This window comes from Salvia splendens, chromosome 14 (genome assembly GCF_004379255.2).
Source record: "Salvia splendens isolate huo1 chromosome 14, SspV2, whole genome shotgun sequence".
In the NCBI taxonomy this organism is placed as follows: Eukaryota; Viridiplantae; Streptophyta; class Magnoliopsida; order Lamiales; family Lamiaceae; genus Salvia; species Salvia splendens.
Window position 1 is genome coordinate 19,552,976 of NC_056045.1, and position 144,179 is coordinate 19,697,154.

At 38.2% G+C, this 144,179-nt stretch overlaps 5 protein-coding genes, 2 long non-coding RNA genes and 3 pseudogenes across 11 annotated transcripts; 7 read left to right on the forward strand and 3 right to left on the reverse strand.

Moving 5' to 3' along the window:
* The first annotated feature begins 5,053 nt into the window (after nucleotides 1–5,053).
* Nucleotides 5,054–39,031, forward strand: LOC121764305 (annotated as a pseudogene).
* Nucleotides 6,778–13,992, reverse strand: LOC121764973. The gene is made up of 2 exons (XR_006042672.1): nucleotides 13,089–13,992; nucleotides 6,778–8,031 (listed from the first exon to the last, which is right to left on the reverse strand). It is a non-coding gene; the product is annotated as an uncharacterized LOC121764973 (long non-coding RNA).
* Nucleotides 39,032–66,100: 27,069 nt separating the features above from the next.
* Nucleotides 66,101–68,342, forward strand: LOC121764306 (receptor-like protein 2). The gene has a single exon (XM_042160349.1). The coding sequence runs from the start codon at nucleotides 66,101–66,103 to the stop codon at nucleotides 68,210–68,212; it is 2,112 nt and encodes a 703-aa protein (XP_042016283.1). The 3' UTR covers nucleotides 68,213–68,342.
* A 15,923-nt stretch (nucleotides 68,343–84,265) lies between these two features.
* On the forward strand, nucleotides 84,266–86,398 carry LOC121764830 (annotated as a pseudogene).
* Nucleotides 86,399–93,827: 7,429 nt separating this feature from the next.
* LOC121764307 lies at nucleotides 93,828–95,852 on the forward strand (annotated as a pseudogene).
* A 4,753-nt stretch (nucleotides 95,853–100,605) lies between these two features.
* On the forward strand, nucleotides 100,606–103,448 carry LOC121764308 (receptor-like protein 2). Its single transcript, XM_042160350.1, has 2 exons — nucleotides 100,606–100,842; nucleotides 101,387–103,448. Exons 1-2 carry the CDS (start codon nucleotides 100,606–100,608, stop codon nucleotides 103,424–103,426), a joined length of 2,277 nt encoding a protein of 758 aa, XP_042016284.1. The 3' UTR covers nucleotides 103,427–103,448.
* Nucleotides 103,449–107,778: 4,330 nt separating this feature from the next.
* Nucleotides 107,779–109,918, forward strand: LOC121765612 (probable serine/threonine-protein kinase PBL16). Its single transcript, XM_042161816.1, has 6 exons — nucleotides 107,779–108,034; nucleotides 108,363–108,664; nucleotides 108,757–108,892; nucleotides 108,976–109,112; nucleotides 109,177–109,300; nucleotides 109,376–109,918. Exons 1-6 carry the CDS (start codon nucleotides 107,971–107,973, stop codon nucleotides 109,759–109,761), a joined length of 1,149 nt encoding a protein of 382 aa, XP_042017750.1. The 5' UTR covers nucleotides 107,779–107,970; the 3' UTR covers nucleotides 109,762–109,918.
* A 1,547-nt stretch (nucleotides 109,919–111,465) lies between these two features.
* LOC121763335 (ruBisCO large subunit-binding protein subunit beta, chloroplastic-like) lies at nucleotides 111,466–115,322 on the forward strand. The gene is made up of 14 exons (XM_042159337.1): nucleotides 111,466–111,618; nucleotides 112,077–112,315; nucleotides 112,395–112,520; nucleotides 112,687–112,824; nucleotides 112,894–112,989; nucleotides 113,102–113,344; nucleotides 113,435–113,669; nucleotides 113,786–113,955; nucleotides 114,041–114,118; nucleotides 114,204–114,275; nucleotides 114,368–114,472; nucleotides 114,570–114,662; nucleotides 114,742–114,834; nucleotides 114,935–115,322. Exons 2-14 carry the CDS (start codon nucleotides 112,088–112,090, stop codon nucleotides 115,070–115,072), a joined length of 1,815 nt encoding a protein of 604 aa, XP_042015271.1. The 5' UTR covers nucleotides 111,466–111,618; nucleotides 112,077–112,087; the 3' UTR covers nucleotides 115,073–115,322.
* Nucleotides 115,323–115,406: 84 nt separating this feature from the next.
* LOC121763338 lies at nucleotides 115,407–117,481 on the reverse strand. Of its 5 annotated transcripts, none has more exons than XR_006042429.1 (5): nucleotides 117,022–117,476; nucleotides 116,585–116,700; nucleotides 116,336–116,493; nucleotides 115,895–116,250; nucleotides 115,407–115,762 (listed from the first exon to the last, which is right to left on the reverse strand). It is a non-coding gene; the product is annotated as an uncharacterized LOC121763338 (long non-coding RNA). The 5 variants fall into 5 exon arrangements; XR_006042426.1 differs by having other exon boundaries at nucleotides 116,580–116,700; nucleotides 117,022–117,475; XR_006042427.1 differs by having other exon boundaries at nucleotides 116,336–116,464; nucleotides 116,580–116,700; nucleotides 117,022–117,474.
* Nucleotides 117,482–117,709: 228 nt separating this feature from the next.
* Nucleotides 117,710–122,573, reverse strand: LOC121763337 (lysine--tRNA ligase, chloroplastic/mitochondrial-like). The gene is made up of 14 exons (XM_042159338.1): nucleotides 122,282–122,573; nucleotides 121,694–121,912; nucleotides 121,149–121,260; nucleotides 120,636–120,744; nucleotides 120,192–120,249; nucleotides 120,032–120,100; nucleotides 119,740–119,847; nucleotides 119,361–119,453; nucleotides 119,107–119,211; nucleotides 118,821–119,024; nucleotides 118,617–118,711; nucleotides 118,338–118,428; nucleotides 118,048–118,215; nucleotides 117,710–117,959 (listed from the first exon to the last, which is right to left on the reverse strand). Exons 1-14 carry the CDS (start codon nucleotides 122,501–122,503, stop codon nucleotides 117,864–117,866), a joined length of 1,749 nt encoding a protein of 582 aa, XP_042015272.1. The 5' UTR covers nucleotides 122,504–122,573; the 3' UTR covers nucleotides 117,710–117,863.
* Between the last annotated feature and the right edge of the window lie 21,606 nt (nucleotides 122,574–144,179).

A 144,179-nucleotide genomic window follows, 5' to 3' on the forward strand; every position in this document is an offset into this window, starting at 1 on the left:
TTTGATCCTTGGATGTTGCACACGAGAAATTCCCACCTTGGCCACCACTTGCACTGCATTGCGGTTTTAGTGTTTAAATTTGTAGAAAAAATTATGTAGGTACTTTTGTATTCATCCCTTGATTAAAGTTAAGCATTTGAATTCGCATACAATATTCGTGATTATATTGTGATTGTCTGTTTCTTGCATCACTATAATTAATTATCTGGCTATGTCTTTGTGTTTGTACAGAGTTGAAAGTGGGGATTTGTATTTGATGGAGTGGAGCAGTTATGGTGTTTTTTATCAGAAAATGGAAATTGGAGTAAAAAACGTGGAGATTTACAATGAAACCGTCATTTATTGAGGAAGACACCATTTCAAATTTGGTTACAACATTCTAGAATTTAAGACCGGTTTAAGGAACTTGTTTAATATCATGTCAAAGAATTTTGGATTAAATTAGCTAGTGCTTTATCAATATAGAGATAGTAGTATTATCCAAAGACATTTAGTACCAAAAGGTCAATCCATCAATGTTTACAACCTATTCAATTCAACAACCATTCAAAGTTCTTTCCAATTCTCCCAATATTAAAAAAAACCTCCAAGATCAATATTTTCAAATTCCAAACCAAATGCACGATAAATTTAGCTTTCATCATGATCACTTGAATGAGTTCTTTCCAATTCTCCCAATTCTGCACCGTCCAATGGCCACGTCACTTTGCCATCCTTATGGAGTGCCTCCACCGCTATAAAAAGTAATGAATTAAAGAAAATGAGTTCAAAATGGAGAATAAATAAATATATTGGTAAATAGCAATGAATTACTCACTTTCATAGTATTGTTTTTTCAAAAATGGTATTGGTTCTCCTTCTTCTTCCATGAGATCGGCAGAACTAGAATTGGACCTCAACCAATCCTCGGAGCATATCAAAGCTTCTACCATTTCCGGTGCCAAAGAGTTTCTAAATATCGACAGCACATGCCCCCCATGCTGATAGCCGACTCAGAAGCAACGCTTGGTATAGGAATAGCAAGGATATCTTTAGCCATCTCTGATAGAATAGGATAGGAAATACCGTATGTCTTCCACCACATAAGAATGCCAAAATCATCTTCATTGGCCTTGAATTGCTTCTCTGCGAAGTAACGAGTGAGCTCTGAGCTTCCATCTTCATCATCATCATCATCATCCTCACTAGCAACACAGAGAATGTTACAAGAACTTCTACCAAGCAATCGCAGATTAGTCGATCTATTCGACATTTGGCTAGCTGAAGCTGTTTGTGGTTGTGTTTTGGCAGCCACTGGAGTGAATTCTCTCTTGTACAACTCAAATAAGTCAAAGACTGACTTTCTCAACTCCTCTGCCAATTCATTTGCCCGAGCGTCACCATACAACGTCTTCAAACAATGCTGCACATGCTTCATCTTTTGTCTAGGATCTAGCATTGCAGCAATGTACAGAATTTTGTTCATGTTTGGATTAAGCTCATGTCCCTCTAACCAATACTTACCAAGCTTTTCCATCATCTTCTTGGCCATGTATCTAATCTCAGCATCTTCATCATCCTCCAACCTTTTTATGATAAGGAATATGTCACACATCTCCATTAAAAATGAATATGATGTGGCATACGTGGTGCCAGAGACGAGACGAGTCATAGCATAAAACGAATGGAGAAAACTACACATCTTCCTCACTTCAATCCAATCTTCTTCTCCAGGTACGCCAACTGTGAGGTCGTTGTGTTTCAGGTTTCTCAAATCCCTACCAAACTGGGGAGTGACGTTGCTGAACAGCTTCATAACCGGCTCATATGGCAATGCCGCCTCGAGCATTAAGTAAGTCGAGTTCCATCTAGTAGGTACATCTTGACACAAGAATTTTTTGGTATCAACCTTACGTACCTTGGCAATATCCTTGAAGGCCTTAGACCTTGTTGATGAACCCTTTATCCATTTCATGGCTTCTCTAACTCGTACAACAGCCATGCCTATTTTTTTCATGCCGTCTTCGACAACCAAGTTAAGTATGTGTGCAACACACCTCTGATGAAAATATTGCCCATTGGCAACAAGCATGCCTCTCGCATTGAAGGTGGACTTCATTTCCTTGATTGCTACACCATTGTTTTTAGCATTGTCCATGGTGCAACAAAAAAGCCTCTGAATGCCCCAGTTCGTATGAGCCTTTATCAACACCTTAGCAATATCATCCCCCTTATGACTGGTAATGTCAAAGAAGCTGATTATCTTCTTGTGCAGCCTCCATTCCTTGTCGATGAAATGTGATGTAACACAAATAAAGCTTGTGTTATTGACTCCAGTCCAACAGTCAGTGGTAATTGATACTCTACTCATGCTTGGTCTGGAGAAAACAACTTTCAATAGTTCCCTCTCCTCTAGAAACATCTTCACACAATCTGATCTTACCGTGTATCTGCTCGGGATATTAAAGCTTGGTAACATATCACGGCAGAATAAACGAAATCCCTCTCGTTCCACCAACCTGAATGGTTGTTCATCAAGAACAATCATCCTGCATAATGCGTATCTGCCCCTTTCTTGGATGTCTTGCCACAATTCATCTTGGCTGAGTGGTGTTTTATTCTTTTCCGCTTCATTTTTCTTCAAACATGAAGCATGATGCTTCCACATAGCGGATGTGCCATTGTTCTTTGGATCAGCACATATCGTATTTCCACACAGTTTGCATTTCCCTTTTTGAATTGAATCTTCAACCACTTTATCAAACTTTTTCCATATATCCGACCTCATTACGTGTTTACGCTTTTTTGATGCCGGCGACACCATTCCCTCTCCCTCTTCCTCTCCCTCGAGCTCTAGTTCTTCAACCTCAATATCTTCAAGTATATTTTCATGGATTGGCTGATTGCTCCCTATGTCTTGGGTAGAAGACTATGAAATTGACATCTTAAAGAACAAACACTTTCCTGAAACGATCTGTTCAAATAAATTTCAATTAAATGACAAAATAAACCCCAAATTTTCCAATGCCCTCCGAGTATAAATTAAAATGATGATTGAACTCAATTCAATTAATAAGATGTTCTCCTCCATATAATATGGAGGGAGACAAGAATATGATATATGCAATGAGATTTATATTCTATTGATTATTCAAATAAGTTCATGTTAAAATGCATATACTGTAGTATTCAATTTACAATTAAAATGAATTATACCTCATTAAATTTAAAAATGAGTAGATGAGATTAAAGCTTACGAATTTCAATAAATAATAAATAAAATATCAACAAAAGGGTAAAATAATAAATTTGTTAACATATAATTTTCATAATTTTTTGCATATCAACATAGTGTATTATAAATATCAACACAAGTATCTGAAAATATCAACACAATTTTATTGATATTGTGCATGCATTATACTTATTGAAATTTGTTAAAATGCATATACTGTAGTATTGTTAGTGAGGAATGAGTCTCATCTCATTAGAGAGAAAAAAGTTTCCAAAATTAGAAAGTGCATATTCTTGTGGGATGGACTAAAAAGAAAGAATGTATATTCTTGTGGGATAGAGGGAGTATAAAATTTCATCATCTGATCATTGTCGGAACATTGCAATTGAGATATCGTTAGAATCCATATGAAATTATTTTTAATTAGATATATTTTTCATGAAAAATAATTTAAATCGAAAAAGTTATGTAAATTTAAAGTTTTAAGATAATGTTAAATATTGAGAAAGTAGTAATTGACATTAATACCTCCTTAAATTTATTTAATAATTTTTTTAATTTAAAAATAATATTATTTGACATATTTCAACCACAATATGTCCGAATAATCCTAAAGTCTTTGGTTGAGTAAAGTAAAACATTACGCGCTCCACGTGAATTGATCACTATACGAAGGCTGCACTTGATTTGATTTTGTATTTGGTAGACCTAGTTATTCTTTCATGATCTATATTCCTTCGTCATATTAAAAATGATCACTTTTCTTTTTGGGTTGTCCCATTTAAGATGACTCATTACTATAAATAAAAACACCTTTATCTCTGCTTTATTCATTCTCTCTTACTTTAATCTCTCCACTCAACACACAAAATAAAACTGCATAAAACTTCGTGCCGTCCAAGGAAGGGATCATCTTCCTTGGAACGAAGGGAGTATCAAATAAGTGTCCAATTTTTTTTTATCTTTTTATATTTTACACCTAAAATATTGATATATGCCATTTGCAGTAATAGATACAGTAGAATTCAAGAAACACGAAATTATTCAAATACATGTCACAATGATACATAGAAACTTGACAAAAAAATGAAACCATCCAAATCCATGTCTCCATGGGTGGACTTATCCCATTTTTCTCTGCTCCAAGAAATCATGATTCCATCTCTCTCTAATGATATAAGGAGTGAATGAAGGAAAAATAATGGAAATTAATCAAATGGCCAAACCTATGCTACTCTTGACCCTCTATCTCAGTTTGTTTCTACCCTCAATAAATGGAATGCTATGTTGCAATAAGCTAGAACAAGATTCCTTACTATCATTCATCTCTTCCCAATCCCCTTCCCTCAACCTCAACTGGTCTCCCTCCACCAATTGCTGCCATTGGCAAAGCGTAGCCTGCACATCCCACAACGGCGCCCCTCGTGTCACACATCTTTGTCTGCTGGAAAAAAATCTCTCTGGCACCTCCCTCACTCTACCAAACCTTTCTTTTCTAGCCCACATAAACCTCTCCCACAACCATCTCTCCGGCCTCCTCCCCGCTCTCCCTCCTCGTCTCCTCACTCTCGACTTGAGCTTCAACTCCCTCTTCTGCCCAATCATCTGCTCTTTGCCCATCACCATCCACACCCTTGACCTCTCAAGCAACCGCTTCAATGGCTCCTTTGATCCCACCTCTCTTCTTCCTCAACCATCCAATTTACTTATCTTAAACATCAGCAACAACACTTTCACTTCCTCGAATCCTTCATCTATTTGCAACATCTCCCCACTCATCAAAATCTTGGATTTCTCCATGAATCAATTCATTGGTCCATTATCTCTTTCCCTCACCCAATGCTCAAGCCTTCAAGTTTTCAGAGCAGGCTCCAACTTCCTCTCGGGTCCACTGCCACGTGACCTTTACACCCTAACAAGATTGCAAGAAATCTCTGCCTTACAACAAACTTTCCGGGCCAATCAACAAGGACATTGTCAACCTTTCAAACCTCATTTTCTTAGAGCTCCAATCCAATCAACTAAGTGGTGAGATAGCTCAAAATATAGGGCTGCTTTCCAAATTAGAGCAGCTGCAACTCCACTCCAACAACCTCAACGACACCTCCCACCCTCTCTAACAAAATTCACCAACCTCACCACTATTCTCCTTCGCAACAACCTCCTCAACGGCCAAATCTCCACTCTCAATTTCTCCAAACTCCAACATTTACAAGCCCTTAATCTTGGCAACAACACATTCTCTGGAAACATCCCAAACACCCTCTGCTTAAGCAAGTCTGATACGGGACCTCCGTCGGCCAAGCTTAAAGAACGAGAGTTGCTGCAAGACGACGAGTTTGACGCCGACACCAGGGTGCCGGCGACAGAGCAGCGGGCAGAGCCGGCTCGGCGGGACAGGTCGACGAGACGTGAGTTAAAGTGGCCGGCACGTTACGGAGACTTTGTCTCACGTTAAGTAGGAGTTATTATTTATTTAGAGTCATTTATTTATGGTAATTTACTTAAGAACAATTTAGTTTTATTAGTTTATTCGTTGAGCACTCGTTAAACTCCTTTTCGGGTTTTCTTTGTTGATTCTTTCCCGAATCAAAGTCGAATCAACCCTAGGGTCCTTAGTTATAAATAGGGGTGTATTTTATCTTCACACTCAAGAAATAAAATACTTTCTCTCGCTCCTATCCTTCCCCAACGTGCAAAACACGCACAAACCCTAGTTTCGACGCCGGATTGATCGACGGGCAAAAGCTCCCGCGACGTTCGACGCGAAATCTGCAAGTTGAGGAACTTCTTTCTTAACAAGTGGTGCTTTCATTCTTGTACTCACGGAATTATGTCACAGACCGATCGTTCGGAAGCAATGACGATTCGTGGCCTTGAACCGCTACCGTCGTCCACCAAAACTATGGACGTCGGATCGATCACCATGGAGCACGTATTGGCGTCAATTGCTGGTATGGAGGCGCGCTTGGAGGCTCATGCACGCAGCGCCACGACGGCGATTCGGTCGGCGCGACCTGATCCGGAACCCCCGTCAAGCGGGGAGAACCGGTTCAGAAAATACCCGGTGTTCGCGCAAGCGACAGGAGGCGATCATGTCGGGCCGTCGCGGCCTTTGATGGGGGACTCTGCCCCCGGCGGTGGCGCAGGGCTGCTCCCGAACCCTAACCCTAATCTAGGGTACTCTACAACCGACGGTGGCGCAGGCTGCTCCCAAACCCTAACCCTAATTTAGGGATGACTTCGTGGGCGAGTCCATACACGACTTGAACTTCGACGTGGGGCTCGCCGAGGGCTGGAATCAACCTTACTCTCACGAGGCAACCGACGAGCTGGGACAATCCGGCTGCTAGGCAGACTTTTGGGCAACAATTCGATCACCCGAGACAGTGTAAGATGCATGTGACGCCCCGGAATTTCTTTCCTTTTGTTATGGATAAATCGAATTTATTAGCTCGCCTAATTCTCGTTTAGAGGACGTAGAATTTTCATTATATTTTCAGACGTTGGGATAAATCAAGTTTGGTATTAAAAACAACAAGTTGCAAGAAAATGCATTCAAGGATAAAAGTATGAGATATGCTTTTATTTAAAAGTACAATATGGAAATACAAAACTTCATGGATAATGGAGATGCTATTAGTACATAGTTACATAAGTGAAAGAGACAACACTCATGACACTTTTCATCCTACCAACTCTAATAAGCAAGACTAGGAGTTGGCTAATTTAGTATGAGAACCAAGTAGCTACAAGAAGGGACCCCTTTCTCCTTCCTCTTCCCTCTCGATTCTCCCTCCATGTAGCTCCAAGGAGCAGCCACCTCACCTACAAAAATTACACCAAAAAAGGGTGTCAAATTTTTAACACATAAGGGGGAAGAGGAGAGACAAGCTCAATTAAGATAGTAGGAGTAATAGGCAGCCAAGAGGCTGCGATTTTCAGCTGTGAGATCAGCCACAATTGTCCCTTCTTAACTTGCATCAATCGGGAATCAAACCCAGCTGCCACAAGGTAAGGGAACCCAACCACAAGCCAAAAAGGATGGAGGAATGGAACCCTCTTATCGAGGCTTGAGAAACAGCCAAGGAGGGGCTGTTTTCTCCCAAGAATTTCACCATTATAGCATAATCACATAATCACAAAGCTCAAAAGGGAGCAAGCTGGCAGCCAAAAATAAGAGACTTTGTCCCCAAGTTTTCAGGCACAAGCTGCCAACAGTTGAGAGCTATATAAGGAGCCACAACCCTCCTTTTCTCCCCCACTTTTCGGTCACCACAAGTTTCACATTGCACTACCGCGAGAAGTGCAACGAAGGGGAGGGAAGAGGAGCGAGGATGGCGAGAGATCAGTCCACAACCGAGAAAGGTCACCAAGCAAGGTAACCCGAAATTACACTCTTGCATCACGATAGAACAGTAGATAGCCAAGCATAGAACACGATGAGATACCACAACAACATGAACTTTATCACATAGGCTTAGCCTCTTTAACCACAGTAGATCACAATCAAGCTCAACACCAAGGATCCCTATATCACATAGCTACTGCTCATTTAACAATAACAACCAAGGAGCAAGATTTAAACTGGATCACAACTCGACAAAGTCCCTAATCACCAAATACTGTCGTAACCCGTAATCAAGGAAACAAACGGGGAAAAGGGGGGAGAGGACTTAGCTTTAGATAGCAGAGCCGCCGGCGATGGACGAGCAGCGGCGGAGCTCCGGGAACCCTCCGCAAGGCAGCAGCTGCTGGGGCGAGGCTACGGGGGCCGAGAGAGGGGTAACTCCCACCACCTCCAACAGACGAACAGCCTGTTGAAAGTGAAGAAATAAATAGCTGCATGAAAACAATGAAATGAAGAAGACTCGATGATTTAGAGAAGAAGATCTTCAATGATGAGCTGGCAGTTAGTTAGTTGGTAGTTAGTTAAAAGAGAGTTAATCGTCTGTGATCAACTCCATGCACCCTTATGCACTCTAGCTACGTCTTAGCTCTTCCAGCCATAGTATAAATAAGTAGCTAGCTATTTCTCTTTGAATTGAATTCATAATTCTGATCAATAAAAATATCTTTTCCTCTCATCTCTTTATATCTTCTCTATATTGAGAATTGATTTGATATATGTTTAGTTTTACAATTTCTACATGGTATCAGTGAACATCTTTTAAATTCCGCATTCTATCTTTGTTTCTGTGATGGCTCGCGGCAATGGCGGCAACGCCGCTAACTCCGGCAACGCTGGAAGCAGCGGATCATCAAACAATTCTACTTTGGAGGACAATTCCAGTCCATATTACCTTCATCCAAGCGACAATCCTAGTTTGCAGCTTGTGCCTCAGGTTTTAACCGGATCAAACTACATCAATTGGAGTAGATCTGTGACTACAGCTCTTCTAGCTAAGAATAAACTACCTTTCGTCAATGGTACTCTTCTTCGACCGGATGATGATCATCTTCTCCTTCCGGCATGGATTCGATGCAACAGCATGATAGTTTCATGGCTACGAAACTCGATTTCACCACAGATATGTTCCAGCATAATGTATCTGGAGAATGCCTATGAAATATGGCTGGATCTACGTGATCGCTTTTCTCAATCTGATTCTGCTAGATCCTATCAACTTCGACAGCAAATCATGAATCTCACACAAGGTCAGAATGATGTTAGCTCTTATTTTACTAATATGAGAATAGTCTGGGATGAATTTAAGCATTTCCAGCCGATTGCTTGGTGTACATGCTCCAATTGCCGTTGCAATAGCGCTCGGCGATGGCAGATTTCTCAAGAGGAGGATTGCACAATGCAATTCCTCATTGGCCTTAATCCATCTTTTTCTCAAATCCGATCTACAATCCTCTCTATGGTACCTTTACCATCACTGTCAAAGGTCTTCTCCATGGTTGTGCAGGAAGAAAGACAACGAAATATTGATCAAGCCTATATTTCTCCTTCTCATTCTTCAAGTGAACAATTGTTTGCTGCAAATGCAGCTTCCTCATCCTATGGCAGAGGCAGATTATGTACTCACTGTGGAAAAACAAATCACACTATTGATCGATGCTTTGTCCTACATGGTTTTCCACCTAGTTTTGGAAGAGGCAGAGGAAAACCTACATTTAGAGATTCTATGCAACCTAAATCAGTGAATTTGGTGGAGGATAACTTTGCTGATTATAGTGATAAACAATTCACTAACAATGCTACAAATTCCTCTGTTACAGCAGGTTCTATACATTCAACCATGGAGCAATGCCAACATCTCATGGCTTTACTGCAGTCTCAGCTTGGCATGTCTTCCTCTCCCCAATCCACTTCAGCTCCACCAGAAAACATCTCTGCCGCACTCATACATTCATCCACCTCATCACCTCAAGTTCCAACTTCACAATCACCTCACTTTGCTGGTACATTCTCTTTCACTCCCTTTGTAGCTAATGTTACTGCTCCTAATTCTTGGCTAATTGATACTGGTGCCACACACCATGTATGCTGCAATCTATCATTGTTTGATTCATCTTCCCCTGTTAATGAGACTTTTGTGAATTTGCCTAATGGTGAAACAGCCACTGTGACACACATAGGCACCATTAATCTCACTTCTTCAATAACTCTTTCCTCTGTCCTTTGTGTTCCTTCCTTCACTTTCAATCTTATCTCAGTCAGTTCCTTAACATCTTCTTTACCTTGTGTTGTGAATTTTACTCATGATTCACTCACAATTCAGGAAACTTCACAGGGGACTTTGATTGGGAAGGGTAAACGTGTTGGAAATCTTTACACACTCATTGTTGATTCTGGTATCATTCCTACTGTATCTGCTGTAAATGCCATTGTTTCTGTTGATACTTGGCATATGAGACTAGGCCATCCTTCCATAAATAAACTCAAATGTATTTCTGACATTTTGCATTTGCCAAATAAAAGCTTATCTGTTTGTGATATCTGCCCTATGGCCAAACAAAAACACCTCAGCTTTCAATCTTCCAACTCTATAGCAGATGCTCCTTTTGATTTGATACATTGTGATGTTTGGGGTCCTTTTAATCCTTGCACATCACAGGGCTTTACATACTTCCTTACCATTGTTGATGATGCTTCCAGATTTGTTTGGATTTTCCTCATGAAACACAAATCTGATGTTAAAGACATTCTCATCCAATTCTTTAACACAGTCCACACTCAGTTCAATAAAAAGATCAAAATGATCAGAACCGATAATGCCCCAGAATTTCTTATACCCTCCATATACACTCCTTTTGGAACCATTCACCAACACTCTTGTGTGGAAACTCCACAACAAAATGCTAGAGTGGAGAGAAAACACCAACACCTTCTAAATGTTGCAAGAAGTCTTCTCTTTCAATCCCATTTACCTAACACTTTCTGGGGAGACTGCATTCTCACAGCAGCATACCTAATAAACCGAACTCCATCTTCTGTTTTACCTCATAACACTACACCATTTCATATCCTATACAATAAAGAACCTTCATATTCCCATTTGAAAGTGTTTGGCTGTTTGTGCTATGCTTCAACCCTTACTAGAGGCAGAGACAAGTTCTCACCAAGAGCTTCTAAGTGCATATTTTTGGGGTATCCACCTGGATATAAAGGGTACAAACTCCTTGAGATTGACAGCATGCAAGAAATCATTACTCGCAATGTTGTCTTTCATGAGGACATTTTTCCATACTCACACCTCACTACATCAAATTTCCCTGATTTCCCAACATCAGCCTCACACAATCTTTCAGCCGCACATAATAAAGAGCCTTCTTCATCCAATAATCCATCTTCTTCTTCAGAAATTAACCAGCAATCAACCTCTTCCATCACCACCAGGGCTGGCAGAACAATTACACCACCAGCTCATCTAACTGATTACTTATGTAACTCAGTTTCTTCCACTACTCCATACCCAATTTCTTCCTACTTCACATTATCAAAACTATCCCCAGAATACCTTCGATATGTCATTCTGATGACTGCAGTGTTTGAGCCAGCCAGCTATGCTCAGGCAGCTCCTATTCCAGAATGGCATCTAGCTATTCAAGATGAACTAAATGCTCTCAAAAAGACAGAAACTTGGTTTATCACAGCTTTACCACCTGGGAAAGAACCTATTGATTGCAAATGGGTTTTCAAAGTGAAGTTTCATGCTGATGGAACAGTAGAACGATATAAGGCAAGGCTAGTTGCTAAAGGCTATACACAATTGGAAGGTGTAGACTTTCTAGACACTTTTTCTCCTGTAGCTAAACTCACTACTGTGAAGTTTATGCTAGCACTAGCAGCAATACATAATTGGGAACTCAGTCATCTTGATATAAACAATGCCTTTTTATATGGAGACTTAGAAGAGGAAATCTATATGAACATACCTCCTGGGCTGTCGACTGTGAACCAGGAACTAGACTTGTTTGTAGACTCAAGAAATCTTTATATGGTCTTAAACAAGCTTCAAGGCAATGGTACTTAAAGCTATCTCAAGTATTGAGTGGATTTGGACTTCAACAGTCAGCCTCAGACCATTCATTCTTCTTCAAGAAAGATGGTGCAAGATTCTTTGGTATAGTGGTTTATGTAGATGACATATTAATAGCCACAGATGACAGAAAGGAGATTGATAACTTCAAAGAATTTTTAGCTCAATATTTCAAGTTCAAAGACTTGAGCATTCCTAAATATTTTCTGGGATTGGAAATTGCTAGAAGTAAAGATGGTATTCTTGTTTCTCAAAGAAAGTATGCCATGGATCTGTTGAGAGATGCTGGTCTTCTAGGCTGTAAGCCATCTTCAGTTCCTATGGATCCCTCAAAACAACTGGGACAAGATGCAGGAGAAACAATGAAAGAGTCTTCAAAATATAGAAGATTAATTGGGAGACTTCTATATTTGTGCATCACAAGACCAGACATAACCTTTGCTGTCCATAAGCTCAGTCAATACGTATCTAAACCTTGTGAGGAACATTGGATAGCAGCTGAGAAAATATTGAGGTATGTGAAAGGAACACCGGGACATGGATTGTTCTATTCCAGGAAATCAGAATCTTCTTTGAGCATATTCTCGGATGCTGATTGGGCAGCTTGTCCGGATACTAGGAGATCAATGACAGGATATTGCCTATTTCTAGGAACTTCTTTGATATCATGGAGAGCTAAGAAGCAACACACTATATCAAGATCCTCAGCCGAAGCTGAATATAGAGCAATGGCTCAAGCTTGCTGTGAAGTAGTATGGGCTTCCACCATTTTGGCAGACTTCGGAGTCAAAATAAGTAAAGCTATCCCTCTGTATTGTGACAACCAAGCTGCGGTTCATATCTGCTCCAACCCAGTCTTCCATGAACGAACAAAACATATTGAAATAGACTGCCATACAGTCAGAGAGAAGTACTTGGATGGGATTATTAAACCTATGCATATTCGAAACACTTTGCAGTTGGCTGACATATTTACCAAGCCTTTGGGAGTTGCTGCCTTCCAAGGAATGTTGGACAAGATGAACTTTAAAAGCCTATATTGTCCATCTTGAAGGGGGGTGTTGAAAGTGAAGAAATAAATAGCTGCATGAAAACAATGAAATGAAGAAGACTCGATGATTTAGAGAAGAAGATCTTCAATGATGAGCTGGCAGTTAGTTAGTTGGTAGTTAGTTAAAAGAGAGTTAATCGTCTGTGATCAACTCCATGCACCCTTATGCACTCTAGCTACGTCTTAGCTCTTCCAGCCATAGTATAAATAAGTAGCTAGCTATTTCTCTTTGAATTGAATTCATAATTCTGATCAATAAAAATATCTTTTCCTCTCATCTCTTTATATCTTCTCTATATTGAGAATTGATTTGATATATATTTAGTTTTACAATTTCTACACAGCCGGGAGTGAGGGCGAGAGCCCGGTGCGCCGGTGCGAGCCTCTGTCACGAAGAAGGAAGGCGGCGGCACTGGATCTTGAGGATCGACGGTGGCGGCGGAGCTTCAATTTGAGGAGTGAGAGAGCTATCGACGGGGGAAAGAAGTACTCCGACGCGCGTCCGCAAAGGAGGGGGGCGCCGCCGGAGTAGGCGGCGGAAGATGGCAACCGCGGTGCCGGTGACGTCGCTTTGAGGAAGACTCCGCAGGACCAAGGCAAGGGAGCGAAATTTTGAGGGAGAGGGGTCCAGTTTGGGGAATCGAGGCCACCTAGGGCGAGAACTCGCCGGAAATTAAGAGAAAGGCGGACGGAGGTGGGGAGCTTGAAGGAGAAGCCGCTGCCTCCTTGTGTGCTCAATTTGGGAATTTAGGGAGATGGATAGAGGAGAAGGGACCGATGGGAGTGGAGGTATAATGTTTGGGTGTTTGGGCCTCTTGCTTAGCAATCGGGCTGCCTCACATTGAATTTAATTGAGAATGGGCCATTTGGAGAGGATTTTGGACCGAGGGATTTTTGTTGGAATGGGCTAGACAAGTAAATTAATGGACTTGGAAATTAATTATTGTTGGAGAGGAATTAATTTATGAAATTAAGCTTGGATGCTTGATCATAAATTAATTAATTTCCGAATAAATTTTGAGTTACCAAAGATGGAGAATATTCATGTTGAGACACGAAGGGTCGACCGGCTTCGCCCCGCGGCGCCATAGGCGGCCTTAAGAAAAATCCGAAGAAGAAGGAATTTAAGGAGGGATTTTAAGAATCCATATTTTAAGAGATAATAGAATTTCTCCAAGATAAGTAGAGCGATAATTAAATGCTGCAGTATAGTGTAGCCGAGATAGGATGTAAGGGAAAACCCTATAAGCCGAGACTAAGAGATAGATGCTATCCTATAGGATGCATGCATTATTTTTCAGAAAAATAGTTCAAGTACTAATTAGCGTGTTACGCTATTTATTTCTAAAGGAGAATTTATTCAAAGGGCAAGTGAGGCCAAACGAAGATTTTAATTGGAGATAAGCATACCAGGTGGGCTTTCTTTTAATTATCCAACACTATAGTGTGGATATAAAGCAAATATTTTGAAGTTATGAAATATCATCTTTTCTCAAAAATGGAGATGTGAATTATTTTAAAGTTGTTGTCATGCCTAAAATGTTTGTTTTCGAGACCTGTCTGTGAGGGCTATATGCCGAAAGTTTGGCGATGCCAAAAATTTGGTAACGAGTTTGGTTCCCAATAGGACCGCAAATCCTATTCGGAGTTTCATGCGCGAGTGCTGTGAGCCATCCTAGAGAGAGGTTGGCCGGCGAGGGTGCTTGTGAAGGCGGCCACCTTCACGGCACACTGGATTCTCAGACATGGAGGAATACATCAAGAACTTAGACTGCAGTCGGACTTTTAAGATCACAAAAGAATTTAGTATGCTCGGGCCTTTTAAGAAAACCCCCGTGTGATACTGTTGATGGATGACAACTTATATTTGTATGTTTTGTTTTCGGCACGTGTCCACTGAGTACTCCTGTACTCAGCCCTGCATGTATTTATAAATGTGCAGGTTGAACGTCAAGATGGAGAAGAATTGATCGGAGTCGATGCTATTAAATAATCGTGTGGATTTCTCGACGATTCGTGTCTTCATACACGAAGTCGTTCAGTAGGGACCTATTCCGCTGTGTTTTGTTAAATGAGAATAGTAATGTCTCATCATTGAACTCTGATTCAGTTGACATGTCAATTTATTCTATTCTGAGATTGTATCAAATACTTGACTGTTATTTTGAAATATCACATTTGGCCTTCGGCAAGTTCTTCAGATTCTACCCCCTTTTCTATCCCCGCTTCTTTAATCCCCCATTAGTCGCGAATTTCTCAATCTTGTTATCCTTAACGAGAATTGGGTCGTGACAGAGTGGTATCAGAGCCAGGTTTGCTTCTCACTCTGATATCCACACACTTCTTCAGTCAAGATCTAGACTTGTTCACTAGATCTTTCCTAGCAATCGACTCGATCAATGCTCCAGGACGTTCAACCAAAACAAAGTTGAAAGTTGAAGAAGTGAGAATTTTTGAAATAACTACCACAAAGTACGACAAGAATATTTCACCTGGTAAAGAAAATAGAAAGGACTAAGAAGGAACAAGTACTTTCCCTATAGAATGTAGTTCAAACTAGGAACTACAAAGGATGAACCATAAATCCTATTATTACTTTCCCGAGCAATTTATTTTCGAGATGATGCAAGACTGAGTTGAGTATGAAAGCGGGAGGAAACACGACTTTTAGCCAGAAGAGCCAACGCCCAATGCATGAGAGCACGAGAGGGACAACGTTGAAAGGATAGACGAGGAACAATACTATAAGGGAATAGCACAAGATGCATCCTCATTGTGGTCAAGTCACTCGTTTAGATCCAATAAAAGGGGGTTGATGTTTTCACCACGTTTCGCGAAGACCTTGTAGAATGATAGTTTTGAGACAAGAACTTAGTCTGATGACAATAGATCACGCAGTATAGTGGCTCTAGAGGATGACCCCTTATACTAGCATGCATCGTCTTTACGTTCTTTACGTTTTCTTCACGACTGCCTTCTCTGACTCGGGATCCACCCTCGTGCAGATGGAGGGACAGGACCCAGCCAGACCTATGCTTGATGCTTACGAGAGCTTAGCAGAGTACTTGCTCCGAGCATACCGATCCTATCGGCCCTACGAGGGAGAGGACGTACTACCGATTCTGTGTAGATTTTTCGTGCTGTGGGAGAGGACCCACCAGTACGGTACCTCCGAGCTCGACGGCATCCACCAGTTGGTCTCTGTGCTCCCCGATGAGTGGAGGGTCTGGGCCACTTGGATGTCCGGTAGCTACATCTATAGGAGGGTCGACACACAGGAGATGATTGGGGACTTCCGCGGCTTCATATCCTTCATCTTCTTACATTATGTTCACTTCCAGGACGTTCCGCCTGTTGCGGAGGGCGATTTTCCACCACCCCCACTTCAGTGGAGCATGTCGACCCCTCCCGAGGGCAGCACCTTGGGCCGCCATGACCATGAGGCGGGACCATCCCGGCAGCCAGGGACGTCAGAGTCAGAGAAAGCTGGGCAGGATCCAGAGGGGCGAGGTAAGGCCCCGATGGTAGTCGCCGATGAGGATGAGAGTCCGGGAGAGGTCCGGATGACTCGCACCATGGTAGCTCAAGAGAGGGCCCCAAAGATAGTGAGACAGGCGGTCGAGGCACCCGAGCCACCACCAGCTCACCTCTGGGTGGAGGACTTCCGCGCCAGGTTCCGCCGGTAGTCGGAGGAGAGGATGGCTTGGCTGCAGGCCATCCGCGCTGAGATGGAGCAAGAGGAGGTCCTCTTCCCGATGGTCGCAGCCCCACCCCCAGCGCCCGAGGACATGCCAGGGGCAACACCTGAGGATCCTATCCTGGTGGTGGATAGTGATGATGACTTCGAGGGGAGTTCGGGAGTGAGCTCTCTAGGATCGGACGAGGAGCAGTAGGTGGCTTGTACCATCAGAAACGTCTTAGTATGATGGCGTTCTGATGTAGGTTTTCTTATGAGATTTCAGCAGACTACTTTTTGATTAGCACGTAAGACCCGAGCTGTTAGAGGGGCAGTGGCTAAGTACTTTTGGTGATGTTCCATAGTACCGGGACTTCATGATGCGTACTTGGATGTGCGTTCTAGGACTCAGTTTTTGTAAAAAGACCTTTCGAGGCAAACTCTTCTGATGTACTTAACTTGCGATTATCTATGAAATCTCGTTATCTTGAAAAGCGGTGTTCGTTTATATCTTAAAGATCTAAGTTCCCTGTCTAGCTATCGTGTATGTTGTGTACTTAATAAGAGTTACATAAACCAACAGGATGCCACCACGAAGGGCTGGCAGGCCACGAGGCCCAGGTCGTGGAAGGGGCCGAGGTCAAGCCCGAAACGACCTTCCAATCTTTGAAGGGGAAGTGCAAGAGGAGTGGAATGAGGTAACACCACCTCCATCGCCAGTTCCACCACCATCACCACCCCCGCCACCTCCCCAACCACAGGACCGTCGGGTCGAAGAGATGTTTCTGAGACAGAACCCACCAACGTTTAACGGGTTAGGAGACCCAACGGTGGCAGAAACATGGATCCGCACACTGGAGCGCATATTTGACTTCTTACACTGCACGGACTAGGAGCGGTTGTCCTGTGTGACTTTTCAACTGACTGGACCCGCAGACTTTTGGTGGGAGGCGAGGAAAAAGACTATGGCTCCGATGCAACTGGGAGAAATGACTTGGGAGGAATTTAAAACTGAGGTCTATGAGAAGTATATTCCCAAGAGCTACAGGAAGAAAAAGGAAGTCGAATTCTATCATCTGAAGCAAGGACGAATGTCGGTGACAGACTACGACCGGATGTTCTGTGAGATGGCTCGGTGAAGAGAGTGGTCCTCTCACTCGACTCTAATGTCGAATGACTAGACTCAGGAGTAAGCAAGTGTGCACATATGAGAATTAATGCAAAGCTCGGTCCAGACACAACGCTTCTTAAATCCACTGGATCACTGGGTCCAGGAACTCAAGAGAACTACAGTGTTTTTGTCGTTGGACACACTCGACTCCCCTTCAAAAATAAATCCCTCAACCCCGAATACTATGAATTAGTATAGGGAAGTGGGGTCGATCCCACAGAGATGGATTCGCAAAGTAGTGCTAAGAGACTATAGAAACAAACGGCTGCTGCCACGCAAAGGGGTTGAGATTTTAACTATCACTAGATCTAGGCAAGAAATGTAAACGCTAGACCTAGGACACAGAAAACTTACTGGAATCAGACATCAAATCCGAAAGACACAATTACTCCCTAGACTAAGTAAACAATTACCTAATCTAGCTAAACAGAAAGCAACTAACAGTGGGGACCATGTTTCCAGATATAGCAAGTACGGTAAAAAGCTGCAGACAACCAACCCATGCAATTTCCTAACCAACTCAGACGCGTAAATGCAGAAAACAGAGCATACTCCTGGATTCGAACAGAATATAGAATTTTGGACGCCGGAAACTTGCTACGAATCGGAAATACACCAGATCTACGTAAACTAGGCGAAATGAAATGAAAACACGTAAGCGCGACATAAAATTAAACACTCCTGCTCAGAATCACGTCGGACGCTTAATCCACTCCGGATCCAAGCAATCCAAACTCAACAATCAACAAAATCAACTCCATAACTCCGATTCTAACAGATCTGCTCCGATCACCGCCAAATTCCAACAATCACGAACAACTCCACAACATTAACCAGACAAAACCCCGATTCATTCACAAACCAGCTCCATTATCCCAGATTCAACCATTAACCTGCAATAATCCAGAAATCAACCAACTCCAACAATCCAACTCCAGAATTCAAGTAAACACAATCAAACAACAAGAACCATCACGATCGACGTAAACGAAAACGAAACTTGCATAAAAGTAAGAAATATCCAGAAACAAAAGAGGTCCGAGCTTCGAACAGCGAAGCTCGGCGAATTCAGCAGAAACGAAAGCCGAAAATAAATTGTTTCTTCGCCCTAAAGAAGGACGGTGTTACAACCAGATCGAAAATGTATGAAAGCTAAAGGTGAACCCCCTAGTGTGCCCTGAATTTCCCACCGAAAGAACCCAAGAGTGTGAAGAGAATGGACTAAGCTACAGGCTGTTAGCAAGGTCTCCACCGAGAGGATCCCTCCAGCTTGCATGCTTCTTCCTTTTATAGATGCGGACATAGCCTTCTAGAGTCTTCGTAGAAATCCCTATTCTACCCTTCAACTCCGAGGCTTCCTCCGTCAAGCAATTTCCTTCATAATGTCCACTTTTTCGCTAGTTTCCTAGGACCACGCAAGCGTCCTCTTCTTTTCCTGGATCTAGCGAAAATCTTCACACACCTGGCTTAAATCGTGCGTTAGACCCAGTAATTTCACGAAATAAAACCCCTAGACCGATGCATGAAATTAGCCTTATCAAACTGCTCACACTTAAACCATGCTTGTCCTCAAGTATGAAAGACAAGAAAATAGGAATAAGGCGAATTTCAATGCATGGTTACCAAGTAAAATCCTAAAAAAATAAAAACAAACTCCTAGACCTAAATAACTACGGAATTGGAAAAGAAAACAACACAAAGAACAGAAACACAACAAAACAAACAAGCATGAACTAGTTTCGAATTTTAAGCTACTATCCCCACAAGTTTAAGTTCAATCTGATTGATTACAGTCTTCAAATCTTCCCCCTTCCTTCGTCTGCCTAAACGGTCCGTCAGTTTGTCAAGATAGCCTATCGATTTCCCATCTGTTAGGTTCGCTCGATCACTCATTCCTCACCAGGGATGTTAGGATCAAAACGCTCCACAGTTAAGGTTATACCACTGATGCGTCGGGTTATGAGAGTTTTTCCCTTCTTACTTCTCCTTTCCTATGAATTTCCCTGGGTCAGGCTACGATTTTTCTGTCTTTAAGGATTATTTTTTTTTTCTCATTTTTTTGTATTATGACCCCTTTTCCCCTGGACTTCGTCCAGCTTATACCTCCGATTTTTTTTTATTTTTTATTTTTTATTTTTTATTTTCAAACCTCCCCTGGACTTCGTCCAGCTTATACCTCCTTTTTCTGGACTTCGTCCAGCTTATACCTCCGGTTTTCTGGACTTTGTCCAGCTTATACCTTCTTAACCCATTTTTTTTCTCCTTCATACTCTACTCCCTAAGCATCGAGTGGCAGCCCAATTTACATGTTAGCACAAAAGGTGTTTAGGCTTATAACTCACTTTATAGTAGGGCTGCACAGCTAGGTTATCTAAGGCATTTTCCATCGTCCTAACTTCATTCAGATCGCATTCGGCTTATTAAGGAAGAAGGTGTCAAAGTTGATCTGCTTTCTTTCTTCAATCACTCTTACTAAGGGAAACCTGCCTTATTATCTCACTAGGTCATGCGAAACACACATCCTAAAGACTCTAAAAAAAAAACAGACACATACTTACTCCCCCCTCCCCCTTCACTCAAGCTTGTCCCCAAGCTATCCTAGTGAAGGGGGGAAAAGGAAGTAAGAACAGCAGACAACAAACAAAACATATGAACAAAACAAACTTCTCACACTTAGACCGAACATCGGGCTAAGTGGGAGAAGGCGCAACATACAAAACCAAGACATGCAAAACAAAGCCCCTTCTCACACTTAGACTAAAAAAATGGGCTAAGTGTGGGAAGGTATAACACATATATACAAACGAAGCATGCTGGCACATAAAAACACAGACGAAAGAAAAACGAAAAGTAAAAGACAGAAAAAAAAAGAATTACTTGGTTTTGGGGGATTTTAATTCGGGGTCTGGCCCCCGTGAGGGCCAGACTTTGGTGGCACTGTCTGCTGGGTCACCTTAGCTTTCTTTCGTGCCGGTGACTCCGGCGTCTCCTTCTGATCTTCTGTGGGTCGGGGTACGGTTTTCTTCAAAATCACGGGCCTGGAGGAAGACGAGGTGGTCTGAGGCCTTTGGGCTTGTGGCGGCTTCTGCACAGCTAGACTCCCTTGACCAGGCGTCTTGGAACCGCCGCTAGGTTCAGGAAGTCCCTTCGGTGTCTCGGGGAACTTCGCTTGAAGCCACTTCGTCATCTTCATCATCAGTGCGACGCCCTCCGTCATCCGCTCAGTACATCTGGACGATGATACCACTAGATCAGAAATGCGCCCCTTGAGGGCCACCATTTCCTCCCGAACCTTCCCAACTTCCGTCCTTATTTCTTCCAGTTCCGTTCGTACTCCAGCGACTTCTTTCCTGACACTCTCAGCCTCAGCACTATCCTTCCCTTCTCCCCGCAGGGCCACAATCCCCTCCAAAACCATTTTCATTTCTGACCTCATCCAACCAACCTCCTTTCGCACTTCCTCTACTTCTATCCTGGCTCCTGCTTCCATGTCAGCAGTATCCTTCACTTCCACCACATCGGGTTCCTGTTTCACCTGAGTCTCTGACTGCCCAACCTCGTAAAAGCATACTTCCCTTCCGCGTGCGATCAGCAACCCTTTATTGAAAAAATAATCCATGTTAAAAACCTCAGGGGGCGAGCATGTCTTTACCTCTCGGCATGCCTTATGGAACTTCATGATCACATTCCTCTGCAGATAAGCCCCGAGTAGGTGGCATGTGTATAGGTGCCGAGAAGGATTTGCAGTCACTTGATGGCAGGCTTGGGCTAACCAGTAGCCCAAGTGAACTCTTACCCCCGTAGCCATGCACCATGTGAAGTACAGATCGGCGGTAGTCAGAGCGTTGTTGGCTGTGCCCATTAAATTGTAACTAATAAAAGTCTGGGCAAATCGCAGGACCCTGTCCTCAATATGGTGTGCCTTCGAACAGCTTGTTTTAAACTGACCCATCCTCGGGTGAGTCAAAAACTCCCATGCGCTTTGCGCTTTGAATCCCGGCGTCATTTTTGGCGGACCCACCATTATTGCATTCCACAGGCCCTCATCGTCCTCCGTTCGTGTCAGCAAACCCTTCCGCAAGGTCCATTCCCGGATGCTCATCGTATGTTCCTCATTGAGAAGTCTGAAATTGATTGAGTCAGCATCCAAATCGGTAGTGGACTTAAATCGGAAGGTGGAAAAGAATTCTCGGGCCAGGTCAATCAGAACCTCGACAGTACTGTGCTTGAGCAACCAATCGAAGCCTATGGCGTCGATATAAGTCCTGAATTCACCGTTGCAAGCAATCTTCTTGAGCTCCGATGAGCTATACATCTTTCCAGACTTAGCGACCTTCCCCTCAGTACTCTTCTCTTTATAAATGGCCTTGCGTTTTGGGTCGTCAAACTTCCTCATTTCATCTAGCAAGCTGTTTGTTATCCACACTTCGGCTGGCTCAAAGTTGAGTTCCTCTTCTTGTTCTTCTTCCGAGTCGCTGGACTCAGAGGGGCTCTCGGTTTCTGCGGCATATGGCACCTTAGCTGCCGGCGGAAGTGTGGATTCAGTAGACTTCCCTCTTGCCTTCTTGGTCGAGGAAGGAGCAATTTGTTTCCCCTTCCTTTTCTTCTTAGCCGCTTGGCGGCGTTTCTCCTCATCACTCTCCCCCCTGCCAGGTCTGGGAGAGTTCTCTTGTTCAGATGCTGCGGTCTCTAGACCTAGCAATTCTTCCTCCGTCGGCTCCACTGTTTCATCAATCTCATCAAGGAGGCTCCGGCGAGCCCGCCTCCTAGCATCTCTAGGATTTACCGGTGAGTCGGTCTCCTCTGGGATCTCGGTCAGATCCACAATCAAATCCACCCCAGCGTCTGCGGGTTCCTGGCCAACTTCAGAATCGAGGGCTTCTCCCTCCGTGGACAACAATGGGGTTGCCCTCGAAATATAAACATGGGTCTCTACCCCCTCAAATCCTTCTCCGACGTGGGCCTCAGTACCCACCGGTTTCTCGGGGGTATCCCCCTCCACATTTTGTTCAGAATTTAGGGCCTCGTCACCCTCATCTTTACCAACTATAGGGGCCTCCCCCCCCACAGATTCTTTCAAAACAGGGGTTTCCCCCTCAGAAATACTAACATCAACAACAAAATCTTTGACTTCCCTAGACGGTTCAGAACATCTCTCTCAACACATTCCTCACTGGCGAGTACGGGATTCACCCCCTCGGAAACACTAATCGAAATAAGGGTTTCCCCCTCAGTTGCAGAGTCTAACCTTGGTTCGTTCACAGCCAACAATTCCAACCCTGTGACCAGATCTGAGTCGTCTTCACGAACCTCTGTTGTGGGTGGTTCCGGACTGGTGGTCGTGGATTCTGGAACGTCTCCCGGTTGTGTGGTGGTCTCTGGAACAGCTGTCTCCTCTAGTACGGGAGTGGGTTCTGGAATGGCGATGACTTCTTGAACGATTTCAGGTTCGGCGACGGGTTCTGAAACGGCCTCCGGTTGTGGTACACTAGAAGTCGGAGCAACCTGTACGGATTTACCCATTGCGGTTGCAAACATGGCGAATGCCTCCATCGTCTTCTCCGCACCCCCGAATTTCTGGAATAGCTCGGCCATAAACGTTGCCGCACTTGAATCGGCGGATCCTGAGGTGTTCCCGGCACTTTGCTTGTTATCCATGGAGAACTCTGCAAAATTTTTTACACAGGCTTGGACGGAAATTACTTTGATTAGGGTTAGAAAAGAGAAAGCCTAAAGAGAATTTGGGGAATTTCGGATGTAGAGAGAGAGAGAGTGAATAAGTAAAATAAAAGGAGAACACGGTTATTATTCGATAGGTATGGGCGAGGACGGTTTTTGTTGCAGGTGGTTTGCAGGCATGACGCTAGCGACCGTACGCCTCCCCATAAAGGTGTCTTTTGAAATCCGAGCCGGTGCCTACTCCCTCCAAAATTTTACTCCTCAATTCCCTGCCCAAGTAACTTCATTCTGCAAAATCACACTTAGAGAAAAACATTAAACTAAAAATTGAAACGCCAGACTCCCCGGGTCTAGGGTATGACAGTATAAAAAACATTCATTAAGGAGCCTAGTATTTCAAAAATATTTTTGGAAGATTGTTTATTTTCTGATTTGTTTGGGTTTTCTTGATTTACTAAAAGCGACTAAATATTTACAATTTATGTTCCAGTATTCTCAAGATTCCCTAGACCAGGCCATGATAAAACTTCTTCGATACTGGACCTAGGAAATCTCCAAGAACACTCACTTCCCAGAATGATCAGGCGATATTAGGGAGTACGCGTAGTGGAACTTCGTCCACTACACACATCTCCGAGTTATCCCTAAATACCTTTACCCTATGGCCATTGACAAGAAATGGAGTAGAGTTTGAAAAACTTCCCTGGATTTCTACCGCTCCATTCGCACGCAGACTCACAACAGTGTATGGTCCAGTCCATTTGGACTTCAGCTTACCGGGCATTAACTTGAGTCGGGACTGGAACAGGAGAACCTTCTGCCCCACTTGCAGTTCCTTGGTCCGGAGATTCTTATCATTCCACAACTTGGTCTTTTCCTTGTACCACATTGCTGACTCATAGGATTCAAGTCGCAATTCTTCCAACTCCTGGAGTTGCAGTTTCCTCTCTTCCTCACAAGCTTGAGGATTCATATTAATCTCCTTGACCGCCCAGTACGCCTTGTGCTCAATTCCCACCGGCAAGTGACACATCTTACCGAATACTAACCTGTAAGGAGACATTCCAATGGGCGTTTTATACGCTGTTCTGTATGCCCATAATGCATCATCAATTCTCTTGCTCCAGTCTTTCCTCGACGGATTCACCATTTTTTTCAGGATCGCTTTGATTTCTCTGTTTGATATTTCTGCCTGGCCGTTAGATTGAGGATGATAAGGTGTAGACAATCTGTGGTGGACGCCATACTTTCTCATCAAAGCTTCAATAGTCCGGTTGCGGAAATGCGTCCCATTGTCAGATATTATAGCTCTGGGCACTCCGTACCGATTGAAGACATTAGCTCTAAGAAACTTCGATACCTCCTTAGCTTCGCAAGATGTGGTCGCCTTGGCTTCTATCCATTTCGAAACATAATCCACTGCCACTAGTATGTATGTATTCCCGTATGAAGATGGAAATGGACCCATGAAGTCCATTCTCCAAACATCGAAAATTTCACAAACGATCACCGGGACTTGCGGCATTTCATCTCTTCTGGAGATTCCCCCAGTCTGTTGACACCTCTCACAATTCTGACAAAACTCGAACGCATCCTTATGCAATGTAGGCCAGTAAAAACCACTATCTAACACCTTCCTTGCGGTCTTCCTAGGTCCAAAGTGACCTCCACATGCTAGAGCATGGCAATGATTCAGCACATCCCTCTGTTCCCACTCCGGAATACACCTCCGGATTACTTGGTCGGCTCCCATTCTCCACAAATACGGGTCATCCCAGAAATAGTACTTGGCCTCGCTCTTCAATTTCATCTTCTGGGCCCGGGAAATTACTTGCGAACTGGGCACCTCTCCAGTGACTAAGTAATTTGCCAGGTCAACGAACCATGGCTCAGCGTTTTGATGACATTTCCCTTTTTCGGCATCCCCTGGACATGTTAACACCATAATCTCTTCCCAGCTGATAGGTCGAGGAAATTTTTTCACGTAGTACAAATGTTCCTCTGGGAATGCCGCCGGTATTGCTTCCTCGGTCTCCCCTTGAAATATCCTGCTCAGATGATCGGCTACTTTATTTTCTGTTCCCTTTTTGTCTCTGACTTCCCAATCGAATTCCTGCAAAAGTAACACCCATCGGATTAATCTCGGCTTAGATTCTTTCTTTGCCAACAGGTACTTTATAGCCGCGTGGTCGGTGAAGACTATCACCCTCGACCCAAGCAAGTACGGGCGAAATTTCTCAAATGAGTATACTACCGCCAGCATTTCTTTTTCAGTAGTGTCATAATTTCTCTGAGCTTGATTCAGCGTTTTTGAAGCATAAAAGATCACATAGCTTTTCCCATCAACTCTTTGACCTAGCACCGCTCCCAAAGCATAATCGCTTGCGTCACACATAATCTCAAAGGGTAGATTCCAGTCGGGCGCTCTAATAATAGGCGCAGATACTAGCCTGTCTTTTAACAACTGAAAAGCCTTTTTGCATTCCTCATCAAAGACAAAATCAACATCGTTATGCAACAAGTGGGTGAGTGGCTGGGCAATTTTTGCGAAATCTTTTATGAACCTCCTATAGAATCCGGCATGCCCTAGGAATCCTCTCACCTCCTTCTGATTCGTCGGGTAAGACAGTTTTGAGATCAACTCAATCTTTGCTTGGTCTACCTGTATACCTCTTTCCGAGACTACGTGCCCTAGGACAATTCCCTCAGGGACCATAAAGTGGCATTTCTCGAAGTTTAAAACAAAATGTTTTTCCTGGCACCTTCTCAATACTATATCCAAACTAGCCAAACATGAGTCAAATGAATTCCCGTACACAGTGAAGTCGTCCATAAAAATCTCGATGCAGTCCTCCAAGAGATCCGAGAAGATACTCATCATACACCGCTGAAAAGTGCCTGGCGCATTGCACAGGCCAAACGGCATCCTCCTGTAAGCATACGTGCCGAAAGGACACGTGAAAGTTGTCTTCTCCTGGTCCTCGGGATCCACATAGATTTGAAAATACCCACTATACCCGTCTAGGAAACAGAAGTATTGCTTGCCCGCTAGCCTCTCCAGCATCTGGTCAATGAAAGGTAGAGGGAAATGGTCTTTCTTGGTCGCTTCATTTAGCTTCCTATAATCGATGCACATCCTCCACCCAGTGACTAGTCTGGTGGGCACCAATTCATTCTTGTCGTTCTTGACCACCTGTATTCCTGACTTCTTGGGTACCATATGGACTGGACTCACCCATTCACTGTCTGGTATGGAATAAATGATTCCTAGGGAGAGTAGTTTCAATACTTCCTTCAGCACTTCCTCCCTCATGTTAGGATTCAATTTGCGTTGAGGATCTCTGCAGGCTTTTGCTCCTTCCTCCAAGCGGATGTGATGCATACACAAATCTGGACTAATTCCTACCAGGTCAGAGAGTGTCCACCCAATAGCCTTCTTGTTTCTTCGGATTACCTTCAGCAGTTCCTCTTCTTGTCCCTTGGTCAAGCTGCTGTTGATAATCACAGGGAAATTTTCATTTTCCTCTAAATAAGCATACTTTAGGCCTGGTGGAAGTGTTTTCAACTCTTTCTTGGGAACATCTTTTTCCTGGGGCAAGGAATTTTTCTCTGTTGTTTCGGTTGTCATTCCCTTCCTCGACCCAGCAGAACCTTCCACACTCGCCACATAAGGTGTATTCCTTGACCTAGCTAGCTCCGGATTTGCACAGAATTCCAGAATTGCTTCAGCTAACTCCTCATCAGATAACTCACTTGTGTTCATGGCTTGACACCAACTGGCCACTTCTCTATCAATGACATGACTCATCTCGGAGTTCTCAATCTGTTCCTGCATTAATTCTGTCTCAAGGTATTCTTGGACCAAAGGGTTAATAACATCTATAGCATGCAAATTTTCAACGTCAAGAGGTTTCTTCATTGCCTCATCAATGCTGAATGTGTATTTCTCCCCATTATAATCAAGGCAAATTGTTCCATCAAAAACATCAATGATAGTCTTAGCGGTACGTAGGAAGGGTCTCCCTAAAAGTACTCCGCCCGACTCTGCAGACTCATTATCACTCATCTTAATCACATGGAAATCAGCAGGGTACAAGAAGTCATGTACCTTGACTATCACATTCTCAAGCACCCCTTCAGGACAGATGCATGACCTGTCCGCCAGTTGAATCACTACCTTCGTGTCTACCATGCCTACCCCCACTAATTTCTTGTATATGGAAAGTGGTAACACATTTATCGACGCACCCAAATCACACATAGCATGCTCGATTTTCACGTCACCAATAGAGATGGGTAAGGTGAACATACCTGGGTCATTGCATTTTGAAGGCATCTTCCTCTTCTGAATCACCGCGGAGACGTTCTCGCCTATCAGAATTTTCCCACTGGGTCTAGCCTTCCCAGCTATAAATTCCTTGATGAACTTGCTAAAGACTGACATCTTCAGGGCCTGTAAGAATGGCAGATTGATCTCCAACTTCCCAAAAATGTCCATGAAGTCCACCGGCTCTTCCTTTTGCTTCTTGGCTTCCCCTCGGCTTGGAAAGGGTTTCGGTCGCTTTCCTGCTCCGGTAGAACTTTTAGCTGATAACTCTCCAGTTTCTTTTCCCACTGCCTCATCTTCCAACTCCGGCTCTGGATCGAGGAAGAATGATTCAGTTGATCTAGGCAAAGGTTTCTCTAAATCTTCTGTCTTAAGGTCATCCTTGACCAAGGGAATACTCTCCCCCAAGTGTCTTGGCCTAGGAATTGTATCCTCTTCTTCCCTGTCTTCTTTGGGATCTGTCACCTCCTTTGTTCTTACCACTGGCCCATCATACCCTTTCCCGGATCTCAAGGTAATCTGACTTATATTAGCTCTATCAGGTGGCCTCACTGAGGCAGGAATTTTGCCCTCGTTTCCCCGCATATCACTCAAGGAAGTAGCTATTTGTGACAGTTGCTTTGCCAGCATATCCATCGCTGCCTTCTGTTCCTGTTGAGCATCTTGAAGCTTGTGCACTACGTCACTGTTCAATTGCAGGTTGTTTTGCATATGTTGCTGAGAGCTGACGAGGTCGTGCACCATATCATCGATACTCTTTGGTGGTTTCGGGGGTTGACTGGGCCCTGGCCCTATACTCAGAGTTGGTCCACTTGCTTGATTCTGACGAGCGTTTCCTTGACCGCGTGAAGAGTTATTGTATTGATTTCCTTGGCCCTGGTAATTGTTCTGAAAATTCCTTTGGTGTGGGGGTACATAAGAGTTCCCCTGATTGCTCTGATTCCTGTTTCCCCAGCTCGAGTGGTCTCCTTGGTTCCGATTAATCCAGTTGCCCTGCCCCTCTTGATTCCTTCCTGACCAGTTACCTTGTCTTTCGGGCTGAGGTGCAAACTGCTGACTTTGTTGTGGTGCCGGCTGATTCTGTTCATTGTCAGTCCATCTGAAATTTGGATGGTTTCTCCAAGGCGCATCTCTCTGTCTCCCTGGATTCCAGCTCCCATCGGGATTCCAACTCCCCATTGCATTGACCTGGGCCTGATAATCTCCTTCCTGGGTCCCGTAATATTGTTGCATTTGATTATCTCATGGACCAGGAGATTTCTCCTTCCCTTGTGAAGCCAGTGGAATCGTCTTTTCAATCGCGTTCAAAAGAGCCTTCTCGAGCCTATCAATCCTTGCTTCGACTTTGTCATCTTCTTGTTCTCTCACAGCATGCACCGATCCTCTTTTTACTGCATTCCTAGGGTTATCGTACGCCTTCTTAGCGTCAATCAACTTCCCTAGGATCTCTCTTGCCTCACTTCCCTTTTTTCTTGTGAAATTTCCCCCACTCGAGGAGTTCATTAAGTCCTTTGACTCGGGAGTTGCTCCTTCGTAAAACAGAGAGTAGGTCTCTGCCTCTATCATTCGGTGATTCGGGCATGCATCCAACAACCCCTTAAATCTCGACCAATACTGACTCAACGATTCATCGTAATCTTGCTTACACTCTAGTATTTCTTTCTTAAGTGCATTCGTCTTGTTGGATGGGAAGAAATAATCTAAGAATTCTAACTTGAAGTCCCTCCACGTGCGGATAGAATCCGGAGGCAACCTCAATAGCCACGTATTAGCTTCCCCCTTCAAGGTAAACGGAATCGCTCGTAGGCGATAATCCTCCTCTGTTGCATCATTCGGCCTCTTCTGAATACCACATAACTTACTGAATTCATTTAAGAACTCATACGGACACTCATTTCTACGCCCAGAGAACGTCGGCAAGATGCCGAGTACGTTTGTCTTGATCTCGATAGTTCTCTGGCGTGGATTCATCACTATAGCTTGAGCTGGTTCTCCATCTAAATGGGCAGTGAGAGAGCCGATTTCTGGATCTGGGTCTACCACATGCGCCATGACTACTTCCTCTGCTTCCCCTGTTTCTGACTCTGTTTCTGATTCGGGTGGTGATTCTGGATCTTCGCGTCCTGATGACGTCCAAGATTCGTCGCTAGTAAATTCACTCGGAAACGGATCTCCCGTGGTGAACCCTGATCTGGTGGTCACAGTAGAGACTGTATCCTTAACCCGCCAATCAAACTGGCCGTGTTTCCACCCAGATGAGTTGCTCCAGTAGGTAGATCTTGAGTCTCTGCTCATAAACTGTAAACAAAAGAGAAGGAAAACAAATCAAAACTATTTACACCACAGACTCTGAACACTAACACTAAGCACGCCATCCATCCCCGGCAACGGCGCCATTTGAAGAGAGTGGTCCTCTCACTCGACTCTAATGTCGAATGACTAGACTCAGGAGTAAGCAAGTGTGCACATATGAGAATTAATGCAAAGCTCGGTCCAGACACAACGCTCCTTAAATCCACTGGATCACTGGGTCCAGGAACTCAAGAGAACTACAGTGTTTTTGTCGTTGGACACACTCGACTCCCCTTCAAAAATAAATCCCTCAACCCGAATACTATGAATTAGTATAGGGAAGTGGGGTCGATCCCACAGAGATGGATTCGCAAAGTAGTGCTAAGAGACTATAGAAACAAACGGCTGCTGCCACGCAAAGGGGTTGAGATTTTAATCCCCCAGATTCTACCCCCTTTTCTATCCCCGCTTCTTTAATCCCCCAGTAGTCGCGAATTTCTCAATCTTGTTATCCTTAACGAGAATTGGGTCGTGACAATGCATCAACTGTGTCAGTCCGGGTCCTTGGAAGAGTATCACACAGCGTTAGAGACGATGCTTAATCACGTGCGTGGGGTTCCGGAGTACATTTTGTTATCGATAGCCGGTTCAAAACTAGGTGAAACATCAGAACCCCCCGTCGGTGGCAGCGGCAATGGCATTGGCTATCGAGTTTGACAGCTGCATTGAACGCCCCCCGGCATCGTCAGCTGGGCCACGTCGGACGTGGCAGAATCGGGATCTGCGTGCATTGGGACAGCCGCAACAACAGTCAACATTGCCCCCCACCCAGCCGAATCGCCTTAACCAGTCCAAAGGGCCAGAGTATTCCAAGTTGTCGGTGGTGCGGTTGACAGCAGCCGAACGGGCAGAGCGTACTAAGCTCGGCCTATGCTGGTACTGCCCGGAGAAGTGGGTTGCAGGGCATTCATGCAGAGGCAGGTTTTTTGTATACATGGGGCAGATTTGGAATCGGATGAGGAATCGGAGGAGTGCCAGGAGGAACATCAGGATCCGCAGGTCATATCAGCTGATTTGTCCCACATTAATGCGATGGATGGCCGCCAGAGAGAGGACGACATTGAATTGCGAGGGCTGATTGGCGACGTTCCTGTCAGGATTTTGGTGGACATAGGGAGCTCGTACAACTTTCTGCATCCTGACATAGCAGAAAAGTTAGCCCTTCAGCTGCAGCTGATACACCCTTTTCGGGTGTATGTCGGAAACGGTGAATCGTTACCGTGTACTTATGCGAGCATCCATACCAGATTGGCCGTTCAGAAGCACGTGTTTCTAGTCGACTTCCACATTTTGCCGGTACATGGTCCAGAGGTGATATTTGAGAGGATCTGGCTCAAACAGATGTGAAGGGTGACCAGCGACTATATCGAGGGGACATTGGAGTTCTCCCGGAATGGGAAGCGGGTGTTCCTTAAGCTCGTTCCCCCGTCAGCGAAAGATGTCTCATTGAAGACGTTCTCAACATTATTATCATTGCAGGGCGAGGCGGAGTTGGTGGAGCTAGTACAGGTACCAGCGGCGGAGAGTCAAGCGGCGACAGATTACAACGCGTTGACGTTTCCGTGGGACCTTCCAGACGAGATTCAGAGTGTGCTGGAATCTCACGGGGAGGTTTTCAGTCTTCCATCGGGCATGCTCCCTAAAAAGCAATTTATCCACAAGATCCATCTTTTGCCGAATACCAAACCAGTTAATGTGAGGCCTTACCGTTCTCCTCAGATTGAGAAGCAAGTGAAGGATATGTTGGAATCAGGTCTGATTCGCCCGAGCCAGAGTCCATTCTCCTCACCACTGTTGTTGATCCAGAAGAAAGACGTGTCCTTCCGTTTTTGCATTGACTACAATGGGGAATGCGGCCACTGTTCCTGACCACTTCCCCATACCGACGACGGATGAGTTGTTCGATGAGTTGGGAGCGGCCAAATTCTTTACCAAGCTGGACTTACACTCCGGTTATCATCAGATCTGTATGAGCGAGGAGGATGTTTTCAAAACGGCATTTCGCACTCACGACGACCATTTCGAGTTCCTGGTAATGCCATTCGGTTTGAAAAACGCACCCTCTACGTTTCAGGCAGCGATGAATGAGATTTTCAGACCTCTCATGCGTCAATCGGTGATAGTATTTTTTGATGATATCCTCATCTACAGCCCATCCCTGCCAACTCACGCCCGTCATATTCATGAGGTCCTATCTATCCTCAAGACTCATCACTTTTTTTTAAGTTGTCTAAGTGCACATTCGCATGCTCTACAGTAGAGTACCTGGGGCACCTAATCTCGGAGGGAAACCTAAAGGCAGATCCGGCGAAGATTGAAGTAATGGTGGGCTGGCCGGTTCCGACGACGGTGAAACAGTTGCGTGGCTTTCTGGTCTCACAGGGTACTACCGTCAGTTTATCGAGCACTATGCATCCATCGCAGGGCCGTTGACGGTCTTATTAAAGAAGAACAGTTTTGTGTGGTCTACAGCGGCGAAAGACAGTTTCTTGGCCTTAAAACAGGCGATGACATCCGCCCCGGTCCTTCTCCTCCCGAATTTTGATTGCACTTTTTATTTGGAGAGTGACGCTTCAGACTTCAGAATCAGGGCAGTTTTGCTCCAAGACGGCCACCCGTTGGCGTTCTTCAGTAAAAAGTTGGGGCCGAAACGAAAGGTCACGTCAACGTACCATAAAGAGTTGTATGACATAGTCGATACAGTACAGAAATGGCGGCAATATTTACTAGGTGAGGAGTTTGTCATTCGCAGTGACCAGAAGAGCATTAAGGAGTTGTTGCAGCAGATAATCCAAACTCCGGATCAACAATTTTATTCTCGTAAACTAATGGGCTACAAATTTCGGATTGAGTATAAGACCGGCGCTTCCAACGAGGTCGTGGATGCCTTGCCGAGGCGAGATGGCGAGGTGCCAGACGGAGAGCCCGCTTCTGGGGCAGACAACGGAGCGGCAGCGGAGGCAAAGGACCCAAACGAACCGTCAGTTCCGGCGGAGAAGGTAGGGCAGGCGTTAAAGGCAGCCGCACACCCAATCCCGGATGTTTGGGAGATTTTACGGCAGGATGTGCAATCAACCCCCGATTTGATTGAATTACAAGCTGCCCTGCAGCACGGGAATGCAGACCTTGCGGTTTCCTTGGTGGACGGGTTGCTATACTTTAACCGCGGAATTTATGTGAGCCGGGATTCCGAGGCTAAATCGGCACTACTGCACGAGCATCATTCATCACCTTCAGCGGGTCACCCGGGGGTAGATAGAACATTTAGGAGGCTGACGGTCTCGTTTTATTGGAAAGGCATGCGTAAGGATGTTAGGAAATTTGTAGACTCCTATTTTGAGTGCCAGACAACCAAGTATTCTACTCAGAAACCGGCGGGCCTGTTACAGCCGCTTCCTATTCCTTCGCTGGTGTGGGAGGATGTATGAATGGACTTCATCACGGGACTTCCACCGTCTCGGGGTTTCACAGGCGTCATGGCCACGGTAGATCGTGTATCGAAGTATGCACACTTCGCTTGTTGCCAGTTCGCTACAACGCTTTGAAGATTACGAACTTGTTCATTGAGACGGCGGGCAAACACAATGGATTTCCCAAGACTTTGGTGTCGGATAGGGATCCGGTTTTCTTGAATAATGTTTGGGAGGAGGTGCTTCGTCTAAGCAAGACTAAACTCCATTTTTCAACAGCTTATCATCCTCAAACGGACGGACAAACGGAGGTCAGGAATCAGGGCCTGGAGCAGTACCGGCGGACCTTTACTGCAGATAGGCTGACTAAATGGTCGAATTTTTTGCCTTGGGCGGAGCTAGCCTTAAATATTTTTCATCATGAGGGGTTAGGGACTTCGCCATTCGAGGCTCTGTATGGAAGGGAGCCTCCGCCCTTGATCGCGGCGCCACCGTCGACATCAACACCTCCGGATGTGGCTTCTTTGATACGTCAACAAGGGGAAATGATTGTGTTGCTTCGCCAGAACTTGGAGAAAGCGCAGCAGCAGATGCGAAAGTCGGCAAATAAGCATCGACATGGCGTGGAATTCAGTGTTGGAGATAAGGTGTTACTCAAACTTCAGCAATACATGTAACATTCGGTGGCAAAGCCTCTGTCGTCGAAGTTATCGCGCCACTTCTGTGGTCCTTTCGAGGTGTTGGAAAGGAAATTGGCCAGGTTGTGTATCGCTTACAGTTTACGGAGGGAAGTCGTGTCCATAAGGTGTTCCATGTAGGACTATTGAAACCGTTTGTGGAGAACGATAGTTGGGTGCAAACGGAGCTCCCGACACTATTCGTACGGGGGAAGTCGGTGGCACGGCAAATCGGGATTTTGGATCGGCGAACTGTTTGGCGAAATGGAGCGCCTATAGAGGAGGTGCAGCTGAGTTGGTCAGATGATTCAAGGGAGAACCCAACGTTGGAACCGGTGGATGTGGTGCAAAAGAAATTTCACGCTCTCCTTGAGGACAAGGAGCGTTCTAAAGGGGGGGAGTTGATACGGGACCTCCGTCGTCCAGGCTTAAAGAACGAGAGTTGCTGCAAGACGACGAGTTCGACGCCGACACCAGTGTGCCGGCGACAGAGCAGCGGGCAGAGTCGGCTCGGCGGGACAGGCCGACGAGACATGAGTCAAGGCTGCCGGCACGTTACGGAGACTTTGTCTCACGTTAAGTAGGAGTTATTATTTATTTAGAGTCATTTATTTATGGTAATTTTACTTAAGAACAATTTAGTTTAATTAGTTTATTCGTTGAAAGCTCGTTAAGCTCCTTTTCGGGTTTTCTTTGTTGATTCTTTCCCGAATCGAAGTCGAATCAACCCTAGCGGCAGCTTCAATCTGACCATGAGGCAGGCGAGTGGGGGAGGAATTCTCCGCGACCAGTTTGGAAGGTTTGTTTCGGGGTTCTCCACCTCGCTCAATGCACACTCGGACCTTGAGGTAGGACTCATGGCAGTCGCTCAGGGATTGGGCAAGGCCAAGGAGACCGGGCAACAAATATGGGTTGAGATGGACTCTATTCAAATGGTCAATCTCATCAATTCAGATGCCATCGGTCCAGCACAAGCCCGACACTCTTTGACGAGGATCAGACTTCTTCAACAAGAGGGTGGTTGCCGCTTTTCATTTATCCACCGAGAAGGCAACAAAGCAGCAGAATTTCTCGCAAAAAAGGGGCTCGAAGTGGGAAGCTTCCATATCGTCGAGGGAGACTCGGTCCCACGGCTTCTTCGAGCAATAATTAGACTTGAGCAAGAGGGCATCCCAAACATCAGACTCGATGAAGAAGATTGACAGAGATGGGAGGAAAAAGTAAAGGCGTGCAGAGTATACGGGTGTCAGGCTCGGAACTACGGCCTGTCCCCTTCATACTCTTCAGTGTTTAGCTTAGTATCTTGATTTGCTATGATTGGCCTGGTGCCAATGTTTTAATTGTAATCTTTCACCTTCTGATTTTGAGCATGCCACTATTGGGCATGGCCTTTGGTTGTAAATGTCTTTTTGGATGATATAAAGGGATGAGGGTCCCACGAACCCTCCACCGAGACGGTGTTTTTTTTTTTTAAAAAAAAGGGTCCTTAGTTATAAATAGGGGTGTATTTTATCTTCAAACTCAAGAAATAAAATACTTTCTCTCGCTCATATCCTTCCCAAATGTGCAAAACACGCACAAACCCTAGTTTCGACGCCGGATTGATCGACGGGTAAAAGCTCCTGCGACGTTCGACGCGAAATCTACAAGTTGGGAACTTCTTCCTTAACAAAGTCCCTAAAGGCAATCCGGCTTTCCTCCAACCAGCTCAGCGGCGAAGTCCCTCCTTGTATGGCCTCTCTCAAATCTCTCATAAAAATCTCCATTTCCTACAACCACATGTCCAACGTTGTCGGAGCCCTGAACATACTCAAACACTGCCAGAATCTGGAAGTCATCTTCCTCAACGGATGCTTCCACGACGAGAGAATGCCCGACAATGACGACCTGCTTCACCTGGGCTCCTTCATGAATCAGTAGATTCTGACTCTAGGAGGATGCTAACTCAAAGGCCAAATCCCAATTTGGATTTGGAGACTGAAAAACTCAAAGTTAACCTCTCATTCAACAAAATCTCGGGCCCAATTCTGGCGTGGGTAGGATCAATGCCAAGCTTGTACGCCCTCAACTTAACTCAAAACTCACTCACGGGAGAGATCCCACGTGAGATAACGAGGCTGCCTGCACTGATATCTGTTAAGGACCTAAATCCTTAACGTCGATTTCCACACAAAATCAAGAAATGAGATGTCGTCGTTGTCGAGCGCCCAACGTTGGGTCGTGACTTGGATGGCAAAAGGGGGCAGCTGAGCGCGAGATTTACTCGTCGACAGCCTTAGGAGATATTTCTTGTTTGCTGCTCAATTGAGCCAAAATAACGATAGTTTCATATATTAATTGAATGAATAAAATGATAACAACCTATCCATATTTATAATATTAGAATACTAGCTTATGGAACAAGAAACAAATATAAGAAAAGATATGCAAATCTCTAATATATCTAAACTAATTAATACTAATCGAAATACTCGTATCAACTCCCCCACGGTTAAAATCCACCTTGTCCTCAAGGTGGGAACCACGAACCAGGGACGAGAGTTGAAAGCAAAAGCTTTAGCTAGACTTCTCCTCCTGGATCAAACACATATCGAACAGCTGAATGTCTCCCTTTATCACTTCCAAGAATGCGCAAATATGACGTGTCATTGCACAGAGGGATGAATCGTGTATCGACGTCGAGTGATGTCGAACGATGAACAATAATTAGGACATTTCCATCAAAGAAATCCACGTAGAAATATGCAGTTATCCTTACACCAGTGCAAACACTTCCTCTCTTAAACCAACAATTCGTAACATCCGTCGATGACATTTGAGCAACATTGAACGATGCGATTATCTTCTCCACTTCACCAATAGAACCATCCTCCTCTTTATCTTCTAGCAATGCCTCCTCCTTTTCATCAATCTTCTCATCATATACCCCAACAAGCACTTGCGGTGACTCATTGTCGTTCTTGACAATCCCTTTGTTCTTGACGAACTCTCCAGGGGACTCGTTGTTTGGAACATCAAGAGGAGTGCCATCATTGTGAACATTGGTAACGTCATTGGGAACATCATCACCGAATACTATCGTGGGAGTATTATCAGTTTTCTCCTTGGCTAAATTCTCATCTTGAATGTTATCCTCAAACTCCTCCCCATCATCCGCATAACATAGAATGCGTTGTTTACACACATGTCCCCTCACCCATTTCTTGGGACAGTGCCAGCAGAGACCCAACCTGGACCGTTCTGACTTCTCCGCTTGTGAGACCCGTATTAGCGGCAGACGTGGCTGCTCTGGAGTTTGACTGGTCACACGCGCGGGCTGACTGTACAGGTCCCGCGTTGGCTTTTCGGTGGAGTAGCGGGGCTGGTGGGAGGCGGGCTGGACTCGCGCTCTCACCTCCTCCCGAAGGCGAGGTCGGTCCTAGTAGATCTCCGAACGTCGGGGCCGGTCAACGGTCGGGTAGCCGCGGTCCTGCTGTTGAGCCGGTGGGTCCCAGCACGTTGGGCGGTGCCGCTGCGTTGCGGTTGGCGGGTAGCGATTAAACCCTAATTGTGTCTGATGATCTCCGCGATCAGATAGGTGGCCACCCCTCTCGACGTAGTCACCGCTATGTCGGGGCCAGGCGTCTTGCGCGCGATCGCGGTACCCGATGGGCTGGTATCTCGGCCGTGGGCGACGATCAGGTTGATCCAAGTGGTGTGAGACGTAGGGTGATTCTGGATCAGGCCACGACGGCGGACGGAGTACTTCCACCCGGCTGCTCGGAGGGTCCCAACTGGTAGGGACGGAATGGCTGTGTGGCCTGAGGGAAGTCGTATTGACGACGGTGACAGCCGGCGTAGTCGTATGACATGTTGACGGACTGAGGCGTGGCTATGGTGGATGATGATCGTCTGACTTCGACGCGGCACGCGGGAATCCTTCCCGTCGGCGTTGCAGAAGTAGTGTTGTCCTGCAGCTAGAGCTCGGCGGACAGGCGGGACTCGACAACCAAAGCACTTGCTGTGCGCGGAATGTTTTCCATCGGGCAGCGTTGTAGCTTCGGTTCGAGATGGTGGGAGGGTCAGCTCTCAATGAAATCACCAGTTGTTAAGGACCTAAATCCTTAACGTCGATTTCCACACAAAATCAAGAAACGAGATGTCGTCGTTGTCGAGCGCCCAACGTTGGGTCGTGACTTGGACGGCAAAAGGGGGCAGCTGAGTGCGAGATTTACTCGTCGACAGCCTTAGGAGATGTTTCTTGTTTGCTGCTCAATTGAGCCAAAATAACGATAGTTTCATATATTAATTGAATGAATAAAATTATAACAACCTATCCCTATTTATAATACTAGAATACTAGCTTATGGAACAAAAAACAAATATAAGAAAAGATATGCAAATCTCTAATATATCTAAACTAATTAATAATAATCGAAATACTCGTATCAATATCTGACAAAAGTAGCACAGACATGAGCCATCTTGTGTTGCCTTTTCAATATGACAATCATCTGTACAACCGACTCTTCAACTTGCAGCGCAGCCTGAAACTCGGGAACAATAGCCTCTGCGGCAGAATTCCGACAGAAATTGGGCAGATGAAGTTCCTCCAAAGATTGGTACTGCGCAACAACAAGTTGAGAGGAAGCATTCCTGAGCAGCTGTCGAATCTGACAAATTTGGAGAAACTGGACATGTCGGGGAATGATCTGATGGGAGAGATTCCGGAATCGCTGACGAAGCTGCATTTCTTGTCAGCATTCAGCGTGGCGGATAATGACCTGGAAGGGGAGATTCAGAAGGGGGGTCAGTTTGAGACGTTTGGAATTGGCGCGTTTGAAGGGAACCCCAAACTGTGCGGCGAGGTGATACACAGGAGCTGCGGCGCAGTTGTGATAAACAGGCCTATGCCCAAGGAAGATAATGATGGCGAGAGTGGGAGTCTTTGGTATGATATCCGTATTGCATTTACTGTTGTTGTCTTCTTCAAGAATTGGTAGTCGATTATGAATTACTATAAAATCACTTGCTTTTGTTCTATTTCATTTTCATCTGTATACATGCATGCACATTATCACCACATTATTTCTTGTTTGTGTTGAAATATTACAGATAACAATAATAAACAATTGCTTATCTGCACTATAATTTGGACTTTTTTCTTTAGAACATAGTAGTAGGATTTAGGCTCCCAAAATGAGAGTCTTTTTTAATTTCCAAATCTGGCAGTCTCGCGTTTGGAAAACTCGGCTTTAAAGCTAAGGGTGTCCAATAAAAGCGGACACCCCAATAGCCCCAAAATTTTATAATCAATTTTTATTTTAAAATATTTTTAGTTTCAATCAAGTATAATTAAAATTATTGCAATGTAAATAATTAGAAAACGAGGTAATTGAGGCCGAATAATCATTGTATTGCTAAAGGGTAAATTATACAATGAATAATTAAAATAAAATACAACTAAATTTTCGTCGTATTAAAGTACAGGAAAAATTATACAACGAAAATTTAATCTAGTGCAAATCACAAAGGTGTTCACATTGCGCCGCCACCTCCCCTACGTGCCCACACTTCTTCAATCAAATATGCCTGGAGAGTGGTATGTGATGTGGTCCTGCACATATCAGCGAAACGTTGGATCAAATATTCATTGCTCCGTGGTACGCCCATCTATATCGGCGCGGAGGCAACACCGTGACTTGTACTTGCGCCCTCTTCCGGTGCCCAGCGGTTTGCCGCAAATCCTTCATCTTCTATTATCATATTATGCAATATGATACATGCTAACATAATATTCGCGACATCATCTTCGTGACAAACTCGTGCCGGGCAGCGTATAATGGCCAACTGTGATTGGAGGACACCAAAAGTCCGCTCAACATCCTTCCTAGAACCCTCTTGTTTGCGCGCAAAATATTGTTTCTTCGGTCCAACCGGTTGGCGGACAGTCTTGACGAATACGGGCCACTGCGGATATATCCCATCTGCCAAATAGTAGCCCCTACTGTACTGCGTGCCGTTGCCTACGAAGCTGATTTCTGGACCCTCCCCCTGACACTCATCGTTGAAGAGCGGCGATGACTGAAGAACATTGATGTCGTTGTTCGAACCTGCCACACCGAAATACGCATGCCAGATCCGCAAACGATAGTCCGCAACGGCTTCCAAAATCATCGTTGGATGTTTGCTTTTGAATCCAGTTGTGAACTGGCCTTTCCATGCCACGGGGCAGTTCCTCCACTCCCAATGCATGCAATCGATGCTTCCTAACATTCTTGGGAACCCAAGGATCGAACCGTGCATATCCAGCAGGCTCTGACACTCATCAGTGGTGGGCTTCCGTAGATACTCCCCACCAAAAATTTCTCGGATCCCCTTACAAAACTGCCTAAGAACCGTGAGGCCAGTCGTCTCACCCATCTGTAGGTATTCATCGAACATATCGGCTGGTCCGGCGTAGACAAGCTGCCGGAGTGCAGCGGTGCACTTCTGTTGCGTAGACAGCCTGATCCGGCCTGCGGCAACACGCCGGAGGGTGAAGCACAGGTAACGCTCCGCCAAATTCATCGCTATATGGTTGAACAGCCGAGCGACATCCTGAATCTCCGGCGGAATATCTCGGGTGGATAACAGAGGTTATCCACAAAGTAATCAGACATTAGACGCTGGTGCGCACCGACGTGGTCTCGTGGGATGGTCCACCGATGAGTAATCGCACGAGGGATCGCAGCCTTCGCCTCCTCCGCCAATCGCGCCGCATCCTCCTGTGCGGCCTGGTGTTGCACCTGTTGAATCAGAGCATGTTAGGATTGGTATACTGAAAAGCATATTTTGAGCATGTTGCACGGATAGAATTGCTTGTATACAATAAACTCTACAATCCACTTTTAACCCAAGGTGAGAAGAATTAATTTTATCGCATTGGTGTTTGCTTATGAATTTTTAAGATGTTTCTCAAATATTTAAATGTATAAGAAGCAAATAAGTCTAATTCTTCTGCATAGTAGACTGGTCGTGAACGACGTTCACAGAAGGTGACGCAGTCGGTCCTTTGTAGAAGAGAAATAGAATTTCACAACCTAGATAGGCTTTGGCTACCTATCGTGAAAGGTTGCAGTGTCAGTCCGCATGTTTCCTTACCTTAGGAAATAAACGACACTGGTGTGGTATAGCACTGAAGGATCTAACAGTTGAGATAAGTCTTTCTTGCTATTTACTGAAAGACGAGGTCTCAGTGATTGTTATTTCTTAATCATTGTTGATATAACATTGAACATACGATATTGATTATGCACTACTTTGATTTATCAAATGGTGCGGATTTTTCGCAATCCAAGAATCCTGATATCTTGGGTAGTGGTAATTAATGTCTAGAGGTGCTAGTATTGTTATTTCAATGAATCGTGTGCTGGGTGAGTCCAGTTTGATAATATCCTCAAGAGGTGTTCGAAAAAGGTTTTATTATTCAGAAACCCGGCCGGTTGGAATTTATTCCAGAATAATAAATAAAGATTTTGAACTAAACAACTCTTGGAAAAAGATATTAATTAATTAAAGTCAAATAGTAGACTTAAAATAATTAATGGATATTTATATCTTAAACATGGGAAATAATAAATTAACGAGGTAAAGCCCGGATTACTCGTAATTTGGAATTGGACGGGTAGTCAATATTATTATACTATAGTGGAAGATAATAATATTCTATTGGGCTTGTATTAAATTGGTGATCAATTTAATTAGTAAAAGTCCAACATGTTTGGCCCAAGTCCAACCTCCATGGATCCCTAATCTGGCCCATCATAACTCTATATAAAGGAGACTAGATAGAAGACTAAATCAATTGATTTTGATTATAAAAATTCGTGCTCCCCCTCTCCAGGGAGTGGACGAAATTTTCAGTTTCACGGAACTGAAGTTTAGTCTTCTGCCTAGTTAAGTCATTTTCGATTCTGACAAGCTTTGCCCACCCAAAGGTCGGATTCTGAGTTCGGGACACAGATTAGAAGGTTCGTGGTTGAGTACGAAGAACATCACGCGGAGAAGCCGCAAGCAATCGATGATTCTTTGGAGAATCAGATCGGTAATTCTAATCCGTAAGAAATTCATGTTTTAGGTTTTAATTCTGTTTACATGATTTATGTGCGTTCTAGCATGCTTTTTGATTGTTTAACATGTAGTTAATTAATCCCATAATCGGTCAAATAGATCTGTATGTATGATTTATTTGTGAATGCATGACTTCCGTTGTGCAAAGGGCTCCAAACCCCAGCAATTGGTATCAGAGCCAATTTTTAGCTCTGATTATGTGGATTAATTTCATGTTATGTGAATTGCTTGAACACACGAAGTTTTTTTGTTTGGTTCGTGTTTTATTTGTTATCAAATGTGTGAACATGAAAAACAAGGAACAATTGAACGATGGCGTCGTGAGAAGATCAATTGTGCGCTATTGTTCGGGAGAATCAATTATGTCGATTTAATGAATCAATACGTGAATTAGTGTTTCGATTAACAAATTTGTTTTGTTGGTAATCATTACACATAATTAAGTTTTAATTGACAATTCTCCACAACATCTACATGAATCATTTTGTATTCATAAAACCGTAATGATTACATTAAATCAATGATTGTGCATGAATCAAATCGCGGTGATTGTTTGGTGTTGTTTCGGCGACATAGATTTGCGGGATGTCCGCAAGGCTTTGTGCGAGAGTGATTTGGATCAGACTGTAGCGACGCTGGGCAGGCCGAGAAACTGGACAAGTTGCGGTGCCGGGCAGATTGCTACAGCCTACAGAAGCGACTTTTCGATAGGCGACGTCGAGCACTTCAGCAGCAGTTGCGGTCCGAGTGGGAGCTCATTGGTGGCGTCTCCCGGGCTCGTGTGGGCAGCGCAACTTTCTGAAATTAGTTAGGGTTTCCTAAACCCTAGGAACTAACTTCGGAGAAATATTCAAAATTAGTTAGAATTTCCATAACCTAGGAATTAGTTTTGAATATATTTCAAGATATAATTTGGAATAAGATTTGAATATATCTAAGTGGATTATCAAAATTTTAATATTATTTAAATTGTTGTTTAGTTGAATTTTATCCTTATTTTATGGATTTGGATGGATTTAATTCTATCTAGATAAATCCTAGATAAATTTTGATAACAATAATTAATTTTATTTTGTCTTATGGATTTATATAGATTAATTCTTTGTACATAAATCCTAGATAGACTAGATAAATAATTAATTATGTTTGGATTTTATCCTTATTTTATGGATTTGGAAAGATTTGATTCTATCTAGATAAATCCTAGATAAATTTGGATAATGATTAATTTTATTTTTGTCATATGGATTTAGATAGATTTTATTCTATATGTTGAATCCTAGATTGACTAAAATAAAGAATAATTATGTTTATCCATATCTTATAAATATAGATAGATTCAGTTCTATCTAAAATATATCATAGAAGATTTGGATCATCAAAATCCATGTTTATCTTTATCTTGTGGATATATATAGAATTAATTCTATTTAGAAAATATCCTATTAGATTTAGATAATTAAGTTTATCTATATCTTATAGATATTGATAGATTCATATCTATCTAGAATTTATCTTAGTAGATTTAGATAATTATTAATCCAGTATTGTATTATCTTTTGGATTTAAGATATCCTAATTTTATGGATATAAATAGATTTATTTTTATTTAGAAAATATCCTAGATAAATTTGGATAAAGAAAATACAAGATAATCCTAATCTAATTGGATTTTGATAAAGTTAATTTTATCTAGAATAAATCCTAATAGATATGATATATTCTAGTTTCTTATTCTAAATAATTTAAGATTTTCTTAAATCTTAGAGTGATTGGATTTTATCTTATGGATTTGGATAGATTTGTTTCTATCTTGAAATATACTAGTACGATTTTGATAATGATAATCCAAGATCAGTCTTATCTTGAATTTAAGGATTTGATTTTATTCTTATAAAATATAGAATAATCCCAAAAAGGATTTAGATAGATTCAACTCTATCTAGATATACCTAAATTAATTTGGATAGTCATTATCCAAGATAAATTTATCAAATCCGAAATTCATATTTTGGATAAGATAAAGAATTAATTATTTATTTAAATCTCCCTAGATTTATTAAATAATTTCAATAATTATCCAGTGTGATTAATCACCATGAATTAAATGGATTTATCTACTTATGTGATAATTATGCAAAAGCCATATTTAAAATGACTAAGCGATAATTACAACAGTGTGTTGCATATGGTCTCCATAAATTGGTCTATATATGAAGCAGTTTCTAATATTATCGTGACCCACCTTAGTGGAAGCAATAATCCTACGAAATAGCAAGTTCATAAGATTAGACTTCTTTATAGTAGGTTGCTTAAACTAGAAGCTTGTTTCTAATATTATCGCGACCCACCCTAGTGGGAGCCATAATCCTACGAAATTGCAAGTTCGTACGTTTAAGCATATTTATAAGATAGCTATGGAATTTTGTTAGTGGCGTACGACCTTCCCTAGAAGGAGTATCAAAACAGAAATGAAATTCCTAGATGCAAATATTTATGGTAAATGCTTAGGCAATATTTGGCGGCCATGACACCTTAGTGGTCTCTGGACTATCCGTCGGTAGTGTGACCAGGAAATTGTTGGAATCCGAATTTGTATGACCTCCCTAGAGGCGTACTTATTTTGGTTTTCACGGTTGCGAGATACATAAATTGTTTTGTGGTTGTTTTCGATTATGTATTAAGCATAGTATGTGATAAATAGTTTTATTTCTTCTCAGCCAAATTCTTAATAATGTCTGCGAACCTTAAAGAAATCAAACTCGAAGGCCAAAATTATGTATACTGGAAATATTAAATGGATAAGATTCTCATTGATGAAAACTTAAAGTTTGTACTCACTAATTCATGTCCTCCATTTCCTCGACAAAATTGTACAAAGAAAGTTTGAGAATGCATTTTATGCATGTACTCGATAAGTTCTTTGAGGAAGAAGGTCAAACTACTTTCTTTTAAGTAGTGAGAAGAGTCTTGGTTTATACTGATGATAAAGGAATATTCAATGAGGACGTTGTCCAGATTCTATTGGAACATCCAAAAGAGATAGAAAGTTTTGATGAATCTTCTGATTCAGTTACTCAAATAGTTTCTACACTCAGTTCATCGCCAAATGTAATAGGAAGTGATTATATGAAGGTTGTTACTGAAAAGTTGGAAACTATTGGCATTATATTCACTTTATTACTATTGGAGGAAGATAACATGATACTTGACGAATTCATTAAGGTTGTATATTTCCTATGTCTTAGTTCAATCTAACAGAAGACTAGCAATGGAAAGAGGGAAGAGCTGAATTGTCATCAATGTCTGCTGAAAGCAAGAAAGGCAAGAAAAGTTTGGTGAAAAGGCAAAGAGAAGATGCATTGTAAGTCGGATTGACCTCTTATATAGAAGGACAATGGCTTAGATAACAATGCAACTTCTAAAGGAGAGATCTACATCCAGTTGGGCAGTTGTTGCACTGGGAGCTATTTATTTATGCTCACTTTATTGTTTTGTTTTGATGTTAGAGATTTTGTTTTATTGGTACTGTTTTGTTTAGAATGAATTTATATTCAGTTTCTAAACTCATTTATGATTCTACGATGTTCAATTTCATTTTATAATGCTTGCATTATTGAGAAATGTGGATCGAATATCTATAATAGTACCATAGAAAAACAAATTATACATCATAGTATCTAAACAATATAATTGCAAAAAGATTGAGCTTAACACGACAGTTCAACTTCTTAAACAATGAATGATAAAGTATTTATGGTACTTAAACATAAGGCCAAGAAAATACTTAGTAATTGTTCAAATTAATTTTGTCTAACTCAAGTGACTATCAAGATTTTAACAACTTGTTTGTTAAATAGCTTAAAGGCCAAGTAAGTTTGGTTGATGCACTATAAGTTAGAATCCTTTGGTGGTTGAAGGGATTCAGAATACTTATAGAGATGCAACATAGAAAGACTAGTAAGTCTCAATGGTTTACACCATAGGAGACGAGCAAATGAGTTAAGATCAGTAGTGGGAGTTAAATCCTAGTTGACTACTCCAAGCATTCTTCTAAAGAATGGGATAGTCATATAAGAAGATATCGAAGTCTCTCGAAGACAAGTTCGATAAGTGAACAGTTTTACTCAATAACACCTTATCATTGATGGGATATACGTTGGAAACAATGAGTTATACCTTAAAGAAACTACCATAACATCAGTACCTTCTACAACACACGAGTTGTGGACTAGAGGCAAGTCTAGTCCAGCATATCACAAGGTGTGGAGTTATTCGAACACATGTTATGGAAAAGGTATCCAAGTAATTGGAGTTGTGTACTGAGGTATGTTTTAAGGTTGTCCCAAATGATAGAAAAGGTACAGTTCTATAATCTTCACGGCAAGATATGTGTTTGTTTACACGAATACTAGATTCTTTGATGAAGATTATGAGGAGAACTACAAGCCTAACAAACATGATAATTCTCAAGATAATGAGAATATCTATTTTCCATCTTAACCAAGAAGTCATACCATTAGAAACTTATGCACTAAGAAAATCAACGTTTGAACCTAAGATTGTAAGAGTCGTGTCGTAGTGGGAGCGTTCTTTGCGAACATAATAAGTTCATGGGTCTAAAAAAGTCTTGAGACTCAGTCTTAGATCAACTTGAACATAATCCATGTAACTACAAGGACGCAATGACTTATTCAGATAATCATTCTTGATAAGATGATAGATTCTGAATAACAATCTTAAATAGACAAGAATGTTTGCAAGACTTGCGATACTACCCATAGACTATTTCAGTCAGTGAGAGCTAGTGGACCTGCAAGTGTAAGCATGGATCTCAAAAGGCTAGAATAATGGAAAAGGGTTATACCCAAAGAGAATTATATTCTCGCCTGCCATTTTTTCCTAAGTCGATCTGTATATTGACTATTGTAGCCTACATAAATTAGGATGTATGTACTATGATTGTCAAGACAGTTTTCTTTAAGTAGAAGTCTTGAGGAGATCATCTGCATGGAACATCTTAATGGTTATGTAATACAGGGCAAGAAAGTTGAAAGTGCACTATATTTGGTATTCTTGGTACTCTACGATGATGACATCTATAAAAGTTGATAAACAACTAAGAGGCTTATCTAGCGTAGGAAACTGGTTGTCTACCCAGTTAAAGGATGATGGATTTAAAATAATCTAGTTACATTCTAAGCATCTGTGTCATTAGATGCTAGAAAAAGAATGTATGTTTTCTTAAAGAATCCTACATCTACACAATACTTAGACACTTTAGCATTGAAAATTCCAAGAAAAGGTTTTTCTTTTTCTAGACGGGATTATTTTGTCTCTAGTCAAGTGTTTTTCGACATTGAATGAGATCAAGAAGAATGAGACAAGTTCCATAATTGGAAGTCTCATATATGCTATGATGTGTATTAAGTTAGATATTAGCTTTGTCGTTGGCATAGAAGCATGATATCATTTTAACCATGGCCAAGGACATTGGATTGGGTAAAGAATATACTATAGTACTTGAAGAAGACTAAACGGTATGCTCTAGTTTACCAGACATCTATGTTATGTCCTTTAGGTTACATCGACTTAATTTTATAATTGATTGATGATCGAGTTATCCTCTGACTATGTATTAACATTAGGTGTTGAAAACTGAGTCATGAAGGAGTGTGATTACATCATAGACTCTATCATGAAAATTACAAGTGTGGTTTCATTAGAAACTACTAAGGTAGTTGTTAATCTCAGTAACTTCCTAATAGCTTTGACCGTGATTCCGAGTATGTGTATGAGTATTATATTTTGTTATAATTACTCTAGTCATATGTCTAACTCAAGGGAAACACGAGTTGATGAACTAAACAATCACATATAGCGGAAGAATGAAATTAATTAAGGAAAAGTGCGCAGTGAGACATTATGGGTACCAAGATATCATCAGAGAATAATCAGGCAGAATTTTTTTTTAAAAATGCCTATATGGTAACATGATTTACACATAAGGTGAAAAGTATGGTAGTTCGATGTATCATGGTTCGAGACCTGCTTAGAGTATACGTGGGAGAGTTTTGGCAGTGGGTATACTCGAAAGCATGATTTTGAGTATAAGTGGGAGATTGTTAGGATTGGTATACTGAAAAGCAAATTTCGAGCATGTTGCACGGATATAATTGCTTGTATACAATAAACTCTGCAATCCACTTTTAACCCAAGGCGAGAAGAATTAATTTTATCGCATTGGTGTTTGCTTATGCATTTATAAGATGTTTCTCAAACATTTAAATGTATAAGAAGCAAATAAGTCTAATTTTTCTGCATAGTAGACTGGTCGTGAACGACGTTCACAGAAGGTGACACAGTCGGTCCTTTGTAGAAGAGAAATAGAATTTCACAACCTAGATAGGCTTTGGCTACCTATCGTGAAAGGTTGCAGTGTCAGTCTGCATGTTTCCTTACCTTAGGAAATAAACGACTGGTGTGGTATAGCACTGAAGGATCTAACAGTTGAGATAAGTCTTTCTTGCTATTTACTGAAAGACGAGGTCTCGGTGATTGTTATTTCTTAATCATTGTTGATATAACATTGAGCATACGATATTGATTATGCACTACTTTGATTTATCAAATGGTGCGGATTTTTCGCAATCCAAGAATCCTGATATCTTGGGTAGTGGTGATTAATGTCTAGAGGTGCTAGTATTGTTATTGCAATGAATCGTGTGCTGGGTGAGTCCAGTTTGATAATATCCTCAAGAGGTGTTCGAAAAAGGTTTTATTATTCAGAAACCCGGCCGGTTGGAATTTATTCCAGAATAATAAATAAAGATTTTGAACTAGACAACTCTTGGAAAAAGATATTAATTAATTAAAGTCAAATAGTAGACTTAAAATAATTAATGGATATTTATATCTTAAACACGGGAAATAATAAATTAACGAGGTAAAGTCCGGATTACTCGTAATTTGGGATTGGACGGGTAGTCAATATTATTATACTATAGTGGATGATAATAATATTCTATTGGACTTGTATTAAATTGGGGCTCAATTTAATTAGTAAAAGTCCAACAGGTTTGGCCCAAGTCCAACCTCCATAGATCCCTAATCTGGCCCATCATAACTCTATATAAAGGAGACTAGATAGAAGACTAAATCAATTGATTTTGATTATAAAAATTCGTGCTCCCTCTCTCCAGGGAGTGAACAAAATTTTCAGTTTCACGGAACTGAAGTTCAGTCTTCTGCCTAGTTAAGTCCTTTTCAATTCTGACAAGCTTTGCCCACCCAAAGGTCGGATTCTGAGTTCGGGATACAGATTAGAAGGTTCGTGGTTGAGTACGAAGAACATCACGTGGAGAAGCTGCAAGCAATCGACGATTCTTTGGAGAATCAGATCGGTAATTCTAATCCGTAGGAAATTCATGTTTTAGGTTTTAATTCCGTTTACATGATTTATGTGTGTTCTAGCATGCTTTTTTATTGTTTAACATGTAGTAATTAATCCCATAATCGGTCAAATAAATCTGTATGTATGATTTATTTGTGAATGCATGACTTCCGCTGTGCAAAGGGCTCCAAACCCCAGCAGAGCATTCCACGTGTCTCTCCACAAATTGCCCATTTCTGACCACAAAGTCTAGTGAGAGAAATTTTTAGTGATGAAGAGTTGGAATGGTGTGAAAATAATGAATGGAATGGGGTGTATTTATAGGTGAATTAAATTGAATTAAAAAAAAAATTAAATAAAAATCGCCGCCTATAGTCGCGCCGGGCACCGCTCCACTATAGGTGCCCCGCCTATCCGCCGCGTCCTCGCCCCCCCCGTCGCCGCATGCCCGTCCGCCGCCTACCGCCCCCACACTCCTCGTCCGCCCCGGGGGCGGACAACACCTCCACTATAGACCGCCCCGGGATCGCCCCCGTCGGGGCTATAGGCGCGGCGGTCCCATAGTGGACACTCTAAGAGCGTCCACAATAGGACGCCCAAGCCAATAAATTAGTACTGGGACTAACCAAAAACACTTCCTATCACGTTAGGATTTCCCACAACCCACCACATCATTAGGACTTCCCACAGCCCAATAATAGGCTAACACTAGAACTAGCCGACACCCTAGCCAAACAAACAAATTCACAAATACGTAATTAAAAATTCGACACGAAAACGGAGAAAGTGCAACCATTTTATTTAACAAAAAAAATACATAGTTCAAAAAAAAATTTAAAATACATAGTGCATCAATAAAAAAAACCATCCTCAAGCTTCACACACGCGGCTGATGCACTATTTTTTAGCACTATAAATATCTGCAAGTATAAAGAGTAGATTTAGTATAGCTAAAGGTGAGTACCAGATATCGATCACGGGGAAAACAATCAGGAATTGTCTACCTTCTACTAAAACTCAATTACTATTTGGAAAACCGAAAGTTTTGGAGATTTTTGAAAACTAAACAATTTGAAAACAAGTAAAAAACTAATTACAAATAAATCACAGAGGTAAAAGACAAGAGATAAGGGAATTCCAGGGATGTGCGTTCACAGTTATAGTTATACAAATTCCAACTATAACACCCTAGCACAATTCTTACTTTGATAGTCGAGTCACCTAGCTTATGCTCATGCGATGCAAACATTGATTACTAACACTAGGGTTGTCAATCCTAGATCCGTAACTCCTAAAAGCTCCTAAGACCATTGTAAAGTCCGCACTCTCAATTAACAGTGCCGTTTTAAAGGAAGCTAATTGCAGTGTCTATTAGGTGGTCTAACTCGCCAACCTCCTCTCACGATTATGTAGCAAGTTATATTAATTCATCACAGAATGTGTCACTCAAATGTGAAGCATTATTCAATTACTTAAGGAAGAAATAAATTAAGAACGAAACGGATATTAAATAGAAAATGGAATTGTATAACCAAAGTCGTTACTAACACATCCCTAGAATCCTATGAGTTTAGTTACACGTGATAGAATAAACTAAAAACATAGATTGTAGGGAAGACAATGAAAACATAAGAACTAAAGCAATAAAACCCAAAGGTAGAATCCTTGTAGCCTTGATGATCTTCTTGAATCCTTATTCAACCCTTTGCACTATGAAGTACTCTCACTTTTAAATTCTTGGAAATATTTTGCAAAGAGAAGAACTCTTTTTGATGAAGCTTTGGGGGATATTTATAGTGGAGAAATCGCCCCTCATCAAATAAGGAAAATGGTTGCAAAGTATGGTAAGTCTTGGAGAGAAAGTAGGGCATATCTGCTCGCTGCTTTTTCCCAACGGGCTGCTGCACCTTGGCCAGCGGTCGCTGTGGGTTGATCCGAAGCTTCTGTCTCTTGGGCAGCGGTCGCTGCACTTGTTTCAGCGGTCGCTGGCAATCATTCCGTAACTCTCTGGACTCCTTGTAGCGGTCGCTGCACACACCCCAGCGATCACTAGGCGTGTTCTTCCTTTCATGTACAACTTTCCCGGAGCGGGCCACTACTGGCTTAGCGGTCGTTGGCTGCAACTTGTTGCAGCAGACCGCTGGACGTCTTGAACAGTTCCAAATTTCTAACTTTGCGTTTTGACGTATTTTTAGGCTCAAATATGCACGTTTCTCACAAAACAAGTCAAAATACCAAAACGGATAAAACATACGAAATATAGACATAAATTGTGATTTTGACATTAAAAACAGACCAAATAAATGCCTTAAAACCGTGCAAAATCCGAGCGTATCAGCGGCACCCGTCTCACTCGTCGGAGTCCCCTTGGCCATCCCCGGCGGCATCGGCATCCTCATCAGCTCCCCCAGCGACATCCCCGACGAGTCACTGTTGCGATCCATTTATCTTCAATAGAAATGAGAGTGGAAGAAGAGAAGCTCGTTAATACAATTGGTGCGAATGAAATGAAGTGTAACGAGCTGTATATATAGAGTAGAAATAAAAGAAAAAATTAAAAAATGCCTCTCGCCGATCGGGGGCCCGCAATAGCGGACGAGCGATCGGCTAACGCCCTTCGACCGCGCCCGACCGCTTGTCCTACTTTTTCTCATCCAACTTTTTCGCCGCGCCCAATAGTGGACGACCGCGATGCCCGAGCTGCTAGCCGGTTGCTAGGGCTTGTGTTCGTCCGATATTGCGGATGCTCTAAGTCGGAAGAATGCAACTTTAGCTCCATGTAGCCCAAACTTGACTTTTTCTTTAAACTACATGCACGAACCGATTGTTTTTGCTATTCACACTAATTTGAATCTATGAATTCGTTTCATTTTGCTATTTTTGGGTGTCCATAAATAGTAGTCTCATTTTTAAAAATAGAAAATTTATCTTTCATACTTTAACCATTTTTTCCTCCGTTCATAAGTTACCCATTTTTCTTCCTATTTCTCTAATTTTAACTATTTTTTTGCGTTCCCACTTTACCAATTTTTATCAAACCCTGCGTCGTCCACAAATGAGACTATTTTTTTGGACGCACAACAAATCATTATATCAAGTTTTAAAATCACAAATGTATACAACAACAATCTATTCTACCAATAAAAAGTCATATAATCGACCATCGGATTGCGAGGGAAGGGGGATTGGATTGGGGCTAAATTGAGATCTGAGATTGCAGAAATAGGATAGCAAGAGTTGAAGATGACTAATTGACTTTCTTCTCAATTATCAATTTATCATCATAAACCAATCCAATTCAATGTCATTTACCAGACGAAATGGAAAACGCCAATCTACTTTCCTTTAATTACACTCTGCCCCCAAACTATACTAATATAACACTTTGCCCCCTCCTTCATTCCACTTCAAATGGTCACACCTCACAATCATAATGATGAAACGTCTTTAATATTGACCATTTTTCATATGAGCAGTGATAAATTAACAAACATTGTATATATATATTTGTCAATTTCTATCATTTGCCATGAATGAGGAAATTATCTATTTTAATTATATACTCCCTCCGTTCCATTGTAGTGGGGGCATTTCTTTTCGGCACGGAGATTAAGAAAGTAGAGAGATGAAGAGAGAATAAAGTAAGAGAGAGTAAAGTAAGTGAGAAGAAATGTGTTAACTTTTACTAAAAAGGGAAATGACTCCACTACTATGGAATGTACCAAAATGACAAAATGACTCTACTACTATGGAACGGAGGGAGTATTAATTTCACATTATAACTCCTCACATTAATTAAGGATGAGTTGTGATCAATGTCGAACCCTTCTTAAAGACCGAACTAGAGATTAAATTTGGGTCATCCATTTTTTTAATCTTGTGTTTGGGATTAATTTACAATTAATTTAATATTTTGCTCAATAAATATATTTTTAATTTTATTTTTTTAATTTTTTTTATTCAATAAAAACTTGTCGGAGTAAATAATGAACTATATTCACTAAATAATGAACTAAATGAAGTATGTTATGAAGTACGTTTGACATGTTATTGAAATACATTAATGATACAATAAATTTTAGTTTTAAACGTTAAGCGGTAGTAATGAACTATATTTAAAAAATAATGAACCAATTGAACGTTAGTAATGAAGTAAATATGACATTTAAAAAAAAGTAAATATGACATTTTATTGAAATACAATGTTAATTGTGTTAAACGTCAAGCAATAGTAGTGAACTTATTACTTTATTCAGTCATGCTATTACTTCATTCCATTAGTTTATTACTCCTTCCGTCCCCGATTAAGAGTCACACTTTGACCAGGCACGGGTTTTAAGAAATGTAAAGAAAAGTTGGTTGAAAAAGTTAGTGGAATATGGAACCCACTTTTTAATATTGGTTTTAGGATAAAATGTGAGTGAAGTGAGTTAGTGGAATGTGGGACCTACTTACCATTTATGGTAAAAAATTTAAAAAATTAAAATAAAAAATAAAAAATAAAATAAAAAAGTTTTTATCGAATAAAATATTAAATTAATTGTAAATTAATCATAACCACAAGATTAAGAAAATGGAGGGCCTTAATTTGGTCTCTATTTCGGTGTTTAAGACTTGATTTGTGAATAATAGGACTCTTGATTATTATACTTTCATCTAACACTAAAAAGAAAATACTTAGATTTTTTTCTAATAAAAATATTTTATATTCAAAAATTTAAATAAATATTTTACATCATGTTTTTTAAGTTGAACAGAAAATATATGAAAAATGAGTTCAAAGAAAAAAAACAAAAGATAGTGAAAATATTATAATTAAAATAATAACAATTAAATAAAATTTAATTTTTAAAAGAATATAATAATATATTATATTACTTATAAAATTATTTAAAGATTTATTTTGCTAGTATATTATATTTTCCACTTCCATTATATACTTAACGTTTTATATTTATTAAAAAATTCTTAAAAATTTATTTTTCCAATAACTTAATTAAATTAATTTTTAATTCCAAAAGTAATTTATATATTTTTTATAATTTGGATCTCGTATGTTCATTATTTATTATTTCATTTTCTTCAATTATTTTAATATTTGTGATTTGGAATCATTTGAAGCTTGTGATTGCAAATATTTTTTTGTATAGTATATAAACCATATGGAGAAATATGCAAAAAAATTTAATATATGGTCATTTAGTACTATTGTCAAAATTACATAACAGAAAATTTAATTATCCAGTACGGAGTATATATTTTGAATACATACTAACAATACACTTGAAGGATGTGTCCCGAGTATAGGTGGACGACTAGTGCAACGACCTTCCATAATCGAAATAACTCTATTATGTTATCATTTGATGCACTATAGAATATAACAAAAAATTAATCACAAAAACATCCACATAATATCATTCAATGATAATAGTTTCTCAATTATGTAATATTTCCATTTAAATCTTATCAATGTATATTACACTATATAAAATAAAAAACTATTATATACTAGCAAAATAATATTTATAAAAGATAAAAAAATATTAGTACAAAGAAATATATTAAAGAAATTTAAATGAAATATTTTTTTTGCAAACGAACAATTTCTCTCTTTTGAAATTTAAATGATGTAACACTTGCAAAATTAAATATTAGAAACATAAAATAAAATATCAGTATATATGGCATAATACGAGAGAAATTCCAAATAAAAGAGTATTTTGCCCAATTTTTACTTTGTTATTAAAAGTAATAATTTATTTATCATTCATATAATTGTGATAGTTTAAATAAAATGAATAAAAAAAACCTATTCCATTAAAATACTATGAATGACTATTCTATCTAAAATTTTATTGCAAATTTTTAACAACGGTGGATATTTTCAAGAATAATATCAATTACATATTTTCTAAAACAAAATGATTATGGAAATATTGTAATAGCATAATTTTTCTCCTATAATTGTATTTAGGGTTAAATTAGTCATAGAAGTATGTAATTAATGAAACCACCAATTCAAACTAATTTGATCTTATCCTATTCAAATTTGAAGGACATCTTGTATATACAATTTTTGTCAATTTATCTTTATTCTTTTCGTATATACAAAACTAATTAACGAGTCATGGTCGTCGCGAAGGAAAGCTAAAGTTACAAATTATTTTCTAGTTTCTAACTTTTAATTGACTTGTTTTAAATATCTTGCTTTCCTAGTGAATATTCAGATTTCGGTTTGAATACTTTTTTAGAAAAAAAATTAGAGCTAAATTTATAGAATCGTAACATACACTATTTAATTAAGTAATAAACGAACATTTGAATGCTAAGTTTCCGTCATTCTAGCGAAGTTTCCGTCATTCTCGTGATGTCAGCACGTAACAATAATAATGCTAACTAAATGCCTTGAATATGTCAACTAAATTTGATTAACATTGAATATGCATATGATTGACATTAGATGTACTATGTGTTGATATGAGTCATGGAAGTTGAAAATATTGAAAATTCAAATAATATTATGAAATTTTATCATCAAAATGTATACAATTAGGATCTTGTTAGAAATTCTTATAAAATTACCTTTAATTTGATGTATATGTTTTGTAAAAAAAATTTGAATTAGGATAGTTATAAGAGTTTGAAGCTTTGAGATTAATTTTTAAAAATTGATTATAACTAACAAAATTCAGTATCTATTAATACATTTGATTGACATTTTTAAACAGCTAGTTGGCATCTTGTATACTCTGATTGACATAGTTATAATACCTAGTTGACATCGCGTGAAAATTTATCTTTACATTTCTTTTCAGATTGGATGGACTAGATTTGATAGTAGTTATCAATTTAACATATTGTTAACAACCTAACGTGACCACGTGAGAAGAATTGTTATTATTGTAACTACTGAACTAATTATTGTAGCTAGAGGTGCCCACAGGTTTCGGAACCGGCGGTTCCGGTTTTGAAAATTTCCGAACCAGGACCGAACCTCGAGAATGTTTCGCGGTTACGGTTCCGATTCCAAAACCGCGGATTTTGGTTCCGACCTGGCGGTTTTTCGGCTATTTTTTTTTGTTCCGATGGTTTTTCAAGGTTCTGGCACTGTTTCAGTTCGAAAATCTTCGAACCTGAACCAAACCACGGCTTCAAAATCGACGGTTTCGGTTCGAGTAAATTCTCACGGTTTCGATTCAAAACCGTAACCGCCTAGTTACTATTTCCCTGTTAACCGTTGGAACTGTAAACGTTGGGCACCTCTAATTGTATTGTAGCCGTGGGCTTTGTGTTGATCCGATAAATAAAGAACAGTGGGCTCAGTCGTATGGTAAAATAATCAAATATAGTTGCAACCCCATTTTTTCCTTCCAAATTGATATAGGTTCCGTACAGTATTATGGAATTCAGATTGCAAAATTGGAATCATAGCATTCAATTTCAAATCCAGTGTTTGGTACAGTAAAATATTTAGATTTGGATTACAGTTCCACCATTTGAATTTCATATCAAAGTAGATAAAAAAATTAGGCACTTTCACACACGGCACATACAACACACACACTACACACATTACACACTACACAAAAACACACTGCACACACAAACACACATTGCATACGCCACACACACACAATACACATGTACACACATTATATGATTGATAAGGATCCATATAGATTATGATCCATTAACCCAAGAATTATACCCTTTGGTGATGTTTGATCTAATAATTTTGTGAAATGGTTTTCAATTTCTCAAACAATCAAAGATAAAACATAGATCCAACAATATCCATTGAATCTAAGCTAAAAGAAGCTAGATCAACAAAAGATAATGTGGAATAAGAGATGAAATGTCGTTGATGGAATAAGCTAAGACACGTACACCATACTAACAAGCATCCATGGCTAAGCCTTCAAAGAATCCACAATCCTCAAAGCATACCTCTACATGACACATACTTCACTAAGAATTGATGGATTCAAGCAACCTATAACTAGGAATTGGATAGGAAACCCTCAAAGAGGAGAAATAATCTCTCAAGCATCTAATTTCAATCAAAGTCTAATTGGAAAATGAGGAAAATTACTATTTATAGCAAAGACCCAAAATTTCAAAAGGAGCCCACAAAATATAACTCTGCAGCGATACCCGATCGGGTGAATTACAAAAGGGAAAAACCACCCGGCCAGGTGCCAATTTCGGACCCCTTCCTGTTTCTTCCGGACTCGGCCGGGTGAATTATTAAGGAGGAAAAACATCTAGCCGGGTGCCATTTTGAGACCACTTTATGTTTCTCCCAAACCCGGCCGGGTGAATTGTTAAGGGGATAATTCTCCCGACTGGGTGCCCTTCTCAGATCCCTTGTTGTCTCGGTCTTTGCACCCCCGGCCGGCCTTCATTCTTCAACACGATCCTCATCGCCGGCTCCTCAGCCTTCATGGACTCTTCCCGCGTGGCCTTTTGGAGAGTGGAAAGCCCCTCTCGAAGCCGCCTCGCCATGGACCTCTTCGTGGGTGCGTCACGTGGGATCGTATCAATAGTTTCTTCAAATTCAATTTCATATCGATTATGTTATGTTTTCGAAAAAGGATTTTGAATTGCATTATAACTCAATACCCTAAAATTCAATTTCATGGAATTGTAATCTCAATTCAATTCCAATTCCATGTACTAAACAAATTCCATGTATTGAACAAGACCCCTAATGTTTAATAAAAAACTCAAAATGTCTATTAACTACTGTAATTCCTCCTTGTTTTTCCTGTTTATTAGGAAAAACAACTAGTTTAGATAATCAATATTTTATTGGATGAATGAATTATGTTAGTAGTAGTAATTATTTAATTGATTAGTAGTAGTAGTTAAAACAGATTTATAATTATATAGTTAAGACTAAGAGGAATGGAAAAAAAAGGAGTTGACGCAGTCAAGTTTTTGACTTTAAAAAGTGTACAAGTATTCCGAATTGCAAGTCAAATTTACGCAATTATGTTAAGACTCGTCAAGTTTTTGACTTTAAAAAGTGTACAAGTATTCCGAATTGCAAGTCAAATTTACGCAATTATGTTAAGACTCGTTAGTTACTAACCAAAGTAATAACAATTCATCGCTACCTAAAATCACTCTCATGTATGCAATGTGTAGCAACTCGTGCATCCTATTCCTAAATTAATAACAATTCATCGCTACCTAAAATCACTCTCATGTATGCAATGTGTAGCAACTCGAGCATCCTATTCCTAATTCCCTATGAAAAAATTATATTAAAATGACAATCATATTTAAAATTACAATATACCATCAATGAATATCCTTAAATTTAGAGCCGAGCCCACGTGACAGACTTGCTTATTTATGTATCGCAGATTGCTTGATTATCTCTAATTTCGTATCGCAGATTGCTTGGAACCATATGCCGAATTACATGCTCATGTATCACATATTGCTTGCCTATATATAACAGATTGCTTGCCTAAATTGTCATTTTAATTATGGTGTCACCATAGTGCTCAGATTTTGTATCACAGATTGCTTGGAACTATATGTCAAGTTGCATATCGCAAATTGCATACTACGTTGTAGTCAAGTTATCATATTAAAACTAGTGTAACCCTAACGCACCCCTCTATGAAAATTCTTATTAAATCCTATGTAATTATGGTTCTCACATCGAATTTGGTGGACTATGTAAACTTGTAACCTATTATTATAATTAATACGATGATTGAACTCATTCAATTGACAAGGTCATCCACATCCCTGTCTCAATACCGTCTCTTAACTGTCTCATCCCTTAACTATTCATAGGCCCCACTGCATTTTTACTTCATCTCTTAACTAAGAGAAAACACATGCATCCCTTCATCTCCTAAACATCTCATCCCTTAATTATTCATTTAATTTCATTTTTATTTTATTTCCAATAAATTCAATTAATATTTCATTGAAATATTAAATGAATACTAATAATTCATAAAATTCTTAAAAAATCATGAAAATTACAACATCCGAAAATACGAAAAATACATAATTGAAATCCTAATATTTATAGAAGTGATCGGGGGCTTAAAAATTAGAAAAAAAATCAAAATATTGGAAAAACGGCTATAAATGGCTAGTATTTTTGGGGATTTTTTCAATTTTTGAATTTTTCCGAAATTAAAAAAAAACCTTTTTAACGGATATAAACGACGCCCACTCGCGGGCCGGCGAGCGGGCGTCACGGCCGCACGGGAGCTCACCACGTGGCCAACGCGCGTGGCGAGACAGCTCGCCAACCACCTCTTGGCGGAGGGATACGGGACAAGACTGAGCACCCACATCGCTGTCTCGATGCCGTCTCGTCTCGCCGAGACGAGACCGAGCCCGCATCGACACGGCGATGCGGATGCTATAAGATGTTCTTTTACATATAATAGGTTGGAATTCGAGTGATCATGGAGGTAAATAAAAAAATATATTGATACCACCTCCGTCCTAAAAATATAGATTAGTTTCACCGTTTGAGTCGTTTCCTAAATTAGACAAAGTCTAAATATGTAAATTTTTTAACTAATTACACACCACAAATGATGTGGATCCTACAATCCATTACATTTTCTATCTCTCTTACTGTTTTCATCTCTTTTTCACTTTATCAAATGAATATTAAAATTCGTGTCATTTACACCATAGGTCATATTCGGTTATTTAGATAGAATTATACCTAAATTCAATCTTGGATAAGGAAAGATTAAATCATGCAAAAAGGAAAGGTGTTCGGTTAATCTGCTAATTTTTAACATACATACCTAAATTTGCGAATTTACTAAAATAACCTCAGCTGTACCAGCACTTTATATTAGTAATAATTAAACCTCTTCATTACAATACATCACTATTGTATCCATCGATGACTCACTCACAGTCGCATTATATTTTTCTTCCATCACACACGTTTTCTCCCAATTTTAATTTATTATTTTTCTCTTTCCACCATCTTCCCCATTTTCTTTTTCGAAAATAAATTTCCATCATCATCATCATCCCCTTCATAAAACCATAAACACAAAACACCCTCCAAAGCTTTAATATGCACATAAAATAAAAGATGAGCGGATACAAAAAATCATATACGTGCCAACACTAATTTTTTTTTCTTTTATCATCATATACCTAATTTTCTCTATTGGTGAGAGAAAGTGGCGAAAGCAAAGGTAAAAAATGAAGGAGAAGATTGTCTTTAGCCAAGATAATATTTGTCGAGGGGGAAGCCGGACCTGGAGTCGTGCGTTAGTAACGGGCCTTGTATACAGTTGCGGGCCTGAACAAGAATAAATCTCGCAAACCAAACGGCAGATTGTATGGTTTGTCAGGGGTAGTCGGGTTGTATCGGGGCAAACGAACGGCGCCTTTGTGTATTATTTGCAATGATATTCTTGATAATTCAAATACTCCTAATTAGGGCATCCACAATGGGGCGCCCGAAGGCGCGCCCGATGCGTGCCATCATCCTCGGGTGCGGACGATGGCTTCATTGTGGATGCCCAAACGATGGCACGCCCTACGCCCACGCCCTAAGCTTTGGGCACGGAAGAAGCGCGGGCGATAGGCTATAGTCCGCGCCATCGGGCACCATTGTGGCCTTCGCTGAGAATGGCGCGGACGGTGGCACGCTTTTTTTTTTTTTTTAATGCTAAATTCGAAAAATTTGTATAAATATCCCCTACCCCACCTTCATTTGTAACATTTCATTTCACGATTCCACTCTCGAAACTCACATTTACCACGAAATGGATTCAAGTCCCAATAGTCCGTTGTTTGGTGGTGATGCGCGTTGGCCGGGTACAGAACCCGACGAATATCGGTCGTTCGACGCCAACACGCAGTACGATCCCGAATTCAGTACGGATTCGTACGGTTTGTCTGACATGGAGCCGTCTCCAAACCGACCCGTCGCCCCCTCCCGTCGCGCCGCCGCCGACGCCACCTCATTCCCCTCTGCCGCCCCTGCCAAAAAGAAGCGGATCTGGCACCGCGCGAACAAGTTGTCACCTCTGGCATTGAATGAAGAGTACGCCCCCGGTCGTACGAACTACCAGCCGGATGAAACCCTCATCTTGGCGAGGTGTTGGGTGGATATATCGGAGGACCCAATATTCGCGAACAACCAGAAGCAGCTCGTGTACTAGGAGCGCATCGTCGAGCGCTACAATGAGGCGAAGCCGCCGAGCGCATACAAATGCCAACGGAAGCAGCTCCGCAAGCACTGGGATCAGGTGAAGAAGCAAGTCAACCTGTTCGCGGCGGAGTACAAGAAGTGCTCGAGGGAGCAGGGAAGCGACGAGAGCTTGAGCAATGTGCGCGATAGAGCGTTGTTGTCGTACCAGTCCATGTACGGTGACTTCAAGCATTTCAGCATCTGGGCGCTCTTGAGGGACAAGCAGAAGTTCCAAGGCGGGATTCTGCACACCGGTGCGACAAAGAGGACGAAGACCACCGACGCTGGTGGTTACACGAGCAGTGAAAGTGGAACTCGTCCGGTGGACCTCAACCGGACGTACACGGAGGAAGAGAGTTCCGGCACACCGATGTCCTCCCGTCGTCCCATAGGCTATAGTCCGCGCCATCGGGCACCATTGTGCCTTCGCGGAGAATGGCGCGGACGGTGGCACGCGTTTTTGATTTTTTTTAATGCTAAATTCGAAAAATTTGTATAAATACCCCCTACCCCACCTTTATTTGTAACATTTCATTTCACGATTCCACTCTCGAAACTCACATTTACTACGAAATGGATTCAAGTCCCAATAGTCCGTTGTTTGGTGGTGATGCGCGTTGGCCGGGTACAGAACCCGACGAATATCGGTCGTTCGACGCCAACACGAAGTACGATCCCGAATTCAGTACGGATTCGTACGGTTTGTCTGACATGGAGCCGTCTCGCCCCCTCCCGTCGCGCCGCCGCCGACGCCACCCCATCCGCCTCTGCCGCCCCTGCCAAAAAGAAGCGGATCTGGTATCGCGCGAACAAGTTGCCACCTCCAGCATTGAATGAAGAGTACGTCCCCGGTCGTACGAACTACCGGCAGGATGAAACCCTCATCTTGGCGAGGTGTTGGGTGGATATATCGGAGGACCCAATATTCGCGAACAACCAGAAGCAGCTAGCGTACTAGGAGCGCATCGCCGAGCGCTACAATGAGGCGAAGCCGCCGAGCGCATACAAGCGCCAACGGAAGCAGCTCCACAAGCACTGAGATCAGGTGAAGAATCAAGTCAACCTGTTCGCGGCGGAGTACAAGAAGTGCTCGAGGGAGCAGGGAAAGGGAGCAGGGAAGCGGCGAGAGCTTGCGCGATGTGCGCGATAGAGCGTTGTTGTCGTACCAGTCCATGTACGACGACTTCAAGCATTTCAACATCTGGGCGCTCTTGAGGGACAAACAGAAGTTCCAAGGCGGGATTCTGCACACCGGTGCGACAAAGAGGACGAAGACCACCGACGCTGGTGGTTACACGAGCAGCGAAAGCGGAACTCGTCCGGTGGACCTCAACCGGACGTACACGGAGGAAGAGAGTTCCGGCACACCGATGTCCTCCCGGTGTCCCATAGGCGTCAAGGCTGCAAAGAACAAGGGGAAGGCGACGGCGACATCATCCTCGACCGCCGCCACCCCATCACCGATCCCGGTCCCGATCCCGACCCCGAGCCCGACGGCCGCCGTGTATGCGGAGTTGGCAAGAGCCTCGATGGCGAAGACGTTGTTACAGACGGACAAGGCCATCGAGAAGTGTACGGACCCCGCCAAAGCCGAATACCTAGAGGGGTTGATCGGTGAGCTTCGCCGGAAGTTGGAAATTGCATAGATTAGCCAACTTGAATCGTGTAACTTTTGTTAATCAATGCAGTCTTCGCCGTTTTTTTAGCTACTCGTTGTATTTTTTAATTAGTTTGCATTATATATTTGAAAACATTTAAATTAATTAACTAAAAAATAGTAAAACATATAGGGCACCCCTTAGGATGCCCCACTACAGGTGGAAGGCTACGAGGATAAAAAGGATAACGTTGCGGTGCATAGGGCGCGCATTAGGGCGCCCCATTACTAATGCCCTAATATAGGAGTATTACTCCAGGCTGTGGTTGTGTAAGAGCACCCACAACCGTGCTCTTGCCAGCGAGCACGGTTGTGGGCCCGACCACACTTTTTCTGCCTGCTATTCGGCAAGAGCACAACACCCTTAGCTGTGCTCTTCCGCAAGGACGAGCACAATTCAATTTAAAATTCAATTAAATAAAAACATTTCCATAATATTAAAATTCATTAAAAAACCGAAATAATATTACAAATTACAAATAAAATAAAAAAGACATAATTATGAACTTTGAAAAATTAAAAATTACATAATTAAAATCCTAAAAATTAAAAATTACGTAATTAAATTCATAAAATTAAAAAAAAACACTACTCGTTGCCGAATTTCGCCCACATGTGTTTGATTAAGTCTTCTTGTAGCTCAATGTGGATTCGGGTATCGCGCATTGTGTGCCTTGTTTCGAGCCTCTCCCCCACCGTCGTATGCCGACCTCGGCGTGGGGGAGACCTCACAGTTGAGCTTCCGGCTTCATCCTCGTCGTAGAAGCTAGCCGCCCTTGGTCCTTTGTCGGCTATAATCATGTTGTGTAAGATAATACACGTGTACATGATGTCGGCGATATTATTCACGTACCAGAGCCGATCCGGGGCTTTCACAATGTTGAATCGGGCTTGAAGGACCCCAAAGGCTCTTTCGACGTCTTTCCGCGCGGACTCTTGACACTGCGCAAAAAGAACACGTCTCGGGTCTTGCGGGTTGCTGAGCGTCTTCACGAAAGTCGACCACCTTGGGTAGATACCATCGGCGAGATAGTAACCCATGTGGTATGCATTTCCGTTGATGGTGAAGTTGATCGCCGGTGCTACACCATTCATCACATCATTGAAGAGTGGTGAAGAATAGAGCACGTTCAAGTCGTTGTTGGATCCGGCAACGCCGAAATATGCATGCCAAATTCATAGGCGGTAGTCGGCGACCGCCTCAAGGATAAGTGTTGGGCCGCCGCCTTTGTGACCGCTTAAGTGTTGCCCCCTCCAAGCAGTCGGACAATTCTTCCACCTCCAATGCATGCAGTCCATGCTGCCAAGCATTCCGGGAAAGCCATGGACTGATTCGTGAAGACGAAGCAACCGTTGGCAATCATCGGTGGTGGGTACCCGAAGGAATTCATCACCGAAAGATGTACGAACGCCCTCGCAAAATATTTTAAGCCAAAGGATTCCAGTGGACTCACCGACATGCAAATACTCGTCGAAGAGGTCGGTCGTTTGCCCAGTAACGAGTTATCGGATGGCACACGTACACTTCTGCAACGGCGTGATACTTTGCCGGCCAGCTGCATCTAGACCTGTTTGGAAGAATTCAACAAGTGCGGACAATGTGTTGACAATTCGCATAAACAAGCGCTTTGACATGCGAAAACGGTGCCTGAAGTAATCTGCCGAAAACCGCGGCTGGTCGGTAAAATAGTCGGCAACGAGCCTTTCATGGTCTCCCTCCCGGTCACGATGGATGTAGCGGCGTGTTGATCTAGTTCGTTGAGGAGGAGGAGCGGGGGTATTCGCCGCGACATATGCTTCATAAGCGGCACGATGTTGTTCGTAGTATTCTTGTTCTTTACGCTCCGCTTCCGCCATAAGATGGGTGAAATCCATTTGAGGTTTTGAATGAGAGATGAAGGTGAAGATAGGTTGTATGAAAATTATGAATGAGAGATGAATAAGAGATGAATTGATGTGATAAATGGATGATGAATGTGTGTATTTATAGATGATTTTGGGGAAAAAAATAAAAAAATAAAAAAAATACAGAAAAATGGGCAAAAAAACGGCCATATTTTTGGGATTTGGAAAATATTTTTTTTTTACTTTTTATCAGTTTTTATAATTAAATACCGAATTTAAAAAAATATTTAAAGGCAACGGCTATGTCGTTGCCCAATCGTAGCACGCCATGTCAGCTGCTCGATGGCACGGACGTGCTCGATGCATCGAGCAGCGCCGTGCCAGCGGCGCGAGTGCAGCGGCTGACGACCTCCTCCGTGCCACTGGCACGGACGGGCTGACGTCATTCGTCCACCGTTGCAGATGCTCTAATAGAGCTTCACGCGCTCCACATGAATTGACTAAACGAAGTCTGCACTTGATTTGATTTAATTTTTTTATTTGGGACTAGTTAGTCCTCAGGCTTTGTTCCAATTAAGTGTCCAATTTTTCTTCTTTCTACATTTTACGCGTGATATTGATATATGCCATTTGTAGTAATACACACAGTAGAATTCAAGAAAAATGAAATTATTCAAATCCATGCCACAGTGATGCGTAGAAAACTTCAAAAAAAAATGAAACCATCCAAATCCATGTCTCCATGGGTGGACCTATCCCATTTCCCTCTGCACCAAGGAGCAAGTAATCATGATTTTCCATCCCTCTCTCTCATATAAATGATAGTGAATGAAGGGAAAATAATGGAGGTTACTCAAATGGCGAAACCCATGGTGCTTCTGATCCTCTCTCTCAATTTGTTCCTCCTCTCACAAAATGGTGTACTAAGTTGCAACAAACAAGAACAAGATTCCTTACGGACATTCATCTCTTCCCACTCCCCTCCCCTCAACCTCAGCCTCAACTGGTCTCCCTCCACCAATTGCTGCCATTGGCATGGCGTAGACTGCACATCCCACAACGGCGCCCCTCGTGTCACACATCTTTGGCTGCCGAAAAAAAATCTCTCTGGCACCTCCCTCACTCTACCAAACCTTCCTTTTCTAGCCCACATAAACCTCTCCCACAACCATCTCTCCGGCCTCCTCCCCGCTCTCCCTCCTCGCCTCCTCACTCTAGACTTGAGCTTCAACTCCCTCTTCGGCCCACTCATCCGCACTTTCCCCCTCACCATCCACACTCTAGACCTCTCAAGCAATCACTTCAATGGCTCCTTTGATCCCTCATTTCTTCTCCCTCAACCATCCAGTTTGGCCATCTTCAACATCAGTAACAACACTTTCACTTCCTCCAATCCTTCATCTATTTGCCACATCTCCCCACTCATCAAAATCTTAGATTTCTCCATGAATCAATTCGTTGGCCATATATCTCCTTCCCTCGCCATATGCTCGAACCTTCAAGTTTTCAGAACAGGCTCTAACTCCCTGTCGGGTCCACTGCCACACGACCTTTACACCCTGACAAGATTGCAAGAAATCTCACTGTCTAATAATCAACTTTCCGGTCCAATCAACAAGGCCATTGTGAACCTTTCAAACCTCATTATCTTAGAGCTCCACACCAATCAACTAAGCGGTGAGATACCTCAAAATATAGGGCTGCTTTCCAAATTAGAGCACCTGCAACTCCACTCCAACAACCTCAACGGCACCTTCCCACCTTCTCTAACAAAATGCTCCAACCTCACCACTCTTCTCCTTCGCAACAACCTCCTCAACGGCCAAATCTCCAAGCTCAACTTCTCCAAACTCCAACATTTACAAGCACTTGATCTCGGCAACAACTCCTTCATGGGTAGCATCCCGGACACCCTCTGCTTGTGCAAGTCCATCACAGCAATCCGGCTTGCCTTCAACCAGCTCAGCGGTGAAGTCCCTCCTTGTATGGCCTCTCTCAAATCTCTCACACACGTCTCCCTTACCGAAAACCACCTCTCCAACGCTGTCGGAGCCCTGAACACACTCAAACACTGCCAGAATCTTGCAGTCCTCTTCCTCTCCAGATGCTTCCACGACGAGAGAATACACAACAACGACAGCGACAACCTGCACACCTTCAAGAATCTGCAGATTCTGACGCTAGCAGGATGCAAACTCAAAGGCCAAATCCCAACTTGGATTTCCAAACTAAAAAAACTCGAAGTTCTGAACCTATCATTCAACAGAATCTCGGGCCCAATTCCAGCGTGGATAGGATCAATGCCAAGCTTGTACGTCCTCAACTTAACTCAAAACTCACTCACAGGAGAGATCCCACGTGAGATAACGAGACTTCCGGCCCTGATCTCCGACAACAGGGGTACAGACTTGAGCCATCTCGCGTTGCCCTTCCTATACGACAAGCTTCAGTACAACCGACTCTTCAACTTGCCACCCAGTCTGAAACTCGGGAGCAATAGCCTCAGCGGAAGAATTCCGACAGAAATCGGGCAGCTGAAGCTCCTCCAAGTATTGGAACTGAGCAACAACAAGTTGATAGGAAGCATTCCTGAGCAGCTGTCGAATCTGACAAATTTGGAGAAACTGGACATGTCGGGGAATGATCTGACGGGAAATATTCCGAAATCGCTGACGAAGCTGCATTTCCTGTCAGCATTCAGCGTGGCGGACAATGATCTGGAAGGGGAGATTCCGAAGGGAGGCCAGTTTGAGACGTTTGGAATTGGCGCGTTTGAAGGGAACCCCAAACTGTGCGGTGAAGTGATACACAGGAGCTGCGGTGCAGTTGTGATAAACAGGCGTATGCCCGAGGAAGAAAATGATGCCGGGAGTCGGAGTGTATGGTATTATATGCGATTCCCTCTTGGATTGGGATACTTTGTTGGACTAGTTGGAGGTACTGTTCTACTCTTCTTCAAGAGATGGTAGTCATTATATTATTCTCTATTAGAAATGGGCCACTCACCCCTTAAAAGGCCTCATAAGGGGGAGGGTTATCCACACTTATATAGATTAGAAGGGATCTTTACCAAGCCGATGTGGGACAGAATTTTTTAGAGAATTTAACACGCCCCCTCACGTGTGGGCCGGAAAGAACATCGGTCATCCATCACGTGGGTAGGCAATGCAAGAGAAACCATCATCGATGTGGGCCGGAAAGGACATCGGTCTTCCACTCGTGAGGTAGATAAGAGATAAAGAGAAAATCATCATCGACTTGGGCCCGCTCTGATACCATATTAGAAATGGGCCACTCACCCCTTAAAAGGCCTCATAAGGGGGAGGGTTATCCACACTTATATAGATTAGAAGGGATCTTTACCAAGCCGATGTGGGACAAAATTTTTTAGAGAATTTAACATTCTCCATTCAATCTCATTCTCATCTGTGTATATGCAAATAAATCACCACCATTCTTTCTTGTTTGGGTTGGAAATATTACACACAATCACAAAAATTAATAATAGTGGATTTTTCCTTCATGAAGTTGCATACAATAATTAAATTTTGTGATTAGGGGACTTATTTTGAGTTTCAAGAATGGTGAACTGAAGACCATCATCAGTTTGTATCTTTGGAGAGACCCATAGCATCTCTCAAAGATTAAATAATTGGATTGCCCCTTTAAAAAACAATGCAGACTTGTTGAAGTTTGAGTTTAATATCACTGTTAAATTTTTTTATGACATAAAATTAAATAACTTAAAATTAAAAACTTAAAGCTAAATAACATATATGACATAAAATTGAATACTTAAAATTAAAAACTTAAAGCTAAATAACATATATATATACATAGTTGTGATCAATTGAGATTTTTTAGCTTAATTGAGAATTGAGATGCATTATCAGCCATTCATTTTAATTAAATGAGTGATCCAGAATTTGCCACATGAAAAAAAAATTTAGATTAATTAATTATGAAATGGTAGAATGGTAATTTCATGGTACATTTTATTCAATAAATAATTTTTTTATTTTAATTTTTAAAAAAATTTAAATTTTTTTTAATATTTTTTTTTTTGCCAACTATATATACAATTCATGTCAACTACACACATATAATGTCAACTACATATACAATTCATGTCAAGTATACATATATAATGTCAACTATAAGTTGTTGACATTTGATGTGTAGGCTATTGACGATAATACCCCGAGTTGACATAATCTATTTGCAGTTGACATTTCAAAAATGTTGTGGATGAGTGACTGAAAATGCATCTCAATTCTCAATTAAGCTAAAAAATCTCAACCTAACAGGACCACATATATATTGATTAGATTTTGGATCATATTCTATAGTAAGTTATAACAGAATAATTAAACTTTAATAATATTTAATATTCAAATTACGTCAAAAATCTAATATGCTTATACATGTTTTTAATAAATATTACCACATTTTACATTAGATTATTGATATATTTAATAACTAATTGACATTTTCAATAATAAATAAATTGATATGAATAATGATTTTGATAAATAGTTAAAAGGATGAAGTTATTAGTATATGTCATAATTTAAATTATGACATAAATTAAATTGGTTGAAAAAAGTGATTGGTGATACACTTATGGTAGGAGATAGAAAGTATGTCATAATTTATTTAAATTATGACATAAATTAAATTGGTTGAAAAAAGTGATTGGAAAAAAAGTTAGTGGAATGTGGAGCCTATTAGTATTTATGGATTTATTTTGATCGGGACTCCTAAAGTGAGATACCCACAATGGTAAGCTGGGATCTTAATGTGGAACGGAGGGAATAATATCTATTCATATTTTCTTGGAAAATACTCCACCCGTCCCATAATAATTTTCACTCTTATTGTGGGCACATGTTTTAAGAGCATCCACAACGGTGGCGTCCGTCGCCACGGCGGTCCGCGCCGCTGTGCTCGCGCCGCTGGCACGGCGCTGCTCGATGCATCGAGCAGCGCCGTGCCAGCGAGCAGCTGACGTGGCGCGCCCTCATTCGTCAACAGCATAGCCGTTGTGTTTAAATTAAATTTTTTTTAAATCGGTTTTTAATTAAAAAAACCGATAAAAAATAAAAAAAAAATTCACTTCCCAAAAAATTATATCCGTTTATAACCGTTTTTTCTCACTTTTTAATTTTTTTTTAAAATTTTTTTTACCCCAAAAATACACACTTTCATCTATAAATACCCACAATTTCACTCCCAAAAATTCACATCAAACTACACAATTCTCATCATCATTCTCTCATCTCCATTCTTATCTTCAATCTCTCATATCCATTTTCATCTTCATTCTCTCACACCCTACAACACCACTATGTCCGGTCACGACGATAACCCAAGCGGCTCCCACGGTTGGAACCCCGAATGGTTCGGTTCACAACCGTTTCCTAGTCCGAAAACGGACTATTCGGCCCCTCCTCTCACCCAAGATTCGGGCGTTCCGGGTGGCTACCGGCCATACCCGGTCGACGACCAAGGTGGCTCCGATGGGCGATACGGGTGGACACCGGAGCCTAGGCCTCCCGTCCCTTCCCAAACTCCGACTCCTCCATCACGCGCCGGTGTCCGCACACCGTACTCACCGGCGGAGATGGATAGATTGTTCAAGGCGTACTTGGAAATATCCGAAGATGCGGTGGTTGGCACGAACCAATCCGGCGATCACTTTTGGTGGCGCGTCTCTCGGCGGTACAATGCAAACCGGCCGCCGGGAATAATCGAGCGCAACGAGAGTATGGTGCGCAACTGCATCGGCCGAGCCAACGACGAAATTGGCAAGTTCAATGGCTATTTCCTCCAGGAGTCGCGGAATGCCGGGAGCGGTCGGAGCGAGGTCGACATCATCACTGCGGCGCTGAGCACCTACCAATCCATGAACGGTAAGTCGTTCAAGTACCTAAATGTTTGGCAGGAAACGAGGACGCACCCGAAGTATCTGGGAGGCGTAACATCCTCCTCTAGCAGCTCCTCTAAACGGTCACGGTCGGCATCCCTATCCGACGCCGGCGAAGAAGTGGCTAGCCAACTCGCCGAAGCTAACTTGGGTAGCCCCGACGCCGGACCAAGCGGTTCCCGACGCCGACCGCAAGGAAGGAAGAAGGCGGCGGCCGAACGCCGTCGTGCCGCAACTCCATCTGCCCCCGCTCCCGAACCCGCACCCTATGTTCCACCTCCACCCCCGAACAACTCGTTGTGGGCCCTTTTGGCCCAACTCAATATGGCCGATAGGTCATCTATGACCCCCACGCAACTTCAAACGCACGAGACCATGATATTGGGTCTCCAAAAACAATTGGGGTTGGTGCCGCCGGATGCGTAGTCTTCCTCGGGTAATATTAGCCAATAATTGTGTACTTTTTAATTTTTAGGATTTTAATTATGTAATTTTTAATTTTTAGTATTTTAATTATGTAATTTTTAATTTTTAGGATTTTACTTATGTAATTTTTAATTTTTAGGATTTTAATTATGTCTTTTTTATTTTATTTATAATTTGTAATATTTATTGTGGTTTTTTAATGAATTTTAGTATTATGGAAATGTTTTTGTGTAATTGAATTTTAAATTAATTGTGCTCGTCCTTGCGGAAGAGCACAGCTGTGGGTGTTGTGCTCTTGCCAGAGCAGGCAGAAAAAGTGGGGTCGGGCCCACAACCGTGCCACTGGCAAGAGCACGGTTGTGGATGCTCTAAGAAATATAAAAAATAGTTGGTTGAAAAAGTTAGTAGAATGCGAGATCCACTTTTTATATTGGTTTTGTAATAAAATGTGAGTGAAATGAGTTAGTAGAATGTGATACCTACATCCTACTTACTATTTATGCTAAAAATTAAGTGTAACAATTATTGTGAGATGGACCGAAATAGATAAGAGTGACAATTATTATGGGACGGTGGGAGTAGTTATACTTTTGATATTTTATTGGGATGTGAGGGCATCCGCAACGCTGGAGCGTTGCGGTGCCGATGCCGTGCCGCCGGAACGGTCCCGCCAAGGACCAGCGTTGCAGCCTCCGAACCGTCGCCGATCCGTGCCTATGCCGTGCCGTGGGTCGTTGCCGTGGGTCGTTGCCGCGGCACGCGGCACGACCCGTTCCGCCACGCGCCGAGGCGACGTGGCGGCCTCCCATTCGTCGCGTGAAGCCCACTCGCTGCCCCGCGAGTGGGTTTCGTTTTTTGACGCAATAATTAATTTTTTTTTTAATTTGAATTTAATAAAAAAAAAATTTTTTTGCAACGGTATTATGACCGTTTTTTTGTATCCGTTTTTTAATTTTTTTTATTTTTTTAAATTTATTTACTCTATAAATACTCCTATTTCATACTCATTTCACTCACAAACACACATCTATTCCTCTCAAATCCTCTCTATTTCCACCTCAATTTTCATCTCAAATCAACTCTGTTTTTCTTCTCCCAAATTTAATCAAACTAATGGATCCTTTTGAACAAATGCGTCAAATATTGGCACAATCACTTGAAGAAGATCGACGACGGGAGGCGGAAGAAGCCGCGCCTCCCCAACGACGCTCCCGTACGTACATCCATCGTAACCGGGAGGAAGCCGCCGTAAGGTTAGTACGCGACTACTTCTGCGATAACCCGGTTTGGGGAGATACGTACTTCCGTCGCCGTTTCCGCATGGGGAACCGTTATTGTAACTTTGTTTTAATGTTGCGTGTTTTTTAATAAAGTGTGTGTGTTTTTTATTAAAGTGTGTTTTTTTAATTGAATTGAGTTGGAAATAAAAATAAAAAATGAAATTGAATGAATAGTAATTTAAGGAACGGTTAAGGAACGGTTAAGGAACGGAGGGTTGCAGGTTCCGTTCCTTAGTTAAGGAATGGAGTAAAATAGTACAGTGGGGCCCTCAAATAGTAGTTTAAGGAACGGTTTAGGAACGGTATAGGAACAGCGTTGTGGATGGCCTGAAACGTCAACTAAGGTCAATTCTCTATGAGTCTATATCATCATGATAACCACTATTTTCTTGCGTCCATTAACATATACGTAAACTTGCGCCCATTACTTTAAAATATGTTTATTTTCAACACGATGCCATTTTTTATAAACTGAAAAAAAATTAAAGTTCTAGCTATAAAAATAAATAAAATTAAAATTAGAAATTGAAAATAGTTGAAATTTACGACCATACAAAATAGTCAACTATATTAAAGATATCAATTACAAAACCTAGACTATTATTTAAAATATAGATTACACCATAAAATCCAAACTAAATACCCAAACTAAAGTCCAAATAATATACTACCAAAACTATTATTTAAAATCTAAATTACATCATGAAATCCATATTAAATGCCCAAACTAAAGTCCAAATAATATACCCAAAACTAAAACCTAAATAATACATAAATTAATATCCTCCAAGGCCATCTCCATATTAAATGCCCAAACTGAAGTCCAAATAATATACCCAAACTCTTTTTTTTCATTTATGTCACATCAAATTGTAATTTTACTCCTCAAACTCAAAAGATTATTTCATCTTCTCCTAATTTTTTTACTTTTTCAATCTTACCTACATATTTATTTAAATTACACATAAACTCCACAATAATTTATCAATAATTTTCCAAATATAATTAAATAATATAATAGAATTTTTCATATTGATATATTTATATATATTAAAATATTACACATTCAATAATATATATATATACAAATTATTTAATTAATAATAATAATTTATTAAGATAAAATGAATCTTATATAAAATTTATTGCAAAATAATTACTTATAAATTATAAATAAAAATTAATATGTCAAAATTGAAAACATCTTCTATTTAAAGTAAAATATATCATGTGTGATCATTGAATTAAGCTGATACACTTCAAGATAACATTTTATTTGGTCAATTAAAATTTCAAAACATCTTTAATATGAAGTTAGTTTAAATTAAGATTTATTTTAAGATTAATTAATCAATAAAATATAATTAAATATATTTTTAATTGAATAGCCCAAAAATAATTACACAGTCAACTCACATTTTCCTCCAAAAAGGAAATCAAGTTCTTTTTCAGTTTTCTCCCAACTAACCATTTTTATTAGTAGAGTGAACTACAAAACTAGTACCCACAAAATGGAGTTGCACCGTTTTTAGTACCCAACATTTACAAAATCATATTTTCAGTAAACAAATTTTATAAATCTCAAATTCAGTCTCAATTTTCACTATTCTACCTTTTAGCCCTTGAGGGGTATATTTCTATTTAATTTGATTTGAGGACGAAACTTGTGATTTTTGAATGTTTATATACTTCTTTTGTGCTTTTTTACGGACCAAAAATATTTGTGGTATTATTAAATCTTTATATATTATCTCAAAACAAATTATTTAAATATTTGTAATGTTATCGAAAATCGAATTATTTAAATCTTTGTAGTATTATTTAAATTATTGCATTATATCTGTAACACCCGTACTTTTAAGTACGAATCTAATTTATGAAATGAAATAATTGATAAAATTATTTCGAATACTATGCTTCTCGATAAATGTGATTTGAAAAATTGTATGGTTTATGTGTTTCATGTGAAAAAAAAGAAACGTGCTTATTTTATTTAATTATGAATGATGGGAGACATGTTGAAGGTTTCGTTGAAAGAATGACGATGAAATTACTATTTTTAGCAAGACGACTGAAATACGTGGAAAGGAATATATTTTTCTATCTATGGATAACGGCGCGCGTAAATCGAGGAATGGTTGAAGGGATAGTATATTTGGAACAATACCAAATATAAACTATGCCGTTAAACGTACTTTAATTTTGGTTGTGAAGAACGAGATAACCAAAAATTATATAAAGACCCGTGAATTTTAATTAACGAAGGAAAATATGAGAAAAATAAAGTATGTATTTACTTGGGCTTCTCAAATTAAATTAGAGTCCAATAAGTACATAAAATGGCCTTGGGCCATAGCAATCAAAAGAACTAACAATTTGAATATTATATTAACTTGAGCTTCCAATTAAATTGATCCCAACACCACTTAAATTAATTGGAGCCCAATACTTTTCCCGTGGAACAAGCCCAACACCATTTCCTTCCTTCTCCCCTTCTCGGCCATTTCCTTTCTTCATGGAGACCTTCCATCTTTCCAACCTTCCACCTCTCTCATTTACTCCTACAACCAAAGGGCACACCATTTAAACATAACAATCTCTTCACTTCTCTAACACAATACACATTACACTTCAAACAAAGAATTTGAGAGAGAGGCCGAGAGATAGAGGAGCCGAGAGAGAGAGAAAGGAAGACCTTGCTACCATTTTGCTCACCCACCATTTTGGAGGTATATTCCCTTCTCAATTCCTAAAGCATGATTTAGATAAGTAGTTATACATACATGTTGTTCCATAAATCATTCCATAACTTTTCCATAATCACCCAACCAACTCAACTTGTAAAACAAATCAAAGATCGCCGTTTGTAATCAACACTACGAAAGAACTTAACTTTATAATAATAACGCGTGTTGCGGGTTGAATCGGGGTCGTTCGGGGTGGTTTCGGAGAAGGGGAAGCCGCCGCCGGCGACGGGCAGCGGCGGACAGCCGCGCTCGACGTTCCCAGGCGCGGACAGCGGCTCCCGGCGCGACGGCAGTAGCTCCTCTTCCCCGTGACAGCAGCGGTGGCGTCGTGGCAGCAACGGCATCGCGGCAGCGGCAGCGGCACGGTGACGGCGACGACTCCAGCTCCCGGCGACTTCAGCTGCGACGGCGGGCGACTTCAGCAGAGACGGCGGGCGACTTCAGCAGCGGCGTCGTTGCTTTCACGGCAGGGGCGGCTGCTCGTGGTTGCAGTCGACAGACAGAGAGAGAGAGTCGGGCAGAAGACAGAAAAGGGGAAGAAGAAGTAGAGAGGAAGATAGGCGTGGGGGAATATGGAGAAATAAGGGAGTCTTGGGCTTGAATTATAATTGGGCCTTTGCTTTAAAAATGGGGCTAAATAAATTGATAGATGTTTTATTTTATTTTTTTAGTTGGGCCTCATTAAAAAAAATGGAGAAATAAGGTGGGTTGTCGGATAATTAAGTTGGACTCGAATATAAAATGTTTTGGGCTAGTGGAATAAATCTTTTGGCCAATAATTAATTGTGGGGAGTTAATTAATTCTTGATTAATGCCAAGGATGAATAAATTATGTCAAGTCCGAAATAATTAAAGGAAAGAAATTGGTGAAAGTGAGTTAAGCGCTTAATCAAAATTTTGGGATTAAATCCTATATCACGGGGGAAAATTATGAGGAGTCAATAAGCGTAAACGGCCGACCTGCGTCGCCCGCGACGCCTTGGGCGGCCGACGAATAATCGAAAATTCACGAAAACCGAGAAAGAGAATTAAAAGATTTTAATTGGAGTGCATGCATTCTAAATACCTTCGTTACCGAGAATTTATATGAATGTTATGTGTTTTCCGAAAAGGTACGAGGAACTTTTTACGGAATTCCTAAGCTTTTGAGGTGGGCTTTATTACTTAAATCTTTTTATTTGAAATTGATATGTTTATGGTGAAATAAGGGAGGTTTTAAATAGTATGGCATGCCGTATTTTATGTTTTGAATTGCCTATCCGATTCTCTACTAGAATAATGTTCTACTAGACTTTGATGGTTAACAAATTCGGGTCTAACTAGGGTCTCAACCCTACTTAGGCTAGTGCACTGATGGGGATCGTGAGCCGTCCTCTAGGTAGGCCGGTCCAGTGATCGAGATTGTGGCCACATTCTCGTTTCACATGATGGTTCAGATATGGTATATGATGGATGATGATGTTTGTCCACGCAGACACTATTTTAAGGAATGATTTTAATGTTTCTCGGCCTTTTAAAGTAAAACCCGAGTTTCACTCAATGATGGCTTGACATAACTTAAGCGATAAATGTATTTCGGGCATGAGTTCACTGGGTGCATCAAGTACTCAGCCCCTGTATATGTTTTCCCTATGTGCAGGTTGAGCAAGGACGGGAGGCGGAGGATGTTGAGCAATGATTCCAGAATTGTATTCAATAACTGTTCCGATTACTATTGTGTCTTCATACATAGTAGTAGCCAAACTCTCAATTGCTTCCGCTACTCTACGTTTTAAGAATTTCTTTTATTTCCTTTGGATTGTCAAACTATGCCATTCATGTTATGTACTTTCGGGATTTGAAACTTTGAATTGATAATGGAATTTCACCTTTTGATCTACATGTTGTACCCCTTGATTGTTTTCCCCCTTCTTCCCCGCTTATTAATTCCCCCACTAGTCGCGATCCACCGCGCTTTCTATCCTTAGGAAGTGCGGTCGTGACAATATCGGGAAATTAATATGTGTTTGTAGTATTATTTAGAAAATATTGAATGGTTATTTTTAAGCATTCATTTTTAATTAATGCTTGATTGCAACAATAATTTATACTAATTTGTTAGATACCGATTTTTCTACGTGAATCAAGTTGTAATTTATTTTGACTTAAATTGAATTGAGTTGTAGTCTATTTTCAGTTTTTAATTGAATCGCCCAAAAATAATTACACAGTCAACTCATATTTTCGTCCAAAAAGGAAATCAAGATCTTTTCAGTTTTCTCCCAACTAACCATTTTTATTAGTAGAGTGAACTACAAAACTAGTACCCACAAAATGGAGTTGCACCTTTTTTAGTACCCAACATTTACAAAATCATATTTTCAGTAAAAAAATTTTCATAAATCTCAAATTCAGTCCCAATTTTCACTATTCTACCTTTTAGCTCTTGAGGGGTATATTTCAATTTAATTTTATTTGAGGACCAAACTTGTGATTTTTGAATGTTTATATACTTCTTTTGTGCTTTTTACGGACCAAAAATATATGTCGTATTATTAAATCTTTATATATTATCTCAAAACAAATTATTTAAATATTTGTAATGTTATCGAAAATCGAATTATTTAAATCTTTGTAGTATTATTTAAATTATTGCATTAAATTGGGAAATTAATATGTGTTTGTAGTATTATTTAGAAAATATTGAATGGTTATTTTTAAGCATTCATTTTTAATTAATGCTTGATTGCAACAATAATTTATACTAATTTGTTAGATACCAATTTCTTTACATGAATCTAGTTGTAATTTATTTTGACTTAAATTGAATTGAGTTGTAGTCTATTTTATTAAAATGACATTTTTAAATTTTTGTTGCAATCAAGGTTTTAAATAAAAATGAATCCTTTAAAAATAAATCATTCAATATATTTTAAATAATACTATAAATACATATTAATTTCCCCATTGTAATGTAGTAATAATTTAAATAATGCTAAAAATTTAAATAATTCATTTTTAGATAACACTACAATTATTTAATAATTTGTTTTGAGATAATATACAAAGATTTAATAATACCATAAAAATTTTTACTTCTTAAAATCACTAAATAAACATTAAATAATCACAACTATGGTCTTCAAATTAAACTAAATGGCCACATATACCCCTTAAGATTTAAATGGAAGAATAGTAAAAATCAGGACTAAATTTGGGATGTATTAAACTTTTTAACTGAAAATATAATTTTATAAATATTTGATGCTAAAAAAGTGCAAACCCCATTTTTTGAAGGTTTGTACTTGAAGGGGTTGGCAGCGGAAGCGTGCATAAACTCCGATCACATGAATTTGATCTATTTAGCAGATTATTTAGACAAATTCTATTCGCGCAATTATTACATGTATCATGCTCGTAACTTGAATTTAAATCATGCTTTAGAACAAATAAATCCTAAAACATGCATACTACGGAGTCAGCCAATTTACCTTGTTGATTCTCCAAAGAATCGAAGATGGCTTGCGTCTTCTCCACGTGAAGATCTTCATAACTCAACCTCGGATCTTCTGTCTGGTGTCCCGGACTGTATACTGATATTTGTGTGGGCAAATCTCACCAGAATACTAGGACTCGAATAACGAAGACAGAACTCTACTCACGGAAGAAGCAATTTTCGAACTCTCTCTCTCAAAAGGGAGGGGACGAAAATTTTAATGAGAATAAGTGTATTTTCTGTCTCCTTTATTCTCCTTTATATATTAAGTCACATATTGGGCCCAGTCAGAGATCTAAGGAAGAATTTGGACATGGCCTCACCCAATTAGGTTTTTACTAATTAAATTGAACCCACAATTTAATACAAGCTTATATTGGAATATTGCAAGCAGCCACTACAGAAGTAATATTGCACTACATTTCCAAATCCGAAATTACAAGTGTTCCGGGTTTCCTTTAATTTGTTTAATTCATTTCCCGCGCTTAAGAAAGAAACATCCATTAATTAATTAATGTCTGCTACGGACTTAATTAATTAACATATTTTAATCTCCAAGAGTGGACTTAGCAAGAAACTCTTATTTATTATTCATAGAGTAATCAAACTCCAACTAGCTAGGTTCCGAATAATAAAACATTGTTTCGAGCTCCACTTGTGGATGTTATCAAACGAGACTCTCCTCGATCGCGACTCAATATAATAGCAATCCTAGCACCGCCAGATAATGATCACCACTACCCTATATACCTGGATCGTTGGGTGACGAAAAACCCGCACCTTTGGTAAGTCAAAGTAGTAGATACTCAATATCGTATGCTCAATGCTAACGTACATTGATTAAGAAATTAATTATCAAGACCTCGTCTTTCAGTAGATAGCATAAAGACTCATCTTGCTGTTAGATCCATTCAGTGCTATACCACACCAATGTCATCATATTTCAATAAGGCTTAGAAATAATCGGACTGACATTGCAACCTTTCACAATAGGTAGTCTAGGCCTATCTAGGTTGTGAAATTCTTATTTTTCTTTGTTCAGAACTGACCGCGTACCTTAAATTGAGCGCAGCCCACAACCGGTCTACTAAAATAAAGACTTAGACTTTGTTATGTTGACTTATACATTTAAATATGCATTAAACATCCATTAAATGTAAAACATAACAACATTACGACAAAAATAATCTGTTGCATTCATTGAAAAATAATTATTAGAGTTTTACAGTATTCAATCACTCGAAAGGTGATTTCTAGTATACAAACCCTAACAGTACTTACTTTGCTGTTATTAGTATAGATGTATTCCTTGAGAAATGTGATTGTCGTGTACTCGTGTAACATGGAAGAGAATAAAAAAATTGGATCAAGAATTTATTTAGTCAAACTCTTATATGTGCCACCATTATAATATAATGACATTTATTCTTGGAGATATTCAATTCTCTGACTTCTAGAAGTGCCGAGATCTCTCATTCCCTGAAAATTAGTCATATATTTTCATTTTCATTCGTCCACAAAATTTATCAAATTTTACTTTTTACCACTAACTAAGACTCGTGCCCGGCCAACATGTAACAAAATTTAAGGAACAGTGAAAGCATATTTTATCTCCAATATGCGTAAAATAATTTAGAAATAAGTTTAACATGTGTATTATTGATAGAGTTCCATTAAATGTGTGAATAGTAATTATCTCCATGAAATGTGAAAATATTGAATAAATAGGAAAAGTATTAATGCGTACTTGAGGCTGATAATGAAGTATAACTAAGGGGCTACTTGCTATGATGAAATGAATGAGGAAACGAAACGACATTACTACCTCCATTTCATTGCATTTGCTTGATTTTTTTTTTACCTTAGGAATCACCATTTCACTCCCATGAGAATAGTCATTCCTTCCATTTAACTAAGGAATTGTCATTCCATTCAAACATTTCACACCCCCCCCCCCCCCCACAAACAGTACACACATACACACGCGCACACACCCACCACCATACATGTACACACACACCACAACTTACATAAACCACATATGCACACACTCATTTACATGTATAGTACAAATTAATATGATCCAAAATATTTGATAAAAATATGTTTGAATAAATATTTTTTTTAGAATCAACATATTAATTATTCATATTTCATTTATTATATTCCTATATTGTTTGTACTTAATAAGCATAGAAATGAAATCAATCAAGGAATAATAATACCATTCCATTTATAAATCTTACATTCATGAAGCACAAGAATGGAATATAATACCCATTCTATTCATATTATCATTTCATTCCCTCCTTATTTCATTCTATTATACCTAGAAGCCCATAAAAGTCATGAGTGCTTATTAGAAATATATAATCAAAAGTCTGAAAGAAGTACAACATTAAGACTAAATAGAGATATAAAATTAAAGATATATTTATAAGTGTGTGGGAAGTTAATGTGATTTTATACATGTTAACAAAAATAATGATAATAATAATATTTTAATTTATAATTAACCAAATAATTCATATAGTCGAATTTTATTATTTTAATTTGAGAATCGGTAAAAGTGGTGAGTGTGTTATAGATTGGCTGGATGGAAGATTATGTTGATCGTTTATTCGTGCAATGTATTCTTCTCAGGTCAATGATCGTCGCTTTGGTGTCATTTGCTTAGTTTTATAGTTGTGGAATGCTAGGATTAAAAACTAATTTTATAGTTATAGCATGCTAGGAATAAAATCTAAGGTTAGTATAGACTCTCCATCATTATAGCTAAAGGGGTGGTTACTACATAAACTAATAAGTTGGTTGTTTATCGATTACTATCCTAATAGGTTTTGACCATGATTCTAAGTATGAGTATCACACTTGTTATGATTAGCGGCCAACTCAAGGGAAACTCAAGTTAATAAGGCTAAATATTAAGGATCAAGTAGGGTGGGTCGATACAATATATATTACCAAAATCATCATATCGTATATCTTATCGAAAATTCGGTATGATAAAAAAATACTCCCCCCGTCCCATAAACATATGGACATATGATATGACACGAGAATTAAAAAAAAATTGGTAAAGTAAGAAATAGAAGGGGAAGAATAGTTAAAGTAGTGTTAGTGGATAGGAGACTCCCATTATTATTAGTGTTTTAATGGTGGTATAAGTTGTAAATCACTTGATGTATAGAGGTAATAAATTGTGATAACTGTCCATAATGGAAATGCCCATATTTTTATGGGACATATGAAACTGGAAAGTGCACATATATTTATGTGACAAAGGGAGTAATACATTTACCTTACTTGAATTTTTAGTATGATGAATTTCAATACCGATACCGTACTATATTTTCGGTATGCCGTACTTTTGAAATTCGGTTTACGTTATTTTTGCGGTATATATCGTACTTTTAGTATACCTCAACATATACCAGTATATGAATTCATATTGTTACTGTACCGTAGTAATAAACTGCTAAGGTATCATATCTTACAAAAAATTGCGGTATAACAAAAATACGGTATTCTCTATAACATGTCGCTACGATAAGAGCGGTATTTGTATGTTTCCGTATTTTTAACCATCCATAATTATCGCAACTACTTAACTAATTATTTTAGCCATGGGCTTGGTGTTGGTCTAAAAATAAGGAATACTGGGCTCAACCGTAAGGGGAATTAATCAAATATAGTTGCAACCCCCATTTTGTTCTTTCAATTCATTCAAATAATTTCTCGAAAAAAATCCAAATTCTACTAACTACCCTAATTCCTCTTTGTTTATTAGGAAAAAAACGTGTAGATAAACAATGTATTAGTGGATATATGAACTATGTTAAGGGGAATGCACAAAAAAAAGGAGTTCACGCTGTCAAGTTTGTATAGTTTTAACTATGTTTATTCCTAGTAAAGTTGACGCAATTATGTTGGTCTCATTAGTCACCAATGCCAAAAATAAGTTGAAAAGGAAATCTCAATCTTCATAAAAACCAGATAATAATCATCATCCAATATCGCAACTTGCAATATAAGAGCATTAGCAGTGGTGCGGATGTCCCCGCGGACATCCCAAAAACACCTCCTGCCACGTCATTCGGACATCCAACTGTGGATGTCACGTCATACGGACATCCCACTGCACAATGACGGACATCCCCAAGGACGTCCCGACGGACTTCCCACAATAATAAAAATTCACAAATTCACAAATTCACAAATTAAACAATTTCAGGAATTAAACAATTTACGGAATTAAAATTTCGACACAAATAGAGAAAAAAATTCCATTAAATAAAAAAAACTAAAAAATTGGGACGTCCGCGCGGACGTCCGTCGTGTCTCCGCAATGGCGGACGTCCGCACGGACGTCGCGACGGACGTCCTCGGAACGCCGCGGAACTCCGATGTCCGCAGCGGACGTCCGTATCCGTCGCGACCTTGCACAATGGCAGACGTCCCGCACAGACGTCTGGCACGCCGGTCGGACTTCTGTCGGGACGGGCGCCATTGCTAATGCTCTAAATTCAAAACTAATGATAATACATTGTTACTTTAGATCACTCTCACATGACAAAGAACAAATGTATAGCGACTCGTGCATCGTATTCCTAATTCACATTTATGAAAATTCTCATTAATTCATATGCAATTATGGTTGTTATATTCGAATTCTTTTGACATGGGAGTTGGTTAGATCTACAAACTTGTAATCTATAAAAATATAGATTAATATCGCGATCGTCGTAATTCAATTGGTAACATGATTCTCCTCCATCCAATAGGTTCAGATTTTAGTTCTCATGAATCGTGGACTAAAAAATTTGATATTTGTAATGAGAAGTTTATTCTCTTAATTATTCAAATTATATTACTTAAGATTGTGGTCGAGTAAAGTGGAGCTTCCACTCACTCCAACTAAGTTAATTATAGAAGGTTAAACTTGATTTGATATTTTATTTGATAAAAAGCAAGCGTTTCATGATTTTGTTCGGAATAAGTGTCCATTTTTTTCTTCTTTTAATAAGGGTGGACCTATCCCATTTTCATCTATACCAATAAATCATGATTTTCCACCCTAATATGTTCTTTTCAAATCTATCTCTTCAATATATAAGGAGAGGATGAAGGGAGAAAGAAGGGGCATAAATTAATCAAAATGGCGAAACCCATGTTACTTCTGATCCTCTCTCTCAATTTGTTCCTCCTCTCACAAAATGGTGTACTAAGTTGTAACAAACAAGAACAAGATTCCTTACTGACATTCATCTCTTCCCACTCCCCTCCCCTCAACCTCAGCCTCAACTGGTCTCCCTCCACCAATTGCTGCCATTGGCATGGCGTAGCCTGCACATCCCACAACGGCGCCCCTCGTGTCACACATCTTTGGCTGCCGAAAAAAAATCTCTCTGGCACCTCCCTCACTCTACCAAACCTTCCTTTTCTAGCCCACATAAACCTCTCCCACAACCATCTCTCCGGCCTCCTCCCCGCTCTCCCTCCTCGCCTCCTCACTCTAGACTTGACCTTCAACTCCCTCTTCGGCCCACTCATCCGCACTTTCCCCCTCACCATCCACACTCTAGACCTCTCAAGCAATCACTTCAATGGCTCCTTTGATCCCTCATTTCTTCTCCCTCAACCATCCAGTTTGGCCATCTTCAACATCAGTAACAACACTTTCACTTCCTCCAATCCTTCATCTATTTGCCACATCTCCCCACTCATCAAAATCTTAGATTTCTCCATGAATCAATTCGTTGGCCATATATCTCCTTCCCTCGCCATATGCTCGAGCCTTCAAGTTTTCAGAACAGGCTCTAACTCCTTGTCGGGTCCACTGCCACACGACCTTTACACCCTGACAAGATTGCAAGAAATCTCACTGCCTAATAATCAACTTTCCGGTCAATCAACAAGGCCATTGTGAACCTTTCAAACCTCATTATCTTAGAGCTCCACACCAATCAACTAAGCGGTGAGATACCTCAAAATATAGGGCTGCTTTCCAAATTAGAGCACCTGCAACTCCACTCCAACAACCTCAACGGCACCTTCCCACCTTCTCTAACAAAATGCTCCAACCTCACCACTCTTCTCCTTCGCAACAACCTCCTCAACGGCAAAATCTCCAAGCTCAACCTCTCCAAACTCCAACATTTACAAACACTTGATCTCGGCAACAACACCTTCTCCGGTAACATCTCAAACACCCTCTGCTCATGCATGTCCCTGAGGGCAATCCGGCTTGCCTACAATCAGCTCAGTGGCGAAGTCCCTCCTTGTATGGCCTCTCTCAAATCTCTCACACAAATCTCCCTTACCGAAAACCACCTGTCCAACGTTGTCGGAGCCCTGAACACACTCAAACACTGCCAGAATCTGGCAGTCCTCTTCCTCAACAGATGCTTCCACGATGAGAGAATGCCCAACAACGACGACCTGATGCACTCGGACACCTTCAAGAATCTGCAGATTCTAACTCTAGGAGGATGCCAACTCAAAGGCCAAATCCCAACTTGGATTTCCAAACTGAAAAAACTAAAAGTTCTGAACCTCTCATTCAACAAACTCTCAGGCCCAATTCCGGCATGGGTAGGATCAATGCCAAGCTTGTACGTCCTCAACTTAACTCAAAACTCACTCACGGGAGAGATACCACGTGAGATAACGCGGCTTCCTGCGCTTATATCCGACAAAAGCAGCACAGACATGGGCCATCTCGCGTTGCCCTTTCTATACGACAATCTTCAGTACAACCGACTCTTCAACCTGCCATGCAGCCTGAAACTCGGGAACAATAGTCTTAGCGGCAGAATTCCAACAGAAATCGGGCAGCTGAAGCTCCTGCAAAGATTGGAACTACGCAACAACAAGTTGAGAGGAAGCATTCCTGGGAAGATGTCGAATCTGACAAATGTGGAGAAACTGGACATGTCGGGGAATGATCTGACGGGAGAGATTCCGAAATCGCTGACGAAGCTGCATTTCCTGTCAGCATTCAGCGTGGAGGACAATGATCTGGAAGGGGAGATTCCGAAGGGGGGACAGTTTGAGACGTTTGGAATTGGCGCGTTTGAAGGGAACCCTAAACTGTGCGGCGAGGTTATACACAGGAGCTGCAGCACGGTTGTGATAAACAGGCCTAAGCCCGAAGAAGAAAAGGATGACGGGAGTGAGAGTCCTTGGTATTATATCCGTATCCCTCTAGGATTGGGATACTTTGTTGGACTAGTTGCAGGAACTGCTATACTCTTCTTCAAGAGTTGGTAGTCGATTACTAATTACTCCCTTCGTCTACGAATAGGAGTCCCATTTTCTTCGGTATGAGTTTTAAGAAATACTCCATCTGTCTCGTTAGAAATGAAACGTTTTCTTTTTTTGGTTGTCCTGCTAAAAATGAAACGTTTCCTAAAATGAAAACAATATTATCTCTATTTTTTGCTCTCTTACTTTACTCTCTCTCTTCATTAACTCACAAAACTACACTGCATAACATCCCGTGCCAGAAACTAAATGTTTCATATTTATTGGGACGGAGGAAGTATAAAGAAAAGTGAGTGGAAAAAAGTTAGTGGTTATTGGATTCCACTTGTATTTATTTGTTTTAAATGAAATGTGGATGGAATGAGATAGTGGAGTGTGAGGCTTGTTACCATTTATATCTATAAATGAATCGGAACTCCTATTTGTGGATGGAAATATTAAAGTATATGATTAGGAAGTGATTAAATGAAAAATTAAGTGTTAGAAAAGAATATAAGGTTGGAAATGGAGAGACTAGAAGAAATTATGTTAAGAAGTGTAAAGCATGTATATCAGGTTTTCGGTGATTGTTTCTACGACGAACATGACCAAATTAATTAAAGTAATTAATGAGGGGTATTGTATCATTAATTAAGTATTATAAGTATAATTTGAGTAAGATTGAGAAAGAAATTATGATTTATACGATGTTCGTGTAGAAAATTCGATAGAAGGGCATTTTGGTCTTTTCACATGAAAATGGTCAAAATTCTTCAAGAAAAATTATAGGAACTTTTTTTTAGCTAAGTAGGTGATATTTTGGGCCTCCAACATGTCTTAAAATGATAGAAAAATCTAGATCAATTTAAATTATATAAATGAGTGCCACTTGTCTCTTTACTATTTAAACAAATAAAAGAATGTTAGTGACTTACAATAAATATCATCCCATGCTACTATTCATCTTTTTTTTCAAGGAAAAATGTGCTCCACCATAGAAGGAATCCCAGGCTCTTTCTTCCATCTTCACTCATTTTTATCAAATCGTAGAAGTAAATGAGAAATTTGGGGGTTATCAAGGTATCTCTCTCTGCCTACCTATATTTATAGCATTTAAATAGATGAAATGTAGAGAATGGAGGGCTGGTAGGTTCAAATAATTGAGAAGTTGTAGGGGAATAATTTTAATTCTTGAATAGTTCATGAATAAGTGGTTTTTGTGTAGGTTTAAGCATGTTTTGATAAAATATGTAGAATCTATTGAACTCTAGCATAAAGATTTCATGAGGACTGAAAATACTCATTTGATTTTATGGTTTTGATGATTAAATATCTAGCTAGACAAAATATATGGTTAGTGAGATGATTAAACATAAATGGAAGTAGAATTTGATATAAATGTTTGAATCAGATTTAATTCCCTGTTTTTTAATGATCTGTTTCGAATTGTTCAGCATGAGTAGAACAGTGAAAATTCTGGTTTAACAATTTTTAAAACAACTTTGATGATTCTAGTAACTCTCTGAATATTTTGGAGAATTTTGGATTTTAGGAACTATATCAATAAATTGTTATAACTATACAGCTATATTGTCATAGTTTTCGTAATGTGTACTGTTTTCGTACATCTTATCCGAATTATTGAGAGCACTTAAGATCAATGAAAACTTGATTGCATGATATCAAAATTAACTATAAGATGTCTAGTTGTTCTCCGAATTTTCTTATTATTTAAAGAGTACAAATACTATTTATAAAAATTGAGTAGAAAACGTTGTCATAAACTGTCCCATTTTTATATTCCGTTGGAAAATAAGAATATCTCTTAAACTATTAGGAATCTTGGAGTGAACCTTGTTGGATTGAAAATTCAACTTATGGGGGAATCTAATAATGTTAAGTTTAGCCTCCTAAGCATTTTGAAAAAATATGAAACGTTCAATGGGAAATTGGTCCAATGCCATGATTAATTTGAAAGGTTTAATAAGACAAAATGGATAAACTGTGAATATATATAAATGGTACCTGATCTTTTATTTTTGCACATAAATGGTATCTGGTCTGTATTTTATATCGTTTTTGGTACCTATAAATCACAATTTTGGTACATGACGTGATTTTCATCCCAAAATGTCCTATAAACAAATACATTTTCTCATTTGTGTCATAGAGGGTATTTTGGACATACATAAAACTAGTACCAAAAGTGATATTATAATATCTTCTCTCATTCTCCTCCCTCTTTGTACTATTATTATTAATCAATATTAATATTATTATGTGGATGTTAAAAATTAATAATTAATTTATTTTTTAATATCATTCAAATATATTTAGTTATTATTATATTTAATTATTATAATAATATTATTATTATAATGCTAAAAACTAGCAGTAATAATAATTATTATTATTATTGTTATTGTTGTTGTTTTATATTAAATTAATAACTAATTAATATAGTCTTAATAAAAATTTAAAATTGTGAATTGTATTTATAATGATATAAAGAGTTTAATATTTTTAATTAGGTGTTTCAACCCTAAAATGAGTATAAAATAATTTAATCAAAAATATTCAATTGGTTTAATTACTTTAAATAATTAATTAACTAGGTGTTTTATTCTTGATTTATATTATGAATGCAATTAGATGTATGTATAAAACACTAAAAAGAAAGACGAGACAAAAAAAGAGGAAACATAAACTAAAGAGAAAAAAGAAAGAAGAAAGGAAGATAAAATACTAAAAAGAAAGAAGAAAATGAAGAAAAAAGAGAGAAGAAAATGAAGAAAAAAGAAAGAAGATGAAACTAAAGAAGAAAAAAAGAAATAAGAAAGGAAGAAAAAAAAGCACATGTTTGGTACTCCCTCCGTCCCATAATAGATGACACACTTGGAAAATGACACGGGATTTTAGGAGATATTGTTTTGTGTGTTAGATGGAGAGAGAAAATAATATACTTATATTAATGTGAGAGGAAGCTTTTTTCATAAAAGGAAGTGTGACATCTTTTGTGGGACAAACTAAAAAGGAAAGTGTAACATCTATTATAGGACGAAGGAAGTACTATTTAATTGAAATTTCCAAAAATATCCTCCATAACAAAAAAATCACATGTTTGCTACCTAGGGTTATTTTTGTCATGGGGTACCAAAAACGATATAAAATAAAGATCAGGTACCATTTATGTGCAAAAGTGAAAGATCAGGTACCATTTATGTGGTTCACTTATATATATATATATATATATATATATATATATATATATATATAGGTGTGATCAAATACAAACTCTCTAAAATACAAACTATACAAACCATGTCACCGGAGTGTACAAATTCTGTCACCTGAGTGTACAAATTATGTCAACGGACTGTACAAATTATGTCACCGGGGGTCGATGTCAACAGAATGTACAAATTATGTCACCGGGGGGATGTACGGAGTGTACAAATTCTGTCGACGGGGGTGTCCAAATTCTGATTTTTCGATGTCAAAATGTTGACATTAGAAAAATCTCTTATATTAACCGTTGATTAATTGTATTAAGTGAGTATGATTAAAGTTTGTATAGTTTGTATTTTAGAGAGTTTGTATTTTACCACACCCCTATATATATATATATATATATTATAAATGATTACATAAAGAAAGTATATAATTAATATGAGTTGCTTGTTAGTAGTACATCAGATGAAGGATTATCAACGGTGGTCTCAAAGATAGAATAATGGTGGACGAGAAAAACGGTGTGAGCTGACCGAAACGTAAAGGTGGTAAAATGGCTTATGCTCATAAGTCTGTCAGGTAGCATGCTCAGCACTTAAATGGTCTAATTCTCTTATGTGCTTTAAATTATGACTTATTATCTTAGTAAATTATGAGTAATTATGCGATAAAAGACTTATGAAGTAAAATATGAGAATATGATGAACTGTTGAATGATTTGGTAATGAAATATGAAAAGGGAAGAATATGATTGTGACTGTAGATAAATGTGGAAATGAGCATTAAGGTGGATATGATAAATGATATATGATGATGAGATGTATATAAATATGATTACATGTGATGATGTCTGATCTATCCATCTATGATGAGGTCTGATCTGTCTGTATTGATGTGGTTTTGAGAGTGCTGAAATTTAATCTATAAATGTGATATGATGTGGTGTGAAAATAAGTTGTTGATGTTTTATGTTGGAAATAGTTGGAAATAAGTATTGAGATCAAAATGAGTATATTTGATTGTGTTTATGCCATGTGCTTGAGTGTATTCTTTGGGTACAATTGGCATGTCATAGGACAGCAGCGCTGCATTATTTGTGATTACTCGTCTTCTGGATGACTGAAGCGAGGATCATCTGTTATATGTCATCTGATCTGTCTGATATGCACCCTCATGGGTGGTCTGATTATATGTATACACCCTAAATGGGTAATCTGTGCGGAGTCCTCTTGAGGACAAAATCCGCTTCTGCATCTGATTCTGTTTCTGATCTGGTCAGCGTACTCTAGTCTGTCACTAAGCATTTATGGGACTATATATGTGTTTGGTTATGTGAAAATGTTGGTGATATGTATATGCGATGGTGTGTGAATGATAATTGGTGACATGCAAATTTTACTGTGTATTCTATCCTACTAGTTTATGAATTGATGTGTGATTGTGAATATGGTATATTCCATGAGATAAATGAAAGATAGACATGATTTTATGATTCTGTTGTTGGTTGTTTTGATATAAGGTATATGTAAATGGAAATTATGATGACGTAGGTGACGTTCACGAGTGCTTGTACGCGAATAAGAATGCGATACGTGATTTAGGATGATTGAGGATAAAATGTGCCATATAAAACCGAGAACCTAAAATATTATAATTTCTATACTATTTGCTTATAGAGAATTTTGGCTGAAGTGTTGAGTGTGCTACAGGTTAGACGGCATTGGAGAGTATCAGTTGATGTTTCTTCATGTTTGTCTCAGCGCGGCATCCTCGGTGGGTCATTGAGCTCTGTTAGTGATAAATCTTCTGAATTGTTAGTTGTGGCATATTAGCACTAAATTTATACTAAGTTACTTGATTTACATATACTACTCCTATTCGAAGTCCGAAAAACCTGATCCAAAATTTAAATTCAATATATTTGAATTTTGAGTAGTTTACTCACCCTTAACTATGCCTGATTTGTTTTTCTCTCTCTATTTCTATTTGGGTTAAGAGTTTCATATGAGGTGATATTAAGTTTTGGGTTTTTGAGAATTATTTTAGCCGTGGGCTTGGTGTCGTGACTTGTGAGATACTCCCGTCATTCCTTAATATTAGTCATATTTAATTTCGGCAAAGAAAATTAGGTTGAATAAGTAGTGGAATATTGTGCAAGGTGAAAACATGTTAAAAAAAAAAAAAAAAAGAGTAGTGGAATATGAGTTTGACTTATATATAGAATAGTTTCATATATATAATAGTTTCATTATAAAATATTAGTGAAATAAGTTTGTGGAATGTTGGTTACTTACCATTTATGGTAAAAAAATGAAATAGAACTCTTATTGCGGGACGAATCAAAATGACAAAATAAAACTCTTATTAAAAAATATTCAAATATAGTTGCAACCCCATTTTGTTCTTCCAAATTCATATTGGCTCCATTCGATATTAAGGAATTGGATCAGCGGAATTGGAATTAGAGTATTCAATTTCAAATTCAAGGTTTGATATATCAAAATATTTGGATTTAGAATTGAATTAGAATTCTAATTCTTTAAAATTTCATAATTTAAATTCCATATCAAATAATTATATTCAAAATATATAGGAGTATAACATTGGACAGTTTCATGGGACTAAGATTTCTACCACACAATGATATTGATTTCATTATACAGATACAAAAATCATGAAACCAAATTATCACAAGAATCATACTACTGGCTTACAATTTCTACCCTAAGTGTCCAATTTTTCTTTTTTCTACTCCATATTTTACGCCTGATATTGATATATGTCATTTGCAGTAATACACACAGTAGAATTCAAGAAAATTGAAGTCATTCAAATCCATGTCACAGTGATACATAGAAAACTTCAAAAAAAATAAAAAATAAAAAAACCATCCAAATCCATGTCTCCACATTTCCCTCTGCTCAAAGGAATCATGATTCAGGATTTTCCATCTCTCTCATATAAATGATACAAGTAGTGTTGCCCACGGTTCCAAAACCGGCGGTTCCGGTTCGGAACCGCCGGTTCCGGTTTGGTCGAAGTCGGGACCGGAACCGGACCGTGAGGCTATTTCACGGTTCCGGTTCGGAACCGCCGGTTTTTCGGCGGTTTACACGGTTCCGGTTTGAAAACCGGCGGTTTCGCGGTTCGATTTTTTTAAAAATTAGAAATTTGGACTTATACAATAAATTGGAACAAGACAATGGATAATTTAAATTGAAATAAGACGAATAAGGTGAAAATGATATCAATTTTATTGAATTTGAGTTGTAACGGACAACGATACATTACAATTTACAATACATATACAAGTATACAACATACAATAATGTAATATAAATTTGAAATTTGGATTTATACAATAAATTGGAACAAGACAATGGATAATTTAAATTGAAATAAGACGAATAAGATGAAAATGATATCAATTTTATTGAATTTGAGTTGTAACGGACAACGATACATTACAATTTACAATACATATACAAGTATACAACATTATATAATAGAAATGTAGAAATATGGAACAATATATATTTTATTGTTTAAGCAATTGAGAAAGAAAGACAACTTATAGAACTACGGGAACAAGTATAAGTGTATAACAATGCGTAATAAGAGTAGCACTTGAGTAATTAAATGGAAGCACAATAGCACAAATGATAAATTGGAGACAAAGAGAGAGAATTGAGAGATTGAAGAGAGAAACTCTTATTAACACACGAGTGGGGTGAATGTAAATGAGGATAGATTGGGGTATTTATAGATAAAAATGGGGGGAAATGGAAGAATTCGAATTTGAAATCTGAAAAAAAAATTGAATTTTCGGAAAAACCGGCGGTTTTTGGCGGAAAACCGCCGGAACCGCCGGTTAACCGCCGGATTTCACGGTCCAAAAACCGCCGAAACCGGCCGGTTTTCACGCTCGAAAAGCTGCCCTCCCCGATGCCTTGGTTTCCGGGCCCGAACCGACGGTTCATCCGGTTAACCGGCGGTTCCGAACCGTCCCGAACCGGCGGTTCGGTGACAGTTCCAGTTCGAAAAATCTTGAACCTGAACCGGACCGCGACCCGAATTGCGACGGTTCCGGCTCGAGGAAATCGCCACGGTTCCGGTTCACCGGTTAACCGCCGGAACCGGAACCGGTGGGCATCTCTAAAGGAGTGAATGAGGGGAAAATAATGGAGATTAATCAAATGGGCAAACCAATGCTACTCCTCACTCTCTCTCGCAGTTTGTTTCTACCCTCAATAAATGGAGTGTTATGTTGCAACAAGCTACAACAAATTCCTTATTATCATTCATCTCTTCCCAATCTCCCTCCGTCAATCTCAACTGGTTTCCCTCCACCACTTGCTGCCATTGGCAAGGCATAACTTGCACATCCCACATCTTTGGCTGCCGGAAAAAAATCTCTCTACCACCTCACTCGCTCTACCAAACCTTCCATTCCTAGCCCACATAAACCTCTCCCACAACCACCTGTCCGGCCTCCTCCCCTCTCTCACTCTCGACTTGAGCTTCAACTCCCTCTTCGGCCCACTCATCCGCACTTTCCCGATAACCATCCACCTCTCAAGCAACCCTTGAGCTTCAACTCCCTCTTCGGCCCACTCATCCGCACTTTCCCGATAACCATCCACCTCTCAAGCAACCGCTTCAATGGATCCTTTGATCCCTCATTTCTTCTCCCTCAGCCATCCAATTTGGTCTTCTTCAACATTAGCAACAACACTTTCACCTCCTCTAATCCCTCATATATTTGCAACATCTCCCAACTCATCAAAATCTTGAATTTCTCAATGAATAGTGTCATTGGCTCTATATCTCCTTCCCTAGTCCAATGCTCAAGCCTTCAAGTTTTCAGAGCAGGCTCCAACTCCCTCTCGGGTCCACTGCCACGTGACCTTTACACCCTGACAAGATTGCAAGAAATCTCTCTTCCTAACAACCAACTTTCCGGGCCAATCAACAAGGCCATTGTGAACCTTTCAAATCTCATTATCTTAGAGCTCCATGTCAATCAACTAAGCGGTGAGATACCTCAAAATTTAGGGCTGCTTTCTAAATTAGAGCACATGCAACTCAACTCCAACAACCTTAACGGCACCTTCCCACCCTCTCTAACAAAATGCACCAACCTCACCACTCTTCTCCTTCGCAACAACCTCCAACATTTGCAAGCCCTTGATCTCGGCAACAACACCTTCTCTGGTAACATCCCAAACACCCTCTGCTTATGCAAGTCCCTGAGGGCAATCCGGTTTGCCTACAACCAGCTCAGCGGTGAAGTCCCTCCTTGTATGGCCTCTCTCAAATCTCTCACACACCTCTCCCTCTCTGACAACTTCCTCTCCAATGCTGTGGGAGCCTTCTACACACTCAAACACTGCCAGAATTTGGCAGTCCTCTTCCTCTCCAGATGCTTCCACGGCGAGAGAATGCCCCGATGACGACGACCTGGACACCTTCAAGAATCTGCAGATTCTGACTTTAGGAGGATGCCAACTCAAAGGCAAAATCCCAACTTGGATTTCCAAACTGAAAAAACTTAAAATTCTGAACCTCTCATTCAACAAACTCTCAGGCCCAATTCCGGCGTGGGTAGGATCGATGCCAAGCTTGTACGTCCTCAACTTAACTCAAAACTCACTCACGGGAGAGATCCCACGTGAGATAACGCGGCTTCCTGCGCTTATATCCGACAAAAGCAGCACAGACATGGGCCATCTCGTGTTGCCCTTTCTATACGACAATCTTCAGTACAACCGACTCTCCAACCTGCCATGCAGCCTGAAACTCGGGAACAATAGCCTCAGCGGCAGAATTCCGACAGAAATCGGGCAGCTGAAGCTCCTGCAAAGATTGGAACTGCGCAACAACAAGTTGAGAGGATGCATTCCTGAGCAGCTATCGAATCTGACAAATATGGAGAAATTGGACATGTCGGGGAATGATCTGACGGGAGAGATTCTGGAATCGCTGACAAAGCTGCATTTTCTGTCAGCATTTAGTGTTGCGGACAATGATCTGGAAGGGGAGATTCTGAAGGGGGGTCAGTTTGAGACGTTTGGAATTGGCGCGTTTGAAGGGAACCCTAAACTGTGTGGCGAGGTGATACACAAGAGCTGCGGCGGGGGTGTGATAAACAGGCCTAGACCCGAGGAAGAAAGGGATGGCGGGAGTAGAAGTTTTTGGTATGATATCCAATTCCCTCTTGGATTAGGATACTTTGTTGGACTAGTTGCATTCACTGTTGTTGCCTTGTTCAAGAATTGATAGTCGATTAGTAAATCATAGTATGTTTTTAATAATTAGTTAGTTTAGCATTAATCAAAACCATATACTCCATAATGCATATTATTGTAAGTTATAGTTAAGCCTTTCCAAAATATAGTCTTTGATAAATATTTCCGTTTGAATGAATATGAAAAACTTAGACGAATAAAAGAATATCTATAAAACTAATTTGATAAATTTGACAAGTATTTATTGCATGTATTCATTGAGAATTGTGATTATCGTGTACTTGTGTAACATGGAAGAGAATAAGAAAATTGGATCAAAAGAATTATTAGTCAAACTCTTTATATGTGCCACCATTATATATAATGACATTTATTCTCCATTAACTTGGGAGATATTTCCTAGCTTCTAGAAGTGCTGAGAAATGTGGTGAGTCAACAATAGATACTCACTCATTCGTTAAAACTTTGTCACATATTTTGATTTTTATTCGTCCCATAAAATTTAGGTCCTTCTTTTAGCGAGTCACTGCATAACTTGATTCATCCCACAGTATTTGTCAACAATAGATACTCACTCATTCGTCTCAGACACAAGTGTGAGGCCTTGGGAGGTGGGCTTCTGGCAGACAGTGGGTTAGGCTCTCCCCTTAGCGGGTCACTGTGGGGGGCCCTTAGGGTTGGGATTTCAACCTATTTTGTATGAATGAATAAAGTTAAAAGATACTCCCTCTTTTTCTTCATAGTTGAGGCAAAACTTTTCGGCACGGAGTTTAATAAATTGGTATTGAATGTGTTAAATAAATAGATAAAAAAGTAAGAAGAGAAAAAAGTAGAGAGAATAAAAAAGAAAGGGAATAAAGTAGAGAGAATAAAATAAAAGAGAGTAAAGTAAGAAAGATAAAAAAGTTACTATAAAGGGAAATAACTCAACTATGAGGGAACTTCCCAAAATAGAAAAATGACTAAACTATGGAGAAACGGATGGAGTATATTTATAGGTGTCACACTAATAATTCATAAAGTCGAATTTTTATAAATGTGTGTGTGAAGGTAATGTGATTTTATAAATGTTAACAAAAATAATGATAATTATAATATTTTATAATTAACCAAATAATTCATAAAGTCGAATTTTTATTATTTTAACTTGAGAATTGGTAAAACTGGTGAGTGTGTTATAGATTGGCTGGATGGAAGATTATGTTGATCGTTTATTCGTTCAATGTATTCTTGTCAGGTCAATGATCGTCGCTTTAGTGTCATTTGCTTAGTTTTATAGTTGTGGAATGCTAGGATTAAAAACTAAATTTATAGTTATAGCATGCTAGGAATAGATAAAATATTCAGTGCTCTCCATCATGATAGCTAAAAGGGCGGTTACTACATAAACTAGTAAGTTGGTTGTTTATCTGATTACCACCCTCCATCCTAATAGTTTTGACTGATTCTGAGTATAAGTATCACACTTGTTATGATTAGTGGCCAACTCAAGCAAAGCGAAGTTAATAAGGCTAAATAATTAAGGATCAAGCAAGTGGGTCGGTACGATATACATTACCGAAACCATCATACCGTATTGAAAATTTAGTATTAAAAAAAATGGGAAATAGTAGGGGAATAGAGGGGAATAGTAGTTAAAGTAGTGTTAGTCGATAGTGAAACCCACATTATTAATAGTATTTTAATAGAGGTATAAGTTGTAAATCAATTGATGTATAGAGGTAATAAATTATGTTAACTTTCCATAATGGAAATGCCCATATTTTTATGAGATGGACGAAAATAGAAAGTGCACATATTTTTATGGGACGGAGGAGTAATACATTTTACCTTACCTGAATTTTCGGTGTATTGAATTTTCAGTATGACGAATTTCAATACTTATACCGTACTGTATTTTCGGTATGTCATACTTTTGAAATTCAGTATATCTTAATTTTGCGGTATACCGAACTTTTACCGTATATTGGACTATGGTAGGTCATACAAAAATCATACTCCCTCCGTTCCATAAAAATAAGTCATTTGTGGTTTACACGAGTTTTAATGTGTAATTGGTAAAATGAAAGGAAAGAAGAAAATCATTATATCATTATAATGATTTTTTGTGGGCGGAGCTAGTATACGAAACAAATCATTATATCAAGTTTTAAAATCACAAATGCATATAACAATCTATTATACTACTAATAAAAAGTAATATAATCAAATAAATTCCAAAAATTCAGCAAAGAATAATAGAAAAAATAGGAATGTGTAGATATAACCTACCAGATGTAAAAAAAAACAAACAAAAACAAAAAACAAAAAAACGTACCAAATGTCATGCATTTATAATTAAAAAAAATTATGAGATTCTTTCAAAACCTTTCACTTTCTCCACTTAGGATAAGAAAAACTTTTGAAATCCTCCAATATCTATAAAAAGATGATTAATATTGAGCCAAAAAAAGATATAATTGTGGAAATGAGAATACACTTTTTGCATAATTGTAGCGTCTTAAGTGCAAGAAATAGTGTGGAGTGAGATTGTGAATTTGTAGCGGTACAAAGTTAATAGGTTATGGGTGACTAATAATAAAAGTGACAATGAATGTCATTAATATTATCCACCGTTATTTCGTTTAATGGACAATTTTACTCATGCAATAAATGAAGAACCTAATAAATATTCCTTTATGTTACATTATTTAATACTTAAAATTTATTTTCCCTTTAACAATCACTCATGCAATAAATGAAGAGCCTAAATGCCTAATAAATATTCTATGTTAAAATATACATTATTTACTACTTAAAATTTATTTTCCCTTCGTTCCATATTACTTTACACAGTTTTTCACAGTTATCTTAGAAAAATAATACTATTAATATATAGTTAAATGAAGAAAAAATAAGAGAATGTTATAACTATTTCTCTTTAACTAAAAAAAATTAGTGTGCCTATTCAACTCTCAATGATATTTATGTTATTATATTCAAAACTTGCATTTTGTATATGTATAGTTTAATGAATATCAGAGAAAAATAAACATATTTTCGAGGTCATGGCCCGTGCGATCGAATCCCTTCTACCCAAAAAATTCTTATAATTAAGCATGTCACTATATTTTATTCTTAAAATAATCATATACTAGTAAAATAAATTTCAATAAATAGAAAATACCTTAAACATAAAATAAACTAAACTGTAAATTATAATTAAATAACAAAATAATATTATTTTCTTAAGTATGTAATAACAGTAGAATAATAATAATTTTAATTTATATAATTAATATAAAAGTAAAATAATTCAAATGAAAAAAAGCAGATAACTATCAAAAATCTCAAGGTAGGCGCCTGAATTGACCAATTACAAAAACATACCAATATGTAATAATGTTTAATGGGATGGGATGGGATGGGATTGGATGAGATGGGAGAATTATTTTCATTCTATACCTTTGCATGAGAATCTAAATCACCATTTCATTTTGTATGGGAATATCCATTCCTTTTATTTAGTCAAAGAATGATCATTTTATTGCATTCTTTTTTCTTCCTATTTTATAGTATTTCCTTAAAATTAAACAACATATACTCCTCGATTAGGAGTCATGTTTTTCTATTTTGGTATGTCCGCCAATAAGAGTGTCAATTCATTTTTACTATAAATTATAAGTAAGTCTCACATTACACTAACTATTTCCACTCACATTATATTATAAAAATATTATATAAAAATGTGACCCATATTTACTATTTCTTCGAACCACTTTTCTGTCTATTTCTTAAAACCCGCAAGGAACTCAATTAGGACTCTATCACGGACGGAGGGAATTTATATTATACTTATATATCAATTCAATATCATCTCAAGTAATTTTTAAATTTTATAATAAAATTAAAATTTAGATTATTTAATAATTGGAAAATAAATTCTAAACACTATACACACTGATTCAAACACGCACACACACTTTCACACACGCCCACACACTCTATGCTCACACACTCACACACACCAACACACATACACACTACACACACTATGCATACTCACACCCACACACCATAATAATATAATTCAACATATTTGATAAAAATATTTTTAAATAAATTAATTTTTTTGGTGAATAACCGTATGAATTATTCACATTTCATTCCATTTCATTCTATTATCTTCCTATATTATTTGTAATCACTAAGCAAATAAATAGAATCAACCAAGAAATAACAATTACATTCATTTTGTATTTCTCATCATGGAATTATCATTCCATTCCATTCCATTCTTTATTTAATTATGTCATACCAAGAAAGGCCTTAGGATCTGTTTGAATTTGGCCCAAAAAAGTTGGATAAATCGGAGTCGGGCTCTAGTGTTCAATCCATTAGAGCATCCACAACCCCGGTCTGAATTCAGGTCCCAAGTCCCCTCCACGTCATCGTTCCCCTAAATTTCCGGGCCAGGCCACAACTCCTCTAACCCTGCAGGCCTCATCTAGGCCCAAACTATTAAATTGCACTATTCACAACTTCAACATATGTTACTCGTAAAATAGAAAACGTTGAAAAAAATAAAACACGGAAAATTCATTGTTCAGTCGAAAATAAAAAATTACAAACCCTAGAAATTAAAAATTACAAAGTCCTAGAAAATAACTTACAAAATTACAAACAACAAATATTGAAATATTTTAAAGGATAGAAATGAGAAATGGGTAGAAGAATATTGAAGAAATGAGATATAAATAAGTCAAAAAATCGAAAAAAAATTAAAAAATGTAAGGGGTTCGGGTATGGCCCCGAAGGCCTCCAACGCCGGGCTGGGACGCAACGGGTATTGCCCGCCTGGCTCTAACGCTGCGCCGGGCCGCTACTTCCCTTCCTCCCATGCGCAGGACATGGGCCGGGACCCAGGTGCTGTCCGGCCCGCCTGCGTTAGGGATGCCCTTAAGGCTCCAAACACATTGCACCAAATTTGTATAGTTGCCATTGCATTTTCTGTTCAATATGTGGTAAAGCTGCATGGGGATGTAATGTAACAAGAATGTAAAACAAGTCAACAATTTATGACATAGTACTATATAAATAATGGTCAATATTAAGTCGACAACTACATTTCCTTTTTCAATGCTATATATACAAAAAATGTATCAATACTACAGGACTGTTGAACCAAATATTAGAACATAATTTTGTATAATTATGCCAGCTAGTCATTGTATCTTGAACAATTCTTGTAACACTACTTTCCAAAGTCATTGGACTGAAGTCTTACCAAATTCCCAGTTCCTTGGGGAATTAATTCATCCCACACACATCAGCTTAATTACTTTTCTCTCTTGTTTTCAACCACAAATTGACTAACTTGGTTTTCAATCACTTTTATCCATGTTTGCAGCTGCAGCAGGGAACCCTTGTTCCCCTAGACCTGAAATTCCCTTAACATATTTTTTCTTGATTGTTTCTACTTTCTTGTGTATATAGTATAAGATAATAAGATGCTTTTTTCCAACTCACATGAACTAAGGCAACATGAAGATTTTAGTTGCAATTAGCTTTCTCATTCTTTCCCAGATTAAAGCTATTTCAAGTTGTCATCAACTTGACCACCAAACCCTCCTATCTTTCCACCACCACATCTCATCCTCTCCTCTCAACTGGTCTCCATCTACTAATTGCTGCCAATGGCAAGGAATACACTGCAACATACATGATGACGTTGCTCGAGTCACGCATTTATGGTTGCCGGAGAAGCACCTCTCCGGCACCATTACCCCCACTCTTGGAGACCTACCTTTCCTTGCTCACATCAATCTCTCCCATAACCAATTCTCAGGCCCTTTCCCCAACATCCAAACACTTCAAACTCTAGATTTGAGTTTCAACCGTTTTTCTAGTCCACTTCAGCTCTTTCTACCACCCTCCATCCAAACCTTAGACATATCCAGCAATCACTTCAATGGCTCATTCCACCCTTCATTCCTCCATCACACATTCAATCTCATCAGCTTCAATATCAGTAACAACACTTTGACAGGCTCCATTCCTTCAAATATTTGCAGCACCTCCCAACAAGTTAAAATCCTGGATTTCTCCATGAATCAATTCACTGGCCCTATATCTCCTGGCCTCAGCCAATGTTCGAACCTCCAAGTTCTCAGAGCAGGCTCCAACTCTCTCTCGGGTCCGCTGCCACGCGATCTTTACAACATGAGAATGTTGAAGGAAATCTCCCTTCATGATAACCAGTTTTCAGGGCTCATCAGCAACACCATTGTTAAACTTTCAAACCTCACCACCTTGGAGCTACATTTCAATCTACTTAGCGGTGAGATACCTCGAAGAATGGGATTGCTAACCAAGCTGGAAACACTAGTCCTCCACAACAACGCCATCAATGGCACCCTCCCTCCTTCTTTGATGAACTGCACCAAACTAAAAACTCTGGTGGTGAGAGACAACCACCTTGAAGGAGACATTACTCCCCTTTACTTCTCCAAACTCCATCACCTGCAAGTCCTTGACCTCAGCGGAAACGCCTTCACTGGCAACATCCCACACACAGTGTGCACCTGCAGCTCACTCACCGCCATTGGTCTGTCACGAAACCGGCTAGTTGGTGAGGTTCCACCATGCATGGCCTCTCTGAAATCTCTCCAACACCTAGCTCTTGCAAAGAACAATCTCTCTAACGTCCTCAGCGCTTTAAAGACCCTCAGCCACTGCCACAATCTCGCCGTCTTGATCATGATGGGCACCTTCCAAGATGAGATTATGCCTGATGACAACAACACCCTTGGAGTAGGCTTCCACAGCTTGGAGATTCTTGCTCTAGGAAACTGCTCTCTACAAGGCCATATCCCTCCCTGGATTGCAAAGCTCACCAAACTGAAGAGATTAGTTTTATGCAAAAACAGGATGACAGGAACAATCCCAAGCTGGTTGGGAGCTATGCCAAGCCTTTACACACTCAACCTCACCGAAAACCAGCTCTCCGGACACCTCCCACCGCAGCTCGGCCTCATGCCAGCTCTGCTCTCTGAAAACAACACCTCCTCCGACATGAGCTATCTGCAGCTGCCTTTCCTAATAGATGGGAACCGATACAACCGTCTCTACAACCTGCGCCGCGTGTTGGCAGTGGGCAGCAACAATCTCAGCGGAGAAATCCCACAAGAGATAGGAGGGTTGGAGGCTCTCCAAGCGCTGGACCTCAGCAACAACCGCTTCACAGGCAGCATCTCGAGCCAGCTCTCGGGTCTGACTAACTTGGAGAGCCTGAATATGTCAGGGAACCATCTCTCCGGAGAGATTCCTGAGTCACTGAGGGGGCTGCATTTCTTGTCCCGGTTGAGCGTTGCTGACAATGATCTGGAAGGAGAGATTCCGAGAGGCGGGCAGTTTGATACATTTTCGACCAACTCATTTGAAGGGAATCCCAAACTGTGTGGGTTTGTAATAAAAAGAAACTGCTCTGCAGTAGTTGTTAGAGATGGAGATAAAGATGAAGAAGAAAAGGGTAGTGAAGTATCAGTGTATGGTCTCCCTTTGGGGTTGGGATACTGTGTTGGAGTTGTAGCAGTTGCCATTACATTGCTGATCAAGACTTGCTAGACCTGAAACTTTTTCTTGGATCTAGTCTCACATTGTGTCTCAGTATTGCACGCATGGCACTAATATTGTGTTTATTACCTACGTATGGTTATTATATACTCCCATGTTGCATAGTAGATTAACCGAGACATTTCTTTTCGGAGATAAAAAATATATATAATTTAAATAAAAAGATAAAGTAAGAGAGATGAAAAGATAGAATGTCCCAATCAAAATGACTCATTACTAAAAATGAAACACATTTATCTATATTTTATTTCTTCTCTCTTACTTTACTCTCTTCACTTACACACAAAATAAAATTGTATAAATTCTCGTGCGCCCAAGGAAGGGGTCATCTTCCTTGGGACGGAGAGAGTAAGAGGGAGAGAAAAGTATGACTGAAAAAATGTGTTACATTTTACTAAAAATGAAATAATTCTACTACTATGGAACACCAAAAATGAAAATGTAATTCTACTACTATGGAACAGAGGAATTACGTAGTATACTAGTATCACACACGTGCTATGCACAACCCAATTTATTCTCTTCAAAAATTATGAAATATTTATTAGAAATACTTTAGAAACAATCTATGTTTATAAGTCTAAAATTATAGATGTGTTTAATAATAAACGTGTACAATAATATGATAAAACTATTGAATTTTATTCAAACAAAGTTGTGATATAGTATAAAATTATGAGTTTTGTGTAATTTGTGTCAAAAAATTGAGATTTAATTTTAGTGTGATGCTAAATGGCCATAATGTGGCCGGCCATAAAGAGTTAATTTAGTCCATTTACATGTATAAAAAAATTAGAATTATCGATATAAACTTATATGTGTGTGAATGGACTTGTGAGTTGATACTTATCTTTGAATTCCATTACGTAAAACACATTAATATCACGAATTACTGTATACGTTGAGCAACAATCAAGAAATGACAGTAGTAATAAGTTGAGCAAAAACTACGAAAGAGCAACACTAACATGTTGAGCAACATATAATGATGATGATATAAAAGTAAAATCAAGTAGTAATAAATCAAAAATTTGAAAAAAATTCAATTTTTTTTGTTATTTAATTAATTTATGGCTAGCCATAATGTGGCCGCATAGCATTATTCTAAATTTTATCCTATAATGATAATGCATTAAAATCTGTGTTGCTTTAAATGTTTTCTATTTTTTTAGGGACAGAGTAACATTTTTCCCATGAATAAATAGAACTTTGAACCCTATATTCCATTGTTCACGGAAGTCTTCACTTTTTATTGTCTTGACAAACATCTCCATATGTTGTAATAACTAGGTACTTCTTGTTAGGAATTTCTATGTCAGCAGCTTCCACTAAATATCCATTTTTGCAGACATCTTTTTGGGATAAGTCATTGACTTTGATTGTATGCATCCATACAGTCCTCAGCCAGCGTGCTCAAGAGAAATGTATATATTTTTTACACTTTTCCAACTTAATTAGAAGGCGCCGACAGTTAAACACTCTTTCTATTTCTAGAAAGTTTTGTTACATAACTTCATCCAATATGATACTCCCTTCCCCCGATCCAACTAAGTCAAAACTTTTGGGTACATAAATTAAGAAATTGTGTTGAAAAGTATGAGAGAAGAATAAAGTAGGAAAGATAACGAGAGGGTAAAGTAGGTGATGAAATATAGTAAGACTGATTGAATGTTTTATTTTTTTGTCGAAAAAAGAAATTACTCAACTTAGCTGGGACATTCAAAAGAGGAATACGACTTAATTTAGTTGGGACGGAGAAAGTACTAATTTTTACAGTTGGGCATAATTACTGCATCTAGTTAACTGGAACTACTGATTTCCAAGATTAATGAGTTAAACTTAAAACACATTATTGTTGACAAAACTTGATACTACTACTTTCTAATTTCTACTTGGCCAATGTTGCATTATTTTAACCTCATTTCACTTAATTACCATTCTTAACCGATGGTTTTGAATAATCAGATGTAACATTCTTGCTTTAATCCTGCTTTTATAAATGTTAGTAAAAAAATTTCTCACCTAACATACTGCCAGTTAGCTTTTTAAAATACAACTAAATTTAGTTGAGAATCTTTTCTCCCAGGAACTTATAAATATTCTTCATCACACATATATGCGAATTCTCAACTAAATTTAGTTTTATTTAAAAATTTATTAATATTGTACCTCTCTTTTATTTATAAAAGTATGTTTCTTTTTAGGTAGTATTCATTGCTAGATAAAATAATATCAACATATAATTTAAAATTAAATAGTGAGATTATTTTAGTTGGAGGAGGTTAATTATGACTAATTATCACATTATTATTATTATTATTATTATTATTATTATTTTCTAAATAAACTCCTATATGAAGGAGGAAATTAAAAATAAACTCTTATAGAAAGGAGGAAATTACCTCATATTCCCTTCGTCCCCCAAATATTGTCCCACTTTGACCCGGTACGAGTTTTAAGAAATGTAACGAAAAGTGAGTTGAAAAAGTTAGTAAAATGTGAGTCCTACTTTTATATACTCTCTCCGTCCCATAGTACATGTCACACTTTCCTTTTTAGTTTGTCCTACAAAAGATGTCACATTTCCTCTTTTGGAAAAAGTTCCCTCTCACATCAATTATAAAATTATATTTTCTCTCACCATTTAACACACAAAATAACATTTTCTAAAATCTCGTGCCATCTCCCAAGTGTGACATCTACTATGGGACGGAGGGAGTATTAGCTTTATAATAAAATGTGAGTATGAATGAATTAGTGGAATATAAGGTCCACTACCAAAAATGGTAAAAAGTAAAATGAGACAAATTTTGTGGGACGGATGGAAATGGAAATATGGGACAAACTTTTAGGGACGGAAGGAGTACAATAATGTCTAAGCTCTTAGCCGCTAGGACAAAGGCTCTGGACAATTATCACATGGTTATTCATCTTGGATTGAGTTTGTTAAAAGGTCGGGATCGGTAAAGAAGGGCTTCTATTATTCGTTGATATATTCATTATACATTAGACACTATTGTATAGGACTAAGATAGACTATACAAGGAAAAAACTCATTAATTACATTGATTGATATCTCCTATGTTTGGTAGGATATTATCTCGCATATCTTTCGTGATCTTCTCCAATAGAGTTGATGAATTTAATCTCATGAACCAAACACACTACATATTTAATATCAAGATACAATCTTTATAATCGAATAGAACCTTAATTAATAACTTAAAGTTATCAGAGCATCTACAATAGCGGCCAGCGCACCGGCTCGCCGATTTTTGCCGCTCGCTGGTCCGCTCGCCGAACTATTGCAGCCGGCGAGCACCAAATCAGCGAGAAAAACGACGAGCGCACGCCGATTCCCGAGCGCTCACCGATCGGCTGGCCGCTATTGCAGCGAAAATTTAAATTTTTTTTTATTTAATGTTTTCTTTTATGAAACTCATTCTTGGTTGTTTCTCTTTTATAGAGACACCCGTGAATGTTTTCTTTTATGAAACTCATTCTTGGTTGTTTCTCTTTAATAGAGACATCCTTGAATGTTTTATGTTCCACTTTCGATGTGGGACAAACTCATTCTTAGTTGTTTCTCTTTTATAGAGACATCCTTGAATGTTTTATGTTCCACTTTCGATGTGGGACAAACTCATTAATGATGATGTTGTAATGTTATTTTAATTTTAATGAAGTGTGTTTTTTAATTAATGTACTTTTTAAAATTTTAATATTATTATTGAATTTTCTCGTATCTGTGTCGTAAATTTAATTCCGTATTTTGTGTGATTGTTAATTATTTGTTTTTTATACTTTTGTTTATTGTGGCTAGACTATGACTGAGCTATTGCTTGTCCAGTTGTTTGTCCTGATGATGTGGCTGAAGGAGTTTTTAGTGCTGATGATGTGGCAGGAGGAGTTCGTGGCTGGGCTATGACTTTCCGATTCTTATTGTGGATGCTCTCACCACTACCATCACAATATGTTTCTAAAATAAGTAGGTAAGGTGGTTACATAAGACAACTAACAGTAAGGGACAACACACAAATAAGCAAAACTAAAATTTAACATCTTCCAAAATCTCTTTGAAATCAAGAGTCATGTGTCATACAAGTAGAAGAGATAGGGAAATGGTATGGGAGATGTCATGCGCATGCTCAACAGCTCAAGAAGAGATATGCTGAGATAGAGAGAGGGATACGAAAGGATTGGTGGGAATTAATTGAAAAACGCACTAACTTGCTACTGAACAATTCTTGATAAAAAAAAGTGCAACAATAAGGAATCAACTAATGCTATGTGACATTCCCAGACTACTGTGACCCACTCACGCTTCCACTCATCATTGCCATTTTCCATAAACTATCACCATTTCCCTTTACTCGCAACTCTTTCCAAATTAGCCCACTTATTCTTTTTTCCTTCTTTCCTTTTGCTGCTGCCTCCTTTTTCTTGAAAAAAAATCACATCTTTCTTTCATGGGGTGTTCTCTGATGAGTTTTTGAACAAGTAATTTTTTTTTAGATTTTTGTGGGTTTGATCTAATGGGGAATTGTTGGTGTGGGTGGGAACCTTTGATTTACAGGGTCTCTTCTAACACAAAATCTGGTGAGTTTTCCTTTGTTTTCTCAGTTTTCTTGGATAAAAATTTGATCTTTATTGTTTTCAGCCATATTTTGATATCAAATTTGTATGTTGTTTTATCTTCATGTATATTCCAGTATTGTTTCCCTCAGAGATATGCAGAAAGATTCTAAGCTTTATGCTATTTCAAGCTAAATTCGAATATCTGCATCTTGATCCTTGATTCTTTATTTAGTTGTGGTGGCAAATGGTATAGTTGATGCTTTCAATATACTAATAATGAAAAATAGCTGAAAATGATCGAGAAAGCATAACTTTTAAGTAAGAAAATACATGTAATTTTGTGTTGCAGAATCCCCAGATCAAGGCGACAGAGAGAAGGTAAGAAAAGATGAGAGAAAACTGCCATCAAATCCAGAAGAAGTAGAAGACCTACGCCGGTGTACGTCGTCGAAGCCACTGACTGTTTTCACATTCAATGAGCTCAAGAGCATCACTTCAAATTTCAGACAAGATTACCTGTTGGGAGGAGGAGGATTTGGAAGTGTGTACAAAGGATATATTAGTGAAGACATACAAGGCCTTCAACCTATCACAGTTGCTGTTAAGGTTCATGATGGAGACAACAGTTCTCAAGGTCACAGGGAGTGGCTGGTAAAAAAACAGAATCTTGATCACAATTGATCATTCATTTTGCTCAATAAGTTAGTAAATATGTTTATGTATACTATTTGATGATGTTTTAGGCTGAGGTGATCTTCTTGGGGCAGCTCTCCCATCCAAATCTAGTCAAGTTGATTGGCTATTGCTGTGAGGACGAACACCGGGTTCTCATATATGAGTACATGCCTCATGGCAGCGTTGAAAACCATCTCTTTTCCAGTAATTCCACATTCATCTTCTTGTAATTTTAAGGAGTTTTGAGCATTCTAGTGTTGCTTATACACCAATTGATGTTGTTTTAGGAGTGCTGCTCCCTTTGCCTTGGTCTACTAGAATGAAGATAGCTTTTGGTGCAGCAAAGGGGCTGGCTTTTCTGCACGAAGCAGAGAAGCCAGTCATCTACCGTGATTTCAAGACGTCCAACATCTTGTTAGATGAGGTACGATGCTCGAAATCATTCTTGATCATATTCAACTAAAAACAATAATCCATTTTTTCAACAGGAATACAATGCGAAGCTCTCTGATTTCGGCCTTGCAAAAGACGGGCCAGAGGGAGACAAGACACATGTCTCCACGCGCATAATGGGAACCTATGGATACGCTGCACCTGAGTACATAATGACAGGTAGCATTGGCATCACCATTTTCAACACAGACACTGTCTGTCTTATGAATCACGTTTTCGCCTCTGTATGCATAGGCCACCTGACTCCGAGGAGCGATGTGTACAGCTTTGGAGTCGTGCTTCTTGAGCTTGTGACGGGCAGGAAGTCCTTGGACCGGTCAAGGCCAGCACGGGAGCAGAACCTCACGGAGTGGGCTATCCCGTTGCTCAAGGAGAAGAAGAAGGTGCTCGACATCGTGGATGCTAGGCTGGGAGGAGACTATCCTGTAAAGGGTGTTCAGAAAGCAGCCATGCTAGCCTACCACTGCCTCAACCGCAACCCTAAGGCGCGACCTCTCATGCGAGACATAGTGGATTCGTTAGAGCCTCTGCAGCTTGATGCAAATGCAGCTCCGAACCAATCTTTCACCATATATACTACTACTACTACTACTAGTCCTAACTCTAATTCTGGCTACTGAAACACCAAAACTGCTCACTCTAATCTCTTTTGTTTCTTCTTTGTTTCTCAAGCTTGTTACTTTCTATTCTAGTTTGTCCAGGTTATTTCATAGCAAGAAATAGGCCGTGTAGAAAATGAAAAGGGTTTCATACATACAGTAGATAATCTTCTTCTCTTTTTGGTGGGTGTGATGTGATCTAATTATTTGAGTTTTTGCTTTTTGTTAGATAATGAGATTATACAGATATGTTTAAATGTTCTTGAACAGATCAAGTTATTCAACCGTTTTGCAAAGTATAAATATGGACAAAATTTGAAACATTGAACTCAAATGCTGAAGAGTCAAAATTCTTTCTTTCCCTGAGGGAGTAATAAATTCAGTTTTTTTATGACTTGCATTTTGCATAAGTGACCCTTCTATAAACGAAAGATTTGATTTTTTTAACAACATTTCATTAAAAAATTGCTCTTTTTGTCTTTTACTCTATCCGTCCCTTATAATTCGTCACCATTTGACCCAGCACAGATTTTAGGAAATGTAATTGAAAGTGGGTTGAAAAAATTGGTATCATGTGAGTCCTACTTTTATATATTAGTTTTATAATAAAATGTGAGTGTGAATGAGTTAGTGAATTATAGGGTCCACTATCAAAAATGATAAAAGTGAAATGTGACAAATTTTTATGGATGGACGAAAATGGAAATAAGTAATAAATTTTCAGGGACGGAGGAAGTATTAAACAAGAAATGAATGCTACTAAGACCATGTTTGGTTGACGGGAAAGTAAAGTTGGTAAAGAAAATGATTCATGGGAAAATGAATCTCGGGAATATGATTCCCAATAACTTACTTTCTCGTGTTTGAAAAATATCAAAATTTTAAATTTTATATTTGATTTAAACCCAAACTAAAAATATACTTATTATTATTTTATTTATAAAAAAGAAGAATAAATTTTTTAATAAATTATTAATTACAAATGATAATTATTATATTATTATTTTTATTATTACGATGAGTAGTTTAAATATGAATCATCCATCACAATATATTATAATACAATTATAGTTATAGTTACATGAAGTATTATAATAATTTATAATTATAATAATAATAATTATTATTATTATTTTTATGAATGTTATATTTAAATAAATTTTATAATTTAAAATGTCACTACGGTTTTATTAATTAATTATTAATTTATAAAATAATAATTAGTATTTATTATTATATAATTTATATTATATAATTATAATTTAATTATTTACTAAATTATTAATTATTATCTTTAAAACATTGTAATTAATAATAATAGTAATAATAATAATATTGCATTAATTATGTATGAATCCTAGAACTGAGAAAAAATACCTAAGAAAAGTTTGGATTTAGAATCTTGAAAAGTTGTATTAATTTTCCTTATTCTCGGGATTCTAATTACTTTCCCAATTTAATTAAAAAATGAAACAAACACATGATTTTAAAATTAAAAAAATCAGATTACTTTCCCATATAGAATCATGACAACCAAAATGGCCAAATGGTATTCGGATAATAATAGGAAATGATAAATATTTGTAAGCTGTTAACTATGCTGGTAGATTACAGTTTTGAAGCTCGAGAAATTTCTGGGAAATTTCAAGAATTAATGTTATTTGATGCTCGAGAAATTTCTGAGGGAGAGGTTCTAGATTGTTCCTCTGCGATAGAGGCAAATCGGACGGCTGATATCCACACACTTCATTCACTCACCTACTCCTACTAAAAACCTAATCAACTAGCGTCAGTTTCTGGATAAACCCTCTCCTCATCTGCTACTCTCTTCAAAGCTCAACCTCGCTTCTATCATCTTCAATCTTCTTTCAATTTTCGGTGAGCTACTCCACTAATACTCCGCTTCTCTCTTTCAATTTCTTCTATTTTTCTGAATTATTGCTTATTTTCTATGTCAAGTTGTGGTCTTCCTATGTTTGCCTCTATGTTTATTGCTGTTGTATTGCTCATCTCCTTATAGATTAGGAGCTCATGCTTGGCCTTTTCTTGTATTGCTTTCCATCTGATGATAATGTTTGGAATTCTGTTGCTTGCTCTTTTGATTAAAGATACCATTTTTGTCAGACCCAATTTCAATTGGACGATAGTATTTGTTTCAAGGTTGTTTTTTTGTGGTAGCTGGAAAGCAATGTTATGTTTCAGTGTTTGTTATTGAAAATGTATCTTCATTTGCTTGTAATCTCAGCTCTATCTAAGATTTGTAGCCTGTTTGCAATTTATATATGATAGCGTCGACTTTCTTGATTACTGATTTCAGCTCTTTGCTTCTGCTGTAGGTCAGAAGTAAATGGCTGGCCTTTCCTCAGTTGGTTCATTGGCTGCTCCCGGCAGCAGGGTTCTTGATGATAGAATCGCAGTTTCATCCAGCAGGTTGTCGTCTCTTGCTTCCATATCCGCTAGTTCGCTTGGGAGGAGAAAGAATGTGGTCCTCCGCAAAACACGCCCTTCTCAGATAACAGCTGCTAAGAAGGACTTGTACTTCAATAACGATGGCTCAGCCATCAAGAGGCTTCAGGTGCTTATTTGGCAACCTCTGATTTCTGCTAAGTTATTCACCTAAGATGATTATTGAAGGTTAATTCGATTGGTGTCAGGCTGGTGTTAACAAACTTGCCGATCTAGTTGGTGTCACCCTTGGACCCAAGGGAAGGAATGTTGTGCTTGAAAGCAAGTATGGTGCACCAAAAATTGTCAATGATGGAGTTACAGTGGCTCGTGAGGTATACCAATTAGTCAATATGAATTGTTTATAATTTTGTGCTATTCGTGTAATCAATGATAAGATTATTCCGTAAGCGCTGATATCGTAGAACACGTTTTCATTGTCTTCTAATGGATTCATGATAAATAACTTTTATATCTGCAACTTCATTGATTTCAATATAGGTTGAGTTGGAGGATCCAGTTGAGAACATAGGAGCTAAATTGGTAAGACAAGCCGCTGCCAAGACAAACGACCTGGCCGGGGATGGGACAACAACATCCGTTGTTCTTGCACAAGGGCTTATTGCCGAAGGTGTCAAGGTATGTGGACCTTGGGGTTGATGTCTTACATCAAAATGTTTATATCTTATGGATTCGCCTTGTTTGCAGGTTGTCGCAGCCGGAGCAAACCCTGTCCTTATTACAAGAGGAATTGAAAAGACTACCAAGGCATTGGTTGCTGAACTGCAAGCGATATCTAAAGAGGTAACCTTCTCAATGTTGGCGTTTAACAAGATGCAAATGTATGAGCTTTCTATGATGCATACGTTGATTATTATGAAATGCTAAGATGGAATAACCAGTGTGATATTTGCAGGTTGAAGATAGTGAACTAGCAGATGTTGCTGCTGTAAGTGCAGGAAACAACTATGAAGTGGGGAATATGATCGCTGAGGCTTTGAGCAAAGTTGGTAGGAAAGGTGTTGTTACTCTTGAAGAGGGACGAAGCGCAGAAAACAATCTTTATGTTGTTGAAGGAATGCAGTTTGACCGTGGCTACATCTCTCCCTACTTTGTAACCGACAGCGAGAAAATGACTGTTGAGTATGAGAATTGCAAGGTAACTATTTGTTTATTTTTAACTAGAGATCCAATACGTGTAGTAGGAGTAAGAAATTATTCTGACTAACAAATGGATTTGCTCTTTCAGTTGTTGCTTGTTGACAAGAAAATAACAAATGCAAGGGATCTCATTAATGTCTTGGAGGATGCCATTAGAGGCAGTTATCCCGTATTGATTATTGCTGAAGATATTGAGCAAGAAGCTCTAGGAACTCTTGTTGTGAACAAGCTCAGGGGGGCACTTAAAGTTGCCGCTCTTAAAGCTCCAGGATTTGGGGAGAGAAAGAGTCAGTATCTTGATGACATTGCTACTTTGACCGGAGGTAAGTTCTTTTGTTAAACTTCATTTGCTGATATTTTGGAAACGAGTTGCTTTGCACTTTTTTCTCGTTTTATCTTGTACATCTGTTACCTAGAGGAATTTTGCTTCTGTATGCAGGAACTGTGATCAGGGAGGAAGTCGGGTTAACCTTAGACAAAGCTGACAAGGAAGTTTTGGGTCATGCTGCCAAGGTGCTGTTGAGCAAGGATTCCACTACAATAGTTGGGGATGGTAGCACTCAAGACGCTATAAACAAACGTGTCTCTCAAATTAAAAACCTCATTGAGGTATGTAACCTTCGCATTATTTTTGCACCAGCATATCAAATTTAGTCTGTATGTTATTCTAAAGCAATGTATCACTGTTGAGAAGGCTGCTGATCAAGATTACGAGAAGGAGAAGCTAAATGAGAGAATCGCAAAGCTATCAGGAGGGGTTGCTGTGGTTCAGGTAATTTTACTTCAGTTTTTTATATTTAAACTGTATGTTATTATTCTTAAAATAATTTTCTAAAGCATAAATCTGCTGTCTGAAGGTTGGAGCGCAAACTGAAACAGAGCTGAAAGAGAAGAAGCTTAGAGTAGAAGATGCTCTCAACGCCACTAAGGTAAGCTGTGATTTCTAGCAATGTAAAGGCCATATTCTTCAGTTTCCCGATGATGCTAAGAGGTTTTAATGAAATTCTTACTTGCTGCACAGGCTGCCGTTGAGGAAGGAATCGTCGTTGGAGGTGGATGCACGCTATTGAGGCTTGCATCCAAAGTAGATGCAATCAAGGAAACTCTTGATAATGTCGAGGAGAAGGTAATGTCTTCCTTAATATCCATCCTTAGTATTGGCCATCCCTTGATATATTAATGGTTGAGAGTTTCTTAATTGCACTTGTCCACAACCATTGCAGGTTGGAGCAGATATTGTGAAAAGAGCTTTGAGTTATCCACTGAAATTGATAGCCAAGAATGCTGGTGTTAATGGAAGTGTTGTTAGTGAAAAGGTGTGTGGATACTTTACCATTTGCATAAATTGTTATGAAGAGTTCATTCCTCTAAGATCAAGTGGGTGCATATGTTTAGGTGCTGTCAAGTGATAACCCAAAATACGGATACAATGCTGCAACCGGACAGTATGAAGATCTCATGGCTGCAGGAATTATTGACCCGACTAAGGTAGGTAGTAGATAAGGTGTCATTTGAATGAAGGAAACCATTTAGGAGTGTTGTTATCTTCCTTGCAGTCTCTAATTCTTGGTTGTTTTGTTGAGCCTAGGTGGTGAGGTGTTGCTTAGAGCACGCATCTTCGGTGGCGAAGACATTCTTGATGTCGGACTGCGTGGTGGTGGAGATCAAGGAGCCTGAGCCAGTCGTGGCAGGAAACCCAATGGACAACTCAGGGTATGGTTACTAAGCGAATCAATGAAGAGAGGAGGTGGTGTTGAAGCTCCAATGTGGTTGGCCGGCAGTTATAGATTAGATCTTGAGTTTTGGAGTGATGACACTGCCATGTTTAGGTTGGACAATCATACCTTCAATTCAATGTTCAATAAATTATTTCTTCTGTTTCCAAATTAGCAATGAAATGATCTTGTAATGAATGTAATCTTGTAATTTCAAGTGGAATGAAATTGGCAAAAAAAAAATAGATATAATTTCCTTAATTCGAGCCTCTAATGAAGAGCCTTCCATCAATGAGAATGCTATCAACAGTTTTTACACTTGTTTGTTTCGATGCTCTATATCACTTTTGAGTTTGCAATGACACAAATTGCATGTAAGCATATTAAATTGAATGTAACAATTCTCAAACGGAGTTTGGTGTTAGCAGTGATAATACAGTAGCCACTGATGTAGGATTTCATCTTTGTAACAAAGAATTGATGATGTACAATCGGCAGACAGATCGGCTGGATTAGAAGCGGAGATCAGCAGTCGAACGACGCAAAAATGAAGCCAAAGTAGCAGATTGATCACCTCTGCTCTCTTCAAGAGCCGTAATATCCCACTGCATATTGTCAAGTCAGAGACGGAGCAGCAGCCTCAGAGAATGGCACAGAGACAACGGCTGCTTTCATCTTCGTTATCAGTATCTCCAGACTCACTGAGAAGACAAGTTGAAATCAAGAAGCAAATTCTCACAGAAATGAAAATACAGTATTAAACAGATTTTGGTGCTAAATGAAAAGCCAAATAGGAAATTGAAAAACTTGATACAAAAAGGGGGATCAATCACCTTGATTCAATTTCCCTGATCTCAGCAAGTTCCTTCCCCAGGTGGTCCATCCACTGCACTTTTTTCTTCCCAATCCCTCTGGTGGAGTTAGGGCGAAGACAGGACTTCCGTATGCAGCTTTTTACCACAGCAGCTTCAACCCTCGCTTCGACACACTCTTCTTCCTTAGCATAAACTGTCGAAGGAGCAACATGTGGAGCACTTTCCAGTTTCAATGGCTTTGAAGTGTAGAGATGAGCAGCAGAGGGCTTGCAGAAGCACATCAATGGACAGTGGATCTTGCAGAACAATACCCTCATGAAAATGGTTTCCTTCATCGTCGTGTCATCTTGATTATTTCGCCTTCAAGATTCAACCTTCATACAGAGTCTACAATTCAAGAACCGCAGTTTTTCAAGAATCTAATGCGAAAAAAAAACACAATAATGCAGCAACACTTACCAGAAAGTCAGACAGATGCATAAATCAAGATTCATGTAACGATCCAAATGCGTGTCCGCCCTCTTTTAGGAACACGAACGATAGTTTAAAGAGAACGAAAGAGGAGGAATGCTTAGGCAGAGAGTCCAGCTATAAAGAAACACCAATATGTAAGGCACCTAACCGCCCAACATTCCATTACGTGTTATTTTTTAACTGCGAACAGTGTCCGAAAATCCAAAATATAGTACAAGCATATTCTTACCAAACCTTGAGCAATTAACGGTTCCTTTCTTTTTCAACCAACACATGCCATTCTTTTTCCACAGCAAAACATCTGATCCTCTCAAATCAATGAGTTTCTTATTTGTATGTCTCTTGCAAATCTTTGCTTCCACAACAGCACAAGGAAATTTTAGATATGGAAATTAGGCCTAAATGTGACATTACATAATCAAATACTAATAAACTCTACCAACTTTAGCAGAAACCTCTTTTCCCAATATTAAACATATGTTGGGCACCAAATGGTATATATTCTGGATTACAAAGGGGTGTTTCTTACCCAAAACCAGCATTAAATAAACAAAGAATTGGCCTTTTGTCACAACCAAAGTCAAGATATGCTTTTGGATGAGAGAACTAGAAACCCTTTTAATGATTAGGAATCAAGTGCTGCCAGATTTGAGCTTAAGCTGTTATCTTACCTAAGATGCCAAACTAAGCAATCCATTTCTCTCCAGATGTCAATCCCTTTTGCCTTTCATATCAGGTGCAAAATCTTCCCTTTTGAGCCTTATGTAAAGTGATCCTTTTTTTCTACTGATTTGTAGTGTCCCACACTGTTTCCTCCCTAGAGAGAGAGTGAGATACAATGGACAATAGCATGAATCTAGGCAATTATGCCTTACGTGGGAGCATTTTTTTAGTAGAGTATACAGGTTTTGTTGTTGTGAAGGTGGGATATGATTTTAAGAATTGAAGTTTCAAAGAAATGATGAGGCATGAGGAAATGGTGGAAGTGGTGGGGATGAGAAGCATGAAATGTGGCTAAGAGCCACTTGATTATTGAAGCCAATTAATTTTAATTGAAATGAAAAAAGATTTCATTTTGGAAGGGGCCAAGGCTCCTTTCTCCCTACCCCTCTGTCTTTCCTTAGGACTACAACTTTCATAGCTAAAGATAAGATCTTTTTTGTGTTACTAAAGATATATATTGATGCTTAAGAATAGGAAGGAATCGCCAAATAATTAAGAATTTTCCCCAACATTTGGTATGATTTTGTAAGACTTCACATTTTCGAGATCCATCTTGAGTTTCTTGATATTTCATCATGTTGTTCCAATATTTAAGGTTACAAAAAAAAATATTCCCAAATTGTGTACACTAGTACATAAATCAACACTAGCTTTCATTTATAAATGTATGTATTACCATCTTTCAATAATCAGATTGCGCTACCAAAAAAATTGTGTATATTTGAATGATGAACTGGAGAAGAAGAATTTGTAGTAGTGGCTGAAAGCTACAAGCAGAGATCTCTCTATTTTAGACTCGGGGAGTCTTGAGAACAGGAAATGCAATAACATCGCGTATACTGACAGAGTTCGTCAGCAGCATCACTAGCCTGTCAATGCCGATGCCCTGAAAAATACATGTCGACCTCAACACAAAGTTGTATATTTTCATGTTTGGTACTTCTCTCGTTTCCTAATTATGTAAGAAAGCGTACCATTCCAGAAGCAGGAGGCATCCCATACTCTAGCGCGGTTAAAAAGTCTTCGTCAAGATTCACATCATATGCATCGTCATCGCCATCAACTTTCTTGCTTTTATCTTCTGAAACCAAAGCTGCATTCTTTTTCTTATGCTGCCTCACTTGGTCCTCCAACCGCTCTCGCTGCAAATCATTTTAAGATCCAAACCTCAAACTATAACTATAATAATAATAATAATACTGATAATCTTGGAGACAAAAAAATCTCTCAGATATCAGCCTCTTTCACAACTATGGTAGTGTACCTGGTCCAAAGGGTCAGTCAATTCTGAGAAGGCATTGGCCATCTCTCGACCACATACAAAGAGCTCAAATCTCTCCGTCAAGCCTGCGTGTCTGAAGGTCATATCAAGAGTAAGTACTCCAGAATATGTTTGTACACAGATAACTTCTCAAAGAGAAATACTGCCAAACCGAAATATCAACCAATGCGTCATCATGTACAGCGAATAACACTTGCAGAAATATCTCCATACAACAATTAAATGGAATAAAAAATATTTTGGCCGTGTACGCCTAAGCACCTTCTATGTGGTTTGGCCAGTGGTGATACTTCAAGGGGGTAGTCTAACACAAAAGTCGGTTGCAATAACTTTGGTTCCACCACCAACTCAAATACCTGCAAAGCGGAGAAAACTTTGTGTTCGGTTTAAAATAGAGCCCTTCTCGTAACTATTGTAGGAGTTAATAATATTTAGTTTGTCAACTAACAGATGACTATGATTTACCTCATTGAGCACATGACCAACAGATGGACATGCTTCTATTGAACTTTTATTCTGATTATCACCACCAGCGTTAAGCATCTGCAGAGCGACTTCTTTGGCAGCAGTAAGATCCTCAAACTTCGCGAAATCAATGCCGGTTGCTTCTTTCACAAGATTGTGCATCGTCTCCCTCCTCCAAGGTCTTTCCAATGATATCTCTACACCCTGCGTCCAAATTCAAGAATCATTTTACAACAAAGAGAAATCCAAAGATAATGAAAAGATATAACATATTATGCTCGTTTACCTGATAATCAATGATAAGTTTCCCATTAACTGCAAGAGCAGAACGTGTTACAATTTCCTCCGCCATATTCATCATGCTTTCATAGTCTGTATATGCTTCATACATCTAATCATCATCCAAAACTACAACAAATTATGCATATGGACTAGGAATCTCGACAACACTAATTACAATTGAAAAATAAGGCCTGTGAACTGTCAGTCTCCAGATTGTTGTTTCCTCCAGATAACACAAACAATTTTGAGAATATTTACCTCAATTGTGGTGAATTCAGGATTATGACGAGTTGAAAGGCCTTCATTTCGGAAAATCCTTCCTATTTCATATACTTTTTCAAATCCACCAACCTGTAGATGTCACTCAAAGATCACTATGACATGCTGATTGACTATGTTTTGATGACTAAGAAGAAGAAACAAGCAATTGGGACGAAATCAAGCATTGGATACACTAGGTGACAGTCAATATCTTCTGAACCATCACATCAGGAATATGTTATCATGATTGAAAGTTGATATACTATGCTTTTATTTAATTGACAAGCACAAGTAAAGAAGCATTGCTTGCAGCATATAACAGATGATCCCATTAGGAAGGAGATTTCACACAATGTAGTTGAAAAACAAACCTCACCAGCATTCTCTTCAAATGAAGCTCCGTTGCAATTCGTAGATAAAGATCTTGTCCAAGAGAGTTATGGTATGTAATGAAGGGCCTAGCTTCAGCACCACCAGCTGCACCCTATACATGAAATCAGCAAATATCAAAATGTAGATTATAAGTACTTGAGTGGAATACAATTAGTGATGTGCTAAACCAGTTTTTACTTCTCCTCCAAACTCTTTTGGAAGAAAATAAAAAATGAAAGAAAAAGCTTTTAGGAAGAAATATGTATGTGACCGACTATTGCATAAATTCTTAATACCTGAAGAACTGGAGTTTCAACTTCAATAAAACCAGCAGATTCTACTGTCTTCCGTATTTCTGATATTATCTACTCGGAGAAGAAAAGGTTAGCACCTCACCAGGTGGAATTAAAAAAGCATGCACAAGGGAATCAATTATAGAGAATAGAAGGAAAGAACCTTAGCTCTTTTCCTAAATACATCAGCTACCTCAGGATTGGCAATCATATCGATATACCTGCAAGAAAAGAAATCAGGAGGGAGTGACCATAAGCAAGAGCTCAGTAGCAGCAGCTGGAGCTGGAGATAAGGAGCTTCTTACAACACCTAAAATTTAAGCTATAAAAATAAGAGCTGACTAGATGTAGAACAATAAATACAAGGGTTAGTTACCGGAATTTATCATGGTACTATTTGTATATTTTGTAATTACGAATTACCTCACACATGGCAGAAAAAAAAACATCATGGCATGAAGGAAAATATTTTGTCCGAATACCCAAACAGAATAATTAAGAAAATCCCTAAACTACCATGGTATGTGTATGACCAAAAATCATGGATATATTAAGCACAAACTGTAAGGCAAATGCATGGGCAACAGGAAAAAAGAGATAGTTTTACCTTTGCCGATAGCGCTTATCTATGTCGGTCAGGCCATGATATTTGTCAGGCAAAGGAAGCAAAGATTTTGTAAGGATTGAGAATGAGGTCACACAGACAGATAACTCTCCTGCCAAAAGTAAGATGAAATTAGCTACGATGAGATCACAAAAGTTCTCCTTTTACAAAATGAAATCCCTCTGAGTGAGTTTTCTAAGGGCATCATAAATCTCAATCAAGTTCAGTTGAAGCTCTTGTTCATGTTTAAGTAGATCAAGTAAAGGGGAAAAAAACCATGTTTTAAGTGATGATATCTTCTTAGACAACTCATACTAGCCTATACAATATACAGACTTGTGTATTTGGCCATAGGCATGATAGGTTAGAAACAAATGTTCTGGTTTCATGACATATTCGGGGTAGTTCTGACTCTATCAGATAACTTCCAAAGTCTGCTCTTGAATTTTCAATAAAAAGCTTGGATCATGTACTCCTACAAGACAAAATGGAGCAGCGGCACTACGAAAAACATACCTTTTTCAGTGCGCTTAATTGAACCTTCTGCCCCCAAAATATCACCTATATCAACTAACGTCTTCAGATGTTCGAACTGGTCACTTAGTAGCATTTCCTTCTCACAGTAGAGCTATATGCGAAAAGAAACTTATTTACTAAACTTCATTAAGAAAGTTCCACACACTAACCAATGACCAACAAAGCAACATGAACATAAAATGATAAAGAAATGAGAGCTAACATAATTTAAATCAAACATCATTAAAGCATAAGAAATATTTCAGACTTATGGCTTCAGTGAAAATTGCTGATAAGCAAGGCTCCAATTGGCTATTCAAGCATATTATTTGACATATGACCAATAAACTATATTCAGGCAAACGGATGATAATTAAAGGAAAATCTAGTAGAACCCTTAAAATTTTCAGATTTTTTAACATAATATTCCACAAGAAGCTATCTTATATCTCCTAACTTAGGTTATCATGAAATCATATATATCTATAAGCATTATATATGGGTTAACTAGCGAACTATGCATTCTTAGTACCATGTGTGCATACCTGGATTGTTCCTGACTCATCCCTTAAAGTTAAAAACGCAAGCTTTCCAAAAGCTCTACGGGCTACAATCCTTCCAGCAATAGATACGCGATCACTTTCACAGACTGCCTCCTCGCCATTTCCCAAATCCCTGTAAATCTCTTGGAGCTGATTTGCAGCATGAGTACGTTGCCAAGTATAAGCATACGCATCTAAGCCCTTGCTTCTTAGCTCTTCCACCTATAGATATATTAAAAAAATCACAGCTTTTTATGATAAAGAAAGACAAAGAAATATCATGCAAAACCAACACATTCATAAAATTGCCTTCACCTTCGTTTTATCCATTCATTTCATTTGCAGCAAAACAATTCATTCTACATTCAAGTGCCAATTCGCCTCAAATGCACACGCACACACAGACTATAGATAGATTAAAAAAAAGGCTCCACTTTTCTTCACTATGTGTACAAAAGAATCAATATTTTCAATTTAACCTAACCACAAGTTAATCAACCTAATATTTTCAATTTTGAATCAATCAACACAGACCTATCCGAATGAACTGCATTACAATTTGCTACAAATCGGAAATTCAAAGAAAAAAACCTTTTTAATCCGAATTGCGCGAATTGCCTCTCTGTCGGAGGTACTGGTTTGAGAAGAAGAAGGCCTGCGGTTGCGAGCACCAGCGACGGCAGGCGAAGAAGCGCAGCGGGTGGTGGAAAAGGACCGAGTGTTCCTAAAAATGAAATGAGTTTTGTTGAGTTTGGGAAAGGCGGCGAAGTGGAGCAGCTGCTTTAGTCTCATTGGATGCAGGGCGCCCTCCATTTTCTATGCTTCACCTTCCTCAGTGTTTTGTTATCTAAACTGCCTCTTTCATATTTCTATCCTCTTTACACATTCCACTTCACTCTCTACACAATTAAATTCTACTGTAATTAATAATTCTATATGAATAAAAATAAATTACTAATAACGTATATATATATATGTAGGAATGTATTCATTTCCTTTTCGTATCTTTTGTTCTTTGTTCTTTTTAATCACAGCCTCACGATTTTATCATCCGACGGTTATAGATTGGTGTCACGTGTCATTTAATAATGCAGATTTTCAGTTGAATAATGCACACCGACTAATAATGCACCATTATAGTGTAATAATGCAGATTTTCAGTTGAATAATGCACACCGACTAATAATGCACAATTATAGTGTAATAATGCAGATCATCTGGACCATTAATGAATGAGATCTAACGGCTCATACTAAGAAGAATAAAGGATCTAAGAGATGAATAGGAGAATAATGTTCCCCTATACATACATATATATAGGAAAATGATCAATACAAAATGATCAATACAAAATCCAGACCATGAGATTTGACAATCCAATGGTCAATAATTAAACAAAAACACGGAGGGTCATTGTAAAGCAATTTTAGGTCATATTATAAACTTTGGGTTTGAGGTCATGTTAAGATCATTTCATGTCATCCTTACTATAATGACGTAAAAATAAGCTTACAATGACCTAAAAATGACTTTGTATGCTTGGTTCTGCATTTTTGTATTAAGAATGGTTTTGCATGGATCAAAACCCCATATATATATATATATATATATATATATATATATATATATATATATATATATATATATATATATATATATATATATATATAGGGTAGTGATCTATGGCAAACACCTCTTAACCAAATAACTAGAGAACAAATAATAGCCACAAGATCAAAAAAATCAATGGCTAATATTTCTGTAGAAAGCGTAACAAATCGTGCGCAGGAATCGTAATCGTAAATATTAGTGGAGCTGCACGAGGCAGCGCAGCTTCTGCCTACAAAGCTTGCGTTGTTGGATTTTCCATAGGCCACCGCCATGTCGTTGCAGCCAAAGGCAGTGAGCACGTTCTGCGTCGACAGTGTAAACTGAGTTGCTGACAGATCAATGATCAAGCTTCGGCTTTCTGACGAATTGTAGCAGTTGAAAGCTAATTTTGGGTAATTGACCCTAATCTGGGTTAGGTTAAGGTCGTAGATTTCTGCATTGAGAGCGGAGAGGTATGCTTTGGGGGGATTCGTCGACGTATTGCAGCTGATATTGAAAGATTGATTCATGTAGCAATTTCGCCCAATTCCGAATGGATATGGAATCGATAAATTCCCACATTGATCCACCAAGCATTTGCGTTTAGGAACTCGTATCAAATCTAATCATCATAATGTTTCATAAAGATTTAGGTATAATATCCATTTAAATCATTCAAATTCTAGTCTTTCCTATAAATTAAGTTGAAATATTAAATCACAAAATTGTACATTAATATTAAACAAGAGTGAAGTAAAATCATGCTAAGAGTGATGTGTTTTGTAAACAAGAGTGAAGTAAAATCATGCTAAGAGTGATGTGTTTTGTAAACAAGAGGGAAGTAAAATCATAATAAGAGTGATGTGTTTTGTAAACAAGAGTGAAGTAAAATCATAATAAGAGTGATCTGTTTTGTAAACAAGAGTGAAGTAAAATCATAATAAGAGTGATGTTTTTATAAATAAGAGTGAAGTAAAATTATATAAGAGTGATGTGTTTTGTAAACAAGAGTGAAGTAAAATCATAATAAGAGTGATGTGTTTTGTAAACAAGAGTGAAGTAAAATTATAATAAGAGTGATGTGTTTTGTAAACAAGAGTGAAGTAAAATCATGCTAAGAGTGATGTGTTTTGTAAACAAGAGGGAAATAAAATCATAATAAGAGTGATGTGTTTTGTAAATAAGAGTGAAGTAAAATCATAATAAGAGTGATGCGTTTTGTAAACAAGAGTGAAGTAAAATGGAGTATCAGAGAGAGATTAATGGATTATGATCACCTAAGACAACCATCACACGATTGAGCGAAATGATAACGAAAAGTGACAATACTTGATATCGAATATTATTTACTTCAAAAGCATATTCTTCAATCTTTATGATCTAAAAGTTGAATTCTTGCTTCTTTGTTAAATTAATCATACTTCGCAATTCAATCATCCTCTCGACCAATAAATCACAAGAGTGCAATGGAATATTCTACCACGCCTTCAACCTCTGCGCCTGTCTTCGCGTGATCTGAGTTTAATAAATAGGAGACATGATCGCGCAAATCCTATTCCAGATCGGATTGCATTCCGGTGCACAATTTCATGAAATTGATCTGAGACATCGAGATCACACGCAGAGGGAGAATGAAATCTGGGAGGGGGATTCACTTGGAGATTAATTTAGAGTATTAAAATGTGTGGCTGAGATTTGTTCTCTAGTTATACACTTAAAATTAGTTATATCTTGATCACTAACCTATATATATATATATATATATATATGCCCTTGGATCCTTGAATTGGATGGTTATGATGATCTGCATTATTACACTATAATGGTGCATTATTAGTCGGTGTGCATTGTTCAACTGAAAATCTGCATTATTACACTATAATGGTGCATTATTAGTCGGTGTGCATTATTCAACTAAAAATCTGCATTATTAAATGACACGTGGCATCAATCTAACCGTCGGATGACAAAATCGTGGGGCTGAGATTAAAAAGAACAATAGAACAAAAGATACAAAAAGGAAATGAATACATCTCTCTCTCTCTCTCTATATATATATATATAGAGTAGTGATTAATGTATAACTAATCTTAAGTGTATAACTAGAGAACAAATCTCAGCCACACATCTTAATGGAACAAATATTATTTATTTTAATTATAGAAAATATGCTGAGGGTAATTTTGGAAATTGCTTTCTTAATTTAAATCTGCGATCAAAACATGCAAATCTGCGATCAAATTACTCCACAATCTGACCGCCACCGTGTGCCGATCTCTGACCGCCACCGTGATGCGTCGGAGGCGCTTCGGCAGAGAAACGTGGAGCTAGAGAGGGAGCTCCGGAGCAGCCTGGAGGAGAGTTGTGGATTTTGATGCATCATCAGCAGCAACGCCGTCGCCAGTTCCGCGGTCGCCGTGGCACTCGCCGGTGCCCGATAACTGCGATGCCTTGCAGCGGTAGGGTGGAAATTGGCGCAGTTAGCTAAACAATAGGCGTGGAGTTCGAATTCTGTGGATTTGTAACGAATTTGCTGGCCGATCTCGATGCGGAGATGCTGGAAATTAGGGCGGGCGATGATGAGGAGATGATGTTTTTTTTGCTTAGTTTAAAGTTGATTCATAAAATTCACAAAAGGCAGTGAGTTTTGATTGCCCTGAGTTTGAGGCATTCGGGTTTATTTGCATTAGTTTTGATTATGTATGAAATGAAGGCAATCAATTATTATATGTGAATTGTGATTACTTCAATTTAGATTAAATGATTTCTACAGATTTATTTATATAATATAAAAGAATTATTATTTAAAAGAAAGAAAGAAAAACCAAGCTTCACTCTTGTTCACAAAACACATCATTCTTACTCTGATTTTACTTCACTATTGTTTACAAAATACATCACTTTTATTCTAATTTTACTTCACTCTTGTTTACAAAACACATCACTCTTATTCTGATTTTACTTCACTCTTGTTCACAAAACACATCACTCTTATTCTGATTTTACTTCACTCTTGTTCACAAAACACTTCACTCTTGTTCACAAAACACATCACTCTTATTCTGATTTTACTTCACTCTTGTTCACAAAACACATCACTCTTATTCTGATTTTACTTCACTCTTGTTCAGAAAACACTTCACTCTTGTTCACAAAACACATCACTCTTATTCTGATTTTACTTCACTCTTGTTCACAAAACACATCACTCTTATTCTGATTTTACTTCACTCTTGTTCACAAAACACTTCACTCTTGTTCAGAAAACACTTCACTCTTGTTCACAAAACACATCACTCTTATTCTGATTTTACTTCACTCTTGTTCACAAAACACATCACTCTTATTCTGATTTTACTTCACTCTTGTTCACAAGACACATCACTCTTATTCTGATTTTACTTCACTCTTGTTCACAAAACACTTCACTCTTGGTCAGAAAACACTTCACTCTTGTTTACAAAACACATCACTCTTATTCTGATTTTACTTCACTCTTGTTTACAAAACACATCACTCTTATTGTGATTTTACTTCACTCTTGTTAACAAAACACATCACTCTTATTGTGATTTTGTTAACAAAACGCATCACTTTTATTCTGATTTTACTTCACTCTTGTTAACAAAACACATCACTCTTATTCTAATTTTACTTCACTCTTGTTTACAAAACACATCACTCTTATTCTAATTTTACTTCACTCTTGTTAACAAAACACATCACTCTTATTCTGATTTTACTTCACTCTTGTTTACAAAACACATCACTCTTATTCTGATTTTACTTCACTCTTGTTTACAAAACACATCACTCTTATTCTGATTTTACTTCACTCTTGTTTACAAAACGCATCACTCTTATTGTGATTTTACTTCACTCTTGTTAACAAAACACATCACTCTTATTCTGATTTTACTTCACTCTTGTTAACAAAACACATCACTCTTATTCTGATTTTACTTCACTTTTGTTTACAAAACACATCACTCTTATTGTGATTTTACTTCACTCTTGTTTACAAAACACGTCACTTTTATTGTGATTTTACTTCACTCTTGTTTACAAAAGTGATTGTTGGAATGAATTTGATATTCCTTCTTCTTCTTGGCAGATTTTCGCTTCTTCGCACCTGGTTTTTTTTTTTATGTTTTTCATGTTTTTTTATGAATAGCTAAAGAGACTTCAATTACAATATGGTTAAGCGTATCAACAATACTATTACGATATTAATTAAAAACTAATTTGTACACAGCTTTCGCAGAAACCAAAATCAAATGGATCAGCTGAAGCCAAGTCCGCTCAATTCAAGGCCGCTGACACCGATCAGCTTCATCGAGAGAGCCGCCACCGTCTACGCCGACTGCACCTCCATCGTCTACGGCTCCACCACCTACAGCTCGAACCGCCACTCAATCGCGGCGGATCTCGACGGAACGCTCCTGATCTCCCGCTCCTCCTTCCCTTACTTCATGCTCGTGGCGATCGAGGTCAGCCGCCTCCTCCGCAGCCTCATCCTCCTACTCGCCTTCCCTCTCATCGCCGTTTCTCAATGAATTTCTCAATGAATTCAATTTTGCACCTAACATGATTTTGGATTTAATTCGGTCTGCAATGACAATAATACCCCTGACTTGTTATTATGGAGTAAATTTGTGATTGAGGGAGCTAATATCTCATTAAATTCGAAAATTAATATTAGCCCTTGATTTTTTTGATCTTGTGGCTATTATTTGTTCTCTAGTTATATGGTTAAGAGGTGTTTGCCATAGATCATGACCCTATATATATATATATATATATATATATATATATATATAGGGAGCGTTATTCTCCTATTCATCCCTTAGATCCTTTATTCTTCTTAATATGAGCCGTTAGATCTCATTCATCAACGGTCCAGATGATCTGCATTATTACACTATAATGGTGCATTATTAGTCGGTGTGCATTATTCAACTGAAAATCTGCATTATTACACTATAATGGTGCATTATTAGTCGGTGTGCATTATTCAACGGAAATTTTGCATTATTAAATGACACGTGGCACTAATCTAACCGTCGGATGACAAAATCGTGGGGCTGAGATCAAGAAGAAAAAAGGAGAAAATATGCAAAAAGGAAATGAATACATCCCTATAAATATAAGGCGAGTTTTAGCCTTATTTTAAATATTTGTGAATTTTAGGTAAATTTTTGAATATTTATAAAATTTGGCTTTTAATTGTAATTTTGTATTTAATTTGTGTATCATTAAATTGAACTTGTATCACATCCGTGCTATGCACGGTCCACTTTATTCTCTTCAAATATGAAATATTTTTTTGAAATAATAAAATTATATGGGGTCTAAAATTATAATGTATTTAATAAAAAATATAAATAATATATTTGATTAAAGTAGTGAATTTTATTAAAATAAAGTTGCCATATACAAATGATGAGCTTATAATAATTTGTTTCACAAATTTAAGATGAGAAAATTTTATTATATAATGATGATATTGAAAAATGTACATAAATATAGAAAAAAATATATGGATAGAGTAAGTTTGAAAAATAAAATCAATGTACATTTCCATATTTTTAATAAATATGACCACAAATTAAATTAAATTAAATTATTTGTATTTTATTCATATAATTTAATATGTGCATTTAACTTATAATGTACAATTAACTAAGTAGAAACGTAGTAGAACAATGTAAGAGATTGAGCCACAAAAGTTGCAAGTCAATCAACATTTAGTTTACTTTTACTACTCAAATAAAACATGGAAATTCAATTTTCTTGTAACAACATTATTGATTATGCGTTTAATTATTTAAATACCATTAGCTATTTAAAATCTTTTCAATTCATCAGCTCTTCTAAAACCTTTTCACTTCTCTCCGTTACTACGCGAACCCAAAAAATCTTTTCACCTCCCAAACCTTTTCATTTCTACTTCCCCAAAGATTACAATAATAATAATAATAAAAATTAATATTCTAGAGGTTTGATTAGTAGTGGAGTACTACTATTTAACTTCAAGTTTTTAAATAGGTAATCAATATATCTTAAAAAAACTTTATACTTCCACCTCTCAATTTAATTTATTTTCAAAAACCTTTTCATTTCTACTTCTCATAATTATCACAAAACTAAATAAAACCTTATTATTATTATTATTATTATTATTATTATTATTATTATTATTATTATTATTATTTATTAACATTGTGATAATCATCTAAAAATGCAAATATTTAACTTATTTTCTTATATTATTGTAAAAATGTATGGAAGTATGTATGTTGCAATCATTTCATCATATACATTACCAATCTGCATAATCTCCTCAAATGAATTAAAATTAAAAAGCATTTTAATTCTATGAAAATATGAATTAACTGTTGAGTTATAATTGCAGGAGCAAGTTTACGTTGCAATAATTTAAGATTGCACTAGTGAGACACTTCCTAATCGAGCTTCATTTCATTGCAATATAGTGACCCTATACACTAAAAACTCAAACCTTGAAACCTAAATCCTAAACCCTTAACTTTAAAATATACTCATCATGACAAACAAAATGAGTCAAATATCAATAAAATTCTCGCTCCGCCCCAGTTCAATTTTACTTTAGAGATCACTTATTCTATTTTGGGGGTTTTAGATCTGTATTCGATATCTTACACTGGGTCGGCCTACTTGATAATTCTTACCGATAGAAGAGGTTTTTTACCTAAATCTTTGTTGTAAATCTGTTTATATGCTTATATCAAGAAAATGCAATATTAATTAAAAAAACATGATGACCTTCTGTTTTTTTTTTCTAAACATCAATTTCATAAATTAAAAATGAATTGGCACTCATTAATATTATTAGTTGTCAATCAATCAACGATTCACCTATTAATTTCATTAATTTTGTGCATCTAATTTTATAACAATTTTTAAATATCATATTTTTGTTAAACGGCTAAGCTAACTCCTTAATAATTCTTTCAAGCGCATGATATATATCCAACTACAACAACTTTATAAAGTAAATGATTTATTATAATTTGTTTATTAATTGTATTTATATATTAAATATACTAAAAATTTAATACAAATTTCACTAACTTTAAAATAAAATACATTAAATATATTATTAACATTTAAAGATTACATAACATATACCACAATACTAATACTATAAAATAGCTAACATTATTATATAGTTTTATTGTTCTTTTAAGATCTTGGATAATCACAAAAAATTGAAGATAAAAGATATAAAAGTTTATTCTTAGTTTATAATAATGTAGATATTAGCTAAAATCAAATGTGTAGAAAAAATTATACCACTATTATTTCATAAATATCGCCCTTCTCGCTAGTAATTATTTAGCCCAAAATAATGAAGTCCAATTTACAGTTAGAGATGAAATCCAAAATCTAAAAAAATTGCCGTTTACTTCTATGTTTCTTCCCAAAAATATTATGCGTCCTCACTTATTATTCTTGATGAAAGGTTCTAGTCCAACCTTTATTCGTTTCCAAATTGAACTAGGTACAGTTATCATTCTCTATTCGAAAAATACTCACACAAAGAGGACGTGAATGCAATTTTAAAAAAAAAGGAGTTTTGCGTTCTTTCTCCGCCGGTGCATTCTCATTCCACTTGGCGCACCGTCGTCCCTCTTTGTCCGCCATCCACGATTCCAGGATCTCCGGCACCACCCGGGGATTCTACCTATCAAAACGCACAATCTATTCCCTCCAATCACCGCTTCTCGATCAATCCAGTGATAGTGCGTCTTTTAAGCTGCTCGATCGATCTCATTTCAAGTCCTTCCATGCGCCTTCCCAAAGCTCTACAATTTTGTTAGACATTGAAGGAAGAGAATTGGAGAAGGAATACGATATATGCAGATGGTTTATATAGAACCAAAGAACCAAAGCAATTTGGTTTGGTGCAAATGAAAAGTTGTAGTGGCTTTAATATCTTAAATAATAATGCATGCGTTTCATTTAGCTCATCCTATAATTTGTTTCATTATGATTTTGCAATTGCTTATGGAGAGTGCCAAATCCTCCAATTATTATAGTTTATGGGATCGTTGAGTCTTTTGGCTTTCCATTTCTTTGTAACCCCAGCTTCCATTTCTTTGTAACCCTATTAGCTATAACTTAATTGTGATTAAAAGTTATAATATGCATTTAAATTAACCACAATGGCATTTTTGTTAAGTAACGCTTCAACTTTTCTTAATTGCATTTACTTCCCCTGCACAAAATTATTATTCAAAACGTCCCAAAACTCCCATTTTATATATGTATAGATGCAGTCATGATATTCTAACTGTCAATTACTCATAATTGTATTAATCATAATTCAATTTAAAAGTTTGACTGTACAAATTATACAAATTAAATTTCCACAGAAATTTTACAAATTTAAACGTATAAATTGATCAACCCAATTATATAAATACGAGATAATTCCATACTTATTTCATACTAATAAACTTTTGATATATTGATAAATTATTATACATATGTCGTCAGTTACTAGCTAGGAGAGATATGATATCATTAAATTGTGAAATTGGTGCATTACTCATTCATTTGAAGTAACGGAAAGTGTTGCCCATTCCATTTTCTAAAAGTTATTATACATACAATTGTTTATATTATTGCATTCTTAAATATATTTAACATTTAACACCTAAAACTCCTAATTTTGTTTCCATTTTCACTACCTAAATTGTTGTTTTAAAATTTATTTTGAATAATTTGCAGGGATTAATATAGTGAAAGTTGAAAAGTTTTTAAATTTCTTTATCATAAATGGAGGAAATTGAAAGGTTTTAGAATAGCCCCCAATTTATTTGTTTGGATTATAAATACATGGCAATTGATATAATTCACTCAACCTGCTATTTTCTACAAAAATTTTGCTTGGTTTTAGGTATTCTTCTGAATCTTCTACATATTGTTTTTGCTTTTAATAGTATATATTTATACATTGTTAGTATGACATAAGTTCATGTTCCCATCAAATAATTTTCTAAGTAGCATCAAATTTAAATATATGTGTTTATATGTACTGTTATTATTTTTTGCTTAAAGTTCTTATATAGATGAAGGCAATCTGACACGATGCAGAAGATGACACCGGCACGGGGTGATGAAAGTGCTGGAGATTGTGACCGAAAATGGTGAGGCTATTGGAGATAGAGACAAGGGTTTAGGTTTGGGAGAGAGTAGATGACAATTGATAGTTTATAATTCACTCACTCACTATTTTTTCTTCTGAATCTTCTACATATTGTTTTTTGCTTTTAATATATATTTATACATTGTTATTATGGCATAAGTTCACGTTCCCATCAAATAATTTTCTTAATTAGCATCAGACTTAAATATATATGTTTATAACATATTGTTAATATGTATATTATTAGAGATAGAGACAAGAAGATAAAAAAGATGATACCGGCACGGGGAGTGCTGGAGATTATGACCGGAAAATGTGAGACTATTAGAGATAGAGACAAGAAGATAAAAAAAGGTTGGGAATAGAAGTAAGATGGATGCGTATTGGAACAAAAGAGAAGATGGAGACGGGTTAATTCTTAATTAGAACTCCATAACTTTTTATTAATTCTAATTAGTTGGTCATTTATTTTATTGAGAAATTTTTGTTGAATTTACTAAGCAATATATTTCTACAAATTTGTTGATTTCGAATGTTATTTGATTTTATATAGTTGTATAATGAATTTTTGTTATATATTTTAAGCATTTAGATTTCATATGATGATATTTTTTTATTATTTTATATAATTATTTAACGGTGTAATATAGTTGGGGAAAATTAACGCACGGGTGTGATACTAGTTTTTCTTTAAAAGAGAATCTAAAAATAAATATTCTTATTTTATTTTACAACATAAATATGGATCCTTATAAAATGTTACACCCCTATAATAATATCCTTATAAGTAATCAATTGCTAATTAGAATTCTCAAATTAAGACCAAATCTTATCATTAGATTAGAAGATATAGTGGTTGAAATAAGGATTATATTTAAAATTAAAAAGTTTTTAGAAAAACTTAAAGGGTATATAGGTCAATTCTTCTATGGTAGTTAAAACTAACCACTTTTTCTCTTCTCAAAACTTGAAATTTACGTAACTATCTCGATTTAAATTATTTTTTCGTAAAAAATATATCAAATTAAAGGTAATTTCATAAGGATTCTAACGAGATCTCAGTTACATATGTTCCGATAAAGATCGGATGATGAAATTTTATAATTTGTATTTTAATTTTCAAATATGTTGATAAACAGATTTAATATCAATAAATGTATCAAACAATCTCAATATAATGCATGTACCATATCAATAAAACTATGTTGATATTTTCTGGTACTTGTGTTAAGATTCTCATGTCACTATGTTGATATAAAAAAACCGTGAAAATTATTATGTTATAACAGATATACTATTTTACCCTTTTATTGATATTTTATCTACTATTTATTGAAATTCGTTTGCTTTGATCTTATCCACTCATTTTAAGATCTAATGGTGTATGATCAGTCTTGGTTATGGATTGGATAGTATATGCATTTTAACATGACCCTATTCTTACATATCTTTAGTTACGTAATTTAATAATTAAAAAAATACTTTCTCTGTCGTTAGAAAATATACAACATCCACATATCGAAAAATAAAATAGAAACATTTGAAATGACGCTAGTTTTAATACACATTTGGTAAAATAAAAGAGATCATAAAAAAAAGTAATTAGAGTTTGTTAGTGGAGAATGAGATTCACCTCATTAGAGAGAAAAAATGTTTCCTTAAATAGAATTGGTCTATTTTCAAGGGACATCCCAAAATGGCAAATGTAGTCTACTTTCCAGGGACGAATGGAGTATATAGTACTACTTCCGTGATTTCAAAAGTCACAAGATATGTGGCTAGGGATGTCAATCAGGCTAACCTGTTCAGATTTGGGCCAACTCACTCGGGTTGCCGGGTTATTTGGGTGCGGGCTATTCGGGTTATCAATTTTTCATGTCATAAATTTTCAACCCTAGCCCTAACCCGCCGGGTTTCAAGCTAACCCATCGGGTTGTTCAGACCTAAAAATCCTTCGAAAATAATCTCTTGTATCAAAATTTTCCTCTATAAAATGATTTTAAATTTTTTACTTCTTAATTTTAGAATTATATAAAATCTTCAAATATTCATAGTTTTCTTAATAATAGTTGGAGAGAAGCCTTTCATCTCGATCAACTACAACATAAACAAAGATAAATCAAAATTAAATCAATCAATTTGAATTAAAGCTTGTGTTCATGTCATTATTTTGGCATTGTTCATAATTAGTTCTTTATGAAAATTAAAAATCATACCATACATGAATCATTAATAAATGATAAATATATTGATATCTTGATGGATTTAGTTCTTACTTTTGTCTTGATTGACTTTAGTGGTAGTAAGACAGAAGTGGCAGATGATGGGACGATGGAATAATGAGTTAAGGTGGAACTTGAAAGTTGATAGTATAAGATGAGTGAAAGTTGATAGTGTAGAATGTCTTAAAGAATAATAATGATTGTGTCACATGAAATTCAAAAATACAAAAAATCCCTAAAACTTAATATTTTTTAGTTAAAAGTTGCAACCCATCGGGCCGACCCAAAACCCGTTCGGGCTACTCGTTTAGCCCGTTTTGTATTCAGGTTACAAAATTACATCCCTAACCCACTAATTTTAGCGGGCTATTCGTATCAACCCACGGGTTTCGGGTTGGATTGACATCCCTATATGTGACATTTATTAATAGTAAATACTACATCCGTCCGTTAGTAAATACTCTCTCCGTCCCAACTTAATTGTCACTCTTTTCCATTTCGATCTGTCCCAACTTAATTATCACACTTCATTTTTACCATAAATGGTAAGTAGGTTTCACGTTCCACTAACTTACTACTCACATTTTATTATAAAAACTAATATAAAAAAAATGGGTCTCACATTCCACTAACTTTTTCAACCAACTTTTCTTTACATTTCTTAATACACGTGCCCACTCCAAGAGTGACAATTAAGTTGGGACGGGGGAAGTATACTTCATCTTTTATGTTTCTTCTAATTCTTCCTCTACTTGTATGTGGTTAGTTAGCTCTAATGATGAGTACTTCCAATTATAAATCGATAACAATACATCCACTGAGTTCAGGTCATAGCATTCTTCAATTCATCAAATGCTTATTGTGTCTCCTTTTACCACACAAACTTAAGAATTTTAGTACTTTATCCGTCTCAAGGTAGTTGGGCATTTCTTTTGGTCACGGAATTTAAGATATTGATTTGTTAAAGGGTAACATAGAAAGAGTAAAGTAAGAGATGAAATAAAGTAAGAGAGATAAAAAAGATGGTAAAGTAAGAGAGGGAATAAATATTTTAACAAAAAAGGAAATGACTCAACTACCTTTGGACGGAGGGAGTAACATTCACCGGAGCTCGAACCAATTGCCCATAACCTTTCACAAATTTCTTGTAGTAGTCGGTTAGCTTAAAAAAACTCTTCACTTTCTTGATAGACTTATGAACATTGAGAATTTAGTAAATACTCCAACATTACTTGAGACATTTCATTTTCCCAATCGTTTTGAAAAATGATAGTAATAATTAGTTAAACAGGTAATTAGCATCTTCAATCTCATCAACTCTCTTGCAGCAACAGTAAAACAAACATCGGGTAGATGGGATGCTAATCTGCAACATGTTCCGATCATAAATAAACGAAACAAAATTAGATCATTATAAAAAAGAAACATAAATATATGGCATACAAATAACAAAGTTTACTTCAATCAAACTTCATCTTTTCTAGTCTTGCTTGAAGTTGAACCGAAAGCGTCGACTAGAATCCTAGTATCCACAGGAACATACATACGGTCAACTAAGTATTTCGAGATTTTGCAGTAACCTCTATAACCCCACTTGCGGCCCCATGAATTTTGACAAATATAATATTTGACTCCGCCCTCACGTCCATAGCCAACAATGGTTATGGCATGAAACAACACGTCCTTCGACGTAGTTTTAGCTTTAAAAATTCTAGAACCTATTATGATATTTTTTGAATTCATTTGTGAGCACAATAGAACCGGTCAGTGGTTGCTTACACAACACTTGTTCAACATCTTTATAAGTTTTTATGTGTGCAAAGTTTTTAATCCAATATTTTTCATCTTATACCAAAAGTGAATGATTTAAAAATTCAATTTAAAGAGTTTTTTTTTTCAAAAAATGCATATAATGTAAACTTGCTGACATATTTTATTTCACGTTCGTCTATTTTCACAACACCATCCCAGTTATTATCACAATGGTTCATATTTTAAATATAATGGGTCTTCCGTCCACCGATAAATGTTTATGGGGCTAATCCATGTTCATTGACATAATCAAATGAAGGACGCTTGAAACGATACAAATGGTCCATGAACCCTTGAACTGAAACCAAGATAAGAATGTTACATATACACGATGGTAACAAATGGAATAGGGATTAAAGGCATTTTCCACTCAATCCAGACTCAAATGGAGTAACATTCACCGGAGGTCAAGCCAGTGGCCCGTAGTCACTCACGAAGTTTTTAGTAGTAATCTACAAAGCCCTCAAAGAATTTAGCTACAAAGCCCTGAAAATAAAAACTCATCATACAAAGAAAACTCATCTTCCATTAAGTTTAAGCAAATATGCACTATAGGTTGTCCAATTGATATGTAATGCACTATGTAAACAAGGGAGACATGTTTATCCATTATTATGGTACCTATACACGATGGTAACAAATGGTAAAGGGATTAGAGGCGTTTTCCACTCAATCCTGACTCAAAGGGAGTAACATTCACAGGAGGTCAAACCAATGGCCCATAGTCATTCACAAACTCGACACCTCATACAATAATGTCTAAGTTCATTCCTGCTAGGAAAAAGGCTCTGGACATATTTTCATATTCATCCTAATTTAAAGATTGGTCCATTGTTCAAAGAGGTTTACATTTTTGCATATATTATTTTTGCATATAACTTTTTTTTTAATTAAATTTTACTTCCTCCGTTCCATAGTAGTGGAGTTAATTTGTCATTTTAGTACGTTCCATAGTAATAGAGTCATTTCCCTTTTTAGTAAAAGTCAACACATTTCTTCTCACTTACTCTTCCCTTTTTCTTACTATATTCTCTCTATTTTTCCCTCTCTCTTACTTTATCTTCTTATTTAATACATTACACATCACTTTCTTAATCTTCGTACCGAAAAGAAATACTCAAATTACTATGGAACGGGGGGAGTAATAATATAGGCACGTTGTTGTTTGCTGTTGAAAAATTGCGACCGCATTCTCCCAGTCCGAGACCAACGAAAAACAAGTGAAATTTTAAATTAGATTCTTTATTTTTAGTATGAGCATTGCCTTAATATCAATAAAAGTTAATTTTTCCTTGTTTGTTGTTGGACTTAGGGCTATCTATTTGGTGTTATCGCGAAGATGTAACAATGTATGGAGAAGAGGTTGCGAATAGGGTATCTACATGACTTGTTCAGTTCAAGAGTTTATGGACTATATTCATTGATTCAGACATTCAAAATGTGTTGCAACTTCGGATCCATTTAATGTTTCTTGAAAGGGTTTACATGTAATTACACAAATTCATTTAAATATGTTAAGAAACATGACATATCTTCAGAATCAGTTTATCCGCGACTTTCTTATCCATCTTCTTTAAGATATGAACCTTGTAATGGTAACTGAGATGGTATTGTGAAAATGTGCGGACGTCAAGTGAAAAAAACAGGTAAAATTTACATTACCTGCATTTTTATAAAAAAATGTAATTTTTTTAATTGTTGACTTTTTGTACAATGTAAAAATATTTGGATTAATGGCTTTATAAGTCTGGAAAACCATGATGATGTAAACCGATGTTGTATAAGTAAATGGTAACCGGTTGTGTTTTGATCATATATATGTTTGATGTAGTAGGGTATGAATTACTTTTTTTTCTACATTTCAAACTCCAATTTATTAATTGATAAAGTCTTACCAAAACATTATTAATACTCCTCCGTCCCACTTTAGCAGTCTTGGTTTTCCATTTAGTCTGTCCCACATTAGGAGTCTCGGTTTTTCATTTAGTCCGTCTCATATTAGGAGTCCTAGTTAGAATCTCTCATAAATGGTATTCCATTATCTTTTTCCCCCCAACTTTTCATTACATTTCTTAAAACTCACTCACGACTCAAATGAGACTGCTAAAGTGGGACGGATGGAGTAACCAAACATGCGTCGAATGCGCCACTTCATGTCGTAACCCACCCAGTGTTGAATGTGAAAGTGTCATTTCATGCCATAACCTTTGTTGGTTATGGACGTAATGACGAAGACAAATATTTTTAAAAACACACACGGTTGCAATAGGGGGTTACAAAGGTTACTGCAGGATCTTGAGAGATTTAATTAACCGTATTTTTGTTCTTGTGGATACTAGGAGTCCGGTTGACGCTTCCAATTCAACTTCAAGTAAGAAAAAAATGTGATAGTTTGGTTGAAGTAAACCTTGTTATCTGTATGTCAAATATATTTTTCTTCGTTTGTATAATGATGTAACTTTGTTTTGTTTATGTATAATTGGAACATCATTTGCAGTTTAGCAAAACTGTGGTTGTAAGGCTGTAGGCATTCATCCCACTTGCACTATTGTGCATGACTCTTATTACAGAGAGAGTTGATGAGATGGAAGTTGACGTTATTATTTATATATAGACGTCCATTATTCTGCTTGATAATTAATCTATATATGCACTATATGTTGTCGGGATTGATATGTAATGTTAGGACAAACTTCGGGTTGCTTGCACTATATAACAAAGGAGACCTTGTTTATGCACAATATGTTGTCCAATTGATACGTAATGTTGGGACAAATTTCAGGTAGGTTGCAGTCAGTGGCGGACACAGTAAGAGAGGATGAGGGGCTTAAGCCCCTCCCAAGAAGCCATTTTTGTGAATTTTCCTACTTCAAAATTTTGTAAAATTTTTTTATCACTCTCACCAGCCCTTCCTAAATCAACGCAGTTGGAGAATAAATCTCTGAAAATTGGATGATAGGAAGGGCTGAACTTGATCTAGGAAAAAAATTACAGAGGCAAAAGGGATAAAAATGGCTTTGCTCGTATTCGTGAGGAAGAAGACTACCTTATTAAAGTCAAATATTTATTACTGTATTATTATAATAGTATTTCTTTGTGATGGAATGAGCTTTCACTTCAACTTGCCAAGTCCCAAGGAAACAACCTTGAACAGGCCCACAGGGAAATTAATCCCAAAGTCGCACCATCCAGGAGTCGAACTCAAGACCTCCGGATGGTGCCATATCCTTGCCACCCTTCTCAACCACTTGAGCTAGGGGGCTTGGATGAATTTGCTTGGTTAATTTAATCATTCTAAATTTAGTTTTTCAATAGTTCTTTGATTTAATTATGTGAAATTGATAATGAAAATATGTAAAATAAAAATGAGATAGAATAAAATTTTTGCTTAAATTTTATGAAATTTATGAGATACTTTATAATTTCATCTTAGTTGGAGCATTTTTTTTACATGGAAATTACAAAATGAGTGCTTAGAGATTAAGCGGAGAGAGAATAAAGTTTTTGTCAAAATAAGAAATGACTCAAGACGATTTAAAAAGAAACGCGACTCAATTACCATGAGATGAACGAAGTTACAATGATGCCCCTCCTAACTATATTTTCTGCGTCCGCCACTGGTTGTAGTATAAAGCAACTCTACGCGCTAATATTAGATATGTTGTGCAAAGTATTTGTATGTTATGTTAGAACCAAGTTTTAGGTTGCTAAGAGTGTGCAAACATCTTTGAAGTTAATTTTGTTTGGTTGCAACAAAAAGATGTAACTTTGTAAATAAAGACATCAGCTTATTTTCGTAAGTAATACATTAAACAATTTTCCAATTAGGATTTGTTATTTTGGTTTGTAAATACCTAAATGGAGTTATACATCTTTGAAGTTAATTTTGTTTGGTTGCAACAAAAAGATGTAACTTTGTAAATAAAGACATCAGCTTATTTTCGTAAGTAATACATTAAAAAATTTAGTGTTTTTATTGGAATTATAATTGTTTCCAATTAGGCTTTGTTATTTTGGTTTGTAAATACCTAAATGGAGTTATTTAGTTGATTGGATTTTTATTTAATTCTAAAGTTCAAGGATTCTGTGACCAATTACACTTCCAAGATTTCTCAAAACACACACATGACACATCGTATCATCAATTTTAGTTAGGGGAATATTCAGTAAATGGAGAGGTGTATTATACAATTGCATATAAATAAAGTAATGCATGTAAATAAATTTATTGAGAAACAATTTGCATTTTAAAAAATCTATACATAATGTTTTTGTCAAAAAGTTGGCTACGATTTTCTCTAAATATATGATTAGGGAAATTAACTTCTCTGGGTGTGTTTGGGAACATGGAATTGGAATTGGAGGCTCCAATTCCAATTCCATTGTTTGGTATCACAAAAATGTATATAATTGAAATTGAATTATAATTCCAAATTTTACAATTCCATGATTTGAATTCCATATCAAAAGTAGAAAATTGGAATTACAAATAGTCTTAAAATTAGATAGCTTCACTACCAACTACACTCATTTCACACACTACACTCACTACACAAATTTCACACACTACACACGCTACACACACTTCACACACTACACACACTAAACAAATTTCACAAACTACACACATTTCACACACTACACACACTACACAAATTTCACACATTTCACACTATACACACACTACACAAAAAATATCTCACAACCATGAAGTGTAAGCTGAGCCCCCAACATTAAAACTCTGGCTTCGCCACTAGATGTGAATACTGGAAGCGTCAAACCAAGAGAATGAGAAGTGAAGGTATATGATAAGTCAAATCGGAATTGGGGTATGTTCCAAACGTCAATCTGTCTATCAAGTTGAAGTCCAAATGATCTTCTAAGACCATCATTGTCGTCATCGTCGAAAGAGCTTCGTGTGAGTACCTTGCACGCCTCAATTGGAGCCCAGATGAAGAAGTTATGATCATTTTACAAAAGTCGGACAGTCAAGAAAGAATCGCTCGGCCGGGGGATTTTCCAACCAGATAACGTCTGGCTGGGTGTTTTAGTCGCGAATTCATTTCATTGTCTAGAAAGTTCATACGGGCGGGCTTGGGAGCCTAGCTAAATACCCGGTCGGACGATTTTCCCAGTAGGGCTCATTTTTGTCCAAGACTTTTTTTATTTTGCTAATTTTCCATTCCTTGTATAAATAGACATGTTAGGGTTTTTCCATAACAGCTTTGAACTGATTTGTAAACAAACAAAGTCTTAACATTGAGTATCCTTCTTCTTCGTTGATTATTTATCAAAATTCCTTGTGGTTGCTTAATCTATTGTCGTGTGTAGATTAATTGTTAAGATACGTCTGTTAGTTCTTGTGTTCCTAGTTGGTGGAGCCATTAGGTTGTTGTTTGTGAAAGTAACCATTGGATTTTTTTTCTTTAGCTTCATCCTAAATCATAACACTTATCTTCTTTTTCATTTTCTTTTATTGTTTTATTTCTTGGTTGAGTTGGTATTTTTGCAAGAACAAGTCTTGGGCAACATATGTTTCTTCAATAGTTAATTAAGATAATAAAAAATTGTAGATGGACAACTATTTTTCAGAATCTTAACTTATTTTTGTTGAAATATTTTAGCCTTCAGAAAGGTTCAAAAGTAACAATTTTGCACGAAAATATAAATCCACAGCCTGTTGATTTCAAATAAATAGTTATTAATCATATGGTAAGACATAGTTTAATTGGAGAGTTGTATACATGCATTTACTTGAATAATCCTAAGACTAAGCAACAAGTATTCAATAATGAAACTAATAAATCTCACGAAAGAGAGGGATTCATAAGAGTCTTACAAAATACTTAGGGCTGATTTGGTTGGATTCATAAGAGTCTTACAAAATACTTAGGGCTGATTTGGTTGGTATGATAGGCATAGATAAGAGGTCTTATCAACTCTATCCCCATGCTTTGGTAGCCGTGTTAGTCTACCTCATGAACCCAATATAAAAATGTTGACCCGGTTGCAATTAAGATACGTATCTACCCAACTGAGGTCATCTTAAATTTGAAGGAAAAAAACACACATTCAGAATTCAGATCATAGGGCATAGTCCAAATATTGGCACATGAGCATAAGTTGAAAATCAACGGGATAAACATTTACAAATAATATAATCAATAATAAAAATTCAAGCAAAAGGTTACAAATTAAAGCAGTGGCGTGGACTGTGGTGGCGCTAGGTACAAAAGCAAAAGCCAAGTATATAATGCTTGTTTATTTATTTAATCATAGTTAAGTTAAATTTTAATTAATTAGTATGATAGAAATCTATGGGTTCCATCCTAAAACCAATTGGTGATAGGAGAAGAGGTTGGTGATAGGAGAAGAGGTTCATAAGACTTGTATACTAGTTTTAGTTTTCTCTTGACATCGATGTGTGACAGTTATATGTTATATTTTTAGTTTCAATTGCCAACACCATCCCTCAAACCCTGGAGGGGTTAGACTTTTTTCTAATCGATTGGACAATCGGCCTAATTTTTTTCCGTTCGGTTGGACGACTTGGCCCAAATTTTTAAGTCCAGATATATTGCTGGGTCAGTCATTTTTTCGGTTTCGGCCCAGATATACTGCTGGGTCAGTTAAGTTTGACCCACAGTCGGCGACCCGCTCTGATACCATGATAGAAATCCATGGGTTCCATCCTAAAATCAATTGGTGATAAGAGAAGGGGCCATGAGACTTATATATTAGTTTCAGTTTTCTTTTGACACCGATGTGGGACAGTTATATGTTATTTTTAGTTTCAATTGCCAACAAAAAAGGCGAAATGGAATGGAACAAAACAATGGTAAAATGCCAGCTTATGCTATGTGGAATTATTTTGCATTGATAAGTGGAAACAGCTGTGCTTACCTTCAATTAGTATCAGTTCATCATTTTAAGATTTATTTTATTATTTTTGGATATTCACAATTAAAAATCAATTTACTATATTTTAGTACTTTTGCTATGTGAATCTTATGTTCCATTTATTTTTTTCACTCAGAGTCTATTATAAATCTAATACTCATACTAAAAACAGGGTTCACATTTTATTAACCTTTTTCATAAACTTTCTTTCACAAAGTCACACAATTTCTTATAATTCGTACCAAGTCAAAATAACTTTTTAATTAGTATAATTTGTTGCTAGTACTACCTCCGTCCCGCATTAACTGTCACATTTACTTTTCTGCACTCGTTTTGTAAAAATGATAATAAATAGTTAAGGTGGATAAATAGTAAAGTAAAAAAGAGAATAATGTAAAGAAGACTTTTCTCTACCTTATTCTTTCTCTTATTTTACTATTTCTCAACTTTAACTATTTATTACTCCCCCTGTCTCATAGTAGATGTCACACTTTCCTTTTTAGTTTGTCCCACAAAAGATGTCACATTTCCTCTTTTGGAAAAAATTCCTTCTCACATCAATTATAAAATTATATTTTCTCTCTTCACTTAACAAATAAAATAACATCTCTTAAAATTCTGTATCATCTCCCAAGTGTGACATCTACTATGGGATGGAGGGAGTATCATTTTACAAAATGAGTGCAGAAAAGTAAATGTGACCGTTAATGCGAAACGGAGGTAGTATTATTTATTCTCGTCTCATGAAAAAATTGCACTAGTATAATTAATA

Bases quoted from the DNA above. Each gene is read 5' to 3' on its own strand.
- LOC121763337 (XM_042159338.1), bottom strand. From the start codon at position 122,503: ATGGAGGGCGCCCTGCATCCAATGAGACTAAAGCAGCTGCTCCACTTC. The intron at 121,261-121,693 runs GTATGCACACAT...TTTCGCATATAG, and splicing joins ATGAGTCAGGAACAATCCAG to CTCTACTGTGAGAAGGAAAT. The intron at 118,712-118,820 runs GTAAATCATAGT...TCCGCTTTGCAG, and splicing joins TTGGTCATGTGCTCAATGAG to GTATTTGAGTTGGTGGTGGA.
- LOC121764308 (XM_042160350.1), top strand. From the start codon at position 100,606: ATGGCCCCGAAGGCCTCCAACGCCGGGCTGGGACGCAACGGGTATTGC. The intron at 100,843-101,386 runs GTAATGTAACAA...ATTCTTTCCCAG, and splicing joins TGGTAAAGCTGCATGGGGAT to ATTAAAGCTATTTCAAGTTG.
- LOC121764306 (XM_042160349.1), top strand. From the start codon at position 66,101: ATGGCGAAACCCATGGTGCTTCTGATCCTCTCTCTCAATTTGTTCCTC.
- LOC121765612 (XM_042161816.1), top strand. From the start codon at position 107,971: ATGGGGAATTGTTGGTGTGGGTGGGAACCTTTGATTTACAGGGTCTCT. The intron at 108,035-108,362 runs GTGAGTTTTCCT...TTTGTGTTGCAG, and splicing joins CTCTTCTAACACAAAATCTG to AATCCCCAGATCAAGGCGAC. The intron at 109,113-109,176 runs GTACGATGCTCG...TTTTTTCAACAG, and splicing joins CCAACATCTTGTTAGATGAG to GAATACAATGCGAAGCTCTC.
- LOC121763335 (XM_042159337.1), top strand. From the start codon at position 112,088: ATGGCTGGCCTTTCCTCAGTTGGTTCATTGGCTGCTCCCGGCAGCAGG. The intron at 112,990-113,101 runs GTAACCTTCTCA...TGATATTTGCAG, and splicing joins TGCAAGCGATATCTAAAGAG to GTTGAAGATAGTGAACTAGC. The intron at 114,473-114,569 runs GTAATGTCTTCC...CAACCATTGCAG, and splicing joins TTGATAATGTCGAGGAGAAG to GTTGGAGCAGATATTGTGAA.